At 38.6% G+C, this 143,559-nt stretch overlaps 7 protein-coding genes, 1 long non-coding RNA gene and 1 pseudogene across 16 annotated transcripts; 3 read left to right on the top strand and 6 right to left on the bottom strand.

The window, feature by feature from the left end:
• Positions 1 to 1,720: 1,720 nt before the first annotated feature.
• LOC143884135 (uncharacterized) lies at positions 1,721 to 10,454 on the bottom strand. Its single transcript, XM_077387541.1, has 9 exons — positions 9,994 to 10,454; positions 9,612 to 9,660; positions 9,446 to 9,527; positions 9,136 to 9,181; positions 8,941 to 9,039; positions 5,345 to 5,413; positions 4,872 to 5,199; positions 4,163 to 4,308; positions 1,721 to 3,975 (listed from the first exon to the last, which is right to left on the bottom strand). Exons 1-9 carry the CDS (start codon positions 10,348 to 10,350, stop codon positions 2,632 to 2,634), a joined length of 2,520 nt encoding a protein of 839 aa, XP_077243656.1. The 5' UTR covers positions 10,351 to 10,454; the 3' UTR covers positions 1,721 to 2,631.
• Positions 10,455 to 23,397: 12,943 nt separating this feature from the next.
• Positions 23,398 to 38,731, top strand: LOC143884137 (Polynucleotidyl transferase, ribonuclease H fold protein with HRDC domain-containing protein). 4 transcript variants are annotated; one of them, XR_013252746.1, is made up of 13 exons: positions 23,402 to 23,780; positions 23,889 to 24,130; positions 24,183 to 24,281; positions 28,689 to 28,772; positions 29,625 to 29,711; positions 30,145 to 30,265; positions 32,226 to 32,413; positions 32,569 to 32,607; positions 34,711 to 35,222; positions 35,310 to 35,808; positions 36,775 to 37,373; positions 37,931 to 38,223; positions 38,446 to 38,569. XR_013252746.1 is itself a non-coding variant. In XM_077387542.1 (12 exons), the coding sequence occupies exons 1-12, from the start codon at positions 23,552 to 23,554 to the stop codon at positions 38,516 to 38,518; spliced, it is 2,772 nt and encodes a 923-aa protein (XP_077243657.1). In that variant the 5' UTR covers positions 23,398 to 23,551; the 3' UTR covers positions 38,519 to 38,731. The 4 variants fall into 4 exon arrangements, 3 of the variants coding, with proteins under 3 accessions (XP_077243657.1, XP_077243658.1, XP_077243659.1); XM_077387542.1 differs by lacking the exon at positions 37,931 to 38,223 and having other exon boundaries at positions 23,398 to 23,780; positions 38,446 to 38,731; XM_077387543.1 differs by lacking the exon at positions 38,446 to 38,569 and having other exon boundaries at positions 37,931 to 38,401.
• Positions 38,732 to 42,486: 3,755 nt separating this feature from the next.
• Positions 42,487 to 51,950, bottom strand: LOC143884138 (NEDD8-activating enzyme E1 regulatory subunit AXR1-like). 2 transcript variants are annotated; one of them, XM_077387545.1, is made up of 15 exons: positions 51,824 to 51,950; positions 50,767 to 50,933; positions 50,520 to 50,683; positions 49,142 to 49,252; positions 48,957 to 49,036; positions 48,657 to 48,807; positions 48,481 to 48,574; positions 46,965 to 47,053; positions 45,537 to 45,610; positions 45,264 to 45,426; positions 45,076 to 45,161; positions 43,258 to 43,341; positions 42,987 to 43,167; positions 42,809 to 42,894; positions 42,487 to 42,679 (listed from the first exon to the last, which is right to left on the bottom strand). In XM_077387545.1, the coding sequence occupies exons 1-14, from the start codon at positions 51,859 to 51,861 to the stop codon at positions 42,811 to 42,813; spliced, it is 1,566 nt and encodes a 521-aa protein (XP_077243660.1). In that variant the 5' UTR covers positions 51,862 to 51,950; the 3' UTR covers positions 42,487 to 42,679; positions 42,809 to 42,810. The 2 variants fall into 2 exon arrangements, 1 of the variants encoding a protein (XP_077243660.1); XR_013252748.1 differs by lacking the exons at positions 42,487 to 42,679; positions 42,809 to 42,894 and having other exon boundaries at positions 43,029 to 43,167; positions 43,258 to 43,467.
• A 2,810-nt stretch (positions 51,951 to 54,760) lies between these two features.
• LOC143882623 (uncharacterized) lies at positions 54,761 to 56,179 on the bottom strand. Its single transcript, XR_013252284.1, has 2 exons — positions 55,511 to 56,179; positions 54,761 to 54,996 (listed from the first exon to the last, which is right to left on the bottom strand). It is a non-coding gene; the product is annotated as an uncharacterized LOC143882623 (long non-coding RNA).
• Positions 56,180 to 59,848: 3,669 nt separating this feature from the next.
• Positions 59,849 to 66,575, top strand: LOC143884139 (autophagy-related protein 8C-like). 3 transcript variants are annotated; one of them, XM_077387548.1, is made up of 6 exons: positions 59,849 to 60,084; positions 60,216 to 60,278; positions 63,391 to 63,446; positions 63,540 to 63,592; positions 66,022 to 66,140; positions 66,227 to 66,575. In XM_077387548.1, the coding sequence occupies exons 2-6, from the start codon at positions 60,242 to 60,244 to the stop codon at positions 66,319 to 66,321; spliced, it is 360 nt and encodes a 119-aa protein (XP_077243663.1). In that variant the 5' UTR covers positions 59,849 to 60,084; positions 60,216 to 60,241; the 3' UTR covers positions 66,322 to 66,575. The 3 variants fall into 3 exon arrangements, with proteins under 3 accessions (XP_077243663.1, XP_077243662.1, XP_077243661.1); XM_077387547.1 differs by having other exon boundaries at positions 59,855 to 60,058; XM_077387546.1 differs by lacking the exon at positions 59,849 to 60,084 and having other exon boundaries at positions 60,188 to 60,278.
• A 5,410-nt stretch (positions 66,576 to 71,985) lies between these two features.
• LOC143884141 (CASP-like protein 2D1) lies at positions 71,986 to 73,201 on the bottom strand. Of its 3 annotated transcripts, XM_077387552.1 has the most exons (4): positions 72,721 to 73,185; positions 72,523 to 72,631; positions 72,284 to 72,415; positions 71,986 to 72,203 (listed from the first exon to the last, which is right to left on the bottom strand). In XM_077387552.1, the coding sequence occupies exons 1-4, from the start codon at positions 72,900 to 72,902 to the stop codon at positions 72,198 to 72,200; spliced, it is 429 nt and encodes a 142-aa protein (XP_077243667.1). In that variant the 5' UTR covers positions 72,903 to 73,185; the 3' UTR covers positions 71,986 to 72,197. The 3 variants fall into 3 exon arrangements, with proteins under 3 accessions (XP_077243667.1, XP_077243666.1, XP_077243665.1); XM_077387551.1 differs by having other exon boundaries at positions 71,986 to 72,378; positions 72,523 to 72,584; positions 72,721 to 73,201; XM_077387550.1 differs by having other exon boundaries at positions 71,986 to 72,415; positions 72,721 to 73,186.
• A 403-nt stretch (positions 73,202 to 73,604) lies between these two features.
• LOC143884140 (putative beta-1,3-galactosyltransferase 2) lies at positions 73,605 to 86,274 on the bottom strand. Its single transcript, XM_077387549.1, has 11 exons — positions 85,874 to 86,274; positions 83,980 to 84,076; positions 83,649 to 83,713; positions 83,298 to 83,503; positions 83,117 to 83,180; positions 76,130 to 76,202; positions 75,758 to 75,878; positions 74,969 to 75,056; positions 74,757 to 74,882; positions 74,555 to 74,664; positions 73,605 to 74,031 (listed from the first exon to the last, which is right to left on the bottom strand). Exons 1-11 carry the CDS (start codon positions 86,005 to 86,007, stop codon positions 73,883 to 73,885), a joined length of 1,233 nt encoding a protein of 410 aa, XP_077243664.1. The 5' UTR covers positions 86,008 to 86,274; the 3' UTR covers positions 73,605 to 73,882.
• Positions 86,275 to 97,260: 10,986 nt separating this feature from the next.
• LOC143882624 (putative protein S-acyltransferase 1) lies at positions 97,261 to 101,996 on the top strand. The gene is made up of 5 exons (XM_077386088.1): positions 97,261 to 97,592; positions 99,641 to 99,808; positions 99,898 to 100,158; positions 101,189 to 101,422; positions 101,518 to 101,996. Exons 1-5 carry the CDS (start codon positions 97,266 to 97,268, stop codon positions 101,812 to 101,814), a joined length of 1,287 nt encoding a protein of 428 aa, XP_077242203.1. The 5' UTR covers positions 97,261 to 97,265; the 3' UTR covers positions 101,815 to 101,996.
• A 14,601-nt stretch (positions 101,997 to 116,597) lies between these two features.
• Positions 116,598 to 117,702, bottom strand: LOC143882625 (heterodimeric geranylgeranyl pyrophosphate synthase small subunit 2, chloroplastic pseudogene; annotated as a pseudogene).
• Between the last annotated feature and the right edge of the window lie 25,857 nt (positions 117,703 to 143,559).

Raw genomic sequence — 143,559 nt, forward strand, 5'->3', positions numbered from 1 at the left:
TCCTTTATTTCCAGCACGGGATCCTGTTTTAGAAGTGTTTTCCTAACTTAAAAATAATCATATCTGCAAGAGAATCACTAGGCAGAAAGTCACTTTTATTATCAAAGCTAAAACACAATTTCCGCGCGCCACAAGGAGATACGCGTGTGAAATCCAGCATAAAATCCAGACCGCTGATCTTGTTGATCATGAGGCAACTTACATGGTCTGAGTCTCTTCCTCAGCAAACATCCCTTGCGTAACATAAGTCTACTAAAAATCAATATTTAAGCTTTCCTTTGGTGAAACCCACGAGTGCATCCTCTTCTAAACCTTACAGCTCAACATGCACATGTGGGGACCCTCCAGATTTAATTCCCCATCACCATAGGCTAGGCCCTTTAAACCTTTCCCATACCAGCTGGCTGGGTCCCACCTAATCCCATACCTATGCAGGACCCACGCTAACAATCCATCATGCTTCTGCGTCTGCCTTCCTCGGCAGCCTGCTCTATGACAGCTTTCACTCTGGCCTTTTTTCCATATAGCCCTTTTCACAGGTTGCACTTCCACAGCGGCCTGCTCTATGATGACTTAACTCTGGTGGCTTTCGATATGATACCAAATGTTAGGTGCCTAATCAATACGCCAAGAGCTCCAAAGCTGATGGAACGCATCAGGCAATGCCCTTTAAACCTGTCTCATACTAGGCTGGGTCGCACCTAGTCCCATACCTAGGTAGGCCCCATCATAACAACTTCTCTGTCCGGCGAAGCTTCATACCATTTTCCTTACACCTGATGCAAAATTTTGAAAAAGAAAAGTCCTGGATTCACCAAAGCATGCTTTCTATGAAAATGGAGAGAAAACTTGGATTGATAGATTCAAAAAATGCTTCGGAGTCGAGGAACACCAATACTATTATATTAGAAGCATTGTTAATATATATTGCATCATGTAAGAAAAGAATGATAACAAGCACCGTTTCTCTTACAGGGAATTCTTCTAATTTTGAGAGCTTAAAATCTTCCTGGGTTTCTTCTCCACTATTTTCAGCTGCTTCCTTGATCAGAGAGGTATTGTATGTGACGGTGACACTTGCACACTGCCCGATCAAAGCAAACATTAATTAAATTCATGAACTAAAGTTGTGACAGGGTGTTCTAATTGAAATGGCACGAGGCTTGAGTCCATCTATTGTTTTGGTTTTGATTTAATATACTTGTTATACAGTTTTTTGTTTATTCATAAAGCATCATTCTTCCATTTGAAAGCTAAATTTCCTCCCAGTCATTTGTTCGTTCTAATAATATCCATAAGTCAATCCTCAAAAATCTTCCCTTTGGACAATCCTAACTCTTCAACTTGCGGCCTAAAAAATAGACTTTTGTCACCGGAAAATGCGGTGGACAACACAAATTATATAGAATTATAAATTATCAGCCTGCCATTAGAAGAAAGCACACTAGATATTATAGCTAACATGACATCATTTCCACAAAAAAAAAAAAAAAAAAAAACTTCCCATTTTGCTTCCTTAATTACCATTTGCCTTCCTTGTGACCTTTTACTTCCTTCAACTTCTGTCCTTAGTCCGTTGAGCCACTGAGTCAACCGCTTGAGTCAACAGAAGCTGGCAGAGTTCGTGTTCAACAAAGTGTTCATGCTTTTAGTTCTATTTATCAGATCAGATAAAAAACAATCAACCAAGCTCAAGGAGATTTGGCCAAAGTGCATGGAATCATCACACAGAACAACAGTTCAAGATTCTCTATAAATGTCATGATCAAACATATAATCTAAAACATCGTGTTTTTTTTTAATGGCTCTAAAACATTGTGATTTAGCAACTTTATATACAATTAACACAGTAGTAGCTCATTAAACATAGAGAACTAGCTAAATCAATGAAGAGAAGCATTAAATACTGATAGGAATACATAAAACATGCAATAATCAATGATGGTACAAGATGACATTCCACACATCATATATCTAACCTGTTATCTCTGTTCCGTGATGTACATAGGGGCTTTCCAATTGGATGACCTGACTAAGAAGAATTTCACTGAATAATGTTACATGGGTCTGCTTGACCTTCAGCACTCTTTAGTGCTGTTTGGAGAATTTCTGTGGAGGATGTATGATTGCAACAATATAGGCACACTGCAACAAGTAATTCCCCTCAGCTAAAATGAAGGCTCCATTAGTCTCTTATCTTCCCTCACATAGTCAATCTCCTTGAAGCCCACCTCGGCATAACCTAATAAAAGTTTATCACAGTGAGGTGACTGTTCTTTTTAGTGGGTAACCTTTTGGTAAGGACAAAAGAAAACTATCTAGGTCTCAAAGCAGGAATGGGCACGACAAATTTGACTATGCCAAAGAGTAGGTTAGCAATGGGAATGTGACAGATGATAAATTTAAAATACTTTATTGCTCTCAGGTGATGCAAACTGTCAAGGGAGATGGATCTAATCTACTTGCTGGGAGCAGAGACAAACAGTGCCAGCTAAGAACATTGAACCCACCAAATAGAACAAAGGATTCTTTCACATCTCTTCATGCACTGTTTCTCACAAGTCAGTCGGGTTCCCATTGGCTCCTGTTTTTCTCCAAAGCAGCCATAAGCAATGAGTCCAATGTCTCTATTCAGAGTTGCAATGCTAGATCGGGTTGTTGGGAATCAAGCAAAATGCCCGAAGGCTGCTGAACTGGAGATCCAGGGGGCTGAAACACAATGTTCAAGTCTGGGGGGCGCGTGTCTGTTTTCTGCCTTTGCTGGGTATGTGAGACAAGACCTTGCCACGGAGACTGCAACTGAAACCTTGACAAGTCCGTTGCTACAGGAAAAACCATAGGTCTAGTGTCTCGAAAAAGTGGTTCTCCACCAACAACATGGACAGGTTGTGGAAGTGGCTGAGGGGCCGACCTGTTCTTCTCAGATTGCAAAGTCCCTGTCCCAGGAGCATTCTCACGAAATAGAGAAACTTTAGGAGGGAGGTCCCGAGTTGGGTTGTAAAGAGATGCAGCTGAGATCTGCATTTCAGGTATACCTGAAATGTCTTTGGGGTTCACCGGATGGGCAGCTGCCCCAATGGACATCCATATACGGGCAGCAGTGGCAGCGGCATTGGGATCATCTCTTCTTGATGATGGGACAGATGGCATAACCTGGGTACTACCAAGTGTCGATGAGTTTGAATATTTTGGCTGGTTTGGAAAATTTCCAGCAAATATTCTCTTCAAGTTGACTGGATCATCTAAACCTTGCTCATTAACGCGGGGAAAGTAACTTGGACCTCCTGTCTGGTGGTTAGAAACAAAATCCAATGAAGTAATGCCCACTCTACTGCTATTAGAATGGCTCATAGAATTCCCATTAGGCAAACCTCCAGTAACAACTGCACCCTCCATGTCCACCCTGCCATTTCCAGACTGAGATGCATGATGTTTTGCATGTGGTGCCACTACTTCTGACTGTTTAAAGGGAACAGAGCACACGGGATTCTTGTTTCTTGAAACCATCTCCAGCAATGGCTTGACTTCCTTTAAGACCGTACTCCCTGGCTTGGCAAAATCAATGGTTAGTGAGTTTTTTTGTTGCTGATACATGCCATTAACGGCCTTCAGAGTATCAGCTTTCCGGCTAGAAGCTGTTTCCAGTGTTTGAGTTTTGACGTCCAGTTTCATATTATTAGGACGACCATCCTGTACAGCCTTCCACTTCTCCCCGTTCTCGTCATTCTTTTTCAACTCAGCATTAAATTGCAAGTGTGCATTACAATCTGGATGCATCTTGGCGTGGTTTTCAAATGGAAATAGTACAGGTGTTGGAAGTGGTTCATATTCCCCAATCCATCCACGACCGAACTTGTACCCAGCAGGCAATGCCTGTTCAATTCGCTTCGATGCCACTCTCCAAGCAACGGGCCCAAGAGTGGCTGCAAAGCGGGCCAGGCTCCTTCCATAGGAATGATCTGCATGAAGCCCAACCTGATTCAAAAATTGAGACCTGGTGAGTATAAGCCAAAACTGAAAGGCTCTGTTTCTTTCAGGCTCCGTTTCTTTCAACATAAAAATGGGCGTAAAATTTGTTTGATGTTGTAAAAATGAACAAAAAACAAATTTTATGTCAAAAGAAATGGAGCCTAATGAAAAAAGTCGGTTATCTGTTACATACAGAAACCAGCTGCTTCTTTTCAGTCTCAAAGGTAGCAAAGACCAATTCAGGTCTGGTTACTGGTTGATTGGATACATTGTAAGTTGCACGGCGATTTTCATCTGGCACAGATAGCTTCTTCCCAAATTTAGACGGGAACCCCTTGACTGAAAAATAAATGGAACAATTGTCAATAGCTCAGTATCCTGAAAACCAAGAGAGGACAGAATTGAGAAGTACAGTATAAGGATTTGTGTCACAAATATTATTCTCGGTAATTTTTCGGCCAGGGAAAATCTTGGGATAGATTAAGTTTTTTTGTTTTTTTGGCTTTATATCGGAAAAAAATGATAAAAATAAAATTATTTAAAAATTTAAGAAAAAATATAAAATAAAAATATCATAAAATATTAGGATAATATCGTGATATTATCGCAATATTTTATGATAAAAATGAAAATATCGCCATATTTTTAAAATCTCGGGATTTTGTTGTTTTATCAAAATGTCGCAATATTTTGAAAATATCGGAGATATTTCTGACAGAGATAAGGATAACCTTCCATTTGGCCATAGTAACCATGTGGCTAGTGTATGATATTGTTACAAGTTACAAGTTACAACCATCTCCTAAGAATCCGACATGGAATCTTTAGAAATACATGTGCCACGTAGGGATGCCCATGCCCATATCCAAATGTTTTCCGAGCTACATCATAATCATGGATACCTGAAAGTTCCTCTGCCTTCTCCAGTTTATTTTCGGTCAAGAAAGAATTGCCATCAACAGGGCCTTCATCATTGCTAGGCTTCTCACAAACACTGACTTGTGTAGGGTTTGACCTGGTGCAGGCATCTCCTTTGGTGGCAAGAGTGGCACCCGAGGAGAAATCAGAGCCAACAGGTTCCTGTATAGTCCCACACAAGGACTTCTTTATTGACTTTGAAACAGAGATGGATCTCATTTCTTGAAGACACTTGGGATCTACCTCAGTGCCTACACCATCAACCCTTAACTTCTCAAATTTCTTTTTTGCCAGATCTTGTATGGAACGTGCCTTTAAAAAAAATCATGAAATGATAAATAAAGACAATAAAATAATGGGTAGGCAGAAAAAATAACTGAATTTGAAAACTGATAAAAAGCATGGAATCAATAAAATATTGGGTTAGCAGAAATAATAACTGATTTTTGAAGCTTACCTGTTTAAAGTATATGGTTTCTGGTGCATTGTACCGCATCGCATTGGTGCAAACTAGAAAGACATCACTCTGCAAGGATAGTCGCTTTAAAATCCATTGCATAACAATATGAAAAGCCATCCTCCCATTGTGCACGCAAGAGAGGATATGTGATGCATCTAAACTAAATAAAGGTACCAGAAAAGTAGATAAACAAGTAAACTGTGGTGCACTAAAATTGTAGTTTTGGCTTTATAGTAAGGCCACAAGGTCTGTCTTCCCAGTATTTTTGGGCAGTCCCTTGTATTTTAAGCATTTATTTAAGTCACTCCATGTTTGTTTTTTAGATGACCAATTTGATCTGCACCTATAAAAAAAGTGAAACACAAGACCAACTTCATGAACAAATGGAAAGAATTACAAAGGAATCTGATTCCCAACGACCTAACCTTGTGGCCAATATGGACAGTATGGTTGGAAAGAAATGAGAGAATCTTTAGAATAAAAGGCTCTGATATCAAGATTCTCACAAAGAAAATATTTAATAGAGTAGAGGAGCTGTAATGAAAAACTGTTTCAGAGTGGGCAGCTGTCAGTGGTGAAAAGAAAATGGAAGTTTTATCTTAAAAGTTGTGTGCCTAAGTTATCGTCCCTAGATGGAAACCACCTCCGTTGGGATTCTAAAAATTAAACTTTGATGGAGCAGTTTTTTTTTTCAGTAACCATAGCTTAGTTCCTGATCATCTTGATTGAGAGTATAGTGTGATTAGAGATTTTTTTAGTAAAGTTTGTCGCAATTCCAAAAAAGAAAAACTCAATGCCTTGGCCAGTTGTCGTTATTTTTCAGTTGCAGAAGGGCTTGTAGTCATCAACACCAAAGGGTTATGGATATCATGACCTCTAACATCTGTCTGTGCATTAGTGGGGAAGATACATGAGCAGGACCCTTTGTTTTTTAGATATCACCGGAATTTTGCAAATCATGTGCAACAATCAACACAGTCCTCCTTTGAGTTTTCACCAAGACTGCCTACTCGAGTTACTTCAAGTTTGCTTCATTCAATGTCTCTCCAACTGGCCCAATGGCATCCAGTCCATGGAACATTACTCATGGCCAGTTCTTTCATGAGTCTCTTGATCAGATTGAATACCATTTCACTATATGAAGTGCCACTCGATGATTTGATTCTAGCGAGTAACATAAAGTAACAGGTGACTCCTATGTTTCTTCTCTTTCTCCACTTTCTTCTCCTACGCATGTACTTACTGCTGACAATGTATCTCATTGTAGACACCCGGATCTGGGATCCACACTCATATCTTGAAATTACCTTCTTCCACATTTCCTTTACATTTTCCTGAAATTTGGTATGTTCCCAAGTGAACACGACCTTATTATTTCAGGTTAACTTGTTGAGCATAACTGTCATGTCCCATTTCTTCATTTGGAGACATGCAAGACTATTTGTCAATTGTCAGGCAGACAGACGGTGGAGGGGTATCAAGTTGGAAGATTTTTCCATCTGAATTTTGTTCAATTTATATTATAACTGCTCAAACATTGTTTGCATCTAGCTTTTTGCTTCATTGGCATGTCAATATTGGACACGACAACACAATCACCCTAATCGTAAATCTCTGGACCTTCTAGTTCAGCCTGCTGTTATCCTTAGATTGCAAAATTCAAATGTCACAACTCACAACTCTATTCGTAAGATCTATCAGATAGGAAAACATTGCATTCTTCCTTCCACAGTTAGATAGTAGACAGCTACTAATTTTGAATTTTTGCATTTTGATGCTTGGGGCACTGCCATCAACCAAGTAGCATCCATTATTATGCTTTGCTTATTGACTATTTTACGAAATACAACTGGAATGAAAAATCTCGATATGACCAAGAAATACATACATACCTCAATGAAGAAGATCAATGGTATACTTTCACTAAGAAATGAAGATACATTTGTATAGGATCAACCTCAATTCCAAGAAAATATCTCAGTGGACTAAGATCATCAATATTGAAGTCCCTTCTCAAATGGCCTTTCAAGTATTATAACATATAACAGCAGAATTATCCCTTATGATAATGATATCGTCAACACACAATCATGATAGTAATCCCTTCTTCCTAGTTAAAAACTGAGCTCTAATAGAACTCCAATGAACTAGAAACTTAGACACGAAACAAAACGAACTAAATAGACTGGACTAGTTGGCTTGATCGAGTCAATTTTGATCAGATTTTACAAAACAAGTAACCAGTATTAAGGCTTCTTTACTGTCTTAAGAGTGGCAAAGTGTTAAATATAACCCATTGATTAATGTTCTTGTTGCAGACAGCCAGTGTTCAATGTTCTTGAAAATTGATCTTTGTGAAGAAGATAAGAAATCACAGGTAGATTGAAGAGTTGGGCCATCTAACGCCATTTAAGTGTGTATCAAACTATCAATAATGTTATAAATTGTGTACAAGCTGACAGATGTCCCAAATGGACAACTCCATATTTTTTTGGTCTACATTCATAGCCCATATTCTGCACTGAAGTTTCAAAGATCTATTAAAAGAATGGTCTTGGTAAATGGAGATCTATAACAAATGCAAGGATAATGTAAAATTTATACAAATCTTATGCATGCCTCAACAGCTTTTAGAAAAAGGTGTTATGGATTTGTGAGAAAGCCTATTAACTAGGATAGTGTTCGATTCTTGGGAAGTGTGGGTAACATAGGGGGTCAAAGAAAGAAGGTTGGGAATTAAATCACAGAATTATGGATCTCAGGAAGCAAGCGAACTTCATCCTACTCATGCTATTGACTTGATTCTCCATTTAGCTTGGTTTGGGTTTGAGCTCATGGTCAGCAATTTGAAACTTTCAGATGAACCTGACTTATTTGGTGTAAGGGTCTGTAATTTCTTTCTTTAGTTTGCTCACTCAACAGTCTAGTTTGCTCAAGTTCACTCCACTTTGGTTGAAATTGTTTTTGTAATGTCCTTGCCTTAGTACATTACAAAGAATATCATAAGCATATAAGCAATGGGGAATTTCGGCATCTATTTTAAACCTCGCATTTTACATCAATTCTGATTATAAACAGTATTATTACTCTAAGATTTCCTCCTAATGGGCATGGGCCTTATTTTCAATGTCTTGAATGTGATTCTTTATTTCTAAAAGGATTGAACAACCGTTTAGCAATGGTTTATCCTTGATAGATCAAGCTTCTTCCCAGAGTTACTAACTAGCACTCCAAAGGAATTATCATAATCTCATGTATAAGTGGTAGCAAACACTTTGCCATCACCACTTCTTTACACTACAATATTTTTTAGGTGTGACTGTTCCCATAACCTGTATTTCTTTCCTCGTAGGTTTATGACACACTTAGATGAAGTACATAGCCTAAGTAATACAAAGCACGCTGCAGAAATTGAAATACTGAAAATACACACAATATCTTCTTTTCTTTTGAAATGGTTAAGGATGAAGCTCAATTCAGTAGATACAATACCAAGAATCCATAAAACAATTAATAGTCATATCTACAAAGAAGACCCATTATTCCTAAGAACTCAACAGCCATATCCCATCAAAATCACATCAGATACTGACCTCAAACTGTTCCAAGGAAGAGTAAGCGCCAGTTGCCAGCTTCTTCCTTATGGTACTAAAATCCATTGGTTGCTCAATGATTTCATGATAGTCAGGAAGCTACAAAACCAACAAAATAACAATCTCTAAACGAAATTGCAAATAACGCATACAACCTATGTTTTCCCTAAAAAACTGGGTTAGTCCTTGAAATACCTCTTTTGGATCCACAGGCTCTGCATACACACCATAAGTGTCTTTCCTGCAGCACAAACCAAAAACAGAAAATGTCAAAGAAATTCAGCTAAAAAGGGAATAAAATGCCAAACCATTGAAAATCAAAACAACCAATGCCCTGTTTGGAGCTCAAGAGAAGAAAAAAAAATTCTGATAGAATTTTTTTATTTCCACAATTTAGAGGAAAATGATATAATTATGGTTAATTAAAATAAAAAAAATCATTTCCAAACTTTTTAAGAAAATTCTTATCATTCAAACAAGGCCTTAAATGGATGAATTCACCCACTTCTGAAGCTTATGGAGAATGAGCTCCAACAACTTCCTGTCCGGTAAAGGCGTGGCGATCGATAGAGATCCAGACCGCGTGCCTGACACAATTACAAACACAGAGACCTTGAGAAAATCTACAAGACTAAGAAGAAAACACTGTAAAAGGAGGAGAAAAACCAAACCTGGAACAAAATCTCTTTCTTTAGTAGGAATTCCATTTCTCTCTCTTCCCTGGAAAAATCAAACCATAAAATAAACAAATGGAAATGCAAAAGAGCTCTTGAAAGTTGAAACAATCAATGTAAGATGAAACCCTAAAGTTGAGAAGAGATCAGATCAGGACATAGAAAAGTAAATATAAAAAGAGAGAGAGAGGGTAAAGATAAAGGTGAGAGAGAGAGAGAGAGAGAGATCAGAAACATGTGACTGTTTATGCTTTGACAGTTGACTCCACATAAGAGTGAGGCCAAAAAAAAAAAGACAGCTTTTTTATCAAAATCTGTCACAGAATCTGCGCTGGACTGGTCTCCTCCTTACTCCCCCCAAATCATTTATAAATATTACCTTCACAGATCCATCATCATCAGATCCATCCACGTCATCATCACCGTCTATTTTCCTCTTCTTTAAGGGCTTACTCCCGTTCTCGAACTCCTCTTCAGAAGAAGAAGAAGATGTTTGGTTGTGTGAGTGTGAGAGAGGAGAGAGTTTCAACACCAGCTTTATCTTTTTCTCTCTCTTGTTTTCTCTCTCTTCGTCTTGAGATTCGGAATCTTTCCGGCGGTGGCTCCGGCGTGATTTGTCAGATTCCGGCCGGATGTGGTGATGACGTGGCGCGTGATCGGACCGAGAAGGTCGGCCTTTTTTCTTCTTCGTCTCCCCCACTTTCTTCGGAGACGCGATCGCGATCTTACCCATCATCTCTCTTTCCCGAACCTCCGTTTTTCGCTCTCTCTCTCTCTCTATATCTTTGTTTCTATTCTTGTTTACCGTGTGTTTATTTTTTCGTTTACTCTTTTTACTGCCGAAGCTAGGTCCGAGCCTGGGGTGCTGTGGTTTCGATTTAGGTTCGGAATGGAGGATGATTTTTCTTCCTCCAGAGCCGATGACGCCAACGCGTGTGGAGCTTAGACCTGTCAAAATGTGACCCGGACCTGCTGGTTCACCCGGCCCGCCCGTAATTTACGGGTCCGGGTGACTAATCATTGGCCCATTTGAAATTCCGGGTCACTAATCATTGACCGGATTGAAATTGACACATGGGTCCACCCGGCCCTTCAAAACCGGGCCAGGTCGGATGGATCTGTGGGTGCCCGTAGAGAAGTGCAAAAGGTTTTATTTTGACACTTTTGACTTTTTCCGTAATTGTCCTTAATTTTTCTACTTTGCTATCATTTTTTGGTAATTTCTAATTTAAAACTTAGTGCCCATGATTATTATTTATTGCTAGCCAACTCTTCACAAATCTTACTTATGCCAATCTTTGCATTATTGTATTATTTATTGCTAGCCAACTTTTCACAAATCGTACTTATGCCACTCTTTGCATTTGCACGACGTCGACAGTAAGACAAATCTCTCAAATAGTGAACATAAATGGTCGGCGAAGGTGGCTAGCAAATCCCTGTACAAACCAAAAAAATCTTTAAAAATATGTCAAAAATGCGGGTGACCCGCTAGTCGAGCAGGGTGCGGGTCCAAGCTACGGGCAGGTCAAACCCTGCCCGGCCCGTCCGTTTGCCAGGTCTACAGGGAGCGTTTGGATTGCCGGAATCATATGTTGGAATCGGTATCTGATTCGGATTCCTTCTTGTTTTTGGTTCAATAGAAGAACGGAATAATGGGGTGGAACTTCACACTGGGCCGGAAGTAAGGAAAAGTTTCTCATTCTATTTAAGGGAGACACAGAATGGGAATTAGAATATGATGATGATTCCAATTCTGGATTTGGGCAATGCTTGTGATTGAGAAAAAAAAAAACTAGTGGGGCCTGCATTACTGGGTGGATCTAAACCATTCAAAAACTGGTCCGGACTAGATAAGCTGCTCAAAAATCTTCTCTCTAAGATGGTCCTAACCGTCAGATCTGTGGAGGTTTATAAGGATAAGTCCATGCTGGTCGCTTGATTTATCAGGCCCTTTTTTAGAACCGTTGATTTTTGTAGATCTTTATCGTGCACATGGGACATCAATTTGGTATGGGACTAGAACCATGTGGGTTGCTTCGAATACGAGATCGATGGTCTCGATCTCATTTACATGTGCCATTGACTGGTAAAAGTGACTATCTACTGTTAGATGTTCGGCAATTAATTCTCTGGCCTTACAAATAGTGGGACCCATTTGTATTCATTTCAGTTGGTACTTACTGGTCAGTGAATGCTTGCGTGGGTCTGCTGTCCGTTAATGAGAGTTCGTCAGATAGACTAACAATTTACTAGTATTCATTCTTTTCTTTTCAAACTGAAAGGAAGGAGAACGATCACCAATTTAGGATCGGGAAATGTTATTAGCACTACTTTGTTTTGATGAGGGCGGTACGGCCCGCACTATAAGATGATGCAAACCGTCCATTAGATGGGCAAAAATCATTTCCATAGGTTGTACCTAACCCTTCCATCTGAATGTTAGATTCTAACCCTCTATAGAATGGAGGGTTAAGATCAACCCATGGAAATAATTTTTGGGGCACAACCTATTTACTTATTTAGGCTGTGGCCCATCTAATGGAAGGTTTGTTTCATACTATGGTGCGGGCCATACTGTACTTTTAATAAAATGAGGAGTGCCCTCATCAAAATACAGTAGTGCTGATAACATTTCCCTTTAGGATAAAGTAATAATGATCACCACTGGGTCCCACGTTAGACATGGTACTTAATCACGACTGTTAATTTTGTGGACTATCGCGAGGCGAAACACATGATCATAACAAATGGATAAAAGTCCTAACAGAAATTGTCTTTAAAGTTTCCCGGATCTATTGATCTCACTAGCCACCAAATTGTTGTTGAGAACGCCTTAATCCGATGATCCTAAACCATTAATCTAACAAGCCTCTGTGTAGGGATTCGCTAAGAAAAGATGAGCCATTGTTTTTGGTACACCTTGATATCGGTTGGGCACATGGGATCACAAACATAGCATATGGGCCCTTTCATGAAAACATAGCATGTGTACCGCAACCAAGACCCAAAATTTTATTGCTAACAGTGACTCCATTGACCACCATCCAATGATGTTTTGGTAAGATCTTGACCAGCTTTGTCATTATATGGCAACTGGAATAATAGATTTGGGGGTTGCTAGCAAAATGAGAATCCCTTTTGTTAAAAACAAGGGCACACAGCCTTCTATCGTGACACACATGCATATACCAAAATAGAGAGCATGTATGCCTGAAAATGCAAAAAAACAGTACGTGAAAAATGGCCAAATCTTCGGTCATTTTCACCACTGTCATTATTTTCAGCACTGGATCATTTTTATAAGTCTTTTCCAGGAAACAATATTGTGTTAGTACAAAGTCCTTAAATGGCTATGAAATTATTCTGTTGAGGAGATGCATGTTTATTTATTATGCATCTTTACTTATCATTGTTATTAATTGATGGAATGCATTTTGAATTTATTGAGTGTGGGGCTCTCATTTGTTTGGATCTCTCCCTTTGGAATACAAGCTTGTAAATGATCCCTTCATTGGAAAGAACATGTGTTCCTTGAAAATACGACAAAGAACTAAATGTCACGACTAGGGGTGTATCAGGAATGCTGCGTAAGATTAGTGAGGAGCATGGTTTGAAATTTCTGAAATTTCAACCGAAATTCGGTACGTTTCGTTAATTTCGGATTTCGGTGTTGACCAAAAGTACGGATTTCGGTTGAAATTTAAAACCACGGTGACGAGTGCCCACCAAAAGTACTCAAACTGAACATAAGTCAACATAGCTCAAGGCCGCTATAGGGGGGTGGGGGGCACCAAAGGGGCTAGCCAGGAGTACCCAACAAAAGAGTTGTGGCAACATACTTCCGAAGACACAACAAGACGAGGCCAGTTGTCTTATGCGAGATTGCAGTGATGCTTCTCGACCAGTGAAGGTTTTCCCAACCATGCATAAGTGCAAGCACTTGCAAACATTGATAGGGGCAAATTACGAAAACCCATGTTGGACTATTGATGAGTTAGGATTTGATCTCATTATATCGGGCGTTCAACATGAGAAATTTATGACCGTCGTAGTAACATATGTATGTACTCTGATTCATTAAAGTGTGATCATTTTCCAAAGAGAAAATATCATAGTAATTTGAACACGTGTGAGTTATGGCCATGAAATTGGCCCATGATCTCGCCACTTCCACAGTGTTATTTGCACTTGGTGAGGATTCTTGCTCACAACTTTGTCCTCTTGCACAAGTGACACATCAGGGGGATTTTGTCTTTTTTACAAGACATTATTCCGTTTTGGTAACAGCCCTCTATGTTTATTTTCATATAGGTGTGTTCCAATTGATATAATGTATTTGATCATAAAGAGGTAGGCCTATTGAAATTCTTTTGAAAAATAAATCTTTTATAAGAATAATAAATATTCATCTACATATTGGAAAAAATAAAAATAATGTAATGATCAAATTACATTAAACATGTGAGCTTCATGTGTAGGCCTGATAGTGAATGCTAGCAACTTAAGATGAAATCAAGGATACCTTGATGTTTAATATTTTTGGTTAATTGCATTAATGACTAGTGTTTTAGGGCTCGGGATCTTAAAAAAAAATCTTATCAGTTAGCTAAATCCAAGTAGACCCCGCCTCATAATCCTAATCTCTTGAATTTTGGGTTTTGCTAGGCAATTCGGCGGAAAGCCATATGGCGGCTGATTTTTACATGAGAGAACAACTATATAGGCTCGTTTTTTTGGCAGATTTTGTCTTATTCATTTAATTCGTATGAGGTGGTTGTTCTCTGATGCAAAAGTCAGCCGCGAAATTGCAAACCCCCTCTATAAATATACTAGATCAGGGAACTTACAGTTACAACTCTAGCAATCTACACCTGCTAACAAGAAATTTTTAAGTTAAAGGAAATATGAATGGATAGAAATTTTTAAGTTAAAGGAAATATGAATGGATAGGCTTAAGGCTTCACATCAAAACTTGGGAAGCTCCTAGGCCAGCTCACTCACACATGGAATGGGAATTAAAGCGAACCCAACCCCATTTTATGGTAAAAACTCAACCCGAATTCTCAAAAAATCGATCGAGTGTGCCCTTAATATTGGGTCCACACAAGAAAAAATTTATATAGGGGTTTTTGCAAAAGAATTCTTCTACTTTGCTTTATTTGCAAATAGAGTCTTCTACTATGAGAATTTGCACATTGCGTCATCAATTTTGAGTGAATTTTGCAAATCAGGTGATGCAATCCGTTTGTGACCAGAATACCCATGTTGGCATTTTTATAAGGTAATTCTCCTCTTTTCAGAGATAAGGGCATTTTGGTTCTGTACGAGTCACAACAAATTTATCATGGCCGTTTTGTTCACAAATTAGCTGCATTACCCGATTTGTAAAATATACTCAAACGTGGTGCCTCTATTTGTAAATTATTAAACTAGAAGACTGGTCTTGCAAATATATCAAAGCAGAGGTCTTCTTTTGCAAATTCCCCTTTTATATAGGGAAAAATTGCCAATGGGGTACACCAAAATACAAGAATTGTGAACAGAGGTCACACTTTTGAAAAATTATCAGAGAGGGACGAAATTGGGGTTATCAACTCTCTAAAAAGGGGTTATCAACCCTCTAAATGGGGTTATCAAACTCTCAAAAGGGAGTTATCAACCCTCTTTAACAATTTTAAAAAAATGTGTCCTCCGTTCACAATTCTTTTATTTTGGTGTACCCCATTGGCAATTTTTCCTTTATATAGAGGCCCATACCTGTCACTGCCATTAATTTGGATCATCCAAATGGAAGGCCCATAGTGATGTTGTATGGAAGTATGTTGTCCCATATGAACCCTATTGTCTCATATTTAGTTTCCTTCTGCGACAAAATCCTTCTTTCACTCCCCTCACTAGATTACTTTAGATTATCTCCGGCAATACTCTGCACACGAAATAGACATTGTTAAAAGGAAAAAGGCTGGATCAGTCAAAGAATTTGAATTGTTATTTTGAAGGCCACACGGAAATTTACTCAAGTGGGTCATCCTTTGAAAGTAAAGGAGGGGCCTCATGAATGGATGGTCTGAACCATTTTCTCTGTTGGCTTATGTTGTAAGGCCGCGCCCCAAAAATGAGCCTCATAGAATGAACCTGACCCTTCAATTTGTGGAACCTTAAAATGGATGGCAGAGGATAAAAACCTCCATGAATTGAAGGGTTAGATCATCTTATGGGATCAGCTTAAAATAGCTTCTTCACATGTTTTTTTTTTAAGAAGGCAACAGAATATGTATATATATATATATATATATATATATATATATATGAATAAGAAGAACCGAGATGGTCCTGTTGGAACAATGAGCAGAGAAAATAGCAAAACAATAACTCAAGGGGGGAGATAGTCAAAACACTCCAATTCGGCCCGAGAAACACCGCTCTTAGCTAGGGAGTCGGCTGCCACATTGGCCGATCTCCGGACATGCTGAAATACCATGGAGTAGCCCTTTGCTCTATCCTCTATCTCCTCAAAGAAAGGCACAAGTCGCCAAGGGGGAGAAGCGGCTCCCGAAAGCCAGCGAATAACATTTACGGAGTCGCCTTCGACTATCAGTCTGTCGCACTCCAAGTGAGGCATGGAGAGAATCCCACTGTGAACGGCTCTAACCTCCGCCTCAGTCGAGTCGGCAAATCCAAGAGGCCCCGAATAGGCCCAAATGACTTCCCCTTTGTGATTCCAACATTACCCCCCCACTCCAGCCGCTCCTGGGTTGCCGAGAGAGGAACCGTCAAAATTGAGCTTCAGAGACCCCGGCGGCGGGGGGGACCAGGAGGGCCGAGATTTCACTTTGGTAACCGATTCCATGCATATGGTGGACCACCCTTCCCAGAGGGCATACGCAGAAACAAACCGAAAAAGAGGAAGTGAACGGGCCCAGGAGATGACCGCTGCTACCACCTGTATATATATCCAATATGGGGCCCGGGCCTTCCCTTCAAAGACCCGCGCATTCCACTCTTTCCACAAGAACCACCAGGATGCTAAGAGACACATCTTCCACAAAATTCTACCTTTCCTCTTCCACGAGCCCAGTCCCAACTCCGAATAAATTCGGCCATAGAATTGGAAACCACCCAACTGACTCCAAATCTAGAAAAGAGATGACCCCAAATATATGAAGCAACCTGGCAATGTATAAAAAGGTGGTCGATGGATTCCCCGGCGGATAGACATAGGGGGCAGTGATCCACCAGCCACATTCCTCGCTTCCGCAAGAAATCCATCGTCTGAATTCGTCCCCAGCTAACCGATCACCCAAAGAAAGCAACTCTTGGAGGGCACGCGTGGCACCAAACCGCGGAGGACGCATGTTCCACTAGAGTGGGGGTCAGATGGATATAAAAAGATTTAACGGAGAAAATCCCCGACGGATTCCAAATCCAAATTCGACGATCTACGCCCGAAGACTTGATGTAGCAGGAGGCCAATAAGGATATGAGGGCGCTGTAATCGCTTAACTCCCGAACAAAGAAGGCTCTGCGGAACTTGGGAGTCCACTCCACTTGCCCTTGTACCCGAGCGAAACATTCCGATACCCAAGCATCTTTCTGAGAAGATACAATATATAAGGCAGGAAACAAAACTTGGAGAGAATGGGACGAACACCAAGGGTCCTGCCAAAACGGAATGCGGTCCCCCCTATAGACTCGGAAGCGCACTCCAGGGGCAAATACGGACTTCAAACGCAATATGTCCCTCCATACAGTGATTCCTTTGATTTTAAAATTATCAACGGAGTCCCAATTCCCATGAGATGAACCATACTTACTGTCAATGACCCGAACCCACAAAGAGGAGTGTTCGTCTCCATATCGCCACAACCACTTGCCCATAAGGGCCTGATTAAAGAGCTGGACTCTCCTGATACCCAAACCTCCATTTTTAATTGGTGAGCAGACTAGACGCCATTTAAGAAGGGAGACCCCCTTGGAAGTCCTTGAACCACCCCACAAAAATCGTCTCTAAATTTGCTCTATGCGCTTAGCAACAGAAGCGGGACAATGAAAAAGGGAAAGAAAATAAATCGGCATATTAGAGAGAACAGCCTTTATAAGCACCAATCTACCTCCTTTGGATACCAAACGGCGCTTCCATGTGGCCAACCGACGCTCAATCCGTTGTATAATAGGAGCCCATAGGTTGTGTCTCGGACGGCCCACCCCGAGGGGGAGACCCAAATATGTAGCGGGAAAGACATCTAGGTCGCACCCCATAATTCCGGCGAAGGATGAAGCCTCGCTCTCAGATACATTAATCGCATACAACCGAGATTTGCCAAAATTGGATCGTTGACCTGAGACCATCTCATAACACCGAAGCATGGCTTTAAGATTGAGAAGTTGGGAGAGGACCGGAGAACAGAACAGGAGGGTGTCATCTGCAAACTGAAGCAGCGAGACTTCCACCTTACTGTTCCCAATTAGGAATCCTCTATATAGCCCCATGTCACTACCTTTCTTCAGAATACTGCATAAGGATTCGGCCACTATCAAGAAAAGAAATGGAGAGAGAGGGTCGCCCTGCCGCAATCCTCTAGAGGATTTGAAGAATCCTTTTGCTGAGCCGTTGAGGAGAACAGAAAACCATGCAGAGGATAAGCAATTCCGGATCCACCCTCTCCACCTTTCCCCAAACCCCATACGACCCATAAGATAATCTAGAGCGGCCCAATCCACACGGTCATATGCTTTCTCCATATCAAGCTTGCATAGTATGCCGCCTTCCCCTGTCCTCCGGTAATAGTCAATGGCCTCATTTGCTGCTAAGGAACAATCAAGAATTTGACGCTTGCCTAAAAAAGCACTCTGATTTACCGAGATAATGGATGGAAGAACCACTTTGATACGGTCCGCCAGCACCTTCGCAAGCACCTTGTATAGGCTGCCCACCAAGCTAATCGGACGAAAATCTGATACTTTGGATGCTCCATCAATTTTGGGAATAAGGACTAGAAAAGTTGCCCCCGTCCCCTTGTCGAGAATAACACCCTCAAAAAATTCTTGGAAAAAACGAACAAGATCTGGTTTGACTGTGTCCCAACACGTCTGAAAGAATGCCAAGCAGAATCCGTCAGGACCAGGGGCTTTATCCTGAGCTAGAGAGAATAGAGCGATTCGGATTTCCTCCTCAGAGAAGGGGATTTCCAATCCAGCAGAAGCGTCCAGGCTCAAATTGGAGAAACAAATGTCTTGGGGTATTGGGCGAACAAGCCCGTCAGCGGAGTACAGAGATCGGTAGAATGCAATAGTTTCCGCAATAATCTGCTCCCGATCAGAGACAACAGCCCCTTCCACTTCTAAAGATTCAATTCGGTTCCTTCGTCTGCGAGCACTGGCTATGGCATGGAAGAAGGCTGTATTTTTATCCCCCTCCAACAACCACTTGACCCGGGATTTTTGCCGCCAAGAGATTTCTTCAAGCTTTAACAACTCTTTATGTTCTTGGATGAGCCTTCCTTGTTGCTCAAAATCCTCCGCCGATGCCAATCCGCGATCCGCCAATGAATGAATCTCCAACAAGCGGTCCTCAAGAACCCGCTTCCTGCCGAGGGCAATCTCTTTCTGCTCCTTAGCCCATGTTTTTAATTTCCCTTTGATGAACCTTAATTTTTTGCCAATGACGACATCACTGGGACCCGGGAAGGTACAATCCGCCCACCATCGGACTAATTGAGCCTCCAAGAGGGGATTTTCCAGCCAAGCTAATTCAAATCGGAAGGGAGGGGGGCCCAGGACTCCATTTTAGGGGACAAAAAAAGAGGGCAATGATCGGAGACAGAATGGGGTAATGCCTGCTGGTAAACTTCTGAGATAGTTGCCAACCAGTCGCCCGATAAAAGAAACCTGTCAAGCCGGCTCCGGTTCGAACCTCTTACCCATGTGAAAGATGCACCGCCCAACGGCAAATCGGCTAGCTCGTTGTTGGCGATAAAATCAGCAAAATTTCTCATACCCACAGTAATGCGCTGACCCCCAATTCGATCTCGATAATCTAGAACTTCGTTGAAATCCCCCCTATACACCAAGGAGCGGAACATAGACCACGCATCTGATTTAATTCTTCCCAAAAAGAACACTTTTCAGAAGGGGACAAAGGACCATAGACTCCTGTGAAGAACCATTCTGATTGATCATTACATTTGCGGAAGGCTACAGATAGTGAGAAGACCCCTCGCCAAACATCCGAGCGGGCCCACAAAACGGTATCCCATGCCACCAAGATACCCCCTGAAGCTCCTTTGGATGCTACGAAAGCAAAATTCCAATCAGAGTTGAACCCCATGCTTCTCATATCTATGGTACTGATTTGCTCCATCTTAGTTTCCTGAAGACAAACCACCTCGGGTCGCCGGTGTTTAACTATTGCTTTTATTTGAATTCGTTTCTCCCGAGAGCCCAAGCCATTGATATTCCAGGATAGAATCTTCATCAACAACTAGAGTGCGGTAAGCTCCTCCCCTCCCCAACGCCAATTTTTCTTCCTTTTTTCTTACGCTTGAGACCACTGCTATGCGGTCCAGAGTCATAATTGATATCTGAGTGAAGCCGTATCAATTCTCTCTCTGTACGTTTCAGATTTGCGTCGGATATATGAGCTGGAGATGACCCTCCATCGACCTCCCTCAATTCCACCGCCTTTATGTTGGATCGGTATTCTTCAGCCGGCCCCGGATAAACTAGACCCAAGTGGGAGCTGATAGACACGGTATGATCCACCATCAATTCAATCACCTGATGGATAGTAACTGGACCAGAGTCAACCCGGGAAGAAGAGAGTGATGGGGCACAAAGCAGGGACTGGAGGACTGCCTTGCTACACCATCTTGGAGAAGAAGGATGGGAGTATTTGCCGAGTGAAACCTGGACCAGTGAACAGAAGGGCCACCCCCTAGGGGTACCATAGAATAAAGAACTCATATCACCCCAGCAACGAGTGTCAAATAGCACCACCCTTTGCCCCACCCGGCACTGAATGGAAAAACCTTCTTCTCGAGGTAAAAAAAAACACCTGCTGGTGGGATTTATTGTATTAGGTCCTCTCAACTGGCTGACCCCAGTTGCCTCTGCTGACGCATAATAAGATCGAGTGTTGCCCGAGATACTGAAAGCGGAAATAAGACTCAGCTGGGTAGAGCTCAAAGCTGCCGAAGAGGAGGGGGCGGTTGAGCTGGAAATTGGAAAAAGTGGCTTCAGGAGAACACCAATCTCAGGGCAATATGAAGGGAGGGACGTGGATCCTAAGGCTGAGTCAACCCAACTAAGATATGCATATCCAGAATATAGGTGATGAGGCCCTGAATCCCTCTCCCCTTCCTGGGACCCAAGGTCTGCCAACGAAGAATCCCAGTTGACTTTTTCACCAACCCCTTGTGCATCAATTTCCGTGCGATCTGAAGCGAGCACGTGACTGTCACCCACGCGAGAGGAGTCTCTTTGATACGGAGAAGATAATACGGATATAATATCTGCATAACTGTTGACCTGAGAGTACGGAGAATCGGAGTAGGAAAATCCCTGAATAGACCGATCGACACTGTGCCATCTGGGTGCATGTGTGGGACCCTCTGTTTGAAAGTGAATATTGGCATCAGATGAAAGACTGATATCCGACAACTCTTGATGATCCCGATTAGAGGCAATTGGAGGGAGCGCGGAGTCCACCAGTCCTGGGTTGGCAACATTGAAGGTCGACACTGAGAGGAACTCTGGGACGTCAATGGATGCATTAAATGCATGCTGGACTTCATTGATGGATGGTGGGTCTTCATTGATGGCAGTCATGTTGTTAGTAATGAGAGAATTAACTTCTCCAACTACACCAACCACTCCCTTATCCTTATTTAAATGGTGGTTTACCACCTCCTCCTCAGCCAGCATCCCATCTGTAGCAAGTGCTGATAAATTGGCACAGAGCTTTTCTCCTTCGTCAATTTCCCGGGAGGCTAGAATCCAGCGAAGGGTGCCATCGATAGAGCTCTAGATAGATAGTTCATTTCCTGGGCGACCTGCAGTTACGATCTTCAGCCCACCCACCCCATACCCGAACCCAGCATAGCATGACACATCCACCTCCACCACCTGGCCTAATTTTTTACCGATGCGCCGAAAATTGTCTGCACACCACGCTTCTGGCGGAACGCCTTCGATTGTCCACCAGGACGACTTCCCCTCCTTAGGAAATTTTAGATCCCAATGTTGCAGGTCTGCCAAAGGAGAAGAGAATGAAGAGCTCCAGTCTCTGATCAAATTCGAACGATTAGCACCTGCAGGGATGGCAATGTGTAGTTCATGATGAGCAATTTTATACACCACTGCTTCAGTCCCTTGATTGCTATTCTGAACAAACCATATCTCCACGCATCCAGATCACCATCCCAACCCTCCTTCATCTTCCCCCATAACCCCAAGTCTGCATTACTGATAGATTTAAGGGGGACTACCTCAATGTTGAAAGCTACCCCTTCTGAAGTTGCAGGAATCAAAGACTCGGATTTAACTGCCTCGGCAGGATGCGCCTGTGGTTGAGGAGGAAGCGGACGACTCACCACCTGCTCCGCTCTCTGTAAGTGGCGACCGGGAAAATTGAAGTCCAAACTGGACCAAGCTTTGTGACATTTCCAGCAGCTGGCCCTTCTGCTAAAATTTCGGAAAGTACACCGGTGGCATCTCCAGTCTCCCAAGGCTCGACTTTGTCTTCGGTGGAAGGCATTCTCCAGGCGTCTGTTCTTCTTGTTTCGGACGGGAATCCAAGCCTCCTCTTCAGTTCGAAGAATCCGGTTACTCACCGCATCGGTCGGCCCCGACCGAAGCGGATGCCCACATTCCGTCCGGGCGCCCAAATTACTAAGTTCAGAGTGGGGTCGCCGGACTCCAAGCAGGGTTAGATTCGCCCCAGTTGCCCATCTAGAGCTCGCCCCCACTCCACGGCTGATCCCGCCGGAGTTCATAAAAATCACCAAAGTTTCCACCACCCAGCAAAATGTGTCGCCCTCCAAATATTGGGAATCCTCCGGATTCAGAGTCGGATCCCCAAGAGGAAACCGAGATGGAGGAAGGCACCGAGTCAGAGGGAACTGAAGACGAAGAGGAAGATGATACAGAAGAGGAATCCGATGATGCCGCCGTCTATAACGCAGAGACCTCCTCGTCGGAAACCTCGATTTCGGGATCGGAGAGGGAGGAGTTTGAGGCGTTAATGGACAGCTACAGGTGGGGGGATGGATCTACAGCGGCTACTTCATCTCCGGTGCCGTCAAACTCAGAATCGCTCCGGATCGCGTATCAGCCGCCCGAAGTTCGCCCAAGGGAGGAGCTACCCCCACCGAGTCCCGTATTTGTCCTTGAAGAGACCTCAGCTTCTTCACATGTTAACACCAATTTCCTTTCTTTCTTTCTTTTTTTATACATTTTTCCTCAGATTGATGAAAATACCCTTTGAAACAAACAAGGCCTTGGGATGTTCCATTCGATTTTGTGGCTACATCTTTCATCAGAATCTAAAATAATTTCGGACCTTAGGATATAGATCCAATGAACACTAATTTTGGACCTTATACATTAACGTGAGGATCTTTTCGGTTTATGGTCTCACCCCCAACTTGTAGTGGAAATTTTTTAGCAAGTCGACGAGTATGTAATAGAGATTTTACAGGAGGTGTGAGAATGAAGATTATGAAGTCCAGTATTTTTCATAAAGTTCAGCGGGGTCCCACTTCTTAGTATGATCTAAACCGTTCACTTGATGGGTCACAATGTAAATAGGCCATAATCCTGTAAGAAGCAACAAAAATTACAAAACCCTAGTGAAAAAGATAAAACCCAGAGCGAGAGCGAGTAGACATTTGGAAAAACACGAAACCGAGGAAGAAAAAGAAGAAGAGGAAGAAGAAATGGAGAACAAGGAGAAGAATATCAAAGTAATGATCGCTATTGCATTTTTTGCTGTAATATCGGTTCTCGCTGCAACTCATTATCAAAATAAACGAAAACAGAAGAAGGCTCGAAATCGGTACTGCTCTTCAGACCTAGAAAATAAGCCACAGAACAGCTTCAAAAGGGTCTTAGCCGATAATTCCTACAACCCATTTAAGCATTTCAAGCGAGAGGGAACAGATACAGGTATCTGCCTTTTGTTCTTCAGCTTTCTTGTCTTTTTTATGTTGAGACGCAATTTTTTTTTTTTAAATTTATTGCTAGGGTTTAAACTCATTACTGTTCTTTGATCAGAAAATTCTTTAAACTTACACCCATATCAAGATGAGATCACATCTTTGTTGGAGAGTTCTTCCACTCAATTGAACTACAGTATAAGGGACAATAATTCAGATATGGGTGATTCTTATATTTGGGTAAACACGCGTTCTCAGTTAGAGGACCTCGCAGAGATCTTGAGTAAAGAACTAGTATTTGCAGTCGATACGGAACAGCATAGTTTGCGTTCTTTTCTAGGGTTTACTTCTCTAGTGCAGGTAAATTTATGAAACCAGTCCTATCATCAATACACTTTTGGTGGATTAACAGATTTCGACTCCGAAGGAAGACTATCTGTTGGATACAATTGCTCTGCACGATGAAATGGGCATTCTTCGTCCCACTTTTGCCAATCCTTCTATTTGCAAGGTATATATTCTTATCTTTCTGCTTCTATTGAATTTGGGTGTGTCTATGAATTTCTGTACCTTGAGTTTGTAAGGCTGAATGGATCCAGAATTAGCTAGGTGGGCTATTTTGACAACAGGACTTTATCTTGAAGAAAATTAAACAATTGGCACAGAAGCCTCTGAGACTTACATAGAAGAAAACCAGCTGCCATAATTTAGATCATGAATAAGGTTCAATTTCCTTTTTAGAGTTCATGTGTTATATGATAGAAGTATTCGAGTTGTGACTTATCGGAGTTTCTAGTAGTCTATAAGCTAAGAATTTGAAGTATGACTTGACAGAGGTTCTAGTGTGGATCAATGTTAACAATCAATGACTTTGGTGAGTAGCTTCGTAGTGATATGTCGAGATTTTATGGTGAAATCCACAATGAGAAACAAAGAAGAAACACGGCATGCAAAAGCAGATAATATATAAGTGGTGCGGCAATGATGGCTATGTCCGCATGTGAGATCGGGATCTTCCACTATGAGAGATAACCCGGATTACAAGAGATACCTTCAATCCCACAGACTGTAACCCTCACCCTCTATCGCAATGAAAAATATTTCACAGCCTGTCATGGCTATACAAGAAACCTTGTATATGTTAGGTTTTCTCCAAAACCTAAAAGCCAATCCTAGGGCAAGTGTGCAACTAGGAAACCCATGAGAGACCCCTTCCTAATGATACTAGGAGATTACATGAGAACTCACCCAACCGTTGGCTAATTTACGGCTGGGAAGCAAGGCACAAAAAATACAAAATGATAGATGGTAGATAACCTTATATGGAAGGAGGAGAACATTCTTGAAACATAGAATAGTTGATATTGAGATGGTTTCTTGGCTTACATATTTGAGGTGATTCTTTGGGAAACAGTTGAACTTCTTGAGATAACTACAGTTTCATTTAGTTAATGGGAAATAATTGGCTGTGCCTCCCAATTATCATTGCGGAGAAGTTTTTTTTTTTTTTTTTGAATGGTAGGTAGAATATATATTAAGAAAAAGACCAAGGCGGTTTTGGAAAAATACAAGAGAGACTACAATGCAATATAAAGGATGCAGGAAATATCAAGGGGGCAAATAGTCAAACTGCTCCAATCTATCCCTGGATACCCCATCTTTGGCTAGCTTATCCGCTACACCATTTGTGGATCTAACAGTTTATTTTTTATATTTTTTATTTTAGAATGGTGAGGAAAGTTGAACTTCTTGAGACAACTACAGTTTCATTTAGTTAATTAGACAACTATAGTTGGCTGTGCCTCCCAATTATCTTTGCGGATAAGCTAAACAGTTTATCTTTTCTTTTTTTCTTTTTTTTGGAATGATGAAGCTAAATAGCTTATTTATTTGAGCTATTGGAAAAGAGAGGACTCAGATGTCCCTTCGGCTTCCATTGTTTGAGGTTCCCCTAAGCCTACAAGAAAAAGAGAAATAAATAAATAAATAAAATCAGGTCAATGAGGACAGATATGAAAAACCTGATATCACGGGACTAATCAAATAGGAGTTGATATGCAGGACTGATATCAGAAAGAAATTGAACAACTGATATGAAGGGCTGATATTGCAGGATTCATATCACATGAGTGCTTTGTTATTGCGCTGAGGAATCACTTGATCACCTCCTCCTTCTATGCCCCTATGCTTATGAGGTCTGGATGAACATTTTCTGATTTTTCAATATTACGACTGTTTTACACCATCGAATCACTAAGGTTCTCTGATCTTGGGGTGACGCTTTCTCGGGTTGTTTAGGCAATACCATGTGGTCGTCAGTCCCATACGCGATCATGTGGCATCTTTGTTGTGAGAGGAACAAACTTATCTTCTTGAACAAGGCTAGATCTTGGAATCATGTGGCCCTTGAGATTAGCTAAAAATTGTTGTTCGGTCCAAATCTAGGGCGGGGATCCCTTACTCTGTTGGCCACATTCTTTGTAATTGGCAATTGGTATCCTGCGAGCGTAAACACCACCCGACCACTCTACCGTCTTGGTCTCCTCCCGAGGCTGGATGGTTCAAACTTAACTTTGACGGATGCTCCCTCGGTAATCCGGGATTGGCTGGCATGGGTGGTGTTGTCAGGGCCAATGCAATTGTCTCTTATTCCGGCCTGCTGGGAATTTGTGACGCTAACGAGGCGGAGCGCGTGCACTTTTTTTCGGTCTTCGCTGGTACGAAAAACATAACTTAGGCCCCTTGGTGGTGGAAGGGGACTCTGCTAATGTCATCTCTTGGGCATTAAACCGCTGCCCGGGACCGTGGCGTCTATACCACATCCTTGATGAAAACCGGGACCTGGTGCGTCTTTTGGCACATGAGGCGTTCCGCCAACTCTATGGCAGGCAGGCTCGCTAAAGAGGATGCCCGGGGGTTCTGTTAGGGGTTCTGTTACCCGTATTATCTTTGAAGGACAAACGGAGGAATTTGGATAATTTTGGGTCGGTTGGACTTGTAAGCCTGTTTTGTAGGGGCTCCTTTTTTTGGTCTGTAAATCGAAAAGGGCGGGGACAACTTTTCCCCTCTCTTTCTTTGGAATAAATATTAACTTCTCAAAAAATAAAAATAAATAAATATCACACGAGTGTCATCAAACAAGCCGACCCCAACTAGTTTGGGACAAAGGCGTAATTGAGTTGAGTTGAGTATGAGTGTTATCAACCAACATCTGTTAAAGAAAAGAATGTCCACAAGTTGACAGAATGAGGAGAAAAGCAGGAAATAAATGCCAACCAAAAGAACCTTTAGAAAAGTTGTAACAGCATTAACCCACTACAAATGAAATTTCTTATACGAGAAGAAAGCAAGCCAGAACCTTCAACCAAAATCATGAAAGAATTGGGCAAAAATAGGGTTACAAACAAATGGTGAGACGCGAAAATAACAAGATAAATCGAGGAAACAAAAAAAGAAAGCCGTTTCAAAAGGGATTCATACTCTTTAGAAATTTCCACTACAGTGAAGACCTAGAAGCTCAAAGATCAGGTTGTAATCTGCTCTAGTGTCATCATATAGTTTAAACATGAATGGAAACCGTTGCTTCTTTTATTAAATTGATTTCTAGAGGCTCCTTTCGCTATAAGAAAGGGAAGGAAGACAATTACGCTTGGGTTGCGACAAAATGAAGAATGAAAAGAATTAAAGGACTATGATAATCATACAGCTACAGTAATATTTTAATCACTTATTTCACTCCCGTGTCCACTACTCGGCGAATAGCGAGGCGGATTGGCTTGCCAGAGATGGAGCTAATAGGGCGAGACTGGAGATTTTTTTTATCATCTTCCTCCTTGGTCTTGTTTGTATTTCATCTTTTTATTGCTCTTTTCTCTTTTGTATTCTCAACCATCTTGGTCTTGGTGGTTTTCCCCTCCGCTTTAATATAATTCCCACCATTTCAAAAAAAAAAAAAAAAACTTATTTCACACTAACAAGGATCTTGAGCTGAATATTGATACTAGTTCTCATGGCAATCCAGGTCCTCCCATGGAGTATCAGAGCAGCCTTTGCTGGTCCTATTGGAAAATTAAGACCAATGAAGTGGAAATTCATGCTCATTTGAGCGGTCGAATATATTTAAGTCCCTTTTTGGTACTCTTAGGGGAACGTGACAGCCCAATGCCATGGGCAGGTTGTAAGTTTTTGAAACCATAATAACTTATGGACTCCCTTGGTGAGTTTTTCTTTATGGCTGTGTTTGGGTGTCTCCTTCCATCACATTCTTTATTGTCTAGCGAGTTGAGTTATTATGTACAAAGAAATGTCGTAATCAGGGTGCCGGGTATAGTTCGGCAGCAGCAAATGAGGTTACAGCATCTTCTTGAATTTTCCAATGGAAGTAGCTGTGTTGTGGAAGTGGAAAAGAATCCTTCTGAAAGCCGTGGATCTGTCAATTTTTACTCAGATATTGAAATCTTCTCATATGCATTGGAATGATAAACCAATCCTGCCATGATAAGAAAACCACATGCACCGACCTGTCATGATCCTCATCATGTTCTGTCCTGACTACTCCTTGATAAAGGTGGTTTCTCTAAGTCTGCAATTACGGTTGGAACTCCATCCTGGACTTGTACGATTTTATGTTTTTTGTCTCTTTTGTCCCTCTGCACCTCTGTTTCTTGAAACAATAGAGTCCCATTATCAGTCCAGAAAAAAAAAAAAACATAATGGATAACTAACTCAATAATGGTTGGATTTATTTATCGAAAGAAGAATTTCACCATTTACAGGGGAAACACATAATGGATAACTGACTTAGCTGCCTGCTACATTTTTGTTTCTTTATTCTTTTTGTACTTTCATCTTGAGTCAGTGGAGGCTTTAAGTTCCACGATAGGTTTTAAAATCCTTGAAATAATTTCTTTTGATGTAGGTCTTTCATGGAGCTGATAACGATGTTCTCTGGCTTCAAAGAGACTTTCATATATACGTCGTAAATTTATTTGATACTGCAAAGGTGAGTATCAATGTTCTGATTCTATGGTATATCATGTTGGATTTCTTATTCAGTTATGCAGGCATATTGTCTCTCGAGTGAAGAAACATTAGCAATGACTCTTTTAAGAGATTGTGGATTTTCAAATAAAGGTTGATTGCACTATTGACAGTAAGTGTCGGCAATTTGTATGCAATTGTTCCAAGTACATGAAAATTGAAATTTTGTATCGAGCATGTGTAAGTTGATCAGTGCATTAGTTTAGATGTTAACACATTAGTTTGGAAAGCCTCCTTAAAATTGAGCAAATATCTTCAAAATATGGTGGAAACGGGTATTTCCTTCTTCGTTTTTCCCTTCTTTTTTTTATCTTATCAAGTGAAAATTTTCATGATCTGGTGGAAAGAAATTACAGATAAAACAGTTCAAAAAGAAAAAAAATATTACGGAGAAAAGATCGCCCCAACTAAGATCATAAAGGCACCGACCCTAACAAGCCAGACTAATACGCAGGATCAGTTAGCATCCAGAACGACCACAAAACAAGGACCGAGCCTAATTGCTCCAATTGGAAATCTTTCAGCAAATTCCTCATGACCAAAAGCACTGGCTGCTTCATTCAAGATTTTTCGAGTGTGGAAATATGGGCATCATTTGCATGAATTTCCAATTATGAAAAATCATGACCTAACAATCAACTGGTGTCCAATCCGTCATCACTCGCTGGTGAATTGATGCCAGGTGGAAACTGAAAGTTGATACTTTGGTTTCCTACAGTACTTTTAGTTATAGTTTATCACGGGCTTCATTTAAAGTTCTCACATACCCCACTGTACTTGGGTAACATGTTCTTTTGATATATGTCCCTTGCAGGCATGTGAGGTGCTGTCAAAACCACAGAAATCATTGGCATATTTGCTTGAAACATATTGTGGAGTAGCTACCAACAAAATGTTGCAGGTTTCACATCTTTCTTGTTATACTATTAAATGTTGCTCTTGTTTATATTCATGCCTTTGTTCTTGTTTATATTCATGCCTTTGTTATTTCTCTATATTAAAATCTAGGCTAGGAATCAATTACATTTATTTTTCTTGTTTCCATTTGTTTTTACATATTAGTTTGAGTGTTTAACAGTTTAACTACGTTCCTGTTCAAATTATTAGTTGGAGTGTTTAACATGTGCGTGCGTCAAAATCTTGTAAACATCAACAATCATCTCCTGGAAACTATTTAAGAGAAGCAATGCAATATTCATTGGGAGTCATAAATTAGATAATGTTTCAAAAAGTTTCCGATTTCCCATTTTAATTGATATTTAAGTTTTAGCTTATTCATATTTTTTTTTTGACTGGTAGTTTTAGCTTATTCATATTATCTTTCTGAATTATAGCGTGAAGACTGGCGACTGCGTCCACTGTCTGCAGAGATGGTCCAATATGCTCGTGCCAATGCTCACTATCTATTGTATATAGCAGATTGTTTAGCCGGAGAGCTTAAAATGAAAGATACTGGTATGTCGTTTTGACTTGAACTTTGATTGTTTTCTTATGATTAAAGTTGAAAACCATGCATAAAGGGATAAGCATCAACTATATGCAAAAAATTAGGTAAGTTAGGACATCAGATGTCCAACTATTAATGTTAAAATCGTAAATGTCCCTGTTGGCACTGAGATGCTTGCATTTGTTACGTTGATTATTTGTATGGACTTCTGAAGTAGTCACATAAAATCCAGAGCCTACACTAATGGCTGTTATGTATTAGATAACATCTGAAGTAACTGTATCTTTCATTTAATGTTGCTGTCTGAGAACCAAACTAATGGTAAAGTAATGGATTTATACAGCAAAAGATCTTTCCCTTTTTCTTCTCATTTTATCCTTTTTCATTCTTACTTTTGAAAAGGAAAAATACTATTAAAGTCTAAAAAAATCTTGACTGCCGCTTTTTGCAACTTTTCTAAGACTGTTAGTCCTTCTGTCTTCCACATTCTATAATCATTGAGTTCGGAGGAGTTAGTGTTGAATTATCTTGCACTAGATGGAATTCATTGTAGTGTTACGTGTCTCAAATAAGAGACAAGTGATCTCTCCTCCCTCAGTCCAATTACCAAAGTAATATTTGGAAATGCTAGTCTGGCAAAGAAACAACTTGTTAATTAGAAAGTCATGACCATGTAATCATAGGTTCTGGTCCCAGCCATCACCACCCAGAAAAAAAAAGACGAATTCAAATATTTTGAACTATTATCATTCTATAATACCCAAATGTCACCCACGGACCCTTCACTGGTAAAAAGTATACAGAAATGCATAATATTTTCAAAGAGAGTAGCGTAAGGCCCTGGATAAAAACTTGATCTGGAGAACGATATCAAAGCTTTGATTCCTAAGAAAATACCTTTTGAACTTAATCAGCTAAGGCCCTGAAATTTCCGTAAGCACATAGAACCTATAATGTATTATGGACTTTTTAATAGTTCATGATCTACAAACACACACACAATATATATATGATTAAATATTGTAAACAACATAAACGAACTATATGCTATATGACATGAATATACTATACAATGCAGCGTCATGTTTTTTCCTATATAATGTATACCATTATATAGATTATTCAATTTTCCCCATAAATTTTCTCAAATGTTTCTCATATTTTCACTGCATGTATATTAATATTGACTGTAATCCCTTATGTATCTAGATATGCAATAGAAAATCTGTACCTGGCTCTTGGGAGTTGGTAACTGTACATAACACTGGCATTTGCCCAGGGATAGATAATGTAGCTTGGAAAGGTAATGGTTGGAGGATTTCGCATTGGAAAACATCCTTTGAATTGAACCATTCCCTCCATTTACTTTAGTTGGTCTGGATTTGACATTGGTTCAAATTTTGTTTATACAATATGTAGAACGACCTGGAAGCTAGTATGTTTATTTACTAAGAAAATGGTCTTGAATGAAACAAATAAAGTATCTGTAGTTACCACCCTAGTGAATCCATTCTTGTCTGCTTTTTGCTTCTCTTTCAGATACTTCTATTTTCCCTTTGTATCCCTTAACATCGTTTGCCATTTTAGTGAACAAACCTAGTCATTATCATGGTTTTAAATTTCGACCGAAATCCGAAATTTCGGATTTCGGTGGAGACCGACACCGAAACCCATAAAAACCGAAACGGTCATTTATTTCTACCGAAATTTCGGTTTTCCCGAAATTTGACCAAAAAAATCTTTTTTTTTAAAATATTATTTTAATATTTCACCGAAATTTCGGCCGAAATTTAATATTGAATAAAATATTACTTTCGGGGTTTTGTACCAGATTTCGACCGAAATTTCGAAATCTCAAACTCCGAAACTGGTACTGAAACCGAAATTTTAAACCTTGGTCATTATTACCATGGTGATTCAAGCTAAACCCTTCAAACCATCCTATTTCTGAAGATTTCAATGTATCAGATGATTCAGTTGATCCTAATGACAAATTCAGTCCTCTTCTTGAGACTATTCGTCGTTCACACACGGTTTGCTTGCAACTTTACGTGAAAGACATGGAAGCTTCTCCTGGAGATTCTGCTGCCGCATCTATATTTTCACGTTTCTCGAATGGCCAAGGGGGCACTTCATGGAAAAGTTACGAAACTACGGTGGGCCACTGTTTCTATTGGTTGTTCCTAAATATCACCTATGTTGTAGAAGCTTGTATTTCTAAATGACTGTGAAGGCTTTCAATGCATTTTTTAATAAGCTTGTCTTTCTAAACGATTTGTATTGTCTTCCAACAACTGTCATCAAATTTCAGGAGCTTGTGAGGAAATTGTGCGCATGGAGAGATTTAATGGTTAGTTATTTTGAGCCTAGCAAGACACATTGTCATCTTTGTAAAACTGTGAATGCTGTTTCAATGGATACAACTTTACTGTTTCTCTACGTTCATGTTTAGGAAGTGCATTGCCCTTATTATGCTGACAGGTGTACAGCGAATTTTGAATGCTGAACAAGGACAAGGAAAATTTTCATTCTTTAGTTTCCTTTATCATTTTGACTTGTTGAAGAGAACACCTGTCTACGTTGGGTGATTCCATTGAATGTCGGTAGTGATATTCCAAAATTTCTCAGTTTTTGTTTTTATTATATATTGATGCGGGATGGTTTTAGTAAGGCTACATTTCTTTCGACGTAAAACATGCATAAAAAACAATTTTTACACTTAAAAATGAGCATAAAATTTGTTTTTTTATGCCCATTTTATGTCGACAGAGACGGAGCCTAAGGGATAATTAACAATTGTATCAGTAAAGAGAAGAAGAAAACAATTATGAAATGGGCAAAGCTCACCCAATACATAAAGCTAGTCTAAACTGTCGTAAATAATTGTTGATAGTGACCTGGAGACAATATAACCTGAAGACAATATCAGCACTAATAATATAAAAAATTACATGGTGAAAGTGGGACTGCAGCAATACACCTTCATTCAATGATGACTGAACTGATATACTGATCTAAGAAATATATTGAAAGACAGTATTCCCATTTCCCTTGTCATTTCTGGAGAAAACCTACCTTCATTTTGCCGAAAACCTGTTATAATTTAGCTGCTTTGCAGTGAAAAGTGGCAAACCTTTGTATTTTCTTTACATTCTGATAGTAAACTGCCTACTTGTTGACAGAAAGTAGTGGCTGTAATGGTTTAGTTTTGTTAATGGGTCAGTCACTCAGTTGGCTTTCGTCATTGGGGAGAATCTTGTCATTTCTTTACGTCATTTAATCTTTGTTAGGTTGGGGATGATGGAAAGCTTGAGCTGCACAGGCTTCAGTTTGTTAAGGACAATCAAAATTACCAACCATAGAATAGAAACATGGAAACAGGGAGGTTACATTGACAAGTGTGAATCTGCATTTATCTTTTATTTATAAAATCGTAATAGTTTTACCTGGTCAAAAAATGAATAGCAAAAAACTGTCAACATTAAGATGCAAAAGCTCTTAATGAACATTTTCTTATTTCTTGTTTTCCGATTTTACTTTGTGTGCAGTTGATGTTCTCATATTCTATTTGTACATCAATGTTAATATAATTTTAAATGTCAGGCAATCACAGCATAGATGTGCTGGCATTCTGCATCCCGGTTCTCCACGTCAGACACTCTGTTCTTTTGCTTGCACCAACCTGGGCACCTAAAATCTACATGATAGATCTTTGCACTTCTGAGAATGCCACTGTATAATGATGTGTACTTAGAACAAGAACTAAATGCATACCGTTCTTTCAACATCTCTGTTCAATACAGACTTGAATAGTAAAGAACCCTGATTTTGTTCAACTTCTACATGTTCTTCAAGTGTTAGCTGGATTGGAAGTGTATCCATATGCCTTGTTCATTTTGAAAGTTAAAAACAATAACAGTGGTCGTTTAGAGCCCATTGCCTTCAGTTAGTTCTTTTTGTGCAGGAAATTTCAAAGTAAATTTTTAGATCGTGGACCAGGGTGATTGTAGATAATTTGGAGCCCATCTCCTTCAGCTAGTTTTTGGAAAAAAAAAAAACTTCATTTTCAAGATTTCCCTTCCTAACTTTGCACCATAGACTAAAGGGTTTGAACCTTATTTTGATTTCTGTCATGTCTTATAATAGGAAGGGCACTGACTGCTTCTTTTGCTATTGTTTGCATCATAATGCTTCTATGAAACAATGTCATTTCTTGTCCTCACTTTTGTCTTTGTTTTACACCTTTTCTCTTCAAAAAGAAATTTGATTCTGTTTTTGATCCTTTCTTTTCTCCCTTTTTCTGTACAAAAGCCCAATAACTGGAAAACGACATATTCTAGCAAGGATAACATGCATAGTCCTCAAAATTTAACCAATTAGGCAGCATAATTCTTTGTGAGTAAGACAGTTATACAATCTGTAAAGCTTATTGTGTTCCATGACCTCCCTACAGGCTCGTGTGCATGATGAGAGCTTGAGATACGTATTGTCAGATCAAGCCATTGTTGCTCTTGCAACTGAAGTTCCTAACACTCCAACAGAAATCTATGATACCATATTGCGGGCTGATTCAAATGTGGATTCTTCGAACATAGGTCCTTCCCTTCCCTCTCTGCCCCCGGTTGTTTGCAGTCATTTGAAGGACATTTGCTATCTCCTTGAAGAAGACATGGGCGACACGAATGACGTTTTCAAACAATTTCTCCAAAACTTTCTTGGACCGAATGGGAGTTGTCCGTTATCCATCTATAATTATCCTCTGTTATCAAAAGTTAGTTCTAAACCAACAAAAAGGTTAGCTCTCAGACAAAATGGAGGAAATTCTAGAAAGCAGGTTAGTCGAAAGTCTTCTCGCGAGTTGTTTGTCCAAAAGTTCTCTTGCAAATCCCCAGTTTATCATAACTGTAGGATTTTTGCAAGTGATGGTCGATTGCTTTGTTATTGTGATCGCAGAAAGATTGAGTGGTTAGTGGCAACTTTAACCTTTCTTTTATATTTTATTTATTTTTTCACTGTTATCTGGCACTTATAATTCCTATTGAACCATTTTAGGTATCTTCACCGGGATCTGGCAAAAGTTGTTGATAATGATCCTCTGGCTATAATGCTACTTTTCGAACCCAAAGGCCGTCCAGAAGATGAAGATAATGACTTCTATATACAAAGTAAGAAAAATATGTGTGTTGGCTGTGGTGAAAGAAACCATTATCTACGCTACCGAATTATACCCTCATGCTATAGAGTGCACTTTCCCGAGCATTTAAAAAGCCACCGTTCCCATGATATTGTCCTACTTTGTGTGGATTGTCATGAAATTGCTCATTCTGCTGCGGAGAAGTATAAAAAACAGGTATCAGCGGAGTTTGAAATCCCACTTTTCATAAGAAAAGTGTTTGATTTAGGACAACATGAAGTTATAACTGAGACATCTGGGCTTGTGGAGGATCATGAACCAGCAGGTGTGTCTCCTTTACAGTTACGAACAGCAGCCATGGCTCTTTTACGCCATGGACCGAGAATGCCATCAAAACGTCGGGAGGAGCTGACACTGGTGAGTGATCACTTATATGGCTTACCTTTACCTTTTTCGCTTCAGCTTTACTTGGCCCTGTTTGGATTGCAAGAAAAACATTTATGATGGAAAAAAATTTCTTGGGATTTTTTTTTCTTTCCGCCATTTAGAGGGAAATGATATGAATGTGGTTTAATTGGACGGATATTATCATAATTTGTAAGTTCCTCTAAGGCTCTGTTCACTTCTTTTCCCCGGAAAGGAAAGGAAAGGATTTCATTTTCCTTTCCTTTCCAAGTGACATGGCAGAAGGGAAAGGAATGAAGTGGAAAAGGCTTCGTTTTCCATGGAAAGCCTCTTTCCGATATATTTAATCGGAAAGAAAATCTCAAGTAACAGGGAAAAAGTCAATTTCCACGTCATTTTTAGCCTTTAAATAAGAAATTCCACATCTGATAATAGTTTTCCCTGGAAAAGAAGTGAACACAGAAATTCTGTCTTGTCAGGAAAAAAAAGGGCTGTTTTCCTGGGAAAACAGGACTAGGGAAAAGAAGTGAACAGAGCCTAAGTGAAATTTGAATAGGGTTGGTTCCAATCATGGTTTTAAATTTCGGTCCACCAGAATTTCGGATTTCGGTCGAGACCGACACCGAAACGTACTGAGACCGAAATGGCCGAAACTTACCAAATTTTGGCAATTTCGGAAATTTCGGCGAAATTTTGAAAGAATATTAATTTTTTATTCCTGTACCAAATTTCAGCTGAAAATCCGGTCCCAAAAATCAAAATTTCGGTTTCGGCTAGGTCCGAAATTTATGCCGAAACAGAAATTTCAAACCATGGTTCCAATTATCTTTTTCGTGTGTTAAAAAAGTAGGAAATTTTAAAAATATTTTTCCTTTCCAAAGTTTTCCAGAAAATTATTGTCATCCAAACAGGGCCTCAAGGATGGTGGAATTAGACTTTGTTGACTTTTCTTGTTGTGCTTGATTCTTTCCATCACAGATCGTCAGGGCATATTTTGGTGGGAGGGAAGTATCAGACAAGGATCTAGAAACGGCTTTACTAGTTGGTATGAGTCCTCAAGAGAGAAGACGGCTCGAGAAGAAAAGAGGCTTATCTTTCAAATATAATGTGGAGAATGGAAACAAGTCCAATGAAAATGGTAATATAGTTGGTATGACTGATGGATTGTGCGTTTCTGAAGATAGAAATCTTCCCAAGGATATGTGTAATGGTGTAAGAAATAACTCTGCCAATTCTGATACAGTGGTTGATTCTTCAATCATGAGGAAAACTTTTGTTACTGGTTTTGAGGAGAACTTTGATAAAATAGTAAAATCTGAGCAGGAGAGTGATTGGGTATTGGATACTGATAATGATAACCTCAGAAGTCGAAAGCCGTTAAATGGAACTGCTGCTTCTAAATACATCCAGAAGGTATCATTGTTAGGTCATGGCCCACATGGAAAACAAGTCGTGGAGCATCTACTAAAGGAGTATGGGGAGGATGGAATTCGGCAATTTTGCCAAAGGTGGAGACAAGTCTTTGTGGAAGCCATTCATCCTTGTTTCTTACCTGCTGGTTGGGATATAATGCACAGGTAAAATGAATGCTCAATTATCCTTGTTTGGGCTTTCATTTTCTTCACAATGGGCTATTTGTTCTCAAGCATATGACATAAATTTTACTTAATTCTATGAGACATACTCGTTTTGTCTGCTTTCAGTTACAATACACTTCATAGGTTGAGATGTTGAGTCATATAACTACATTAGACATATCCACGAGGATTTGATTATTTAAGAACACTCCATTTCTCAAAGTCCATTTGTGAAGGTTCCTTCTCCATATTTTATTGCAGTTAATCATGATAGATATCTCTTTCCCATTAGATAAAAGGATTGTTTCTGCCCTAATCTACTATACATTTGGTCCGATGATCGAAATGAGATGAGAAGAAACAACTGAAAGCGACAATAAGCCCTGAAAAATGTTGTTCAAATGCTACATTATATTATGTGGAATGATTTTCTAAAGTCCATTTGTGATGGTTGCTTCTCCATGTTTTGGTGCAGTGAATGATGGTATATATTTCTTTGATTCTTTCCCATTATGTCAAGGATTATTTCTGTTCTAATTTGCTATACATTTGATCAGATGATTGCCATGGGACAAGAAAGAAACAACTGAAAGCAGCAATAAGCCCACTTAGAAGATGAAAAATGCTGTTCAAATGCTAGAGATATTGCCTGAAATGATATATTGGATAAATATCTTTCAGGCTTCATTTTAGAAGCCAAAACCTATGGTTATTGGCCTCTTTAACTTGTAAAGAGAAGTGGACTGCTTTTATGAGGGTTGAGCCTCATGCCTTCTCAAGCAAAGCTTTGATGGATGGGGTTCAGTCCCACCTGTCCAAACAATGTTGTATTCCTCGACTTTTTTGCTGTGTATGTAGCCTTTGTATTTTTTTATTTTATTTTTTTGCATTTTTAGCAAGTCTGGTTCACATAATATGTTTGGATGATCTTGTGCATACTAACATCTTTATATATCTGCATCCATAAAATGGTTCAGAGATCTCTGTAACTTTCTGGAACATGTTGTTTAGCCTCTGAATGTTGTTTCCTTGTTGTGCAAAGGGTTTGATATTGAGGCATTATTTTTTCCAGCGGACGTCGTGACTTTGGCGACTACAGTGTTTATAATCCAGCCAACAGATCTTTGAATGTAGCCAAACGTTAGATATTTTAGATCTGATCCATAGCATGTTTGTATGGTTTTTCTCGTGACGTTGGCAGGTTCTTGTTTTCCATGTGTACTAATAATTAACAGTTCTTAGTGTCATTATGAACTTTCAATCATATGCATTATTGGCCCAATGTATAATGTTTTCATTTTTCCATGCAAATCTTCCTGATTTTTCCTATATCCAAATGATACTTAGCATTGTTTTCACCTTTGTATCATGACACATTTAATTGCCATCTGATGACACAAAATCATGTGATAACATGTCAAAAATAAGAAGAAAAAATATAGAATTAGGAAACACATGTCAACAAGAATTGTTCTTTTCCTGTGAGGTGGTCATGTGTTCATCCCCCTCTGCGCCACACAAATGGCAGTTACATGGTTTAAATGTGGGTTAGAAAGCCTAAACTGATTAGGTAGCTTCTCTTGATCTAGTGGATTTTTTAAGAAATTTCTATCTGGAATCAAGGTTTAAAAAATATAGGGCTGGCAATTTCACCCGAAAGCGGGGATCCGCCCCGCCCCGCCCCGTTTGGGGCGGGGATTCCCCGATTTGAGAGGGGAAGGGTAAGGGGAAGGGGATTTTAAAAATTCCCCGGTGCGGGGAGGGGAAGGGGAAGGGGATGGAGTTGTCCCCACCCCGACCCGCCTCGCCCCGTTAATCAATGCCATTTTTTTGTATATTTTTAAGTGTTTTTTTTTTAGGAAAACTATTAGAAACTCTGTGGATTGGCTACAAGATTCCCCTAAACATAGATTTAGCTTGTCTTTTCCTTTTAATTAGCTTCTGAGAGCATTTTGGGAACTATAATAACCTTTTGACAGATGTTGAAATAATAAAGACAAGCTGAGTGAGTGAGTGTATGCAATTATCAAAAAATCGTAGTGCCAACATCGGTAGCCAAAATAAATTGCATTTTATTATTAAAAGTATGGTATGGCCCGCACCATACGATGATCCAAACCATCCATTAGATGGGGCACACCCTAAATAGGTTGTGCCCCAAAAATCATTTCCATAGGTTGATCCTAACCCTTCGATCTATAGAGGAATAGGATCATTCAGTACCTCTGCAGATCGGAGGGTTAGGATCAACCTAAGGAAATGATTTTTTGTGCGGGCCATACCTTACTTTTAATAAAGTCAGGAGTGCGATCATCAGAATACAGTAGTGCTCATAACATTTCCCAAAATTAATGATCCAAAATGGGGTTTGGACGTTGGGTACTCTGAGTGGCAGGCTATGATACCACTTGATCTAAAATTGAAGTTGGATCGAATCCAATTAGCAATGTGCGGAAATCCCATCATCCAACAACAGCTACTGTCGGTTCAATGGGTCCATCCATCCATCGTCCACACACAAATACCGAATATGGATCTGCCCTCTCTTATTAAATCTTCAAGTAAAAAAACACTGCAAACAAGTGAAATCTGGACGTTCGTTGTTGCCCAGCATTTCAATCAATATATAAAGAAGAGAAGACAAACTCCTTATACCAATCTCTTGCTAATTTAATTAACAGCTAGCCCATCGATTGTTAGTTTATAACATTTTTATATATTGAAATTGCATCAAGTTGATTAGGGACACCTAGCATTAGTGTATCAATGACTAAAGAGGGGGTGATGTTGGGGCGGGGCGGGGAGGGGAGGGGGATTCCCCACCATCCCCGCAGAGGGGAGGGGAAGGGGAGGGGGGAAATTCCCCGCAGAGGGAAGGGGTAGGGGACCCCAACATCCGGCCCGCCCCGCCCCGTTGCCGGCCCTAAAAAAATATAACTTAATCTGCTTTCCTTGCTTTCTTAATAGCAGCTTTTATACACATCCACGTTTTTACGAAAGAAAATCTTTTTCGAAAGAGCATTGTTTTGGTCGAGGAAAACTATCATATGGCATGGGCCCATCATTATATACATGGTTTGGTAATGGGTTAATGGCCACACTACGAGAAAAAGCTAGGGGTGCGTCTCAGTCGGGTTGAACCCGAATAAATCGCAGGAGTCGGGTTTTGGGTTGTGGAGAAGTTGGACCTGAGTCGGGTCGGGTTCAACATCAAAACCCGACATTTTTTAATTTTTTTTTTACCATTTTAGGGTTTTGTTTTTTTAGAACATACAAACCTAAAGGGGAAACATATCACCATAACCGGGTAAACCCGATCCAACCCAACCCGAATTGGGAAATTGGGTTGGGTCTGGGTTGAAATGGGTCGTATTAGCCTTCATCGGGTTGAGAGTCGGGTTGACGGTTTAGCGTTTCGGGTTGAGCATATCGCCATTCCTCCTAACAAACACATATCAGGCCCCATGATCGATGATGACAACCATATGTCCTGTCAAATGACACTGGGAACGTCTTGACTGGATGATCTTGACCCTTGATCCATTAAACCTTGTTTAGGGTTCCCTAGTAAAATCTAAATTGTCAATCTTTGCCGTCCTTTATCTTACAGGAGATGTCCTTTGGAGATGGGACCAAGGCTATATCAATCACCTCATGATGTCCAGCACGATCAACGGTGTTGATTTCACATGTCCCTTGTTAACATTTTTTTTTTTTTTTTTTTTACTATCAATCTTGATTCTTGACAATGGACAAGAAGAGATCACGCACATTGGACCTACATCCATGGTGGATCCCATTATATCTACCGCTCAGTTAGCTTTAAAAGCTATCGCTCAAGATTGTTGGGCCAATGAAGATTATAGCTTTAAGAAGACAAGAAAATGGGTATCAAGAGGAATATCCAAGGGTGTAATCTTCCACCTTCACTTTTAATTGCACAACGATAGGTATCTCTCCATTGATGAAACTCATGAAAGTGTTCACGTGACGTGATGACTGATGGCCTTTTATTTTTTTTGGGAATTTTGCTGATTAATCCTGCATGGGAAAATAATTGCTTAATAGTCCTAAGAAAAGCAGATTATCCAGGCAGTCCTACTTTTAGAAAATAATTGTAAAAGGCCCCTAAAACTAACATATGTCAATTTTCTCCGTTAAAAATTTTAAAATGGCAAATTTACCACCCCCCAAACCCCATTAATCGATTTTGCCTATTTTGATTTCCCTTCCAACATTTTCGGAAATATATTAAGAGTTAGGTGAAAATAGGATCTCTTTCAAAATTTCCAAGAAAAATCCTTCAACAAAAAACTAATTTAGATGAATTTCATAATATATTGAAAACCCCTCTAAAAAAAAGGGTTTGCTGGAGTTATCTTTCTTTTTTTCTTCATGTGTGAATAAAGTGAGAAATTTTAGGAATATTTTTTCCTTCGAAACTTTTCCAGATAATTCCTATCATGGTTGGATTGCAAGAAAAACATTTCTGATTAAAAATTATTTCTTAGAAAATTTTGTTCATTAATGATTTGAAAGGGGAATTATGTCTGATTAATTTAGAGGGATAACGTCATAAACCGAAGGTAAAGTCACAATTCGCTAAAACGTTAACAAACTTTGTAAGATTTTACAAGATTTTTGTCGAAAGTATTGGAATACATATTATTTTCACCTATTTCTTAATTTATTTCCAAAAATATTGGAAGGAAAATCAAAATAAGCTAAAAACGATTAAAGGAGTTGGGGTTAAAACTGTCATTTTAAAATTTTAAATAGAGAAAATTGACATATGTTACTTTTAGGGACCTTTTAGCAATTATTTTTCAAAAATAGGACTGCTTGGAAAATATGCTTTTCTTAGGGACTATTAAGCAATTATTTTGCCATGTAGGGACTAATAAGCAAAAATCCTTTTTTTTTGTTTTGTTTTAGATGTAGCTATTTTCAGAGAGAGGATTTAAAAACCTTTGGAGGGGTGAGAATTTTAAATCATGGATTTATTTTACCTAAAATCTAAATTAATGAATTATAAAATCTAGGATTTTAGCTATCCAATGCTACTTTTAATCTAAAAAACTGGATTTTATAATCCAGGATTGTAAAACCCATGTATCCAAAGTTCCAAACGGGCCCCTTGATGAGACGGCTAGATTTTTGCCTCACTGTGACGGATTTAATCTGTGATGTTTGGGCTGATCTTACAAAGCCAGTGAACCCAAACCAGCATGCTACATTGGGCAACAGACAATACAAATACATCAAGAAAAAGGATGATTACATGGCCTCAAGAACAAATGAGTGATCTGCAAAGGAAACACAAGAATGAATAATGAGCCCGATGGAACATATGAAGAGACTGAGAATCTTATTTCATTTCAGTACTGCAAGAAGTGAAACTAATTGAGTTTTGAGGCGATAATTGTTCGAGTTACCATTATAAAGCCAACAACTGAGACTTGTTATCGATGTCGTTGTAGATGAAAGTCCCAGAAATTGGAACAAATTGGTTGGTAATGAGCTACAGAGAATAGGCAAAAAGAAAAATTCAGTAACAAAAAAAAAAACACAATAGTACAAATGCATGTAGCAGTAGAAATGATAGGCATATACCTTGATTACTTCTTGTGATGCAATTCCTCCTATGAAGGCAGCCACTGCATGGAGCTCTGCACCTCCAAATCGGCACATCTCGTTGATTAGGTCCTCAGATAAGGCAGACCCATTGCAACCCAAGTCAGCTAATATACTAATGGCTATAGTCTTCAACCGAGATATGTCCTCATTCATCTCACTGTAGGTATTCCACCAAATGTGGTGTTAAAAACAGATACTCTCTTTTTACAAACAAGAAAAGAACAAGTGGTGACATCCAGAGGCATACCCATGGAACAGCCCAGGAAATCTGTTGTAAATGGTAGCAAACCGATCAACGGCTCGAAGCAGAATATAAAACCCAACAGCAGCACTGCAAGAGGGAAAAAATGCATCAGACTGTAATAGATTGCTCGGTTTATATCAAGGAAGCAGGATTCTTCCCTGGCAGCCTTCGATTCCTGTTTCGCTTCCCGCTTTCGATTCCCGCTCTGGCAACCTTGAGTAGGATTCTTCCCTGGGAGCCTTCGATTCCCGTTTTGATTCCCGTTCTGGCAACCTTGGTTTATATAACCAGATGGGATAAGGAATCAAGGTATAAAAGAAGAAACGCTTAGTGTATTTTACTCGTGCAACCATTCAAGAAAAAAAGTATATTTATCCCATGCAATTATAGAAGCTAGAGTTAAAAATAACTATTAACTATCAACTACCAGAGGGGCAAGAGCGGTTCGACCAGGTGGACCTTTTTGAGCCCCATGGGAATTGCTGATTCTAATAAAGCGGAGGCGAGGGCAATTTTACAGGGCATCAAGATCACTGAGAGCAGATAGAGCAGAGACCTGGGTAGATTGATTATTGAAGGAGATTCTCTCAATGTTTTAGGTGGCTGGATGAGAATCGCCCTCACCCTTGGAGATCCGAGCATATATTTGATGAGATTCATGATCGAGGGGCGGATTTCTCGATAATTTTCCACCAGAATAGGAGATCAGCTAACAGATAGATTAGCCTGAATGGGAGTCAGAGGGATAGTTACGCTATCTTTGACTTCCCATCTATTTCCCTAATAAAATGCCTATCAGTATAAAAACTATAACTACCCAAAATTTTTTTTTTTTTTTTTTTGCAAAGACTAAGCATTACTGATAAATCTAGTTATCATCATCTATTAAGAATAAATCAAATTATCTTCTAACTAATATTAGGGACAGAGAACACCAGAAAAGCATGCATAAGGAAGAATCTAATTGATCTTCCAGTTGATATGGATATTCTACGGAAGATACTAAGAAAAGAAAAGAAAAAGAAAAACATGCCGATAAAAGCCAAAAGAACTAGAAACTAAATTTTGCCCTTGTCGATGGAAGAATTAACCTATAGGAAGCCAAGAAAAGAGATAAACCAATTTGGTCTTTGTCAATTGAAGAATTCACTAATAGGAAGCCCAGAAAAGATACAAACTACACATTCAACACAGAGAAATCAGCACACCGCAGAACCCACTTCAGTAACTAACTCGCCTGCTACAAAATTAGCTTCCACAATTAGCTTCCATATGAGTGGAGAAGCTAATTGTTGAATGTGTAGTTTGGGACAAAGGCTTAGTTGAGTTGAGTTGAGTCGTATGAGTGGAAAAGCTTCGGTAACTAACTTGCCTGCTACAAAATTAGCTTCCATATGAGTTAAAAAACACAGGCTTACAAGACTTAAAACTAGATGCAATGTTCAAAATCTCAAACGAATGCCCCAATATAATCCTTGTTAAAATTAATTCAGGATTCAGCTTGAGAGGCGTGGTACAAGTTTGGAAAACGAATTCAGTAAGTGAATCATGAAACAAAAGCGAAAAGCGCAGGAAAAATAGAGAAGAAATGAGAAATGAAGCTATATAGAAACAAAATCAGGTTTCACTGATCATATGATGTTCCAATTTTATTGTCACGTTAGTAAGAGTATTTTCTTTTGTCTTTGATCGGGTACCTTCTGACATATTCCAACAAAAAGCTATTACTTACATCTTACAATAGGGTTATTCATATTATTTTCCTAGAAAACAAGTTCATGATACTTCATATCTAGAAATAGCCAAGATAACCAGGGTCACCTGTAATCCTCATCTGTCAAATACTTCTGAAACTCAGGTAAAATAGGAGAATTAAACTCGTCATCGATCAAGCGGTATCTGCATACCTGCACACATGGTTGTTAATGATACTCGATCCCATAGTTGTTAGTCTATCTATTTGTACACAGAACTACAAACTATAATTCCTAAGAGCTTAGAGGACTTACAGCGAGCTTTCTAGCATTTCTACAAAAGATTTTTATGTTTGCCTTTGAAATGGCGCCAGGATCTCTACCAATTTTCTTTAGTATGTTCCTCACTCGGTGTTCGATCGCAAGAAAGTCTGCCTCAGCCTTAGCCTGATAGACCTTTTGCAATGTTATATAGTATCTGGATGACAGTTGACATGACAATATTATCCACCACAATCACAATAAATGATAGCAGCAACCAAAACTGCAAAGATAATAGTCTCAGTAACAACAAATCCAGATACTAACTCAGTTAAAGATGTCATATCTGGGATTGATCCCTCAAGAGGTGGCAATCCTTCACCTTCATTCTCAATAAATTCCTGCAAAATACCCGAAGAAAGCTGGGCTTACTACATGTTTAAACATAAGTTTGCATAAATAGCATTGCTATCGAATGCCATCTTTGAACTTAATTGAGAATAACTGGACATCAAACCAAGAGAAAGAAGATATGGAGGCTATAAATTATCAATACATTTCCAAAGATTGAGATAATAGATCAATGATAGATGGCATTGCTTCATTGCTCACCTCTGAAATGTAGAGTTTGTGACACTAATTCCCGTGAATGATGACAAGTATTATGTTTCTCATTCAAGGTGTCAGAGTATAGAGTTTATTGTCAACCTTAGATGCTAATGCCTGTACGAGGAAATTCAATTTCTACGAGGTAAGAAGACAGGACAGAATACTTCCGTCATATGGAGGATAAAGCCGAGATTTATTTGTGATTTTGAGATCCTAAAATGTTTACCTGAGGCTTGGATCTGGAGTTAATTGGTACTGGACATGAAAACAGTTTGTCACAAGTCACAACAAAGAGGTATAGGATTTGTGGCATGTTCTTGTCAAGAACAAGCACCAGCCCCAGATTTACATATTATTTAAAGGGTTATTTCATATTTCGTTTACTTAACTGTAAAGGCAGCAAGTTGCAGATATCCCATGTCCTGCTAAAGGTTAAGTTTTTTAGATCTATGCAAGATTCAAGGTTTGGATTGATTTACAGAAGACCTTTCATAAAGGGTGAATGATTCTTCTTTTGAAGATTCATGTGTTGGTCTTATGGCTGATGTCAGCAACGGTAAGGCCAGCATCATTTTTAGAGATTGGAAGACAGTTACACAATTTTAGAATATTAGTAGGGAGATTTTTGGAGTTGTTTTATGCCATTTTAAATGCAGGGAAGACACAGATTTTATGCTGGGCTTCAGGATCAGCCCAATTTGCATGGGCTTATTTCCTTTATAAGAAAGGTAATCATAATAAAGTAATTTATGCGGAAATAGTTTAAACTTGAAATTCAGTTTGACAAAAAGAATAAAGGTCATATGACTGGATTTGGAAAGTATTTATGCATAAATTTTACCATTCAAAAAAAAATATTTATAAATTTTGATATTTTGGAGCATGCATGAATTATCAAGAAGAAATCATGGCTTAAGTGGACATTTCTAGAATCAGAAATTCTTGAAGACAGGAACGTGGGAACTCAAATACAACTTCAAGACCAAGGAGCTAATGGATACTAAGGTGCATAATTGAAATAAATTGAAGCTAAAGTATCAATACTTAGCAAAGGAGCTTTATATTATGCTCTCAAATCAATTGAATCGGTTATGATTAACACTAACATGGATGTTCCAAGAGTGACTAACACTGGCACGTGGATACCTTCAAAGCTGCCACCAGAACCCAAAAATCTGGTGAAGCAGAATCAACTTCAGAAAGGCTGTCGTCAATTATCTGATGAAGATGTGAACCTGGGAATCCAAACAATGTCCTCAGTTAATGGTTTGTGTAATGGTAGTTTATGGTAGCCTCATAATCCACCCAACAGTTCTTTTATCAAGAACTTTATCTTATCAAGAACTTATATAAATAACAATTATACCAAGTAAGAGTGTATTGCCATCAAAACAGTGTTTCAAAACGAGGATGCAGGTTAAAATGCAGCCAAAGCAACTCCTAATCGATCTGGTACGACACAGTCGAGTACTCGGTTGACTCAGCTTAATACTCGGTTTACACTGCCATAACTTGGGAGAGCCCAAGGAGTTAATATTATACGTGTAACATTTATAGGGCAAAACGCGGACTCATACAAGATTGCAGCCAAAGAAAAAGGAGTCAACTCGGGGAAGTCCATGATGATGCGGGGGAGTTTTGAAACTCTGCATCAAACAGACACATTCGCAAGGGGTTAGAGCTCTTCGAATGAACAATAGATAACAATCAAGTGTATGGATGTTCAAAAGAATTTTGTCACAGTACATCCTCCCTTCCAATTCAAGACAGACAAAGCTAATAAATACTGGACACATATCACTTATTGGCAAAGAAAGAAGAGAGAAGTGATTGCAATTTCCATAGGAAGCATGCTCTTTATCAGTAATAGCGATGGTGTCTTATATCATACAGAGGGGAAACAAGAACTGAAGAAAATACAATTTCCAGGACTAGACTCCAACCCTGGTGGTCACTGTATTTAGCTAGCCACCACTAGCCTCCACTTATTGTCTTTTCTATGTTAATTAAACTATCTAATCTTACCTGCACCTTTTTTCCTACCAACTATTCATATATGCCACACAAGAACTGGATTTAAATCTACTATGAATATCTAAGTATCATGTGTAAGCGCCAAGTGAATTAAAGATCTCTCTCCTATCATTTTGAAACCATATAAGTATCCATATGAAGCATAAGATTATGGAAATTATGATCAAAGGAAGACATAAAAGCAAAAGCAAAAGAAATTGCATTTTATAACTTAAACAGTACACTATCATTGCAACTTATGTTAAGAGACAGATAAGCATTGCACTGACATTTTAGTTATTTCCTGCACCTATATATTTGAATTGAGTATGCTTTCTATATGGACCTTTTTGGCCCATCATATCCGTAACATTTTTGCCATTAATATTATTTTCCAACAAAAAAATAAATCCGAAGGATCTACGTGATGCCCCCCCGCCCCCCCCCCCCCCCCCCCCCCCGCCCCCCCCTAAACGCCCTTATTAGCCCCTATTAGCCCTATTAGTAAGTGAACAAGTAGTAAGGAGCGCGCAAGCTAACGTTTTGAAGCATACTATACTAATAAGGGCTAAGAGGGCCCCTCTCACGTAAGGCCCCTAAACTCCCTTATCACGATCACACCTATTCTTGTAGACAGCAACAGACTTACTAATTCCTCGAGGAGTGGAGACTATGAAAGAGGCTTCAATTGCTTCTTTATAGTCATCTTCATCAAAAGCAAGCATCTTGGATTTCAAAAGATCCTACAAAGGAAAAATAAAGTGCTCACAGTCATATCATGAGGAGAAGAAAGGAGTCGATCAATCATAAAAATTGTCTTTAGACCTTGAACTGTTTTTTTTCTTCCCTAGTTGATGGCATGCAGCCACCATGTGTGCTAGCCCATTCCTCCGCCATCTTAACAAGAATGACAACATATGGTGTGTGCTTGTGGACAACAGGATCTGTCGTGTTCAAGTCAATAGTCTCTGCAAATCTAGTAGCACTCAAAATACAATCAGTAATGTTATATTATTTTACTTTATTTTTTAAATGGTTAGTAAATGACATGTTAAAATATGTTAATAATTGTCACAGGGAAAAGATAAAGCTAATGAAAGAGGATAACAGCCATTGTGATCATACCGCTTGAGCTCAGGCCAGGGATTGTGAAGTCGGAGATCATCCAGCAAATGGTCAGGCTTTGACTCAATCACATCATGTTCCTGCCAATTGCAAGAAGTGAAACTAAAAACACTTTGGGCATTTAATAACTTTATGAAAACCAAAATGGTCAAACGTGATGCAGCTATATACTTACATCACATTACCTTCAAACTAATTCGCACAAACCCAGTGAGACCATATGAACGCGCAATTATCAACATAAGATTCGCCTGCCTACAGATCCTATCCAGCTTTAACATTGAACTCTCCAACAGCTGCAAATGCCCACATGAGAAACTCCATTAAATATCAAAGCAGATTTGAAAATCTCAAATATAACAAACGGTCATCCGTAGGGAATATGTAAAAGCAGAAAATTGGAAGTTGAAACCAAGGTTTGAAATTTCGGTTTCAGCCTCAGCGGAAACCGAAATTTCGGTGGAAATTTTTAAAATTTCGGTATAAATTTCGGTTTCGGTCCAGGCTGAAATCGGTGGAAATTTCGGCAGAAATTTAAAACCACGGTTGAAACATTTTGTTGATTCAATTTTCTGAATAAACAGTCAGATATAGAAAGTCAATTATAAAACAGATAATATGGAGGTTAACGTACACAACCAATGATGCGAACTTGGGTTCAAAGAACCAGTCATATCAAGAGGCCAGTATGATGAAATGAGAAAAGTGATAAGATTTGGCTCAAACTTGGTATGAATTAGACAATAGACACTAGCTGATGACCAAGACATCGATCTCATTGTGCATCTAGAAATAGAAACTTCCCAGTTTAGCATGTAAGGAAATTTTCTTGCGCATTGCTGCAAAATAAATTTCTTTAAATTGATAATGTATGATACCCGGTAGAGATACTGTTAGCCTGTGCTCATACCTAAGTAGGGATTGCATGGGCGGATTGAGGTTGCACAAATTCATGATATTAAGAACTATTTTAGCTGTATAAATTCATTGAGATGAAATTTACATCAAGTCGATTTATCAAAAAGGGAAAAAAATTTAATTGCAATCATAGTATGATGCAAAATAGTGCATCATACTATGATTTTTTTTTTTATAATGATAAATGAATGACTGTTATGAATGTTTTATCGAATCATATTGTTGCTGTAATAACATGTGGCATGTATATCGCATATGCACTCTATAATCATACATCATTGCTTTATGCGATTATGCACCGTATCATCTCAATTAGAGTGAGAAGATAATTAGATCCAATGGATTTTAAACTCTAGCAATTTAGGATTTTCAAAAATATGAAACTTGTTTAGGTCTGTAAGAGCCACCAATTATTGTGTACGAAGAACTTGGTCAAAATAGAATAAAATGAAAAACTTAGAAGTCTCACTCAAGATAATACTAGAACACAGCTTTGCATGCAGAAATATATGGGGCACTATGAACCGTGTTCACTCATATAAGCATAAAATCTGCCAAGAATGATGCTTTGCAACCAATATTAAGCCATAATAATCAGAAGAGAATGTAGCCCGCTCAATTTCAACTACTAGTAAAGTCCCACACCTGAGTTGCTATTACTAAAGTAAACTGAGAGAAAAAAGAAGGATTCGTCTCAATCAATGTCTCCGGAGATTCCTCTACAAACTTGGCTTTAACTGCATCGTTCAGCTCTTGAAGAAAGAAACATACACATTTTGCCTTAGATTGTCCAATGCTTTGCGCATCCACTGCACGTATCACAAATATCAATTGTACAGAAAAAGAATTGTAACCATTACGAAACAACATGAGATCAAGGTTAATAACATGCCCATAAAATTGTTTCCAAGATCGCCTTCTTCAACTTTAGATCCCTCAACAACTGTGATACTTCCAACACCAACAAGAACTAGATTTTTCAATGTTTCTGACCCAGTTGGACCACAATTTAGTAAGCATATACTGGCAAGTGCTGCTTGTCCTTGTTCTCCCCATATCCTGCAAATGCAGTTATTGCCTTCTATGAATATCAAAAGTACATATATGACTGATAACAGTAAATATATATTGAATAGCATAATCTAAACCTTTAGCAACAAGTTATAGATGCGTGTGAAATCGATGATTAGATAGTCAATACAGGATATAACTAGTGAGCAGAAATCAAGTGGAAGTAACATATTGATAGCCAGGTGTATGGCCTTAACAGAATTGGAAATTCTTCATCATAGAAAAAAGCATCCACGGTTACCACAAATATCGGGTAACCTTTGACAGGGATGAACAAGGTCACAGACTAGAGCATGGGATTATCAATAAACCTAAAATTGAACATACTAATGCAAGGAATAAGTGAATAACTTATAATAGTGAAAGAAGAGGTCCATAGAAGATCAAAGAACAAGCCAAAGTGCAAGGGAAATGAAGACTAATGCCAGGCCCCTCGCACATTGTCTGCCTAAAGTTAAGGATCTGAAGAGCCAATGGCACAACCAGATCAACTTTCTAAGCCCCATAGACTAGCAAGGCACCCCAATCCCTCTCTCTCCCAAACTGCCCCCCAAAACACTAGTACTAGGACTAACCTAAATTACACACCAAGTGCTTAACATAGAGGCCAGATAGCTGCAGTTCCCCGCCTATAATTATGTTCTTTTTACAGTTTACACTCTTCTAACTAAATCACTCTTTCCCAACCATTAGCAGTTTCCTCTAGACTGCAGCCCCTCACCACATACTAAAACCAACCTGTGAAAGGTACATCTGTCATGGAAGAAGATCCATCATATGAAGATCTACATTTTAGGGCAAGAGAAAGACAAATAGCGAAACAACTAAAAAAAACTGAGTCTTTATATGTGATTTGATAATGAGAGATGGGTGAATACCTAAGCTGGCGATCGTATTTATTCTTGGGTTCTGCCATCAGAGCCTCTGGAGAAGTGTGGTGAGATTGAACAGCTTAGAAAAAGAGTTTTAATGGTGATGGAGAATTTATTTTTATTTTTATTTTTTAAGCCCGCTCGAAACACAGGAGTAAAAATGGATGAGAGATATGGTTATCAATAAAGTAGGCTTCTAAATTCACCCTATTCTAAGATAAAATCGCCCCTGTATTCTCTCTTCTTTTAATGCAAACCCTTGGTGGGCTCAACAATTAACCGGTTTAGATCTTTGGAGAAGGTGTACATCATTAAAAAGAATCACTTGGGCCTACCTCGTTTGAAGATCCAAACCGCTTATTAATTTCTTGGGCCCAACGTAAATAGGCTTTGCCCATAAAATCATCTCTATTGGATGATCCAAACCCTTCAATCAGCCTCTATGGATTGGAGTGTCATGATCATCATATGGAGACGATTTTTGGGGAAAGGCATATTTACATTAGGGCCCATCAAATGAACGCTTTGGATGTTCGAATTACGTGGGCTGCAGTGAATTTTTCAATAAATATGCGTTATATGCTGGCTGTACGTAGGTGCACGTATTTTTTTTTTAATTTTGAATAGACCTACTTTGTTCAAAGATGTAAAGTATTCATTTGTTAGACCCCAACATATATACGTCGCACCACGAAAATCATATCCCTCAGCTTATCTACATATTAGAGGGTTAGGATCATACAATGAAGATGATTTGGGGGCAAAGTCTAGTAACATTGTGGCAAAACAACTGAATGGTTTGGATCTTCGAACGAGGTGGGCTTCATTCTATCTCACCTATAAACATGCGCAATATGGAATGGGTCACACCTATTATATGGTACCCAGATGCATACATCATAGAGAAAATCATTTGGGCCACATTGTTTGAAGATCCAAAGCGTTCATTTGCTGGGCCTCAACGTAACATAGGTAGTGGCACAAAAATCATCTATAAAGTGGGCACACCTATTATATGGCACATACATGCACACATCACATAATGCGCTTCTTTTAGAAGATTCATTGGGCCACTTTGTTTGAAGATCTTCATTTGTTGAACCTCAACGTAAAATACGCAGTGCCCCAAAATTTATCTCCATCGAATGATTCTAACATCTAATACAAAAACACCACATATAAATCTCTACAAATTGAAGAGTTAGTATCATCATAGGGATGATTTTTTTGGTCATGAGTAGTGATGATGCCCGAATCTGACTGCACGTATTAGCCTTGTAGAACTTGTGATTCTGCGCTCACAGATAAAGCATCAGCGGGCTCGGAGTTGTGGCTCCGGACGGCCACTTCCACACTCAAGTCAGAAATAGGCAATCGCAGACAATGGACGATGAATGGTGGGGAGGGCCAAGACAAGTTACCAGACCAGGATAGGGTAGGAGGAGGAGAATTGGTTTCGAATTGCCTTTGCTTGAGTGCGTAGGCCCTTATTTATAGGGGAGGAGGCCCACGATCTTAAAGATATCAATTAAGCCTTTGATTTAGCCCACGTAAGGCGTGATGGATGGAGGATAATATCGTGGAGATATGATTTCATGTGATTCCGGGCGGAGATCTTGAAATGGTGGCCTTGGCGGGATGTTTTGAATTTAAATAGAGCGCCATACGTATAACAGTAGTCCGGATTGGTCGCATAATGGCGAGATTCCCGCAATCGTGTCTGGATCCCTAGGGGTTCGATACCGAGCAAAAGAGAAATGTTGAGGGGATCTTATTGCAACTCGTTAGTGAGTATTGCTTGAGGCGGTCGACTTGACCCGGTCGAGTGGTGGAGAGGAGAATGTTTTAAAGGATCGGTACCATGTATATTGATTTTACCCCTAACAGGTAGGTTGCAACAAATGAACTGTTTGAATCTTCAAACAAAGTGAGCCCAGGTGATATTTTTTTTCAAATACACTTTCTTCCTTCAAAGATTTAAACCATTTATAGTTGGGCCCACTATTCAAAGAGAGGAGAGGGGGGTAATGTTTTGAAGAAATAGAGGAGAGAGAGTGTGTGTAATGTTTGTGAGAATAAGTATAAGTGGGGCCTTGTTCAAAGATCTGAATAATTCAGTCACGAGGCCCATCAATATATGGTTCATGGAGAGAGAGTGTGTACGTTTGTTTGAGAGTAAGAGTGAGGATGATAGTGAAAGAGGGAGAGGAGGTTGTGAAGGTTGCGGCATCACAGTCGGTACAAGGGGGTGAATTTATCCTATGAGGGGGCCAAAATTATCTGCATCCTTACTGGATGCAAGAAATTTTAAAAAACAAAAACAAATGGAAAATGCAAACATGAAAAAAAGGGATTTGCTAGGGAACATCGCAGAAGGCATTTCACGGATGGGCTGTTGCATGTGAGAGCAGCCACACATGCTCAGATTTTGTCTTACTGATTTGATTCATCTGAGGTGTCTGCTCTCACATGCAACAACCCATCCGCCGATGGTCCCTAATAAATCCTTGTAAAAATAAAAAATGCATGAGGGATTTGATAGGGAACTTCGTGGCTGACTTTTGCATGAGAGAACAACCACCTAAAATGAATTTTATTAATAAGACAAAATCTGTTGAAAAGTGAGCTGTGTGGCTGTTTACTCGTGCAGAAATTAGCTGGATTGCCTTTCCGTGAAATTCCCTAGCAAATCCTAAGGAATTTCGTGGCTGACTTTTGCATGAGAGAACAGCAACCTAAGATGAATTTACTCAATAAGACAAAATCTGTTGAAAAGTGAGCTTGTGTAGCTGTTCTCCAGTGCATAACCGTTGCATGAAATTCCCTAGCAAATCCCAAAATATGATCACTTAGAAAACTAAAAAAAGTGATATTGGCACCACCATATTTTTATAATTGCACTACCTCACATTGTCTTTTACTATTTAACAAGTTGTCAAAGGATATCACAATTTCCAAAATATACATCCCTTCCCAAAATATATCATCCGCACAAATGACACTAGCATTGCTCAAAAAAGAAAGACTAGACAAGAGAAACATGCCCTCCTCAACTCATATTGGCAATTACCATTGCCCAAAAAAGGAAAGAGGATTATCTATGAACAAAAAGGGGATAGGATGAACGCAATGGGGCCCATCGGACATTTACTGCTACTGATAATGCATAAGATTGGCACCTGCACATGTTAATAGCATTCGTCAGAAAAAATATCATGTGTTCTTTTCTCTTTCGAGAAATGAATTGAGGACCCACACACCCAGTCCAAAATGATCAGGTATTTGATCATTGAATTTGTCTAAGGTCCTTTTATTTTTGGATTTTGAGAATTGATTTTGAGTCCAAAACTGATTATTGGACTCAAAATCGAATTCAACCAGTTTAATGAGATGGATTATTTGGAATCATTGATTTTTCACAAGCTTTGATATGAGCAGCCAAACCGAGTCCTGTTACTCTACCTAGTAGTGGATTAACAGATGACCTGTTAACATCCGGGTCTGGTGGCGTGACTTGATCACCACACACGAAAGCCATATGTATATCAAAGCTCTTATTGTATCTTTTGGTATTGGTCATATTGATTGCACTAATGAGGGTGGTAAATTGTAATTACTGATGGGTCTTAGCTCTTAAGATAAACAAGAAGAAAAAGAAAAAGAAAAATGGAGTAGAGCAACATGAGATATCACCTCAAAATCAAGGCTCAACGACGCATGCAGCCTACAATCATAAAAATAGTTATAAAACCCTCCTGTGTCACCGTGGACTCCCCCGAGTCAACTCTCCTATGCCTTGGTTGCGTTCTTGTCCGAGTCCATGTTTAGCCTGAGTCACAAAACTCCTTTGACTCTCCTGAGTTATGATCGCATCAACCAAGTACTCTTCCGCATCAATCGAGTACTTGCATCCGCATTTTGGCCCACATCTGCATTTTGAAACAATGATCTTAAAGACCATAGTTACGTGATATTGGCACGGCTCAATCAAATAACAGAGCTCAATACATCTGAGCACTGCCCTCTAATTGAACCGAACCAATATCCCGTTAACTCTTCAGACAATCATATGCTATTTTCCCTCACTTATCAGGCATGTCTGTTCAAAAAAACAGAATAGAATAGGAAAACTCCTTAGACCATGAAGATCATCATTCATGAACTGATCATATAAATAATTTGATTAAAAAAGGACACAAGTAGTTAGTTTTGATAGAAGGAAAAAATGTATGCTATTTTTTAGCTGAGAAATCTTAATCTATCTTCCCAAAACATACCCAAAATCAACAAAGAGGCATGCAAAGAAACACAAAAAAGCAAAGACTGATGAAGTGAGAAAATGGGAAAGTGTAAAGAAAAGGAAAGGGAGTGATGGAGGATTTAGGGAGAAGTCGTTCATATCTTATGAGAGGAGAAAAGGAGATGGGCATTTAATTTCTCAACGACCCCACAACAAACTGACGAAGAGGAGGTTAAAATATTTATTAAAAGCTGACACATTGGGTCCCACAAAGAGAATCAAAATCCAGGGTTTTTAATTGCATTTATAGCATGGGGGAAGGGGATGTTGGCACGCGTCAATCCGCATTCAAAATTTAGAGGGGTTGTTGGCGCTTTGGCGGTGAAATCCAACCTTGAGATTCAATTCTGATTTTTTTTTAAAAAGGGCTTCTCTTTTCGTTATTATTGAATTTTTAATTCCAATGTTCTTTACTATAGTATGGATTTAAGGCACTTAAATGATCGAGAATTTTTTAAATATTTTTTTCATGACTATGAAGTATGAATGATATGGGTAGGAATGTTGTATGATAATTCATCAATGACAAGCTCTTAAGGCACACAATTGTTTTAGAATTATTGAACTCTACACATTGCCTATGTAGTCATTAATTAAACTGTCTCTCTTTGTCTTTACCTTGGAAATAGCTCACCATCAAAAGCATGAACATAGTAAAAGGGGAGTTCTGGTAAAAAAACATGGGTGCACTTATGAGCTCCTTCTAGAAAATTCAAAATTTATTAGTTTTGTATAGACATGTGAAGGCCCCGTTTGTTTTGGATTTCGAGAAGGGTTTTTGCTAACGAGTGCCCTTAGGCTTAGGGCACCCGTTAAGGTGGTGCATTGGGAATGATATTTTCCAATCATTTTACACACTGTTTGATAAAAATACTCATTTTCTATGAATTCATTATCAGAAGATGTGTAAAATATCATTCCCACTACACCTTAACTAAGGGCACTCGTTAGCAAAACCCTTTTGAGAAAACGAATTTTAGTTGAAAACTTATTAGTCCATAATCAGTTTTCCACTCACAATCATTTCTAAAAATGGAGGAGTACTGCTTGGGGAACCGAGAGTCTAACCGAGTGGGGATCCCAAAAAATTCCCTCTCGTCATGTGGCAATAAGAAGCGCTATGGGTTCTTCTAGTTTCATTTTTTATAATTTTTACTAATACTAAAATGGGACTGATATCTACACGACTTTTTTTTGGACAATGGGACTAACTCTCCTTGTTTTACATTTTTTAACCAGCTACCAAAGTCTATTACAATTCTCAAGAACTCTTGCAGCCAATTAAAGAAGTGTAAAAACAAAGTGTGTCCTCTCTCTTTCAAAACATGGTCGTGCATGTATCAAGAGCCTATTTAAATTGAAAATGAAAAAAAGTGTGATCTGAATTTTCCGAGCTCTCACTCCTCTCTCCTGTCTCTCGACTTCCTAGTGCTATCTACCTCTCTAATGCAAGTCTTGTAATGGAGATGACGTCCAAGGGCCAACCAATCAGAGTGAAACCTGACTATTGAGGCTCTAGACAAGTGGAACTTGGGGGGTTAGTTGTGTTGGACTTTCGAGTGACGCTAGGATACTTGGCGAGTGACCTTAGTCCCACACGACTTTTGACCTCCACTCCAAAAATACGAGTTAGTCGAGAGGTTTGGGATTTAGTCCAAAGGTTCTTCCAAATCCTAGTCGTTTGTTAGAACCCTCACCCAAGAATCCTTCTCAAATGGGTGGAACTTCAGAGTTCTAATTAGGCACCTCCTTCCTCTCTCGTGGAAAATAACGAGAATATCCTTATATCATGGGAAAATGAAAAATTCCCTAAAAAGGAAAAATCATAGAAATTGAAAACGAGAAATTGAAAAAATTAGAAAGATAGAAAAATTCAAAATGGAAAAAAAAGAAAAAAAAAAGAAGACAATTCATAAAAAAGGAAAATCCTAAAATATCTTTATCCCTATGTCATGAAAATTGACAAAAATAACCTTATTTCATAAAATGTCCAATATGCCATTATCTCATAAAAGATTCATTAGCCGAACCCAACTAGTTTGGGACAAAGACTTCGTTAGGTTGAGTTGGGTTGAGTATGCCATTATCTCATTAGATGACGGAATACCTTTATTTCCTAGGAAATGACCAAAATACCCTCATCTCATAGAGTGATCAAGATACCTTTATTCTACTGATATTTACACTACCATGTTTTGATAATTGTACTAACTCACCTTTTCTTTAGTTATTTAGCCATGTCAACTGTTATTACAACTCCCAAAAGCTCTAAGAAGCCAATTACAAAAGAAAACACAATGTGAGTTAGTGTAATTATCAAAACATGCTAGTGCCAATGTCGTTAGCCTACCTCTATCTCATAAAAATAATTAAATTGCCTTTATCTCAAGAAAAATAACAAAATCAAGCATTACAGTGGGACCCACCTATATGCATGATAAAAAACATTCATTTATTGCTCATACCATAAGTAGGCCCGCAATTATTTATTTGTACCCACAAATGGTGAAAGTAATGGTGAAAAACAAAGAGAAGGTAAAACTTTTTAGGACTTTAAAGTCGCACATCTCTCCACAACTAACGCACGACTTCAAAGACTTAGATCACTCTGAAGCCCATGTTGAAGGGTCTCGGACATTCTCCAGAGTGACCCAGATTCCTCGAATTCCATCGGGTATTCAAAATCCCATGCAACCCCGTAACAATTTGAGTGCACACTTTGCCCTATTTTGACGGGAAGAGGCAAAGAATTCGGTTGAGGTCACGAAAGAGGGGATGCAATGTTGCATATCTACAACAAAATCCAACCTATTAAGGACTATGGTGTTTGGGAACTTTCCGTTTTGAGTTCCACCGGTTCGTTAATTATGTTTAGACTTAAGAGTTAAGACCTTTAAACTGTTTATACGTAATTATAAATGAATGAGTAGTCAGGAAAAATCTATCTATATGTGTGGGAGCCGCCACATGGTGAAAATGGATTGTTGTGTTTTCTCGTAAGTTATAATTTTGGTTTCCATATCATTTGCCGTCTATGGGGCTTACCGTAAGCTCATCTCAGCTCAATTCAACTAAGCCTTAGTCCCAAAACTAATTGGAATCGGCTAATGAATCCTTTAGAAAATTTTTATGAAGAAGGTGAAAGGATCTATTGGGCTCAAATTGACAAGTCTAATCATAACACTACTTGGGTTATTGAGAATTTTGGGGCATGACTTTTTTGTAGGAAGACATACCAGGCTTTGATCATTAATGAATACAAAGTCGTTTTGCGTGATTCTCATTCTTCTTTTGTCCATTTCACACACTGAAAAAAGGGGTAGAATGAGAAGCAATGCCCAATGAGCCCTAGTGTTGTAACAGAAAGATGATATGATGAGATTGGAGAAATTATACGATGAAAGTCCGTATGAACACGAGCTGGTATTGGATCAAATATCAAGGGGTGGGATGTGTTCATAAGGCCTTTCATCATGTAATTTCTCATGAGGTTAACCAAGCGACCTAAGGTGGGGCACATTATGATCGTTACAATAGGTGGGGTCCACGAAGGAAAAGCATTCCTCAGAATCCGATTCCCCTCTCAATCCTGTCCGTTGACACCCATGCCAATTTGGATGGTCGGGATTGTCTTTTAGGCTATAATAAATTGAACTATCATGTCCCCCACCTTAATTATAAACAGTCTGATTCCCGATGAAGAGTATGGATCACGTACACGCGTCCCAGATTAAAAAATAAAGAGCATCGATCTGTTTCCTTTTCCTCATTCTTTAGGTTTCGTGTTGTGTCAGGAACCCTAAATTTGTCGCACAGTATAATCCAATCCATTAAATATCACAATCTCTCCTCTCCTTTACCCTTCCTTCTCCTCTGATTTTGACAGGCGATTTTTTAGTTTGTTTTCTCTTGCGTTTCTTACCAATCAATAGACGCTAAAGGTCTAAATTTCGATCTTTTTCTCTTGGTTAGGGTTTCATTTTTTATCCTCTTCTTCTTCTCATCTCGTTCTATCTCTCTATCTTTTGATTTTTGTTTTCTTTGTTTTTTTATTGGCCGATCTGTTGGTTATGGTAATTCGATGTTTTAAAATCGCAGAGATCAGTCGCAGGAGAAGTCTTTCCATGGCCAAAGGCTCTTTCAAGTTGGAACATCCTCTCGGTTTGTTTTATCTTTCTTTTTTCTTTTTCTAATCATGAAACCCTAAGTTGGATAGTGAAGACCGAAAGGGTTTTTAACTTTTTTCTTTCTGATTCTTTACTTAAATATTTAATCTCGTCTCATAATTGTGATGTTTGTTGGTGATTTTTTTATTTATTTTGGTAGTTTATTGTTGCATCTGTATTATTATATACTTTGATTTGAATTTTATTTATCATGAAACCTTAAGTTGTAATTTTTCTGGTTGAATTAACTGGGTTACATCTGGATGAATTCTGTAGTGAGGACTGTATTTTAAATTTTGAAGGCTTGGTGGGAGAGAAAGGGTTTAGTAGTGAATTCTGTAGGCAAAAACACTTATAGCATCAGCAGTGAAATCTGTAGAGTTAATTAAACAGACTCGACATATTAATTTGGACTCTTGCATTGACACTGAATTAGCTTCTTTTCTTGTACCTATCATCCATGTGCTCTTTCGATATTGGTGTTGCTGAATGATTTATGGTGCCGGAGAGGTGACATTATAGGAGCAAGCATGCAATCATTGTGAATAGATGGATCCTGGATCCTCAGAGTTGGTTGCCTTACTTCCATTTATTTTCCAAGCCAAAAGCATACGCTATTTGTTTTTTCATTTAATAGTATATTTGTTGGCGCTCTTCCATTTATTTTCCTAAATTAAACCTCATAAAAACAGAACCTTAACAATACTCTTAACACAAAAAGAATAGGAGACAGGAGAAGAGAAGATTAAGGGAAATAAAGAGAGTTTAATTCTTGAACAACTCAACAGGTTACTTCATCATTCATGTTCAGACTTTTATTATATTGTCTTTATGTAATGAAAGTTCCTGATTTAAAAGCCAATTTGATTTTCTAATGATAAACTAGTCCTAAATAGAAACTCAAAAACAGAACCTTAGCAACAAAAAAAAAACTTGGTTTAATAATTTCTATTTTCTATCAAAGAGGATGATTTAAACAGAATAACACTTTTCTTTTCGTTCGTTAACATAATCTTAAAAAGGGAAATAAAAGGTCAGCCTAGTAAAGTTGATGCAGTTTTCTACCTGCCTGGTCAAAATTAACCCCAACATTCATTGGCAATATCATTAATCAATTCAGATGTAGAAGTATCTGCTGTAACAATTAAATCATATCCATCATCAAATTCCAGAATAGTAGCCTGGTCCGAAGAACCCCCATCGGTGCAAATGCATGGAGTTTTAGAAAATGCAAAATGAACACGGAGAAAAACCCATGGAAGCAAGATTCTTCCCTGGGAGCCTTCGATTCCCGTTTCGATTCCTGCTTTTGATTCCCGCTCTGGTAACCTTGAGTAGGATTTTTCCTTGGGAGCCTTCGATTCCCGTTTCGATTCCCGCTCTGGCAACCTTGGAAAAACCATCATTTGTGACGACAACCCAGGATTTGTAAGAACTTGTGAGTTGCCATTTTGTTGAATCAAGACTATCATTATAACAAATCAAAGCCTAATTTATCAAAAAAAGAGTGGCCATGTGGAGGTTAAACAAAAAAAAGGGTGAGTGGGTTTGAGTTCGAGGCAGGGACTCCTCTTATGCCTACCCAAAGGAGAGAGAAGTACAACAGGTGGGATAGCAAAGGTGGAGCCCAACATCAACGACAATGGTGTAGACTGCAGTTCGGGACGACTACAACAAACATTGAGACAGTAGAAGAGATTCTAGTGATGATGGGCACGGTGATGACACTTTGGATGAGACCAGTAATGGGGAGTGGTGAGCCTGGTGGCAGCCATCCAGCCATGCTATGACCAGGCTGGCGCTGTGGCTTGGGGGAAAATTGCATTTATGAAGGTGGTGCCGGTGGGTGGGATTGATGCCGAGGGGAGTGCGCCAACTAGGGTTCATCAATGATGAGGGATGATGAGCATCTAACAGGGAATGACAAATGGCGACGATGAATTTATGTTGATGTGTGTTTGGGGATTGCAAGGTTGGCCGGCAGGGGGGAGTCCAACTGGTGGAATGATGTCAATGGTTATGCTGGACATGAGCAGGTTGTCTTCATTTTACGTATCTGGCAACACCAACCATCCACAGATTATGATGTCAGTACAAGCATGACAATAAAGGAATATCTGGCGTAACTTGGTCAACAGTCTTATGTCTTCAGTTCTGATGAACAATTAAATGCTTAGACAAAATTTATCATTGAATGGAATTTAATCTAAGGGCTTAGAAATAATTTATCACTTCATGGAACTTAATCTGTGTAAAAAATGCATGTAATTGATGCATGACATATAACTAACTTTTTGTAAGAGATAATGCACAATCAACAGTCAACAACGATCTAATCAGTTAACTTGTACAAACCTATGTGCAGATCTGATTAATTTCTAAAATGGAAAATCAAACATCATTTTTACTAGTTCAAAAAAAAGGAAAAAAGAAAATAGAACACCTTTTTTATGTGACATATGGAGATCATTCAAGAAAAACAACCCGGAGCCTTGAAATAGCAAGCAGTTCTAATTTTGGCTCATACTGTGTAGAAAAAGCGACCCAAGCTAGAGGGCAACAACTTCCGTTTAGGTACCCATTGCATAACATACACCTAGGCCACTTGAGATTGGGTATAGGGCATGTGCCTGGGGGTACTTAGGCACACGGGCAATTGTGCTTGAATAGTTCGTAGGACCTCTTGGTTCTCAGTGGGTGGGCATCTTTAGCTTAGGAACTTCCTTTTTATCCAAGGGAATCCGATGCTTGGAGAACTTTTTTTTTTTCCTAAAACAGAATACTTGGAGAATTGTATCATTCCATTTTGGCATTTATTCTCTCTTAACATCTTGTTTTGGGCTATTTAAATTCCGTGATCAACTTTTACACCAAATTTTGCAATGAATAAATTGAAACCTATGGGTATTTAGTTTCTATTTTTCATTTTTTTCTATTATATCCTGAAACTAGTATAAACTTGATAAAGTTTTAACTGTTGTCTAGATGGCTTTCATTGCATCTGCTAATATGTGCTTTTACGCTGACGTACAAAATGATTTTTGCTGCTGGGTGAAGTTTCTAGTTTTTGGTGTTCTTTCTGAGGTTTGTATTCTTCTACATACCAGAGAGGAGGCAGGCGGAAGCAGCTCGTATTAGGGAGAAGTATCCCGACAGAATACCAGTGAGAACACCATTGCTTTCTATGCAATTTACTACTGTGTTAGGTATCATGGACTTGTTCAATTTGATACTTATATGGCTTGTGCAAGTGTAGGTGATCGTTGAGAAGGCCGAAAGGAGTGACATACCAGATATTGATAAGAAGAAGTCAGTTTCTTTCTGTTATTATTTTTTCTGCGAGTTTTCCTGTCTAACTTTTATCTTAAATATGGGTGTGCATGCTTCATACTTTGTTATTGTTGTTTCCGCATTATATTCTCTATTTAATGCCATTCAAAAAAATAATATTAATGTTTAATTATCTAACTTCTTAATATTGTTCCAGATTGCCATGCCACTATACTGACAGCAGCTTATGTTATGAAGTTTTTTGCTAATGCAGTAATACTTTATTTTTCGTTCTTATGTTACAGTCGGCTCTGAAAACGTACTATAGTTGATGTTCTTGCAATATGTGCCTATTTGGATGGGGAAAGATTGTGCATTTATCAATTATGCTTGTCAAGCACCCTTTCTTTTCTCAGTTTAGACTTTAGACTAGTTAGAACATGTTAGTTCTATGGAAATTGGGTTTGTCGAAGAATATTTTCATTATATGTATTTATTGCATTATGGCCACTAGTTACAACAAGTTGAATTAGGTTATGTGACAAGATTTCGGGACTCAATTCTTTATCCAAGATTTTAGATCAGAGGTGGGTGATACAATGGTATAACAGTCCTCCATTATAAATTTTGGGCTAGTCGTTTTTTTCCTGGATATTACTTATTGTTGATTGATGTTCTTTTTTTGTGTATACGCACACCTTGGCTTCAATTTTGTGTACATGTTGTAATGTGTACTGGAATGTGGTCCCTGACTTCGTAGCTTTTCTGCACTCTCACCTTTTTAAATCAACCCTACATACTGTATTGAAATGATTAAAAATTGGCATGTTCAATCTATGAGCGCTTTACTTGGTACAATGACATTCTTCTGTATTCAGCTGAATCGGCCATCCATTGTTTTAGATTATTTACTTCAAACTTCTTTCTAGTGCGTTTCTGCCTCTTGCCCCAATTTGCACTTCCAACTTTTAGCACTATGTTGGATGTAACATCACTCGCCGTAGGCATCCTAGCAAGAAAAGGGATCTACATTTAGTAGGAGTGAATTTGGAGAACTATGGAAGTGGTCAACTCCCTAGTCAGGAGCTAGATCTAGTAAACTCGCTTATGAGGATTCTATGATTATGCGGACACACAGCATGGGTGTATGAGGCTTTTACAGTTAAATAATTCTGTTTTAACGTTTATGTAATTGAGATGACACTTAGATTTGGGATGGGTTATTTTTACTTCAACTTGAAAGACTATTTACAAAAAGAGAAATGCTAGAGGTGGTGAAGTGGGCTTTTGCGGGTCCATTTGCCACCACTGACTCTAATGAGGTGGAAGTCCAAGTGGTTCATCAAGGAGTCAAATTGCTTTTAGGTGAAGACTTCAATCGAGTGGTGGTGGAAGGTGACTCTTTAAATGTGATTTGATGGTTGTCCGGCTCCCGTATCTTTCCGTGGTGGTTTGTGGATCTCTAAGGGACATTGTGGGCTCCAATTGTGTTTCCTTCCGTCACATTAGAAGATCGGCCAATGCTATGGCGGATAAGCTTGCTAGGAGAGGAGTTCATTTGGAGTCATTGGAAAAATATGACTTCCTTCCTCCTTGAGTTTACTTGCTGTATTCCCTTTCTTGTTTCTTTAGCATTGTCTCTTCTTTGTATATCTATCTTGTATTTTTTACCATCTCGGTCTTTTAATGATATCTTTCACCATTCACAAAAAAAAAAAAAAAAAAAAAAAAAAGAGAAAAGAAAAGAAAGAGGAATGCTAGATTCACAGGCACCCTCGCAAGAAAAGGGTAAAGCGCGCCCTATTGGTCAAATTCCATTAAAGGTGGCACATAAAATTATGATCTTAACTGTCTTTAATGGAATTTGACCAATAGGGGCGCCGCCCTTTGCCCCCCCATTTTTTGCAAGGGCTCCTGTGAATCTAGCATTCCTCTTACAAAAAAACACTGACTAATTGCAAGTTATGAAAATGAAATACATTTTGGATGAAGATGCAAATATGAAACAAAGTTAGCGTGGAATAAAAGTAATTTTTGATGCTATCCATGTCGGAGTGTGGAAAAAATGAACGTGAATCTGATTTATGGCAATCTAGGAGGTAAGCCTTCATTTCTTGATCATCAACTCAGATGAGAAATTTTCCTTTTCCTATATATGTATATACATGACTGCATTTCTCATCATTTGAACTTAGTTATGGTACACATGACAGAGACATATTATGGGTTCCTGCATCTGTTCATGCAATTTGACTCACTAATTATTCCGGTGTTCAGGAATCATCAATAGCTACTGTTTAACAGTAGTTTCTCATCATTTGAACTTAGTTACGGTACACATGACAGAGACTTATTATGGGTTCCTGCATCTGTTCATGCAATTTGACTCACTAATTATTCCGGTGTTCAGGAATCATCAATAGCTACTGTTTAACAGTAGTTTCTAACAATTTTGCCGATGGATGCAGATATCTGGTTCCTGCAGATTTGACAGTGGGGCAGTTTGTTTACGTTGTTCGGAAGAGGATTAAACTAAGTGCCGAGAAGGCCATTTTCATCTTTGTTAAGAATGTTCTACCCCCCACTGGTGAGAGAGAACCTGCTCCTAATTTATGTACTTTTTCATAACTTTGTTTCATCATCTCAATCGATGCTCTCATTTTGTGATTGCAGCTGCTATGATGTCTGCGATCTACGAGGAAAACAAGGATGAAGATGGTTTTCTTTACATGACATATAGTGGTGAGAACACGTTTGGGGCCCTCTAAGACAGTCTATCATACTCAATGTAAATAAAGATGTGGTAGGTGTAAATGCTCAGTAATATCCAAAGATCATGTTTATGCGAGTTGCCGATCCTCTCGTATTTTTATTTTGAATCAGAAACAACGGATATTTTGGTATTGATAGCAAGTAACAGAGCAGTTTGAAGTGTTTAACAGTGTTCATAAATGGATATTGATGGAAGTGTTATTTGTGCTTCTTTTTCCTTGGTATCATATAGTTATTGAAGTGTTTTCGCTTATATATGTTTGAAAATGAATAACTGCGTTATATTGGAGGAACAATTTGAAACAGATCTCTTCCATTTTCTATGCAACCATTGGATCGTTCAAATGATGAACAGTTATCTGTGCAGGAACAATTTGAAACAGATCTCTTCAATTTTATATTCACCCAGTGGATCGTTCAAATGATGAACAGTTATCTGTGCATTTGCAATAGATTGAGGAAGACTTTTATGTGGGGCTCCTAGAATGTGGTGCCCTTGTTTTGTGGAGCTTTTTAGTACCATTGGCATATATGAAAGCAAAGAAATTATATGGTGGCCGAGGTGTGGAAACAAGGGCGGAGAGAGAGAGAACCTCCCACCCTTGATTTTTGATGCAACAAAAAGTAAAAAAGGGGGGTTTTTTGTTGGATCAAAGATCAAGGGTGGTCTCTCCGACCTTTACATATAAAGGTTGGCCACCATATAAAATCTCATGAAAGCATTATTTTGTATATTCCTTCTCATCTAGACTCTTAGGGTTCTGTTTGGTTGTCTTTAGTGGTGATTTAGAACTGTATCAGTAAACAGGTGTAATAGGAGTGAATCAGTCTCCCTGTAGAGTTGTAAGCAGTGTTAGGTTGTCAAGTGAAGTAGCTTCCTACTGTGGAATGTCATTTACCAAAATAAGAGGGCAATAGTGTCTGTAAGAGGGCAGTAGTGTCTGGTTGTCAAACTGAAGTAGCTTCATACTGTGGAATGTCATTTATCAAAATAAGAGGGCTGTAGGGGTGTCGTACATATATATAGAGAGGGGCCTGGTAAATTTCAAAACTTTACTAGAAAATAACTTTTTTCAAGTAGTTTGGTTGGGGGCAAAAGTCATTTCACATGGCAAGACAAGGGAGAGACAAGGCGAGAAGTCTCGCTATAATTTGAATCAAAACATGCAATCGAAACAACACTAATAGATGATATAGCAACCCAATACCAACAAAAACACTTAGTAAACCCTATAAATTATGCAATCAAATTGATCTTAGGGACAGTTTATGTAGCTATCATTTTTGAGTAACTTCTGAGGTTGAAGTTACTGAATCATTAGCACCACAAAAACATTTCTCTGTTCAGATTCGGTCAAGAGGAAGAAACTTATAATATCATCGCTACTCATGGTTATTTTGCCGATTGATCTTCCACGAGAGTCCCCAAATTACTTGCATGACTGTCGAAAGCATAAGCATCGGTTAGAACTAAGTGGTAGTAGCCGGGCCCATAAAATCATGAAGTGTTAAAACTCTCTCTAACAACTGCAAATTCAGGTACATGATCATCTCTGAAACCATTGATTATGTTTAAGAAGCAGTCTGAGTTGAGTTCTTCAATGGCTGTTGCAAAGTCCGAGGGGGGTTGGTCCCATTTTTGTGACTCCAATGCAGAGATGGAACTAATTGATTTGAGATGCTAGTGTAACCTATTGATTTCCAATGCTAACGGTATGCACAGTAAAGTAAATGGAGTTTCTGAATTTATTCAGTATCTGGATCTGATGTTGAAAATGTAATGTTTTCAAAGTTCAAACAAAGAATACAAGGGTTCCTCCAATATTTCCAGTAAAACAGAAACTAAGAAAATCATTTGGAGCTGCGCTTCTGATACTGGGCCTTCACCCATTTTACGCCAATAGATGCCCCGCTCTTGACCTTGCTTGCACCAACTACTGCAGCTGCCTTGGCCTTGTCCATGCTCGCAGAGGCCACAGCTTTCACGTCTGTCTTCTTCTTGGTGCTGTCTTTGGCCTTGGGCTCGTCGTACACTTCTGCGCCGCTTGTACCCCATTGATCAGCCCAACTAGGCGCATTTTCATTCACCGAAGCCATAACCCTAATCAATATCAACAACCCATTTCAGTAGGGATCATAAAAGCTTGGAATATCATAGCCCCAAAAGTTCGTTTACAAGACAGTTTTCTTCATTATATACTACTATTTGTAAACAATTGGATTGTTTTGAAACTTGAAACTTTAATTCTCATGAAAGTAGAAGGTTTGGAGTTTCCATTTGAATTGAATTGAATTGAATGAAACATCCATGGGGATCTAGGCTGTTCAGAAATTGCACTCTTTTTTTATTATCTCAAGAAGTGGGTCGGCTTCAAACAATACAAAAAGGGGGAAAAGACATTTGAACAGGACGAATGTTTACAAACTTGGTGGTTCCTCTGTACACCTAAATAAACACGCCAGATGTCCAAATATGAAAACAATATATCCCTGATTGCATATGGCCGACTCTAGAATCTCAAGTTTGAATTGAAAAACTTCGAACTAAAAAAATTTAGTTAACTAATTAAAATCTTGATACAACCCTAAAAAATTCAAAATTTCTTGACCCACTATTGGTCAAACCATCTTAGTGCCAAGAAATTGACGTATAGAAGAAAACAATGAACTCAATCAAACAGTAAGAACTTAGAAGATAGAATTAAAATTCTCAAATAAGAGAATAATTTTCCCACAATCTCATCCCACATCTCTGTCTTTTATTTTTCTTTTTTCTATGTCAGTTTTTTTTCTTTGATTTTTCATATTTTTTCCTTGTTTGATCATTGTCCGTTTTGGCAGTACATGGCCAAGATTTTTTGTGGCAAGTCGTCAAACAAAGAAGATGTTATAGTTCTTCTTTGCAATCAAACAAAAGGTTTCTTTTGCTTTTTTCTGTCCCTCTCTGAATCTAGGAACAAAATCTCTATCAGGCTTTTAAAAAGAGAAGATATCTTTACAAATCACAAATTGAAAACGATAAGAATGAAAAGAAAGAAAAGATCCAAGTTTATGCAGCCATCTATTTTATTATAAAATCTTCATAGGATACAAAGACTTGAACAGATTTCAACATACAAGAGCTATCTAAAACCACCCATTAAAAGGGTATTGCAAAACATCATAAAGGAAAAAAAATCACATAAGGTAGATGTGAAAACCCCAATATTTTAATCATCAAATCACACAACAAAAGAAAGTCGTTCAAAGAAAGCCTAGTTGAAACCTTCAAGCAAAGAAAGAGAGTACCTTTGGATGGAAGAGATGAGAGAGGTTTGAGGTTGGGTCTAAGATCTGGAAAGATGGTATGATGTTGGTTTCTTGTGTTAGGCTTCTTTATAAATTATAATCTTTGAATATGAGAGAGGGGTATTCTAAATAAGGTAGGACTGACTCTTATGTCTTCGTTGAGAATTAGGAAAGTCTTTAAAAACTGGCCAGCTTGATTTTGGGTGGGAATTTTTTTTTGTCCATTTAAAGGCAGGTTATGATAAATACGTATCCCCACATTTTCATTATGGCCACCCCATTTTTCTATAAAACCACTAGAAGTAAGGGTGTCAATTTTGGCTCGGGCTCTGAAGCTCGCTCGAATCGTTAACGAGCCGAGCCGAGCCGAGCCGGCTCGCCAGGCTCGTTAAGCTTAACGAGCCGAGCCCGATTTAGGCTAGGCTCGGCTCGTTAAGGCTCGTTAAGAATTTAATATATTTAAATATATATATATATATTATATATTAATATATACACTAAAAGGGTTGTCCAGGGAGTGAAAGGGGGAGGCAAAATATGTCACTTCATTTTAGGAACCCCATTTGTTACTTGGACCACCCCCCATAGTGTAAAAAAAGTAGTCAAATTACATTATATAGGGCTGTCCAGGGAAGATGAGGGGTGTGAACTTAATATAACCCAAGCTCGGTAAGGCTTGCGAGCCTGGCCGAGCCGAGCTTTTGAGCTTAACGAGCCGAGCCGAGCCTGGCCAAGCTTGGCTCGTTTACACCCCTAACTAAAAGGGTTTTGGCCCTAAGTGTAGACGGATTCATCAATTGTTTTTTGTGGCTTGCCTCATTGGAGTCTTTCCTGCCTTGTACTGTTTTAATCTCTCTCGTCTATGCTCTACCTTTTTTTTCTAGTTCTTATAAAGCCGGGATTAATATCCCCAGTCCCTGTTTTTCATAACTGCACTCCTCACTTTATTGAACACTTGTGAATTGTGAATGTATTTTGGTGATCAAGACAGTTTATCTGATGGCCCATCCCAGGGTGTTCTAAGCCCAGGTTTGACGTTCATGGGAGATCTAATTCATTTGATGTATGAACAAAAATCAATGGCTTAAAGACATCTCTAGGAGATTTTTTTCTTCATGCTCCATCACCAATCTACAATCATCCATTGAAGGTGAGATCAAAGGTAATAGGTCAGGGATTGTGCCTCTAGCTCAGCAGTCTTTGTTTTTCAACCTAGAGGTCGGAGGTTCAATCCTAGCTTGCCTCGCAAAAAAGGGTAGTAGGCCAGACTTTGTGATGGCGTACAATAAACATGAACCTAACTGTCATACACTTTGCCAGTCGGGTTCATGAGTACTCTCTCCGAGTCATTTTTGTTAAAGGGTCAGTTTCTTCCAACATAAAATGGACGCAAAACAAATTTTATGCTCATTTTTAGTAGGAGTGCAACTCGGGTCCGGTTGAGGCTAACCCGAACCCAACCCGAAGAACCATTTACTCAACCTGAACCCGGGTTCCAACCCGATAAGGTTCAACCTAACCCAACCCGAGGAGCATTTTTCCAACGTGAACCCGTCCCGACCCGAGTTCCAACCTGAGTTTTTAAGCTCACTAAAAACTACGCAACCCAACCTTCCTTTTTTTTTTTGGGTTGAACCTGACCCTAGTTGCACCCCTAATTTTTAGTGCAAAAATGGTCGTAAAATCTGTTTTATGCCCACTTTATGTCGAAAGAAGGGGAACCATGAAAATTTTCAAGATGAAAAATTCTAAAAATACTAACATCCACCATATTGCGTCCACGTGTGCGATGCCGATATGATCTCATATCAATTTCGCTAATCCAGCCGGTGACCAGAATTTTTGCCCCTTTCTTTGACCCCATTCATATGATGATCCTAGCCCCTTGATCCATCAAGTCCCGTTTTGAGGTTCCACCAAGAAAAGCTAAAGCATTGGTCTTCTTTAAGCCTCTGTTGGACATTCCGTTTAGCAAGGGACCAGGGCCTTGTTGGTTGCCTCAAGATGGTCTACAAAATCAATCGGCTCGAATACACATGCATATCCCATGTGGGCACCAAAAATTGATAGGTGGGATTGAACCCATCTACCCCGGTCGGACTCTTTTAACTTTTAAGATAAAGGCAAAGATCAATTATGGATAAAATCTATTAAGGTCTTGTGCCTAATTAAAGATGAATGGCATGTAGCATCATTCAAAGGAAAGGTAAAGGTCCTAAGTCTAATTATCTAGTCTAAAGTATTGATAAGGGGTCATATGTGGGAATCTTAGGCGTTTACAAGAGAAGGGGTTTGGGCTTTAAGAAGTTGACTGATTTTGAGTTTTGCAAAAGAAATGATATTTCCACCCCTTTGCCACTATTTCAGGCCCATTTTTCTTACAATAAGAGGGTCATCTAGGCTCGCAAACCTTCCTCATTTGTTTACTGTTTTAATGACAGGCCATAGCATATGTTACAGTAAGAGAAGCCCATATAAATACATAGCACCCCCTGCCATTGCTTTAATAGTACACAGAAAGACCAAAGCCTACATTACTTATTGAACCTGCTCCTCCCCTTCTTTGGAAGAAACAGATGGGGCCTCAAACCTGCTGAAAACCCTATAAGCTGAAATCAAAGATAACACAATGAAACACACCAAAACAACCACATGGAGAACCAAAGATACCACCATCTTATTGCAGAACTTTCCATAAGAACTGCAGGCTTCACTCCATGACACATCTCTATCACCCTTGTAACCCAAGTAGAGTATCTCTGCCACTGCAGACCCGGATGTCACCATTAGATAAGCTAGAAGCTGCTCAAAGCCAATAAAAAAAAGGACAATAGACAAAATGGTATCTCAGTTTTGCAATTCATATTGAAAATGAAAAAAAAAAACCATTCATGGGTTTTAAAAGAAACCTGGTCTGAAACAAAGAAAACCCAGGCATTGAAAGAGCTCCTCAGCCATGAGAAAACAACAGCTATTAGAGCATAAGCAGCACAGATGGCATTTATGCAGACCAAATACCTAAAAATTAATATATGATTTCATTATGTAAATGAAACGACCATGAATTAGGAAAGTAAAAAAGAGAGAAACAGATTAACATTCCTTACTTGAGCCCAGTTAGGTTGCTAAACTTGAGGCTTCCATAGAGACTGTCCTGCTTGTTTGTCACCATGACCCATATGGATACAACACTGAGAGGAATAGCAGTGAGCCTGAGAGAAACATCTAGGTACCTAAGGGAGTGAAGGGGATTTGTAGAACTGGGTTTGTTCTCATCAATAGAACTCATCTTCAAGTTGAAAAAAATTAAAAAATACTACTCTTTGAAGAAGATGTTGGGTTCTTCACTCAAGAAGCAGACTGGATTTAGATAGATGAAATGGTAGGTGGGCAGACTGGAATTGAAAGCTCTTATCTCAATCTTGATAGGTTTAATTATGGCTTGGCTACCATTTATGCGACTTTTCTCAGCTAGACTATACATAATCAGTAAAAATAAAGACTAGGAATACAAAACTTGCTTTGGAAGCAAATTTTTGAGTGGGGTGGGAGAAAGTATCCTTAGTGCGTTTGCTTTTATCAGTACTATGATAACAATGTATTTACTTATTCGTCCACCAACAGAAGAGGGCATGATGACACCACACTCTCCCCACTAAAAGGACACTTCAATTCATTGCCCGCCCATTCTCCACCACGTGTAAGTCATCAACCACTCAACCTGTCAGATGAACGGTCTAGATCATTTTACTGTTGGGTCATGTTGGTGGTGTCAAAACTTCATGTAAATGCATTTTTTGCAGTTCCTAAGTGCTGTCAGATTGACATCATAACCCCTCTTAATTTTACAGTCCCGTAGCTTAAAGTATAGAGAGGGTGGCAATATCAAAAGATGGGTGGTGCCAATATCAGCTTCCAAATGAAATCCCATTGTCAAATGAAAAGGTCATTAAACGTAAGCGGCGAAAGTGTACAGTAAAGAGAGGCAGCAAAGACAAACAAACAAAGATTTAGAGGCACTTATTATGTAACTTGTAGCAATGAGAGATACCAAATTACAACAGAAATGGTCATCAAAGCATTTCAAAGAATGACATGTGGCGGCAGCGAAGAAGGCGACAACAGGTCACCTCTTTCTTTCTGCTTAAGGGGATCTTCCCCTAGTAATAAAATGGACAAGGCACCCCTATTAGCAGTTCTCTATAAATTCTACATATCAATTACATACTTTCTCTACATATATCACATAGCCAATCTCCTCTGCTTTTTTCAGAAAACTGCACTCCAAAGTGCACTTTCGCCTTCTCCGCACCTCCGGTGGACTTCTTTGATCCTTTCTGCAGACTTGCAAATGCCACTGCAACTCCAGTCGAACGATGCAACACAGATGTTGCCTGCTTGAGCCTTCCATTCGCAATCTGCGTTACAATTACACTTTTTGGATGTTACTTTCAGTTCTATGATGAACTTCGCAGTTTCCATGCAGATATATGACATGGGCAGTCATAAGAGATCAAAGGAAACATTTCAGGTACGTAGAAACACCCTTCATCAAATAACCAGACTATGATCATCTCAAGAAAATCTCAGTATTTCAAAAGTATGACAAAGCAACAAATGCTCCATGGCTCTGCATGTTTTTTTTAAAGATTTTCCATATAATTGGCAGATTTATTATGTATGTTCCATTAAGGGGTCTTCAAGGCTCTGTTTCTTTCAAGGTAAAATGAGTGTTAAAACAAATTTTGTGCTCATTTTTTTAGTGTAAAATGGAAAATGGATGTAAAACAAATTTTATATGGGCATAAAATTGAGCATAAAATTTGTTTTTACGCCCAATTTACGTCGAAAGAAACAGAGTCTAAATGAATCATGTGGAGAGATGCAAGAGCATCAACGGATCAGTTCTAATGAATAAAATTCAGAAGCATGATAAGCTACCAGGTGGAGTGCCGCAACATAGTCTGCGATCATCTATGTGATCAACATCCAAGCCGATAAACCACGCCCCCAATGACACATCCTCATTTGCATACTTGTGCAGCACATGCCTGAGATGATTGCAGGTACAAACATCACAACTTTCAGGTCCAAATAAAATCAAAGCATTTGGTAGAAAATCAAAATGCATAAGTAGGCTTACTTATTTATAGATATGTAAGTAGCTAAATCTTTGGAAATGGCATATAGTTGACCGGTAGCATGCCGGAAATATTTGTTTCCTTCCTCGCCAAATTTCCAGTACTCTGGTTCATGGTACCTCACTCCCCTGTCATATGCAAAAGAAAGATGAGAAACTAAAATTCAACAATTTCCCACCCAGCCAGCAGTTGAACCATTTTGAGAGGGGCTTACTTTTGAGCAAGGACAGGCCCGGACTTCATGCATCCAATGTACACTAGACGCTTTGAGCGGTGTCTTGCCAAAGTGGTTCCAAGTGTAGCTGCAGTAATTTGAAAGAGGATGAAATCAACTTAACCAATAAATTACATAGAGAACTGCACAACAATGCTCTTCTATCATGAACAACTAAAGTACTTATGCTTTTTATCCAACATTGTTTACCTGGAAAACCCTCCTTCCCAAATGATAAGATCTCCCTCAAACTAAGAACTTGATTAACACGCTTCTCAGATAAAGAAAAACAGACCAAATTTTAACAAAGTATAAGCAAATATGAAATCTCTAAAAATATTGTAGAGTAGATATTTCGTAAAAAAAATAAAAAATGAGGCATATTTATTACACTGAAAAATTGTATGCTTTGAAAAAACTCTTTCAACTTCAGTTCACAGAATTGGTCAAATATGCACATGTAAGCACAAGTTCTCAAAAAGTATTTTCTTTACTCAGGAGACCACAACTAGCCACCAATGTTCTAGCATCAGTTGAAAATCAGGGCTAAATAATCATGCATGGATCTTTAGGTCATTTTTGTTCTTTTTACCAGCACCTCTAGGTAATTACCGCAATATAGACACTAATTATAGCATAATTACTAAAACCCAAGAATCCCTGTGATATTTCTATTATGCTGGTTCTCAGCCTTCTGTGGGCACACATTTAGAGAGAAAAACAAACAAAAAAAATATAATACAACATTCTACAAAAGGTACAGGGGATAATAATGGCATAAATTCTCACCTATATTTACATGGACATCGTCATCGACCTTGATGTAAAAGTCTGCATCCCACAAAGAAACAGCAGTAGCAAAATATATTTTTGTCTTAGCTGATAATTCAAGGTACCCTTCAACATGGTCCTGCTCAAAGTAGAAAGATGAACAGGTTATAGCAGCTTAGATGTTTCTTTGAGAACAAGTAACAATTTAAAGTATTAGTAGAGAGTGTATGCAAGTTATTGTGCAAATTGGGTTTCTGATCTGTTAGACAGAGAGTGTTCTTACACCCAAAAAAGCATCTGGATATATGAATGTGATATAAAATAAATTAGACTAAGAATGAAAAATAAAAAAGAGACAAGATGAGGAAGAAATAGGAAAGAATACATTACCAGCCTCATGAAGTCTCCATGTTTCCTATCCTCTGCTTCAATAGCTTTATCCAGAATACCACCTGGTGTAGCACTGGTCATGCCATGTCCAATTAATTAGCTTCTAGTTTCAACAAAACCCACAGTATTTGTGATCCTCAAAATATTCAAGGGGCAGTTATAGAAGACACAAATGGAACGGGCATCATCAATAGAAGAAATTACTATTATACACCTAGTTAAATATATATATCACAAATATCCATAAAGGCTTGTCTTTAACTGCCTATGAGGCCAAGCTTTTCTAATTCAGATAAAGTTGCTACTGGGGAAAATGTTTAATGTCAACATCCCAAGACCATAGTTGCTTTCAAATATAACCAATATCCACAACTCATATTTAACAGAAAGTGGGTTTCTCCAGAATGCACCACCGATACAATGAAATCCTGCTTTCCCCTAGCATCAATTACAAAAATGGAAATAACGAAAGTAGTAGGAAAAATAGAAGTGTGATTATATGTCAATTAGGGTCTAACCTCATACTCTCTAAGGCAGTGTCATGAACATATCATGATTTTTTAAGTCTAGGGATTCTTTTGGGGTTTTCTCGCTTTATCAAAATGTCGCGATAAAATCGCTATATTTTGAAAAAGTCGAGATATTTGTGACTGATGATAAAGGTATCTGCAAGGTTTCTCCTTCAGATTGCATCTCCAGGCATGAATGCAAATGATATTAACGGGTAAATTTTCACTGGCCAACCAGATAATTACAAGATATGATGATACGAAATGTGAACCCGTATAGAAAAGAACAAACGCAATTTAAGAGAGAGAGAGAGAGAGAGAGAGAGAGAGAGAGAGAGAGAGAGAGAGAGAGAGAGAGAGAGAGAGAGAGAGAGAGAGAGAGACGGGGAGGTGGGTGGGGGGGGGTGGGGGGGTGTTGTTCAATTTAACAAATGCAATTTAATTGGGTTTCTTGTGATTGCCAGTATATCATTTTGGAGGTTTTCTCCTGATGCAATCTACTTCATCCAGTTCTTGTGCATGTGCCTCGAGCACGAATCAAATGGCAGAAGACTTGTTGACAGAGAGAGAGAGAGAGATGGGGGGAGGAAGAGAGAGGCGCGCGTGCCGCGGGGGGGTTCACAACCCTGTGCTTTTGTTTTTTGGATGCTGCAGTTTTTTATTGGAACAGCTCGTCCCTCCCTCTTCTCTTTTCAGTAAAGTTTCTGTTATTGCTGAAGAACAACTTAGATGCGAGTCCACTTCAACTCTGATTCCTGTGAAATCTTGGCACTCCCAAGTTATTTTTGAAAAGACAACCTCCAGAAGGATCCAATACAAGATCTTATTGACATAAATGTGGATTGACACAGGAGCAGATATAGCATTCACAAATAACTAGTTTTTTTTTTTTTCACGAGGGCTTGGGTTTTTATTTCCGTTCGTAGGATTTTGTGTAGTTGTGGGTTTAACTGACTTAAATGGCAGTGACCATCACTTAGAATTTAAGCCAGCTTGTTAGAATATGTGGGATCCAATGGTTGGATTGGGTTAAGATCTCACCGTTGGATCATCTTGGAGGTAGATTGGGTAAGTTGGCTAAATGAGGAGACTAGATAAATTAGGAGAGTAGATAAGAAGAGGCAAGCAAGAAAGATTAGGAAAGTAGATTTAATTAGTTAGATTTGATTAGGATTCCTTCCCTTCCATAATTATCTTGATTTCCCTTCTATGCTTATCGTGTAAGTGCTTTATATAAGCACCCTTTGATTACTGTAATTGCATCTAGTAATTAGGGAAATTTCTGAAGTTTATCATGGTATCAGAGCAGGACGATCAGACCCGTCCTTGACCACAGCTTTCGCAGTTCCGTTTTCCGGCGGACGGCTAACTCGGCCGTCCGCTGGGCCAACATAGCTCTCCAATTTATCCGCTGCAAAAACAGCCCTTGCAAATCTAAATCCAAACTCTTAGAATTCGCTTCCTATGTGTTTGCCTCATTTTCATCTCTACTTTCCCATGTTCCATCCATGGGTTTTCATCCATGCCTTCATTGCACTCGCAGCCATCTCCCCTTTAGGTTCATTTGATCGGCCTCATGGAAAGAGAATGAAGTCCTCAATGTTTTGTCCAAATATCAAGCCTTGAATTCCAACATCATGAAGAGAAGATGAGGGATGCCCACGGAACGCAGAAGCCTATGGTGTAGACATGACTAACTTTTTCTCTGTTTTCAATGCACCCCATCTCTTCAATCTATCTCCTAAATTTTGATATTTGCACCCTCCTATTCATGCACCATTTAAATCCGTAAAGTCATTGGCTTTTGTTTATGTGCTGTTAGCTTTTCCGCTATTATTCGTCGCCCATCTCTATACTTCCATTTTTTTCTCTCTTTAATTCCTTGATCCATTTCAGTTGAGGTACCTCTTTGAGGTGCGTGCTTGAAATAGGAGCTCTACTCAGTTGAGGGGCATCTCTCCTCGAGGTTCGTGCTTGAGAGAGCAATTTGAAATTCCCATGAAGATTGGTATTCTAAAACCAACCCATGTTGTCATGCCCATCGAGGCCCATTCTTGCCCATTCCGGCATCAGTCCATAGTGACCCAATCTTACTCGCCCATCGAGGCTTGAGTCTTGTCTAGCGCATTGAGGTTGTGATCTATTGATCCATTGGTTTTTTTTTTTAAACCCTCTTTGCGACACATCAACAAGCGGCGTCTTCTTCGGCAACCATCGTTGGTGATCATTGGCAGCAACATCAGTCTTCACCATCAACTTTCGGAAGTGTGCATCAAATTGGTGGATTTTGATTAAATTTGTAATTTGGGAATTCTATTTTCCATATTTGGCAATTTTATTGTAATCAAACGTATATCGATTTTCAATCCATATACGTTTGAGGGGGCATGTTAGAATATGTGGGATCCAATGATTGGATTGGGTTAAGATCTCACCGTTGGATCATCTTGGAGGTAGATTGGGTAAGTTGGCTAAATGAGGAGACTAGATAAATTAGGCGAGTGGATAAGAAGAGGCAAGCAAGAAAGATTAGGAAAGTAGATTAATTAGGTAGATTTGATTAGGATTCCTTCCCTTCCATAATTATCTTGATTTCCCTTCTATGCTTATCATGTAAGAGCTTTATATAAGCACCCTTTGATTACTGTAATTGCACCTAAGAATTAGTGAAATTTCTGAAGTTTAACAAAGTTAAGATGGTTTGAGGCCATTTCCGGCCCTAAAACTCAACTTGGGAAAAAGCTCCATCATAGGATGTGATGTGGCATTGGGGAGGAAAACCTGAAGAATGTGCGCCATGATTTTCGAGAGAATTGAAAAAAAGAAATTGGCATCGGGTTAAGTTTAGATCCTCTTTTCTCATTGACTCAAGTACAAAAGTCGTCAGTTTCTTAGAGTCTTGGGCCTCTGTGAACGCAAGTCAACAGAGTAAGGCCTCTCTTTTGGTGGCCTACCACTCTTATCAAAGCAGTACTTGCTAATCTCACCACTTAGGGCACGTTTGGTTGCTAGGAATTTGCTTTCATGATAAATCGACTTCTCCAAGTGGGGATGATGGTCAAATCCCTAAAAATCTGGAAACCAAATCTACGAAACTAGTGTTTCTGGTGAACAGAAATTGCAGAAGCCCATAAACATAAAACTCTACTCAAAACCGGATCAAAGTTTTCCAGATTTTCAGTAGGTGTTTCCCAGATTTGGTTTCCTGATTCTTAGGGAATTCATCCTAATCTCCACATAGAGATGCCGATTTATCATGAAAGCAAATTCTTAGCAGCCAAACGTGCCCTTAATGTGTCTTCAAAATTCCAAAGGACCCATTTAGTTGTATCACTTGCCAAGGAAAAGGGATGGAAATAGTATAATTTTTTGCAGCCACATAAGATTCCAGCCATTCAGCTGCCTTATTTCACTGGTTTTTTGATAAGGGGGAAATGACGTGATTTCCCTCTTGGCTCATGTGGCCACCTCATTTCCGCTAATCAATTTCTGTCTTCCAGTGGAAAACAAGGTTTTCTCTCACAATTTGATTCGAGCGCTCCTCTCTCTTTGTGCTCTGTCGATCTCTGCAACTTCTATTCTGGCGACGATCATACAATAGAGAACCTCCCTGGTGAGGAGGATGTTCGCATTCTCAATCGTGTTCATGTCAAGCATCTCCATCCTTGGCCGTCTTCAGCCTCTTCACCTCGGTTGCACCAAACGGCCCATTGTGCCCGTACGAGCTCATAACCACCTTTGCATCAATCACATTCAGGTCCAAACACTATATTGTACCCTACCACCCTTCACGATTAAATCCTCGGTGACGACGACGTTGAACAACTTCACGTTATCAAGCAAGCAGGTTGCTCATGATAATCAACATTAAGAGAGCCACACTCTTGACGACGAAGTAGTTGTTTTGTTCGCCGTAGTCAATGCTGATCTTGTCGAGGAAGAGGTGAGCCGGCTTGCAGATTGTTCGAAGAGATCGATGGGTCATCTTATGAGAGGTAATTGACTCCTTGATGGGTGCAAATTTGAAAGATTGGAAGTCATATTCGAGAGAGTTTACAGACATGGAGATGGAGAAATTGGAGCGCTCATGCTCAACCGGCTCTTTTGTTGACGGGGTCACTTGTTGAGACGGTGAAGCTGAAGCTGTGGTGCCCCATGAGCCCCCAGCGCCCCCCCCCCCCCCTCTCTTTTCTTTTTTTCTTTGTTCTTTTATTTTATTTTCTTTCTATTGTGTCAATTCATTGGGGTTTTTTTGACCTAGGAAATTCTAAACACATCTAAACATAGCCGGAAGTGGCTAGAAAAATAAAGCGCTTTCAAAGAAATTTCCATTCAGAAGGTCAAGAGGAAGGAGAATATCTCAAGCATCTAGTCAATTGGGAGGTGGTCTGCAAAGACAAATTGGATGGGGGGCTCAGCCTTGGCAAGGTGATTCTCAGGGACAAACGGCTCCTCACTAAATTTTTGTGGAGGTTTGGCAAGGACAAAAATATTTTTGCGAGGAAACTAATGGTTAGTAAATATGAGATTGAGAGAGGGTGGACATTAAGGCTGAGGTAGTGGTCAAGGCTCAAGGGCATGGAGATGGGGTGGGTGGTGGGGGGGGGGGGGTGGAGATTTCTTAGAAATCTTGAGGAAATTACAAGTATGAATACAATTTTATCTATTTTGGATCAGGTTTTAATTTCGCACTTAGAGGAAGATGAGCTTGTTTGGGAGCTAAACCCTCTTGAGTTGGTTCATTTTTTTCTTGAAAGCACAACATGATCGCTTCCTCCACACACGGTATGCGGAAGAGCTTATGTAGGGCACCGGCTCAACCCTGTATCATTGCTTTTGCGTGGAGTGCTTGTTCAGAGAAAATAAACACCTAAGACCACTCAAAGATAATGAGTCTAAGACTTGCTAACAGATGCCTAATATGTCGAGTAAAATTACCAAAAACACCCCTAGAATGTCGTAATCGCACTTCTAGAGAAGCGCACTTCGCAAGCGGGACTTCCCAAAAATTAGGGAAGCACATTTGCCCAATTTGAGAAGTACTTTTCCAAAACGTGCGGAAAACGTGCTTCCCCAATTTGGAAGCACACTTCCAATTTGCCATGTCTTTTGCTCTTGTTTGATTCATTGTGAATAGAGTTTTTCTTTTCCCTGTTTGGTTTATAGGTAGTTGGGATTGAACCTCCAATCTCAGAGTTAGTTTCCCCCTGTTTTTAGCCACTTCTCACCCCCCTCCTCATGTATGCTCTCTCAATTCTCTCCATCTCCCACCCTCTTTGCCCTTCTCCCTCCATTGGATAAACTAACATTAAATGGAAAAACTTTCACGACTGCCAAACATGGTTTAACTGTATTCTTGGATTTACATGTAATTTATGATGGTATGATTCAAATTGCTTCTGTTGGTTGAAATCTGTAATTTACTTGTTTTTAAATTTTTTTCATTTTTTCAACTATTTCACACTTCCCTTTACGCTTCTCCATTGATTCCCTTCACGCTTCCCAGTCGCTTCCCTTCACGCTTCTCCGTCTGTCATTCCCGCCTTCCCGAGAGCTTTTGCTTCCCGTATTAGCAACTATGGTCAAGAGGAGTAGACTCCTAATCACCTCCTAATGCACTGCAAAGTCAGTAAGATGGGTTTGGAACAGAATTTTTTGATGGCAGGTCAACTAGGCCCTACTGTATTCCATCATGGAGACTATTAACAGCTGGAAACCAAAAGGTTTGCCCCACTAGGCAGTATCCTTTGGATGCCTATGCGTTTTTCTATCATATTTGCTGATGTGGTACGAAAGAAACAACAAATTTTTTAACAACAAATCAGCCTATAACTACAGTTTACTGTTGAAGGTGATACTCATGATAGTTAGCTGGCCAAAATGTAGAAAAGAGAATCGGGGTTTATCTTCCACAGAAATCATCAGAGCGTAGAAGGAACACTTTCGGTCTCGGGGATGCAATAAATCAATTCAGTCTCTTTTGAAACCTCCCTTGGAAGGAACTCTGAAACTAAAATGCGATAGTTGTTCTGTTGGAAATCCACGTCCAGAGTGTGTGTGTTTGGGAGGGGGGGTGTTAGAAAGGCAAATGGGGAGATTTTGCGCTCCTCAGGCCCAATTGGACGGGCTGACTCCAATGAGGCTGGGATCAAAGCCCTTCTCACTGGTTTGAGATCTTTTCAGGAGAAAATGAATGGAAGGTTAGAAGTCGCAAAAGTAAGGAACCTTGGCGATTTGCAGTTACTATCGATGGAGTAAAGATCAGAAGCAACAACATTCAAATTACCGTTACGTGTATTCCTCTGAGTACAAATGAGCTACCTCATAGACTAGCTAATTCTGGTGTAAATAGATTGAATCTCGACATTGGAACTTTAACTTGTTTTAGCTCTCCTTTTAATAAAAGTTATCTATTTCAAAATGAAAATCTGAAATAAGTATGAATGAGCTTAGCTTGAAAACAAATTAAATCGCCTACCTGTGACCAATAACAAAGCGAATGATTATGCCCTTCTCCTCCTCCAGCCTCTTTCTCTTTTCACCTATTTTGATATTTTCAAAAGAACCAAGTTTCGAGAAAATAAGATTTGACCAAGGAAGCTTAAGTAGTATAAGCAGAACCCACAGGGGTAAAGAGAAAAGCATATTGAACCACAGACCTTGGGGCAACCAAGTAGCACGAATAGAATCTCTTCGCTTTCGGCTGCTAAATGCAGTATTAATTCCTACAACCATTAAATATTTCTGTTTCGACTCAGTAACCTTTAGGTTTTCTGACATAGGTGAACCATTGAGCATAAACTCGTGCGCAGCTCTTGCAGCAGCTAATTCCATCTCTAAATTGGAAATTGTCTTATCCAGTGTTCTGCATCCAAATAAACATTTTTTTCTTATTAAATTGCAACCATTGGTCCATGGAGGAAGAAGTCTCCATTCCAATCACCACAATAATTCAAATAAAGTGTCACACCTCAATGAAAATCGTTATAATAGACATCAGTTTAACTTACTGTATAGCAGAATGAGTCCTCGAAACTTCCCCTAGAATGTCCTTTTGTTCTAGCTTTTCACCCTTCTGATGTAAAACAGATTAAAATTTTAATACCCATGGCAGTCCATAGAGAACACCATTAGAAAACCCTCAACATAATGGACATAGGAAATGGGCAAACAAAAATAAAAGATTCAGATAGTCAAGGCAATAGTTTACCCACTTATTGCTGCCACTGAAGCTGTTCTAAATGTCGCGGTATACTAAAACTTGTAACATTTTTAAGCCAACCCAACTGTTCAAAGGGTTGCTAAATCTAAAGTAAATATAAATGAAATAAAGATACTCACGGTTCTTGGTTCACAGCCATCTGACACTATCTTCAGCTTTTCCTCTTCAGCAGCATTGTTTAGAGTTATTTCTTTAATTTCAGGTACAGTCCACATTCTGTTACCAAAATATTTGATTACTATGAAATGTCAGTGTCTGTGTATACGTGTGTGTGTGTGTGTGTGTGTGAGAGAGAGAGAGAGAGAGAGAGAGAGAGAGAGAGAGAGAGAGAGAGAGAGAGAGAGAGAGAGCAATGTACACACATGGAGAGATACAGAATAGCAGTGCATTTTCTCAACTCAACTCAACAAAGCCTTTGTCCCAAACTAGTTGGGGTCGGCTAAATGAATCCTTTAGAAAAAATTCATGAAGAAGGTAAAAGGAATCTACCCGGCTCTAATCTTGGTTCTAGTTGGGTTCTTCTACGTGGATCATTTTCTTCCATTCTATCCTATCCAAGGTCATGTTCTCTGTTATGTTCCTAGCTATCAAGTCTTTCCTCAATGTTTCTACCCAAGTTTTTTTCAGTCTGCCCCTGACAAAAAAAAATCTGGGAACATACTAAAATCTGCTAAAGTGACGTGTTCAGTATTTTGGAACAGAATCACTGTGTTTTTGTGGCAAAATTTTCACTTACAACCAATGGAAAAGGCATGCAACCAGAGATACTCCAGTGTTCCATAATGTAGTGCCTGGATAATCTCACAAGTTCCCCTCAACAATGGGAATGCACCTGAGCAAAACAATGCGAGACTCATCTTCGAACAGAATCACAGTGCCTTTCTGGCAACATTTCCACTCCCAACCAATGGAAAAGGCATGCACGCTGCAGCCAGAGATTCAGTGTTCCACAATGTACTACCTAAATTTTCGTACAAGCTCCCCTAAACAATGGGAAAGCAAGTCAGTTACACAACTCTAAACACGATTGTGCTACAATTTTGTTTGGTTTCGAAGTTCGAGTTATCTACAATTATCATAATTTTTAAGGCCTACATGTATTAGATACTTCTTATTTATGTTCATTAGAGAGTAGCCAAGTCCTAGTTCAAGATCTAAGTATCTTTCAGTACCGGATCTTCTCCGAAAAGAAACCCAGAAGATGAACCAACTTTTCGTACTGGAGTTAGGTCACTTTGAAGCTAAAAACACGGAATGGGAATCAGATTGACAACCCACCTCTTTAGAGACAAAAAAATATACAAAGAAAAGAAAGAACAAAAGTGGCGAGACTCTGGTCTGCTGATCAGCCAATAGATTCTTTTGAAGAAAACAGAGAGAAAACCTTATTGAAAAATTTCATTTAGGCCATGTAAGGCAGCCATGAAATTTTTTCCCAGAAATACTCTCACCTATGACTGAACAATTCAAAATATATATGACCTCGCCGACCCAAAATGGGAAAAGGTTAAAAGAACAAAATAAAAAAAAGGATCCCAATCGTTAGCACCTATACCACCCAAGGAATGTAGAGAATTATCATTAAAAAATTTCAAGGACAAACAGTCCAAAAAATGCAAAGGGACATAAGTTTATTGTTCCTGATCTACAACTTTTAACCACAGGTTTTTCCCCTCCAATCAGAACATATATTTATGTATCCAAATCATAAATTATAATTCAGATCCATTCAAATATTTACATTTAAATAAACAAAAGTACATAATTAAGGAAAACAAAAGGACAAACCAAAAAAAAAAAAAACCCTTGAGCATTCTTCCCTACAATCATCACATTAAAATTCCTACACAATCACTAACACCCACATCAGATAACTGCTCCAACCACTAAAACAATCAAAACCCACATGTAAAAACCCATCATAAACAAGAAACAAAACAACAACAATAATTAAAAATTAAAAAAGAAAGAAGTAAAATTGAAACAAAAACATCTCCAAAAGAAAATTTATACCTGTTAGTGAAGAGCAATCCAACACAAAAACTTGCAAAGCAAAGGAAAAAGGTCCATTTTCTAGACACCACGTTCCTTGAAGGCAATTCTCCTCCTCTACTCTTCAAAGACATTCTCTTCTTCTCTTCTCTCATTCAACCACAAGATGTGTCCTCCAAACCCTCCAATCAAAACCCATTTTAAATATCATGGAACCAATTCATAAAACCCACAAGGAAGAGAATTGCAGAAACCCAAGTGATTGAATTCAGCACCAAGATCAGCTGATCGGAAAAAAGAATTAAAATGCTCAAGGGGGATTGATGGAAAGAACAATAGTCTTCTGTTTTTTCCTCCTTGACTCTTTTTTGCAGGGAAGAAATGAGAAGCCCCACCAACTGCCCTTTTTGTTGGATCAAATAACCAAAGCTCTCCTCAACAGCCCTTGTAAGTTGTGCTAGGAGACTAAATTACATAAATACCCTTTTAAATTAAAACTCACTTTAAATTTTACTTTTATCTATTAAATAGTTTAATTAGAGTCTACTGATATTGACGCGACCATGTTTTCATAGTTGAACAGACTCATCTTGTCTTTTGATATTTAGTTACCTTCTCAGAGCTTTTTGGGAATTGTAATACCTTTGGACAGCTGTTTAAATAATAAAAGACAAGTTGGGTTTGTGCAATTATCAAAACATGGTAGTGCTAAAATCAGTTATATATGAAAAGAAAACATCTAAAATTAAGCTCATAATACTTTCCTGAAAATAAATGCTATTAAATACCTTATAAATATAAGGTATTTAATTCTAAAATGGGTCTTGCTAGCGCGTGCCCTGCATTAGAAAAGAGATTTTCCAATCATTTTACACGAATTTTCATACTTTACACCTCTTTTGAGATTTCATTTATTTGAAAAATCTCTTTCCCAATGCACCTTAAGCTCTTAAACTACCTTATAAATATAACTACCTTATAAATATAACTTCTTTATTGTTATTGAAAACTTTCCCTAACAAACATCTAAACTGAAAGAATCCATATATTACCATGTAATCTATGGTAAGTGTTCATCACAAAAGGGTTTTCGCGGCTGATCTGTTGCACAAAAGACCAGCCACCTCGTTAATGGAGACAATAGCTTTTGTCTCTATTCACGAGGTGGCTGGTCTGACGTGCAACAGACCAGCTGCAAAAAGCCTTTTGGGATGGACCTTAGCAAATCCCAATCTATTATAATGTCATTTAATTTATACGTAATTTTTATATACATGGTAATAAAATGTTTTAAAAAGAAGGAAAATTAGTTATATGGAAAGAAAAATAAGAAAAATTTATGGCATAGTCTAAAGCTAACAAATTTAAATCATAAGCGCACACACATGTAAAAACGGAAAAAAAAAAAAAGAAAAGAAAAACAAGGAAAGTAAAAATTTTCAAAAAAAGAAAAAACAAAGAACAATGACTCCAATCCCATGAACAATGGGGAGATTTTTTTGGACCCGACCATCCATAATGGGTTCCAACAAGATCAATGGTTTGGATCATTTAAAGGGTGGCCCCCCACTCATAAATAATCCTGCTATTTATTGGATCTTGTTTTTCTCTCTCTAGGATTCACAATTCCAAAACTGCCTCAGGTTACAAATTCAATTCTTCATTTTATGTTTAAATCCATTTCACTTGTTTATATTAATTATTCAATTATAATTTAGTTTAAGACTTCAAGTAAAAACAACTATTTGCTTGAAACTAAAGAGGAAAAAACAATGGAAATCATGAAAAGTTGGAAAAGTTTTTCCCTTTCAAACTTTTCCAAAAAAAATGCAGCTTTCCAAGGTTATGATGATTTTTTAGGCTGGTAAATTAGGAGTTGGAATTACATCAGTTATTTAGGAATATAAGGGTCTCTGAGTAATTTTACATTTTTTCCTATTGCATCCTCCTCAGATCTCTGACAAAAGATCAAAGTTTTCCTTGGTTGTGCTGTTCTGCTTTCAGTTACAAAGCAGTAACTTCTCTTTTTACTTCTTCATTGAATATGATCTTTTTGTTTACTATTCTGCTTTCAGTTACTGAACAATTACTCAGTTTATAATGGAATTTGGGGGAGGCCTCCTCTTGAGAAGAAGCAACACATTGGAGGTGGGTCACATTAAAAAATTTATTTTATTTATAAGGTACCCTGTCCACTTCTTAAGTACCTCTACATAAGGTACCCTGTCCACTCCTCACTTTATTACACATGAGAAACATGATGGCCTTTTAAAAATCAATATAAAATCTCTGAATAATTGCACAATTCTTTAAAAAATCCTTAATATTTTTTACCTTTTCTTTTCTTCTCTTACTACACATGAGATAGGGGTGCATTTGTGACCCTAAGGTTTATGATAAGGATACTGTATCAACGAGCTGCACGTTTTCTGAATTTTTTTTTTATTGAAAAATGATTTTCAAAGGCCTGATAAACCATCTTTTAGCTAAAAATATTACCTAGAAAAGTGTTAATTAACAAATCTAGGAAAAATCATTTGCTAAGGTCAAGATTTTTTAGATAAAAATTTTCATGGTTGCCAAACATGCACAAATGATTATTATTTTATATATAACTTAAGAAAAGCTTCTCACTTTTTTTTTCCCTTTAATTGCCTTAATTGCTATTTATCTCCATTGAAACTCTAGTGAAGTGGTCCAATTTGTTCAACTCTTTCAAACATCTGAATTTCCTCTCCTCACCCCATGCTTCTTTATTGCACTTAAAGAACCCCATAACGTGAGAACGTGAGTTTCTAGGTTGCTCTTTTCAAACATGAAACATGAGTTTTCAATGACTTCAAAGAGGTTCATGAGAGCTCTGTTTCTTACTAGCTTTACTTTCACAGTTAGGGCTGTTTGGTTGCCAGATTTTTTTTGGTTCCTGGGATTTATGTGGGAGAAAAAAGATCCCAGGAGATTGGTGGGAAAAAACAAGTCCTAGAAGTATCCCGGTAAAATAAAAATCCCATGTTTGGTTGACCGGACTATGGTGGGAAAAAAAAAAAACTTGGTTTGGTTGCTTGAACTGTTAGGAAGAAAAATTTCTTCTCAAGCTTATTTTTGATTTCTGGGTTTATTTTTGTTCCTGGGATTATTTTGGGAAGGGATGAAAAGGCAATCGTTACAAAAGTGGGATTAAAAAATTCACCACACAAGCAATCATTACAAGAGTGAGATTAAAAAAAACATAGTGCTAAAAGGCAACCAAACATGGGATGGGACCAAAATTTTACTAAAACTTCCTGGGACAAAAATTTAACTGGCAAAAGTAATTTATTTACTTCAAAGAAGTCTATGAAGTGAGTTTATTAGCTGGATTACATGATAATCTCTTCTTAGAATAATACTTAACTAGGGTGCAACCTCATCATCATAATAAAATATCGGCTCGCTAGTGGGTCTGACTTTTGATTGGTCCGAGCTGTTCATCTGAGAGACCTTGCTTATGATCTCCTATATAATGTCAAAAAAATCAAGTCTAATCATAGACTAGTAACATCAAATAATGAGTTCTGAACCATTGTGTCTTTGATTTTGTGTCTTTCTCATTCTAGAATTACATACTTTAGTAGAGAAAAGCTAATAAAATAGAAGCTCAAAGGAATTCCATAGTTTGACAAATCCATCAGTGAAGATTGGCACGCGCTCGGGTTAGAGGTGCAACTTGGGTCTGGTTAGGTTGAGTTTTTGACCCTACTTCCAGAAAATCGACCCGAGTTGCACCCCTAGGTCGAGTCAACTTGCTGGGGGACTAAAATAGTTGATTGGGTAAATTAGGCTAGAGTTTACCTAGTGGGTTTTTGTCTAGTCAACTGAGTCAACTCAGTGATTCACCGATAACCAAGTAAGAGTATTTTAAACCAAATTATTGTGTAGAATTTTCCATTTTTGAGCTTTTTTTCTCCTTTCTCTTGTTATTGAATTGTAATGTAATGCTTCATTAAGAATTAATTTCTTCGGAATATTTTACTTGACTCATGGTTTCAACTCTACCCTTTGACTCACCCGGGCTAGGTTTTCTAACTATGACTTTGCTTCAAAAATACAAAAAAGAAAAAAATAAAATTACATCAACAATACCGAACTCCCTATTGATAATGGCACTCACATGTTATGGTGGAAAAGTAGTATTATAGGTGGATTTCTCCAATTGGGTGTTTGCTACTAAAACCGGTTGGTAGTTTCTCTGGTTTTAGTAGGCCTGCTCCAACGTGATTTCTGAAACATGTCTGCCATATGAGAATGGCAGTAAATTAAAGGATGGTTTTTTGAATCCTTCTTCTTTAATCTTCCACAGATAGCTTTCAGCTTTCTCACGTTCTAACTGCTTTTTCCCAAAAGACCAAACAGGGTGTCCCATGACTTGGAAGGAGCGTACTTTACTCATTCCTAAACATACGTCTGGGGTACGTAAAATGGAAAGTATATGTTCCTATTTCTACTAGCAAAGAGGATTGGACTACTTTTCATGGGCCAACAGTAACCTACTGGGCCCTCTGTACGCATGTCATGTGCGATTGTACTGAATGAAGATGTAGGCTAACACGTCTAGATTGAGAAGTATATGGTTCTATGTCAAATGGCATGCACCAAGGAGACATATCCTTGAATAACTTGTTCTTGGGATATGATCAAATTTGCATTTTTGATGCCTTTTCATTTAGCCTGTCAGCACATAAAATATTCATGGTAATAGGCGCAAGTGATCATCAATTGTTTGGTTTACTGAAGATCAAAATGTTTTTTTTTATGGGTAAGATGGAAGAGATCATTAATTAATCCCTGAAACGTCGAGCATAGAGAGGCTGAATGGCAACATTAAAAATTCATAGTGACCTTGATCTGATGATGGTATGGCCTTAGATTATGCTTGAAGAAAAGAGAAGTGCATGCCAAAAAGTGTTGTTCTGGCAATTTTCTCAACTATTGGAATGGGATATTTGTCCTCGATTGTAACATGATTAAATGCACAATGATCCACATAAAATCACCAACTGCGTTCTTGCTTCTTAATTAACTAGTAGAACAGGTGGAAGAAAATGCACTTTGTGATGGCCAGATGATGCCAGTTTGGAGCATCTCTAGCTCGTACAATCTGTTTATAGTGCCCATATCTAGATGGACACATTGTGCTTGGTTGGGAACCAGATTGTTGGGAACCAGATTGAAGTCAAATGCGATGGTCATGGATGCATTGTGGGCGTAACTCAATCGCTTTATGGTTGTTGCAGATCGTGATTCTGATTCAAAGGTGGAGAATAGTAGCCATAGAGCACAACTATATGCTCATTACATGTTCTTCTCTAAGAATTAATTTTTGAATCTTCTCTTCTAAACATATATATGTCACATCATCAGAAAAGATTAATCTGATAGGATAAACTTCATCCAAAACTGTCATGCACCAAACCGAGATCCGGCCTAGGCACGTAATGAGGCCACATATTCACAATCAAACTATGAACATGTATGGCATTCCAACAAACAGTGACAGAGCCAGGATTTATGCATAAGGGGGGCAAGCTTATACAGGTTTATACATAAAGGGGGCAGCCCTTCAACTTTTAAAGGGGGCTGGGCCCAATTGAGTTGGGCCTATTAAGGATTTCGCCCAACTCAACAGGGGCTACATGTAGCTCCACCCCTGCCAACAAACCATGTAATACACAGAGCATAACTAATTTCATTAATTTAATTGGCTAATTGTCAGAGTATAAAGTAAACTGTGGAAGCAACTAAAATGTCCAATACATTACATGAATAATAAATGAACTACTGAATGTCAACTGCTGTCTGAATAACCAGCTAATCAACTGCGATAGTAAGAATAAATCCTATATCCTTGACTTTCTCACTCTTCAGTCCGTGAGACAAAACTAATTATTAAACTCAAAATTAAGGCTCTGTTTATTTTGGGTTTTGGGAATCGATTGTGAGTCCAATGTAGATTATTGGATTCAGGACCTAGACATAATTTTGAGACGAATTAGAATTGGCTCTCAAAATCCAAAACAAACAAGGTGTAAGTACATTCCATGAGGAAATAGGCTAACAACCACATTTTAGGGCGATGATATCCCCGCCCAACCCAACACAAGTACTTATTCACCCACCTTTTAACGTGATTTGACATAAAAAGCATTAAAGTTGCCCACTGTTCATGTTAAAAGGGAGGCGAATGCATATGAGCTCGAGTTAGGATTTCCCTGAGTTAGTGAGTTTGGTCTTGACTTGCTAGATTAGGTGTGTGTTCCGCAGGTAAGAAGTACCTTGTAAGCAAGAATTTCTTTGAAAGACTCGCTCTACTATATATATGTATATATATCTCTTCTGTCATTCCTTATTTTGGTCTTTTTGCTGCTGATGTTAAAATGCGTATGAAAGATTCGTATCCGAAGAAAGTAGACTAGAGGGGGTGAAAAATATCATCTCCCTATTTTTTATTGAGAAATGATAAATTTTCCCTTTTACTTAACAGGGCCACCCCCTCGTATTGGTTTTATAACTATGGAAAAAAAAATGTCACAGAGAATTAGAAAAGGGTTGCCATGGCTTAAAGAGGGGCAAATCTGTCTCCATCTTTTTAATAATTTTCAGGAAGTGATATATTCTCCCCCTTTTCTTCCTCGGGCGAACCCCTTGTAGTTTAAAAAGAGTTGTTATAGTCTTATATATACACTTGAGGGGGGTAGCCCGGGAAAGAAGAGGGGAGCAAATATATCAATTCCCTAATTTTCTTCTTGGAATACAAATCCTACCGTCTTTCTCTTTTTCCCACGGAGATGGTGAATTGGTAAAGGGTTGCAGTGGGTGTCGCTTTTACAACCTCATTTTGGTAGCCTCTTTAAGTAAGACAGTCTCCAAATGCACCAAACATTCTGCTAAAAAAGTCCTCTATTATAATTCTCTTCATTTTTTTTTTTCTACAAGAGGAAGATATGGTGGAGTTGGGTTCATTTCCTTTTGCATATCTATTAATAGATTATATATGGAGATTTGTTAATGATAAATGAGTCTTACCAACCTCTTATTATATAGTTCTAACTTAAATAAAAATGCTAAAAATTAGTGGTTGTTAGGTTATTTCTTAAGAGACACTTTTCTGGGCCCATATGTGCTGCATCGGTGTGATCGGATCCATTGATCTAACTATTGGCCACAATTCCAGCCCATTTCTGCTGACTCCATCTTGATCGGACGATCATATCCTCCTGATCTATCAAGCGATGTTTCATGATGATTTACAAGATCAAGGATCACTGGGTTTCTCCCCTGTCGTTTTCAATTAATTTATTAAGTCTTTGCCATTTAAAAAGGGAAATGATATTTGCGCCAAGGTGTTTCGATAAACATGCGCTCCACTTGTTTGTCGTGCAGGTATTTAAAGGGATTTCAGAGGATATTATGGTTCTCAAAAAGTTCTTTAAACCCTTTAAATACTACACGAGTACACGACAAACAAGTGGAGCGCATGTTTATTGAAACACTTGGCGCAGATATCATTTCCCTTTAAAAAAGGGAAATGTAATCAGCACTACTGTATTTTGATGAGGGCACTCCTCACTTAATTAAAAGTACGGTATGGCCTGCACCATAAGATGATCCAAACCGTCCATTAGATGAGCTACAACCTAAATAGGTTGTTCCCCAAAAATTATTTCCATAGGTTGATCCTAACCCTCCAATCTATAGAGGGTTAATATCAACCCTATAACATTCAGATCGTAGGGCTAGGATCAACCTATGGAAATGATTTTTGAGGCACAACCTACTTAGGTCGTGGCCCATCTAATGGACGGTTTGGATCATCCTATGGTACGGGCCATACCGTACTTTTAATAAAGTGAGGAGTGCCCTCATCAAAATACAGCAGTGCTGATAACATTTCCCTTAAAAAAAAAAAAAAAAAAAACTTATGAGGCCTAAAAATTGATCGTTTTAATCCTAACAATGATTGTCTACCAAGCTGGACTCCTGATTAAAATATGAGTTCTATTGTCTCGCCTTTTGGGATGGATTTGTTAAATCTGATCGTCTCCCTTTTGACTAATACCCTTATTAATTATTATTAGAAGAATGCTAAACTGAAGAGCACCCTTCCAAAAACCAGCTGCAAGGACGCATGAAAGTGCATTTATAATAGCACTGAAAAATATAAAAGTACAGGAATAATTAATGTATTTTAATGATGTACGTGGATCCAGTTGAGGCTCGCTTGAAGCTGTTTTTTTGTAAGGGTGCCCTTCACTTTAGTATTCCTCTTGTTTTTAAAAAACTTCTGATAGCACTTACGTCTGAGTCTCTGACTGGAAAGTGAGACTTGGTGAGAATTTTGCTTGCATGATAGAAGAACTCAATTAGTTGTGGCTTTGACTATGTATAAATCATGACGGTGTTTTGTACCAAGGAACAAGACAAGATCATCCTAAGGAGTTTTTTATATAGTGTGAGCGTGTACGTGTTCAATGGCACCCGTTCCATTAGCTGATCCAAACCATTAATCTTCTGGGCCCCAACATAAGTTGACCATGTGCTAAAATCATCACCATAGGATGATCTTAACCCTGCTATCTATAGAGGGACAACAGATCATAGAATCGTCTACAGAGAGTGTTAGGTTCAACCCATGTATGTGATTTTCTGGGCATCACCTATTTACGTTGTCATCCAAGAAATCAATGGCTTAGATCGTTGAATGGAGTGGACCCATTGTAGTATTTGTTAAAAAAAAAGTGCCTGCATGTGCCTGCGGACAAAATGTAAAACTCCATCTTAAGGACTACTTCCTGTCACATGTATACTGTGGATACATTTTCTATGAAATTATTTTAGCAGGAAGAAATACAGATGATCCAACCTATTCATCTTTGACACTTTCTTGTTGATGGATAATACACAAACCATTGGACCATCCGAACCCTCTAGGGGTGCTTCAGTAGAGTGCTACATCACTGTAATACAATGTGGTACACCTACTATGGGGTCCTATTTTTGGTTAATTGGAACCTTCTATTTGATAGGCCGAGCTTTAGATCATTTATGGCCTAAATATCAAGTCTTCATTCCATTACAATGTCAAATAATGTGTATTTTTTTGTTTTTGTTGAACATGGATGGTTAAAAAGTTTATCTACACCTTTAACATACACATTATTGGATGTTGGGATTGCATTATTGGCGTGGATTTTAGATTATAAGAGAACCAAAGCAAAGCCTATCAAGTGAACAGTTCAGATCAGTCAAAGGTGGGATTTACTGTTGTATTACAATAAGGTCAGGCCTTAGCAGAGCACTCCTCTCTAATCCTCTTATTTATGGGGATTTTCTTGATGAAAATGTAATGTCACGTCCTAAGGTTGCTCTTATTGGAAAAGCTGAACACAAAAATTACTTTTGTCTATTGTTTTATTGGTAGCCAAGCCGTGATTAAACCCAGGACCTCAAAGTTGTGGCACATTGCATTGTTCAATTGAACCAAAGGCTCAGCTACATTGGCAATCCAAGGTGCTTTGAGCAAGACACCTAATAGGTACAAGTTAATTAGTGCATTTGTGGGCCCAAGATTTAAACATTTCATGGTATATTATCTGGCTAAAGAGCACTCTCAAAAGATATGGTAGATCTATTAACTTAATAAATAAGGTTAGAACTATATGGTAGATGATACAGAGTCACATTTGTTCGCTAACACTTAAAAATGCACTTCTGTGACTAAATTTTTACGAGAAAAAAAAAACTAGAGATGGTCAAAATTGAGTTCTCAAGAGCGTGTTTGGCAACCATTCTCATTCTCTCCCTCTTAAGAACGGACCAAAGGGGAAGAAACGGGATAGTGAGAATCTCTTGAATCAAATCTTTGTGACTTCAAAAAACTTGGGAGAAAACTCATCGTCCCGCACCATTTAAGGCAAAAATGAGAGAAGAAATACGTTAAGATGTGATCTTAATGATCAGAGTCGGGTCTCAAGTGATATAGCACACATATTATGAGCTTGTTGTATCGTATATCCCTATGAGTGACTACATCATTTGGTCCCATGCCACATGGATGCCCCATTCTTAAGATCAATGCAAACAAAAATCAATGGCTTAAATTCTTTTCTCAGGCCCCTTATAAATGCTTTATTGATCAAGGTTCTAAGATCAGCACCGGTTCAACATATTCGATCATGTATGGTGACACCGTTCTTTGTTTTCTTTTCCCCCTTTATATGGCGTGGCCGAAGTTTTTAGTCCCAGATTGTAGGATAACTAGATTTTTTGTTCTTTTTTGGAGATCTTGCTGTAGAATATTAACATATATTTTCACTATATTAAATAGAGGAATGCTAGGGACTAGGGTCAAGCGGTTAAAGAGCGGCTTGAACCTACTCAGGTTGCTATTGGATAAAAATCCTCCATGTTGGCATTCGTTAATATCCAAAACCCTTCTATTAACTACGGTTAGAAAAGAATCCCTATTTAGCCGGTTGCGCTATTTTTCCCAAAAAGGAATACGACTCTGCCCCCATAAAAAAAACAGCCGGGCCCACATTTTTTAGGTGATCCAAACCGTTCATTTGTTGGACCCCTGATGTAGATAGGGTGGGCCAAGAAATCTTCTCGATAGGATAATCCTAGCCCTCCGATATGTGGAAGTTTTTAACAAATGAATTGTTTGGATCACCCAAAAAATGTAGGCCCCACTGTTTTTTGAGGGTGCACATGAGAGAGATAAGTTTTCTATAGTTGACTAAAATAGCCAGTAACCCACTGATATTTTAAAGATCTTGAATTGGTGATGGGTGTAATTTTGATGGTTGTTATAAGGGTAATTTTGGTAAATTAAGGAAAGAAAAGCATCAAAATATCACTGGTCCCACCAAGAAAAGCATTGGCAATTAGTAGGGTTAAGAAGATAACTCAGTTAATAGAAGGTTTTTGAATATTAATGAATGCCAACATGGAGGATTTTTATCCAATAACAACCCGAGTAGGTTGAAGCGGCTCTTTAACCGCTTGACCCTAGCATTCCTCACACATGTTGAAATGAAATGTTAGCAATTTTTTATACTTCACATTAAAATTCCCAAATAATTAAAAAAAAATCTTGTTCGAATTAATCATGAATTTCACAATTGAAAGAGACGTTGGTGTGAAATTTGAATTCATATCTCAATCTAGCAAAGACATGCACCTAATCCTTTTTATTGACTCCACCAATCACAATTTCTTAGTTTACAAAATGTAGAGAGAAAATTAAGTCACAGTTTTTCGGTTCCAAAAGTCAGTTAACATTCTATTCTCGTTTAGATCCCTAACGGTTGGATTTTCTTGTTTTTGAATAAACCCCTTCTTTCTTTCCTCTTATTCGGTTTTATCTGAATTTAATATGGCTTCCATCAACCAACCGCTAGAAGCAAGAACTGAAGATTTGGAATCCGAGGAAATAATTCCCATTTCCCATCATCCTGAAATTGATCCCACAACTGGAAAAGACAGATCTAAGGGTGGTCATCAAGTGGAAAAACACGAGATTGAAATCGACCGCGTGGATTTTCCAGTTGTTTTGTATGAGGATCTGATGAGGGTTAATCGAAAGCAAGAACCAGAGTGTGAAGTTGTTGTGGGAGACAAGGACAACGAATTATCACATATGCCTTCTTCTACTACCCACAGAAGAGCCACAAGACTTTATGAAGTTTGGCCAGGAAAAAATGTATGGTTGTTGATTACTCCTCATTTTCTTTCTAAAATTTGGGTGAAACAATGGAATATAAAAGTATAGGGGCCAATATCTGCACTACCATATTTTTATAATGACACTACTTTGTTTTGCATTTTATGTGGATCTTATATATTATTGTCAGAGTGAAAAGCTTATTAAAAAGGTGTATAACAATGTGAATATTGCTATTATCGAAGGTTGGTAGGCAGATATCAGTCTCCATATGCATAGGATATGAAATTTAAAAAATGGTTTTAAATATCGGGATATATCTGCATTTTTTGAATTAAATGGGAGTTAGGTACCAAACCAATACACCAAAAGCAACATAGTTAATGGAACATGTTAGCTTGGCCCTTTAGACTCGTCCCATACCAGGCTGCGTCCGCTACCTAGGTAGACCCCTACTTAGGATCATAACATTTCACTATATGCTTATGCATCACCGTCTTCGGTGGCTTACGATATGGCAGTTTGTACTCCGACTTTTTTTCCAAGTAGCCCTTTCCACAGGCCACCCCTTCCTTGGCGGCCCATTCTTTGGTAACTTCATTCTAGCAGTTTTCAAGTTGGCTTTTTTACGGGTAGTCCCTTTTCAGATAATCCTCTCTACAAGTTGATCCTTCCGTAACTCGAACACGTGACGCATTGATTGCTCTAACACACACCCTTAAAGTCCAAGAGCTGACTGAACGAGTTAGGCTAGGCCCTTTATAATTGTCTTATGCTAAGCTGGGTCCTACCTAGTTCTTTTACATAGGTAGGCCCTCACTTAGGACCGTAATATATTATTTGAAAGTATCTTGACAAAATACTAATTAGAAGCGGTTCTTTTTGGATGTTGAGAATGCATTTTGAGTCCAAAACTGATTATTGGGCTTAAAATTGTGCACTTAATCATCATCAAACATTTCCGTCATTCTTAGAATAGATTGCTGAATTACTTCTGAATCTGAACTTTTCAACTATCAATGTGCCCAAATTACCTCAGACCTATCCTGGATTTTCTACATGAAAACTAGAAAGAACATTGTTCTTCTTTACCATTCATCCTTTTGTTCTATACCTAATGATTTAATATATATATATATATATATATATATATATATATATATATATATGAGGAAAGTGTTTCTAGTCCGGCCGACTAGAGATCATTCTCTAGTCTGCCACCCAAAAACACATGGGTCCCACATATTTGGGTGATGCAAAGCATTCATTTGATGGGGCCTGGCATAGAGACGGTGTCCACAAGAGATTAGCTTCATAGGATCATCCCAACCCTATGATTTGTGGAGCTTAAAATGGACGGCTATAAACCGCAACAAATCTGTCCATTTTTTAACTCCACAAATCGAAGGGTTAAGAAGATCCTATGAAGCTGAATTTTTGTGGACATCCTATCTATGATGAGGCCTATCAAATGAATGCTTTAGATCACCACAAAATATGTGGGACCCATGTGTTTTTGGGTGGCGGACTAGAGAATAATCTCTAGTCGGCCGGACTAGAAACACTTTCCTCATTCGTATATATATATATATATATATATGGAGGAAAGTGTTTCTACTCGGCCGAGTAGATAAGCTTATCTACTCCTCCCTTTAAAAAGTACAGTGGGCCCACACATTGTGGATGATCCAAAGCATTCATTTGATAGGTCTTAACATAGATAGGGTGTGCCCAAAAAATCAGCACCAAAGGGTCATCCTAGCCCTTCGTTTTGTTGGGCCTTGTAGAAACAGAATGGACGCATATAAACGTACTGTGTAAGATGCGTCCATTCTGTTTCTACAAGGCCCAACAAAACGAAGGGCTAGGATGACCCTTTGGTGCTGATTTTTTGGGCACACCCTATCTATGTTAAGACCTATCAAATGAATGCTTTGGATCATTCACAATGTGTGGGCCCACTGTACTTTTTAAAGGGAGGAGTAGATAAGCTATCTACTCGGCCGAGTAGAAACACTTTTCTCATATATATATATATATATATACACACATTAATTTTCTCTTCATAATCTATTTTTGAAATGCAGGTATTTTTCTTCAGAGGGAGGCTTATTTGTGGCCCCGATCCAAAAGGGTTCCTCTTGACGACGATTTCGATATTTCTTTCCAACTGGATTTTCTGCATATACATTGGACATGATATAGCAAAGCATGCCGGTCTTATTATCACATTTTCTATGATTTTAACAGCGATTGTGAGTACAAATCTAAAATATTGTTGAAGAGTTACAAAAAAGAAAGAAAAAGTTTTTTTTTCACCGAAATTTTTTATTTAATTTTGCAGGTTCTTGTTAACTTAGTTATGGTTAGTACAAGAGATCCAGGAATTATTCCTAGAAATGATCACCCACCAACAGAGGAGATTGGTACTAGTGATAGAGTTAGAAGCAAAAGGGCGATTGTTAATGGAGTGGAGATGAAATTGAAATATTGCCGGATTTGTCTGTTATTCCGGCCACCGAGAAGCTGCCACTGCGCCGTCTGTGACAACTGTGTCGAGAAATTTGACCACCATTGTCCTTGGATTGGCCAATGCATTGGACTGGTAAGAACACATGTAACTAAAATCTTAATGCCCCTTTTGAAGTTTAAAAAATCCAAAGGCCATGTTTGGCAACAATGATTTTTTTTTCTTGGACTATTAGCCTATTGATATTGATAGAGTAGGGGGAGAGAAAGAGAGAGGGAGAGAGAATTGAGTGGTCATGAGTGACAAGATGATGCGAAGTGGCTCAAAAATGAAGAAAGAAAAAAACTGTATTTTAGTTATAGATTATCTTTCCGCTATTTTCAGCCACTTCTTACCCTCTCCTCAGTCTCACTCATGCCCTCCCAATTCTTTCCCTCTCCCACCCTCCTTGCACATCTCCCTCCCATCACTTGATAAACCAATATTCCATGAAAAAACTTTCATGGCTGCACAACAATGCCTAAATAATTCAAAAGTTCTCTCATTTTTCGATTTAAATGTGCGAAAGTGAGAGAATTAAAATTATTTAAAAATACATTGTAGGGAAAGCTAAACTCACATCTTAATCTAGGAAACAAGTGCACTTAACCATCCTTCTATGATTTTTGTCATTGTCTTATGTAAGAAAACTAAGTAAATATATAGTAGATACTAGCATTCATGACCCGTGCTATGCATGTATGTAAAATAATGGGCCCCACCCCATTAAAACATGCTGTGTAAAATGGTAGGCCCTACCGTATTCATGGACTTGAGTGGAGATCGTGGAACCCGCCCCATCAGAACTTGAGGTGTAAAATGGTGGGCCCTACCATGGTAGGCATTGTTATAAATTGTTGGCCCCAACCCATATCATAACATTAGATGTAAAATAGTGGGTCCCATCATATGCTGAGTTGTAGAAATTGGTGATAAGAATGAAAAAACGAGCGTATGTACGGGTTAAAAGAGGTTATCGAATTTCAAGAGAAAAAGCTTATCAAGAAAACAAATGAGAAGGAAATGAAACATGGTTATTTCGAATCTAGATTTTGTAACTATGGTTGCATGTATATATGGATTGTGCCATGGTAGACTTGATTGCAACATATATACTCGTGTGCAGCGCAACTATAGGTTTTACCTGACCTTCATATCTTCAGCATTAGTTTTCTTCATCTACATCTTCTCCTTTTCATGCTGGAGAATCAACCGAAGAATGTCAAGGAAAGGCAATGGAGTGTTTAGCATACTCACAAATGCCCCAGAAACGTTTGCCTTAGCAACATTTAGCTTTGTTGCAATTTGGTTCCTCGGCGGTCTCACCACCTTCCATGCACACCTCATTACGCTAAACCAGGTGTGCTTAATTAGTAATCAAATCTCATTTCTTAATACATACTATTTGAATTTCTATAATTTTCTTAATTATATTTTCATTTTTGTGGGGCACAGACCTCTTATGAGAGTTTCAGACAACGTTATAAGGGTTCTACTAATCCATATGATAAAGGGGTATTAGGTAATATCAAGGAAGTGTTACTTAAGAAATTACCACCTTCTAGAGTCAATTTCCGAGCAGAAGTCAAGTCTTGGTGGCATTTTGATGACATGATTGCGGCGAAGAAGACAGATCAGAGCGATTTTTCGAACGGAGAGGATGAGATGGAGAGTGTTGGAGAGCAGCGTGTGGGTAGCGAAACGAAGAGGTGTGGTAGTGACCGTTTTGAAGAAGTGGATTTTCAGGACTGATTGAATATTACAAAAAATTTCATTTTTTATATTTTCTTTTATGTTGGTATGGTAATAGAGTCTTTAGAGCACCTTTCCTATATACATGAAGAGATCTTAATTAGTAAGGATCTCCTTCTTTGGTAATTAGAGCTGGTATAATATGAAGAGATCAATAGTGCAATGACACACTCAAGGCCACTATGGATACCCACCAATATTGGTCCTTATTTGCAATAAGTTTATATGGGGAAATGACATTTACACCTATTTCTTAGTATTTCTACTCCCCCCTTTTCTTTTCTTTTTTCATTTTTCTGAAAGTGAAGTAAAAGATCAACTAGAGGGTAAGGGTTCAACTTAGGTCAGGTTGGGTTGAGCTTAATTGGCTAAAATAATGAATTGGAATCAATCTGAACCGGACCTGATTTTACTGTAAAAGCTCAATTCCAAAAAAAATCGCCCGATTTGCACCCCTACTAAAGGGGACAGAAATGCGGGCATTTTTAGTCTGTGGGAAAGGTTGTAGAAACACCTTCAAACTAATCTATTTTGCAAATGGAACATTAGGGAGGCCTCTTTGGAAGCCATTAACTATATTACTCGTAAGAGTTATAACTATCATTAATCATACACATGGCCAATGTGTAGGCAATCAGTTCTTCCAAAATGGATGAATCCTAGATGGGCCACATTAATCATGTAAGTTTTGTTTTTTCAATCACTAACTTGTAAATCAATGGATGGATGCAAAATGAGCGATGCGGACCCCATAAAATTCGAATGATTATGTGGTTATGAATTAGGATAATCAAATCAGTGTTTGGGCTAGTGCCAATCCTTGGTGGAACCCATAATTCGAAACATACCAATCAGCTTAAATATGTGCCTTGTACCGTAGGGGAAACCACAATTTGGCAGAAAGCCATTTCATGTCTCACTTTTGCAGAAGAGGACAGCCACCTCAGATGAATAAAATGAACAAGACAAAACCTGCCAAAAAGTGAGCCTATGTGTCTGTTCTCCCGTGCAACTGTGGCTTTTGGCGAAATTGAGTACCAAATCCTTTGTATCAAAGATACTAGAGCATTTTTTTGTTACTAAAAAGTATCATCTTCTAAAAGCTAGTGAGCCTCAAATGGCTTTTGGCAAAATTGAGTTGCAAGGGCACTCAGTTAAGGACTTAAGGTGCATTTTTTAACTGATCACGGACCCAAGACGGACCGTCGAGATATATTGATAGGAGAGAATAACCAACAAGGCAATCCAAGCCTCTCCAGATACTACATTACACAGAGACGGCTCCCTAGATACAAAATAAAATAAAATAGAGGATGCAATCCAAGCCTCGTTAAGCTGTATTGGAAACATAATTGTTTCCACTGAAAAAGTCTTAAATGATTTGTAAAAATCTCAAAACATTCTCAAATCCTATGTAAAATTATGTTTCCAATGAACCTCAACGCATTAGCAAATTAAACCCTTCATTTAGAAGGATTGATTTATTGGGGTTTGACATTCTCCATTTGTATATGCCACAAAAGTTGAAAGGAGGAAAGCAAGGGAGTCTTCAACAAATTAATCATTTTTTTTTTTTGGTAATATTTCCCTGCGGATGCGCGCAATCACCCAGAAACCACACGCATTGGGTAAGCAAGGGGGGATTCGAATGCGGGAGCAAACCCATGACTTTACGCCAAAGTTGAAAGGAGGAAAGCAAGGGAGTCTTCAACAAATTAATCATGAAAATAAATACTGCATGAGAAGAATATTTTTTGGCTTATGGTCTTAGAACTATTGATAATATGACGAACTCACCTTGTCTGTTATTTTCTAATTGACTGCTGTGAGCATTTTGTGTGTGTGTGTTTTTTTTTATATGTAAGCTGGGGTTTGGCTTTTTTTGGGAATTGTAACAGCCTTTTGACAGGTGGTTAGATTAAAAGAGACAAGGTGAGTTCGTCTTATTATGAATACAAGGCATTGCGAATATCAGCCTATTTTTGGGCTATAACGAATCCACATAGTGGGGTACCGTGTAAAGTCCCCGCTAAACTGTGGCCTTAGTGGGAAGGCATGTTTGGGAAGCATGAAAATTGTTTTACATGGAAATTATTTTCTTGCGTTAGGTAAAAACTACTCAAGCTAAAACTTTTCAAGCAAGAAATCTTGGAAAGATTCCGCTGAAGTTGAACAATAGGGATGTTAGAGTAATTAGGTCAAGCAAGAGGTTGCTTGAAGCATTACACCCAAGGTATCTAATTTGGAATACCAAGTTTGTTGCCTCCAGCCCCTATATATATTAGATACACTAGGGTTTTAATAGGTTAGTGGGTTCTAGCCCAAATAGGCCCACTACACCGGTCCATTATTTTATTGGGCTTATATTAGAACATACATGGGTTATATTATATACCCAACAATCTCCTCCTATGTTCTACATATAGCACAATCCAATAGATAGATAGTGTAATGTTCACAACAAAATATTGAATCATCCACATCACCATATGGTCTATATCATAAAAGATCTGAAAACACGAATCCTTTTATGACAAACCAAGAGTTTTAGATATACAACAAGCTAAACTCAATCACAAAGTAGTTTCACATATAAGTGAACCCCACTGATCTTAGATGAATTCATTCATGAGGTATGATTCTCATCAAGATCCAAAATAAAGTTCCACAAAAAAGTGAACTCTATGCATACTGAAATGTAAGCATAGTCTTTATGACTTTAGAAGATTTACTCATCAAGTAAGTCATCTTCATTAAAGTCCAAATCAAGACAAGCTCCTCCTTTTCGCCAATCCCTGTGAATTACCAAATATGGATTTCATGAAAATGAATCCAATCATTTATGTAAAACACTAAAGTATCTAGTTCTACCTGAAGAAGAACTTAGTACAATTCAAAATGGCTGAAAAAATTATCAGTATCACTCTCACCATAAGCATCATTGCCGAGTTTCAATAGAGAACAAGACCTAAACAACTTCTTTTGCAAATAACCATTCTGAATTGTCAAGTTTCATTAAAGAACAAGACCAAATAGTTTCTTTTTGCAAAGAATCATTTCATGTTTCTTTTTGAAATGTTACATCCATCTTATCCATATTTGAGTTAAGCTGTATCATCAAGTTTTGAATGTACAACCTTTCCCAAACAGGACATGTCATCAAATGTGGAATGACACACAACAACTGTAAACATCATCGAAACATATCAAGTGCCTATCTTGGCCAAAAGAGAGATTCGAAGATTTAAAATAACATGGATGTAGGTTAAGTCCTGTCTATACAGACTTTAACCCCATCTCCCCCACAATTTTGAATATTCGATCGTTGGTCAATCCCTTTTGTGAGAGCTTCGGCCTATTATCCTTCGATTTCGTATCAATCAAAGTGATAATCTCGTGTTCTTGAGATAATTCAGCATGGCATTTTTCAGCCTAAGATATCTCCTCTTACCATTAAAGAGTGAGTTCTTCACAACCATAGTTGTTGCTTGATTATCATAGAACACACTGAAGGAACTAATCGTCAACCGGGTCAGTGGAATATCCATAACCATAATTAGATTCTTTATCTCTTTTACTTCATTTGCAACTGAAGTTAGAGCATAAAGTTCAAATTCGACTTCCACACAACAACAGTAGATTTGTTGTCCCATAATTCTGATCCCCATGATTCATCAGAATATCCTTCCACAATAAGTGGATGGCCACCATAGTTTTGAGCATACTCTTGAGTATACGAAAGGTATCTCATCAGCCTCATAAGGGCATCTCTATGCTCATGGCCAGGATTGCTAGTAAAACGACTCAGCATGCCAATTATAAAGGCTATGTTTGGCCTAGTGCAACACAAATCATACATGAGACTACCAATCAGTTTAGAATAATCTAACTAACTCACACTGTCTCTTCCTTAGAGATCAGCTGCTTGGTATAATCAAAATGGTGTCTCAATCGGTTTGCACTCATTGCATCCTAAAAAAGAAAGTAGGTTTTCATATAATGAGTTAGGCCAAGGGTGATTCCTTGCCTTTCAAAAACTTCATTTCATACCAAGAATGATGTTAACAACACCAAGGTCTTTTCATGTCGAATTCTTTACCCAAGGTTAGTTTCACATTACTCATCACAGAGAGAGATTGGAAACAAGAATCAACATCTACATACAACCAAATAATTATGACTTTATTCGACACAAAACGATAGTAAAGGCATTTATCCGAGTAATTTGTCAGAAACCCAAAGCTCTTTACTACTTTGTCAAATTTCTGATGTCACAATTTAGGTGCTTGATTAAGACCATAATAAACTTTGTATAATCACATACAAATATCTACTTACAGCCCATAGTCTTAGCCCCTTTTGGCAAATCGACTAGCTGCCAAGTTAGATTTTCTAACAGAGAGCTCATTTTATCATGAGTGGCTTCTGCCCACAATATAGAGTCCCTAAATCTCATCACGTCCTGATAGGATGATGGATCATTCTCCAATTGGTAGGTCACAAAGTCCTCACCAAATTCTTAGGTACTCTATCACATGGAAGAGCATATAGAGATTTAGGATGCAATTTGCAGTCAAAGCTGCCTCTCCCCAAATGCAACTAGGCATGCCAGCTGACATTAACATAGAGTTTAACACTTGAGTTAACGTCCTGTTCTTACACTCAGCTATGCCATTTGATTGAGGCGAGAGAGATGAGCAGTAGTTTCAAGGATTACGCCCTGAGAGGCACAAAATTCCTTGAACCCTGTCAATGTGTATCTTCTCATTCTCTATCACTCCTAACACTCACACTTGTCAAATATAATTGACATATATAATAGTATCTTATGAGTATTAGTAAATTAGACCATTTTCTGATAGTGCACATGTCCCAATCGGTTGTGTAACAACTTAGGAGCAATTAGCGATGAACTATCCTTACTAACAGTCTCATTATCTAAACTCAAATCAAACATACGATCTATCAAATATGCACAATCAAAATAGTATGAGTTAACAATTAAAGTTACTCTACCACACATAAATGAAGTACATATGCCAGCATAGTCTAAAAGACTAATAAAAATTAAATTCTTTTGAAGAGCAAGAACTGCTTTAACAATTTTTAAAGTTAGTATTTGTCCTGAAGAAAGGACCAAGTTCGCAGTACCAGTGTGAGTAATCTCTGCCTCTGCTCCACTAGCCACTGTAACAGTCTCTTTCGTGGCAACAAGTGGCTCCTGTATCTAACCACCAATATGAGGAAGGACAGGCCTTACCGTTGCCCAACATAGCAACAAAACTCTTAGGCTCAGTCTTACCCACCATCATATGAGCTTCCTTCTGTGGTGTGTCAGATTTAGACTGGTTAGGTTGCCTACAATTTGCCGCAAAGTGATCACATTTTCCACAGTTGTGGCACTTGCCTTTCTATTATGGAAGATAGGCTTTTTGGCCTCCAACTTGGGATTGTCACTTTTAGGTGACTTGGATTTTCAAGGAAATTTCTTCGGATTTGTTACCGCGTTAGCAGCAGACTGTTGTTGTTTAACCATCTCCAAGTTATTCCTGGCTCGAGTCTCATTTTCGATTCGAATGAATCGTTTGAGATCATCTAGTCCCACTTGCACATTTTTCCTATACATTTCATTTTTAAAAGAATGCCATTGAGATTCATCAACTTCTTCATTCGTGTCAGCAAAGGTACTCAAAACGGTGTAAAAATAATTCATATATTTTAGACCGAATTGAGTCATTCACTTCCATGAATTAAACTCAGATTGGGGCGCAAAACCTACCGACAGTTACATCCACCAATCTACCACCGGCGAACACACGGAAATACCCAAGACCTTGCACAAACAAGGTGGAGAAAATATGAGAAAAGTGTTTCTAAGCACGTGCTTAGATACTAAAAAACACATGTGGCCCACATTTTTTGGGGGATCCAAAGCATTCATTTGAAAGGCCCTTCCATGGATAGGGTGTGTACCAAAAATCAACCCTATAGGCAATGAAGCACGGATACGGGTACGGGGTGTTGGTAGGGGTACGCTGAATATAATATATTTATAAAAATAAAAATAATAAATATTTTGTTAAAGAATTCAAACAATTTAATTGGAGAACAATAACAAAACAACACCACCACCACCAAAATCTAATATTAAATCACCAAAATCTAATATTACTTCGAAGTTGTTAGGTTTTTAATTATGGGATATATAAATATATATATATTATAGATATTTTGATATATATTCAAACCCCCCTCCCCTTTGTTAATTGGGACAGCCCCTCTAATGTAAATCTATAAATTTTTATTTAATTCGAACAGGGTGCACACCCAATACCTACACAAACCCCCAAATTGAATTTTCGTTTTGTTTGATGTTTGGGTACGCACCTAAAGAGTACCCAAGAGCACCCGCACCCGATACGCACCCGACACGGGTGCGTGGGCCTCCGGAGAGTACCCGTGCTTCTTAGCCTATAGGATCATCCTAACCCAATCAAAGTTGGAGTGGAAAATGGACAAGCACTGTGTGTCCATGTTTCTACCCATTTTCCCTCCACAAATGGTAGGGCTAGGATGATCCTATATGGCTGATTTTTGGTGCACATCTTATCCATGGCAGGGCCTTCCAAATGAATGCTTTGGATCCCCCCCACAAAATGTGGGCCACATGTGTTTTTGAGCATGTGCTTAGATACACTTTCCTCAAATATATGCCAACAAACCACAACCACCAAAGGGAGCAAATCACAAACAACCACAAGAAGACAACGATATACGTGGTTCACCACAAAGTGCTACTTAATGGTCAAGGCAATACAAAAATTTACTATTTAGAACCAATAGTACAATGTTACCCCAATCGGTAAAATCCACTGAAAAAAATCCTTCTCTCCAACGAAGGAGGCATCCAGCTATAGGTGCATATGAGAAATTCCTTGCAAACAAGGAAGGAGAAAATGATCAATGGAAGGAGCTCGGATCAAGCTCGAATCTTCCCTTGGCTATCAAAATTCGATCAAAGGTGATTTCCTCCAAAAGGAAAATCTCCCGCCCAAGAAAGTTCAGATCCCTAATTTTCAGAAAAAAAAATCAATCCAGCCTTTTTTTGAAATGGTGGAAAATGTGGCTTTATATAATAGCCATTACATGAGCTGAAGTTCCTAAAACACCCCTACGTTATTAGCAATTGTCTAATGACCCTATTAAATCACTAAACTCATTATTGTCAAATGCAATCCAAATGAAATTTTCTACTAGCCCTTGATTAGACCACCGACACATATTTGAAGAAATGATGCCCAAGCCCTTGCATCACTAAGTCTACACCGAGTACACCGAAAAACCATCATTCGAAAAGTGGTTGGAAAATCCTCCAACATAATGTTTGTGCTACAATAGACAAAATCCAATGGAGAAGAAGAAGAATACACCTTCATAAACAAGAGGAGGAAAACCCATTTTTGCTTCACCACAAAAAGGCCTTCCAAGAGCCCAAGAGAACACCCCACTTTTGCCCTAAACCTTCTCCTCAACCTTGAGTAGATGAACCTTGCTTTTGCTTCACCACAAAAGCTCTCCCAAAGCCTAAAATAAAACCTCTCTTCGTGCCCTAGATTTCTCTTCAACCTTGAGTAGAAGAACTTTACTTTTGCTTCACCACAAAAGCCCTCCTATAACCCCCAAGAGAAAACCGCTCTTGCCTTGCCTAGCTTTTTCCTCAAGAAGAACCTTGCTTTTGCTACACCATAAAAGCCCTCCTAGGGCCCCCAAGAAAAAACCCTCTTGCCTTGCCCTAGACTTTTCTCCTCTCCTCCCTTCATTTTCCCTTCTTCTTCTTCGTCAAACCCTCTTTTTCACATACAAACCCTCTATATAGAGAGAAACACATCCCACTAAAAAGGCCCAAGTGGAACCCACTCCAAGAATGAAATACAACCGCTGATTTTATATCACCAACTCAATGCTCTTTAGAATAATCTTGCAAGTTACTGTTCTTTCTAACAATATATTTGAAGTGGGAAAAATATTATTGCCATTCTATTAACCAATATGGGTAAGCTTTCTATATCTTCTGGAAGCAAAGTATGATTCTGATCTCATTCGGTGGTGTTTGTTTTCAAGATATATTCTTAGCATGATTTCATTTAGATCATATCATGGCTCCTTTTCTTGGTAAGCTCGGATGATGCAGAGACGATCATCAGGGAGTCTCAAATCTCATGATCCCCTACTATACCGGTTGATTGCAGTACAATGTTTTTATAATCAGACACAGTACCTTGTCTTTTCATTTTTAATTGACTTGTTGTCTGCATTCACGACAGGACAGACCAGCCGCTGAATGCTTTTAGCAATGGACCCTAGCAAATCCCTACGATATATTATGGGAAATCTCCGGGTCCAGGAGGCTATGGAGAACATTATAAATGTAAAGTTTGCATAGACTATTAAATATCTTATATGAATGTAAATTTTGGGAGATGATTTTTGCACCTCCCATGTAGTATTATGCGCCCCCCTTTTCATGTGAATTGTGGCGACTTTAACGCTTTTTGACGTCAAATCACGTGAAAAGCGGGGCGCATAATCATGTGAATTGTGGCGACTATTAAATATCAATATAATGTTTCCTTTTAACTATTATCAAATGACAATCATGGGTTATTTTATTTTTCTACTATCAGTGGAAGTGGAGTTCTGAAAATCGGCCTATGTGGTTTCCGATCTGTTTGGTCCATGGGACTTAGCCCATTGTTTACTAATCATGTTCGTTAATATATTATCCAAGAACAGAGGTCAACATGAACAGAGATTAGCAAGTCTATTCAAGGATTTAATAAACCTCATCTTGCTATCCCCATTGAGTTTTTCATTGGGATACCTTATTCAAGGAATGAGGGACCCTGGTCTGGTAAATTTATCTTGAATTAACACCCACAATTGTGTACCCTACCCAGGAGACTCTTCTGGATGTGGATGGAGGATATCAAGCTTATCCAAAGATAAAATAAACCCTAGCTTGCTATTCCCATGGACAAGGGCCCATTGGGCTTTTATTTTTATCCATGATGGTGTCTGTCCGATGATTGTCTGGAAAGTTGTATCAGCCACATGTATGCTGTGATTCTACTAATTTGCTCATCCAAGGTCCCACATTTTTTCTTTTTTTCTTTTTTTTCTTTTCCTATGGTGATCTTAACACCATCCATGACATAGCCAGCATACACATGGGACATGGGCACGATGATCATATTATCAACTTGTGGGCTTCATTATGGGCCTACCACAACCGAAAATCTGTTCCCACTCGGATGATTTTGACTAATTGATTTGTGATTTTCTACGATTTGAATGTGGGCCCTTCCCATTTACACTCTTTAAAATGGCCATTTAGCTATAGATGTTCTTCCCTTCGGTAAAATTTAGGTCAAGCTAGATTTCCCTTTTGCATTGTAGTAAGCCTACGGCATGTGAACCAGATGAGGAGCCTAATTATGGGCCAAATTTCCAATTACTATGTGGACCCATTATTAGTCATTATTCATGGTCCATGGATTCAACTATTTAGCCCACAATATCTAGAATCAAATTAACTGGCACAACTAATGGATAAAACTTGAGGATCATGATTGACGGGCCCGTAGCAGGGCCTGTAGTTTTGACTAGTGTAAGCCCAATGGGCTCTAAATAAGTATCCATTACACCGATCTTGTTTTAGTTTTGAAAGAGGCTATCGCAGAAGGCATTTCGTGGTTGGACTGTTGCATTTGAGAGCAACCAAAGGGGCTCACTTTTCAGCAGATTTTGTCTTTATTCATTTAATTCATCTGAGGTAGATTTTGTCTTCTTCGATGGTCGCTGCAAATCCCTAGATATTATTGTTTTCTTTGTTTATGAAAAAATGGAAATATGTTTCTTATATTTTAAGAGACATGCAAAACACGTTTAGATATGATCATTTTGAAAATAGAAGATGGATGCGATCACCCAAAACGTGTTTCTTGGTAACTATGCTTTAAACCAATGCTAGCATAGTTTAATCATTAATGTCTGAAATGTATTCACAGCCAACCTAATGTCAATGGAATGCATGCTAGGTGTTCCTTGGTGAAAGTTGAAACACAAGTCTCCTAACAGAATAAGGTACTTCACACCTTGTTAGAAGCAAGGTTTAAAATTTCGGTTTCGGTACCCGTTTCGGACCTTGAAATTTCGAAATTTCGGTGAAATATTAAATTAATATTAAAAAAAGATTTTTTGGGTCAAATTTCTGAAAAACCGAAATTTCGGTCGAAATAAATGACCGTTTCGGTTTTTACCCATTTCGGTGCCGGAATTTCGGATTTCGGGCGAAATTTAAAACCATGGTTAGAAGAGCCTCTTTTTTATTCACTATGGCTAATAAAGTCCAAAGTTTACAGTGCATAAAGGAATTATACGTTGTAAATGGAACTAGTCTCACTTAGTCTCACCTTGCTCAAGACTAAGTGTGTTGCCCAGAAATAAGCCTTATACTTTCTTGTGAAAGGCTGAGATTCATCTTAGTACTGAAATACATGCTTCCTAATCTCAGCCGTTCATAAAAAATCGGAGATGAGAAATGATAAAGTATAAAAGATTAAATAACGCCTTCTCCAACAACTTAAGCTTTTGGAGTACCTGGTTGTTTCACATGGTATCAGAACCAAAGGTCTTGAGTTTAGACCTCCTTGATAGCAAAAATCCACATGCAATGGCCAAACGTAAAAGAGGGGCCACAAGTGCCAAGTGTAGGCCAACCCCAAAAAGAGGGGCCACAAGTGAGGGGGAGTGTTAAAGTATAAAAGATTAAATAACGCCTTCTCAAATAGCTTAAGCTTGTGGAGTACCTCGTTGTTTCAATTAAAAAACCCTTTCCCATAGTTTTCCTTACCTTCACACGAATGAACTCCCTTACCCATTGTTGTAGAACTTCTTTTTGGTTTTTTCACATCTTCCAAAAAGTAGCATTCATGGTCCCAAAGTAAAGTTGTTGTCGGTATAAAGCACAAGAGCTAGCGTCTTTACCTTTTTCATATGCGAAGAGATTCCTAATCAAGGAAAGCAACTGAACGGGCTTAAATGTCTTCTTTAATACTCTATCATGTGTCGTGATGGGCAAAGCTGAGAAAAATAATAGACCCGTCTGGAATTGTTCCATTAGGCACGATTTTCACGTTTGAGTGTCGTAATACGTCTCTTTTATTTAGGGGTGGCAATGGTTCGGTTTCGGTTCGGTTCGACCCCCAAACCGAACCGAACCGAAATTTGGATCGGTTTGGTTTTACCAAACCAAAATCGAACCAAAACTGAATTTTCGGTTCGGTTTCGGTTCAGTTCCACCAATTTTGCCACCCCTTACTCATAATAATTGAAAATATTCGGTTTCGGTTCGGTTTGATCCCCAAACCGAACCAAACCGAAATTTGAATCGGTTTGGTTTAACCAAACCGAAACTGAATTTTCGGTTCGGTTTAGGCTCGGTTCCGGTTCAGTTCGGCCAATTTTGCCACCCCTACTTTTATTCCTTGTTGGTTAGTCTTAATACGTCTCTTTTATTCCTTGTTTAAGCAACATTCCAAACCTAATGTTTACTATTTACTTACAAGAGGATAGAATGAAAGAGCTTCTATTTGGTTTTTGTCACGTATCAGACTATAAAATAAGACATTTCACAGAACGGCTGGTGCATGAGAGTGTAGCCTCAAATGAATTGAACGCTACCTCAAATGAATTGAACGAATAAGACAAAATTTGAGCCTGTGTGGCTGCACTCTCGTGCAACAGCCGTTCCGCGAAATGCCTTCTGCGATGGTCCCTACCAAATCCCTTAAAATAAATATATTTGCATAAACCAGTCTACAAAGGACCCCATTGAAAGGATTGAAAGGGATGCTTCGGTATGGTGCGACGCCAGTGTACTATAATGTGGCATGTCCTAATTAATTAGACAGTGGGCCCTATCCTTGTTTGAATGCGGGACCCCATTGGACAATTCTTTAACTTAATAATATGTATTTTTGGTTGTTGAATGCGGGAACATAGTTTTTGACAGTTGATATTCATTTGGTCATATCTAATGCATACGCTAAAGAACTACAACAACTACTATGCTTTAACATTTTTCTGGATGGATTAAGGGCTTGGGATAATCCAGTCAAGATGTTCTAAATAGTATTTGGCTAGACTAGTGGTTGCCTTTGATTTAATGGATCTGGTGAGGCAGAAGTGGGACTCAATAATTGTCTTTTAAAAGGAGCAAAAAAGTGACTTCTTTTTATCATTTTTGACTTTTGAAATTGTCCAAAACCAACTAAAATCAGCCTGTAAATAACTTTATGAATTAAGAAAAAAAAAGAGAAAAATACTGATACACCCCCTCAACTATGGCCAAATTCCGTGGTTTCGAAGTTACCAAAGACACCCCCTAAACTATCTGTGGATTTTTTTAACGTGACGGAGTGGACGGAGAGGAGGAAATGACTATAATGCCCTCGTCTTAGCCAATAAAAGTTAGACTGAAAATTAGGGTTTGATTCAAACCCATGTTTATTTATCAGCACAAACCCTCGATGTAAGGGTTTTAATTGCCTCATTCACATCATTATCATGCTTTGCACAGAAACCCTAATATTTTAGAATTTTAGTTTTTGTTTTTATCAGTGTTTTTTTCTTGAAATGTGGGGTTTGATGTAGCCATGGAGTAGGGTTTCATTGTCAGTGGTGGAGGTCACGGCTGTGGCGACAGCGGCGGCGGGAAATGGCATAACCCTAACCCTTCTGTAAATGGCTTAAAACTAGTGACGAGGATATTTATGTCCTCAAAATATTAACCATGGTTAGTTTTAGTCATTCTGTCACTGTCAACGGAGGGGGTCTACTTAAAAATGTCAGAAAGTTGACGGGGTGTCTTTGGTACCTTCGATACCACGGGGCTAGAAGTGGAATTTGGCCATAGTTGAGGTGGTGTATCTGTATTCCTCCCCACCCCCGGAAAAAAAAAAAAAAAAAAAAAAAAAAAAAAAAGATTTTGGTAGTACCCAAAGAGGCCCTACTTCCCTATCAACTTAGAAAATTTTCAATTGAATGCAACATAATAACTTGATGTTGCACCACATGCATTTCTACTATGTGTTCCAACATGAATAATTTAAGAGGGTGTTTTCTAGCATCACTCCATAGGAAATGTAGGCTCCGCGGTTCAGTACATCTGCCCACGTTTCTGAGAAATCTGAACCGTCCATTAATGCGGCTATAGTATTAAACAACTATGGCAGAAAATCATTGAATCGAGGGATCTGCTAGGCAATTTCGTGGAAAGCCATTTCACGACGGGCTTTTGCAGGACAGATCAGTCAACTAAAAAAAAGGCAGCCCAGTGTACGAGGCTCAGACCATTGCGGGGTCTGGGGATGTCTAGATATAAGCAACCTTACCCTGCCTACTTTGCAGAGAGACTGTTTCCGTGACTTGAATCCGTGACCACCAGATCATAATCGAGCAACCTTACGTTGTAGGATAGTCAGATGAATTGAGTCTAATAGGCAAAGTCAGCTAAAAAGTGAGCCTGAGTCTCTTTGGGTATGGGCCGTATGGCTGAACTTGTTATGATCTGCACGGACCTGATCATAACAAGTACACCGAAATGTACTGTGGACGAGAGTAAATTTGCATTTATAAAAAAATGACAATAAAAAAATAGATATCTGATATTAGCAGTACCATGTTTTGATAATCAGGCAATCTCACCTGGTCTTTTAATTTTTAAATAGCTGTCAAAAGCTATTACAATTCTCAAAAAGCTCTCTGCACATGTAGTGTGGTGGGCCATCATCAAAACATGGTCTTGCCGTAGCCAAATTTTAGAAAAAGGCACCTCGAAAGAAAACCAAACCAAGCAAAAAAGCGGAATATCAGCACAACCACGTTTTGATAATTTCACTGAACCACTATTATCATTCATTTTTTACAGAGCTCTCAAGGATTATTACAGTTCCCAATTAATAATGATGACAAGATGGGTTCAGTGGGTTCAGTGTAATTATAAAAAATGGTTGTGCTGATATCATCCTCCCCCTAGGGGTGTAAACGGATCGAATTCCGAGCGGATATGGCTATATCCGAATTCGATAAAAGTATACACTATCTGAATTCAGATTTGGATTCGGATTCGACGGATATTTAATATCTATTACCGAATTCGTATCCGTCGGATATTGTTCGAATTCGGATATTATCCGTATCCGTTTATTCGGTAAATTGGAACATTTTATTACAGCACTTTATCTTTTTTCTCCTACTTACTCGAATGAATTTTTCAAACCCTAAAACTAGGCCTCTATGTTTTCTTCACAAAATTAACTCTCAAACCCTAAAATATATGAGATCCTCTTCTTCCTTTTAAAACAAAGGCAGAGAGAGAGAGAGGGAGGCGATGGGGATGGATGTTAGTGTTGGTAGTGGTCTTTGGGTTTTTCCTTTTTTTTAATATGATGGAATGGGTTTGGGTTATTTTGATGGAATGAGTTTGGGTTATTTTTGTTTTTATTTTATTTTTTCTAAAAAGAATATTTACTTTTCTTATAGAAACAAAAGATAGTGTGTCATTACTAAAAATAAACATTAATGATATTATTAATAATAAATAAAAAGGATTTACTTCTCGGATTCGGATGTTAAACGGATCGGATATACCATTTACCAGATTCGCATCCGTTGATATCTCATAAACGGATTCGGATAATATCCGCTTGAAACGGTGGTGAAGGATACATTAATTTTATCTCCAACCCCCCTTTCTCTCCATTCTTTCTAACAAGCACCTTAGTTTTTATATTCCACCAAAATTAATTACATATGTGTCCCATCCTGATGATCCTGTACCCGTTCATGACTTCACAAGACGAGCAATCTCCTCTTCCTTCTCCTCAAATCCACAGCACACATCAAGGAGGCTAGATATGGGACCCACTTCCCCCACCTTGACCCCATCCAATTCCACCATAGCCAAAGACCTATACCCTTTTGCAGCCTCCAATTTACACAAGCCACCCCTCCCCACATCTCTCCCAACACCATACAGCATGCCATATATCATCCCTATATAAAACCCATACCTTCTCAATCTCTCTACCTCATCTTCACTAGCCCCACCTAGGATGGCCCCACATGCGGCCCCACACGAGTAAAGCCCGCCTTCCTTCTTCTCACATACTTGTCGGACCCACCCATCTATTGGGCCTTCGTGGGTGGGTCCCTTGTACCATGTCACTTGCCTATACTGCCCCTCCACCATCCCTGTTGCACCCATCGCACGTGATATCTCGATGATCACCCTTAAAGCCCGATCCGGATGATCATTGTCCACGGATCCAGCCACCAATTCATATCCCAACGGGGAAATCGCGTCACCGGTAAGAAGCTCAATGTTGGCGGCATAGCGGGCCGGGCCGGACTTTCCGAGAACGTTTGGCATGTGCTCGTGGGTGAAGGAAGCTGCGTGCATGAGGTGCAACGCACAAGCTGCCGGTACCGAATGGGTCCGTTTGCCTCCAACTAGGTCCGATGCGGCCACACATAGGGCCGGGGCCATGGTACGTGGGGCCGACACGACCAAGTTGTGTAGTGGCTCGTGCACGGTGAGCGGGTCGCGGATAGGGAGGGCACGCTCGAGGTGAACCTCGATGTCTTCGTTTATGGAGGCCCAATAAGATTGGTTATCGAACATTGAGGCCTTAATGGGCCTATAAGAGGAGGATAGAGGCTTGATTGAGCGTCTAGGGAGGGGACTAAGCTTTGGGATGCAAGAGAAATGAATGGGAGTTGTGGCCATTGTGTTTAGAGAAAGGAGGAGCGATTTGAAGAGAGCAAAAGAAAGAAGAGGAGGTTTTTATAGTGGGGATAGTTGTTATAGTTGGAAAACGGATGGCGCCAAGAAACTAAGTCGTGGAACCTGTGATTCGCGTTTTAGGCGTGATGAACGGGTAGGTGGGAAGTCACTTTCAGGAACAGTGTCTAGACTATCAAAATCTTGGGTCCCACATGCGGATCTATATGTGATTTCGAGATTTTTCTGGTCAGATCAACGGATATGATTATATAGACATGGAACACGTTGTCGCTTTAATTGTTTTGTACTAATGTTGATGGAGTGGAGTAAGTGGTTGGGCAACTGGAGGGACCCGCTTGAAATCTGTGGAGAGGGTCCACCAGCCGTCCAGGGAAGGGTCAGCTTGTCTTCTTCTTCTCTATTCTTTGTTTTTTCGTTTCTTTTCTTTTTAGGGTTTTGCTTAGGGCACTCATTAAGCCTCATTTAGCCCTAGGTATTATGAATTTACACATACTGACGAAAAAATCTCAAAAAGGAAGTAAAAGTATAAAGTTAAGCATGTTCCCGATAGCCATTAAATGATGCTTAACGAGTGCTTAGTGAAACCCTTCTTTTTAAAAGTTGCCGGGAAAATTGGAACCCGTATTTACATAGTGTTAGGTCGGGGTCGATTTAAGATATTTGGGGGCAGTGATAAATCAACCGGGTCGGGTCGATTTAAGATTTTTGGGTCGGGGTCGATTTAAGATATATGGGGGCAGTGATAAATCAACCGGGTCGGGTCGATTTAAGATTTTTGGGGGAGTGATAAATCGACCTCCAAATATCTTAAATCGACCCATCGACCCCCAAATATCTTAAATCGGCCCGGGTCGATTTAGCACGCTCTTAAAAATGGGCGTAAAATGAATTTTGGACCCGTTTTTCTACTTAAAATGGGTCCGTTAGCTGAAACTTCGAAAAATAACCAAAATGCCTTCACTTGAGAGCAAATCTTTAACACTATAGCCAACTATCTCTGCAATCAAGACTGCTGATCTTGTAGATCTCATGCACGTTGCCTAATTAACTATCTCTGCAATGAATGGTTTAGCTTTTCTTTGCCGAGCCATCAAAAGACAAGATGGATCAAGTACCTAAAATCACATGTTCTCAATGTTATTTTGCCTAAAGGTGGGATCAAAAGACCCAATCAAATAGACCTTGCACATGCGGACCCAAAAAACAAGTTTATAGGCCCGGAAGTAGACTAACAGCGACACTATTTAGATGTTTTTAACCCATTATCTATTGTCAATTTCATAAAGAATTTTATTTTACTTATATTTATAATAAGAGTAAAGGGTTTCTACGCTCGAGCGCAGATAAGTTTATATGCGCTCGAGTGCAAAAACAGGGGTTGGCCAGTTGGCCTACATTGTTGTGGGGATCCAAAGAATTTGTTTGGAAGGTCCTTTCATGGATATGGTGTTCACCAAAAAACAGCTCCATTGGATCATCTTAGGGTGTCCATTTGTGGGGTGAAAAAATTGGCACATTAGTGGACAAACAATATCTGCCCATTTTCAACCTCACAAATGGACACCATATAATGATCCAATGAAGCTGATTTTTTGTACACACCCCATTCCCATAATGGGACCTTTCAAATGAATGCCTAGGATCACCCAAAAAATATGGCCCCACCCTTGTTTCCTGCACTCGAGCGCAGATAAGCTATTTGCGCTTGAGTGCAGGAACCCTACCCTTTTCTCTCATAATAATTTATGTCGACTTATTTTGCTACTAGATTTCAAATGCACACATGTGAAATCTCATAATACACTGCTGTGTTTTTGTCAAACTTTAGCCGGGATGGGGGTACCAATGAGGAAAATGTTAAATTTGCCCATTTTTTCACTTGGGATATTGCCCTATAGTATAAAAGAATGGTCATAAATACAGTGGAGAGGGCTGTCCCAAGTAAAAATAAAGAGCAATGTATCACTTCTATTTGCTGAGTGTGACATACGCAGAGAGAGAGAGAGAGGGAGGCATTAATTTTAGGGAAATGTTATCAGCACTACTGTATTTTGATGAGGGCACTTCTCACTTTATTCAAAGTACGGTATGGCCCGCACCATAGGATGATCCAAACCGTCCATTAGATGGACCACAGCATAAATAGGTTGTGCCCCAAAAATCATTTCCATAGGTTGATCCTAGCCCTCACTCTAACATTCAGATCGGAGGGTTAGGATCAACCTATGGAAATAATTTTTGGGGCACAACCTATTTAGGTTGTGGCCCATCTAATGGACGGTTTGGATCATTTTATGGTGAGGGCCATACCGTACTTTTAATAAGGTGAGGAGTGCCCTCATCAAAATACAGTAGTGCTGATAACATTTTCCTAATTTTATTGAGAGACTTAGGGGGAAAAACACGTGAGAGAGAGGAAATTAATTTTGCTGAGTGACTCACGGAATTTCAGTAAAGAAAAAAAATTAAAGGGTAGCTATTTCTGTAAAACTGTAAAATAAAATCTGATTAGGGACTATCCTATTGTGAAATAACCAGTTACTCTAAAAGCTTATGCCATTGGAGATGCCGTTATTTAATCTTTTATACTTTAACACTCTCCCCTCTCGTGCGGCCCCTTTTTTAGGGTTAGCCTAAGCTTGGCACATTTGACCCCTCTTTTTGGGTTGTCCATTACATGTGGTGTGAACGTGTTTATCTCCACCGACTCCTTTTTGTTTTGTTTTTAGTGTTAGATAGATACTAGATGTTGGGTAGAGTTTGTCTTTATCTAGGATTTTTAATAGACTATTAAAAATGGACGTGTGATGCACGTGCTATCCATTTAAAATTGTACATACCACATCATAGGTTGATCTAAACTGTCCATGTGATAGAACACAACATCAATAGGTTGTGCCCGTAAAATCATTTTCATAGGCTGATCCTAGCCCTCCAATCTATCACTGCCCTAAATTGTATGATGGAGGGCTAATTAACTATCTCTGCAATGAATGGTTTAGCTTTTCTTTGCCGAGCCATAAAAAGACAAGATGGATCAAGGACCTAAAATCAAATGTTCTCAATGTTATTTTGCCTAAAGGTGGGATCAAAGGACCCAATCAAATAGACCTTGCACATGCGGACCCAAAAAACAAGTTTATAGGCCCGGAAGTAGACTAACAGCGACACTATTTAGATGTTTTTAACCCATTATCTATTGTCAATTTCATAAAGAATTTTATTTTACTTATATTGATATTTATAATGAGAGTAAAGGGTTTCTACGCTCGAGCGCAGATAAGCTTATATGCGCTCGAGTGCAAAAACAGGGGTTGGCCACTTGGCCGACATTGTTGTGGGGATCCAAAGAATTTGTTTGGAAGGTCCTTTCATGGATATGGTGTTCACCAAAAAACAGCTCCATTGGATCATCTTAGGGTGTCCATTTGTGGGGTGAAAAAATTGGCAGATTAGTGGACAAACAGTATCTGTCCATTTTCAACCTCACAAATGGACACCATATAATGATCCAATGAAGCTGATTTTTTGTACACACCCCATCCCCATAATGAAACCTTTCAAATGAATGCCTAGGATCACCCCAAAAATATGGCCCCACCCTTGTTTCCTGCACTCGAGCGCAGATAAGCTATTTGCGCTCGAGTGCAGGAACCCTACCCTTTTCTCTCATAATAATTTATGTCCACTTATTTTGCTACTAGATTTCAAGTGCACACATGTGAAATCTCATAATACACTGCTGTGTTTTTGTCAAACTTTAGCCGGGATGGGGTACCAATGAGGAAAATGTTAAATTTGCCCATTTTTTCACTTGGGATATTGCCCCATAGTATAAAAGAATAGTCATAGAGAGGGCTGTCCCAAGTAAAAATAAAGAGCAATGTATCACTTCTATTTGCTGAGTGTGACAATACGCAGAGAGAGAGAGAGAGAGAGTTATCAATTTTAGGGAAATGTTATCAGCACTACTGTATTTTGATGAGGGCACTTCACTTTATTCAAAGTACGGTATGGCCCGCACCATAGGATGATCCAAACCGTCCATTAGATGGACCACAGCATAAATAGGTTGTGCCCCAAAAATCATTTCCATAGGTTGATCCTAACCCTCACTCTAACATTCAGATCGGAGGGTTAGGATCAACCTATGGAAATAATTTTTGGGGCACAACCTATTTAGGTTGTGGCCCATCTAATGGACGGTTTGGATCATTTTATGGTGAGGGCCATACCGTACTTTTAATAAAGTAAGGAGTGCCCTCATCAAAATACAGTAGTGCTGATAACATTTCCCTAATTTTATTGAGAGACTTAGGGGGGAAAACACGTGAGAGAATTTTGCTGAGTGACTCACGGAATTTCAGTAAAGAAAAAAAATTAAAGGGTAGCTATTTCTGTAAAACTGTAAAATAAAATCTGATTAGGGACTATCCTATTGTGAAATATGCCATTGGAGATGCCGTTATTTAATCTTTTATACTTTAACACTCTCCCCTCTTGTGCGGCCCCTTTTTTAGGGTTAGCCTAAGCTTGGCACATTTGACCCCTCTTTTTGGGTTGTCCATTACATGTGGTGTGAACGTGTTTATCTCCACCGACTCCTTTTTGGTTTTGTTTTTAGTGTTAGATAGATACTAGATGTTGGGTAGAGTTTGTCTTTATCTAGGATTTTTAATAGACTATTAAAAATGGACGTGTGATGCACGTGCTATCCATTTAAAATTGTGCATACCACATCATAGGTTGATCTAAACCGTTCATGTGATGGAACACAACATCAATAGGTTGTGCCCGTAAAATTATTTTCATAGGCTGATCCTAGCCCTCCAATCTATAGAGGCTTCCATGATTGTTGTCCCTCTTAAGGTGCCCAGAATTCATCAACAGGTGTCCTGCATTCGTAATATCAACATTTCTGTAATTTGACCCGCACATAGTGAATAAGAAAAATTGGTTTTTTCATCATCATTAGGGGTGCAACAACCCTACCCAATTCAGGTTGGGTTGGGTCGGGCTGACCTGACTTGATATGGTACCAATTGTTGACCACCTCAACTCAAGCCGGGGGTTGTTTTGGATTTTGAGAACCAATAGTGAATCACCAATAATCAGTTTTTAACTCATAATCGGTTCTCAAAATCCAAACCAAACAGGGACTAACAATTAACAAAGTGAAATATTATCCTCACTACTATATTTTGATGATCACACTCTTCACTTTATTCAAGTACGATATGGGTTGCACCATAGGATTATCCAAACCGTCCATTGTGGACTGTGGAGACTATTTGAATGTTGAAAAAGAAAAACACTCATATACATAACTTCTTCAAATGGAACCCAAATTCGGGTTTCGGGTCGGGTCGGGTTGCCCGACAGCCCAACCCGACTTCCAATTGGGGTTGATTTTTCCCAACCCAACCCGATTTGCGAAAAAGCTTAACCCGACCCAACCCAAATTCGGATTGAACCCGACCTGCGTGGGAACATCCAAGTAAGAATGACGGTTTGAAATTATATATAGTGCTAATGTCCTCACTACCATATTTTATAATGGCACTACTCACCGTATTTTGATGATCACACTCCTCACTCTATTAAAATGTACGGTATGGCCCGTACCCTATGTCGGTATTTTTCGTATGTAGATTACGATTTTACCCTGAAATAATTTATCATAGAAATAGATGTTACATATCAGCAAAGGGGTTAGTGGTAAAACAGTAATGATGACGTGTAAATCCTAGAAAAAAAGAAAAGAAATTTCTTTTGGATGGGCTACTTCCTACATAGGTTGTGCCGCAAAAATAATTTTCATAGGTTGATCCGAACCCTCTGATCTATAGAGGGTTATAGGTTGATCTAAACCGTCTATGTGATGGAACACAACAGCAATCGGTTGTGCCCCCAAAACCATTTCCATAGGTTGATCCTAGCCCTCCAATCGATAGGGGTTTCCATAATTGTTGTTCTTCTTCAGGTGCCCGAAATCCATCAATATTTTGCAAGTGTCCTGCATGAGTAATATAAAGTAGTTATTTTTTCATTGTCATATGTCTTTACCTCTTCGTGGTAGTTTTTTGCCGTAATTGTCATACCCTATGTCGGTACTTTTCGTATGTAGATTACGATTTTACCCTCAAATAATTTCTCATAGAGACAAGATGCTAGATATCAGCAATGGGGTTAATGGTAAAAGAGTAATGCTGACGTGTGGATAAAAAAGGTAGGACAAAAGAGGAAATAACGGCAAATGACACAAAAAGGTAGGACAAAAGAGGAAATAAAGGCAAATGACACAAATGCCCTTATATGTGGGATACAATTGGAATTATGGCAGTGGGACACAAGCAGAAATAACGGCTAGGGTGGAAGAACTCAACCCATCATTTTGCCTTTATATATAGTAGTTAGATTAGATTATCTATCAATCTATCACCGATAAAATCCCTTGTAAGTTTTAATTAAGGAAGTCTAACCTGAATGGCGCTCTTCCAAAAATCAGATGGAAGGGCGCCCCTTCAATCTAGACTTCCTCATTTTAATTTGGTACCACAGGTAATTTGCAAGCTCCCATTGGGTGAAGCATTGGGAGCCACCTGCTTTAGTTGGGACTAAAGCAACACTTGTCATGGGTCCCACTGGTTCAGCTAATGGGATCCATCTCTTTGTTTATCGTGTTGCTTAACTATATGGTGTGGCCAGTCACTCTAATTTATCAAAACATTTGTAAAATGATTGGAAAATATCATTTCCAATGCACCTTAGGGCTTTCTCCCACCTTGATGTTTTTTTTATTTCTTTTGTTTTACACCTAGATTTTTTTTTTGGCGCACTTTTATAACTTCTTTTGACTACCTCGATCTTCTAATATAAATGCCATTTGGGTGTCGGTAACATGTGACAAAATCAACCATATTCTTACATTCCATACCAAAATTTCATCAAGATATTATTGGACTAAAAATTATTGATGACAAAAGTACAAGTGGTGTTTGTAATCCAACCATTCATCCACACAATAATGAAAGGATCATAGAACAAAAATCACGTGCATCAGACACATTTCGGTTCTAGAGTTTTTATATAATGTATGCGTAGTTGCATTTTTTTCATAAAAATACAGTGGGACCTACCTTGTTTGATATAGTTATGGTTTATTAGAGGCTTATCATCAGAATTGAAGGTGCCTCAAGTAATAATTGAACGGGGTTAGTTGAAGGTATCTAAAGTAAGAAGTTTTTGAAAAAAATTCCATTCCAAACTTTCCTAGAAATTTCCAAAAATCCAAGCACGGCCTTTCTGTTACTGTTGCTCAATCCTGCAAGCCTCCTGGAGGTTTTACCAGAAGCCAAAGTGTAATGTACATTGATGAAGCCACAAAGGAAAAACAAGAAAAGACAGACATGCCTGAATGAGTATCCATAGAGTTTATTTGAAGTGAAGCCTTAAATACCTGAGTACTGAGAGCTATTGCCTCACCACAGGTCGTGGGTTCTAAACCCAACAACTCTTTGATATCAAAACTGCCACTGCTAACCCAAAAAAGGACCACATGTACCACGTGTACAAACTGGATTGCATTTGGAAAATTTACAGCCAACGTGAAGTGCCAAGTGAATAATAAATGGCACTCAAACAATGCTTAAGAAAGGGTAAATGCTCCTTTTATGTTGGTTTTCCTAATTTTTGGTGCATCCAAATGGACCCTAGACATCACTAAAAACCTTGTCAAAGGCATTTTAGATAGGAAATAGTTGGGCGTTTGTTGTGGGAGGTAAACACCAGACCGTTTCCCATTCTCAAGTCATCTAGAAGAGTCTTTCTTTACTCAAAACCGATTCAGCTGAGCTACCCAAACCAAACACCTATTATTTCCGGTTGATGACCAGTTCAGTCTTTCCAAAAGATCCCTATACTCTAGCTTTTGGCAATTGCTCAGAAACCCAATAAAGGAATAAAATTCCCACAAGTAAATGAAGCAAAAAGGAGGAAGAAAAGGCCATCCACCACCCCACACAAAATCAATAAATGAAATAAATAAATGAGCTTTCTCACAAAGTTAGCAAGATTATATATAAGTGTGTAGCTTCCCCTCATGCCCAAGAGATGCAATGTCGTAACAAATATTACCAAAGTGAAGAAAATACTTGAATATTTCTGCCCTCCTCCATCCCACCATCTACATCTCCATCTAATTGCCACGGCATTGCTGGTGTCTGTCGAGTTGATCACCTGCTGGGTGTTGTTGCTTGTCACCTTCCTGCAACAAAAAAAAAAAAAAAAACAGAGAGAAGATCTCTAGTATAAAGGCTATGTGATTGATTCTCCAAAATTTCCTTATCACATTGCTAAGGCCCTGTTGGTCTAAGATTAGGAGGACCCAAAATTAAACGAAATTTGAGCCAAATAACTTTTTTGGACTCACAATCGATTGTCCTAATCTTAGACGAACATGGCCTAAGAAAAATAAATTGGCGAGGTTGATATAAATTCTCAATCTTCCGGCCTTTTTGCCTTCTTTTACTCAGCACAACCATGTTTTAATAATTGCAAAAAGCTATGATCTTTCTAAGCCTTTTTTTTTGCCTTCTTTTACTCAAGGTTTAAAATTTCGGTTTCGGCCCTGGAATTTCGAAATTTCAACCTAAATTTTGAAATTTCGGTCGAAATATCTGGTACATAACCCGAAACCAATATTTTATGTAATATTAAATTTCGGCCGAAATTACCGAATTTCGGTAAAATATTAAATTAATATTAAAAAAAAACAGTTTTTTTTGGTCAAATTTAAAAAAAACCGAAGTTTCAACCGTTCGGCCGAAATAAATGACCGTTTCTGTTTTGGTCGATTTCGGTGTCAGTCGATTTAGGTCGAAAATTTCGGTCGAAATTTGAAACCATGGTTTTTCTCAGCACAACCATGTTTTAATAATTGCACAAATAGCTTGTCTTTCCTTCTTTCTTTTTTTTTAATCGGCTTGGGAGAGTTTTTTGGGAACTGTAATAACCTTTGACAGCACTTTAAAAGATGGGTTAGTGAAAATATCAAAACATAGTTTTGCTTACATCATCTCCCGAAGACAATCGCAAAAAGTGTAACAAATGAAAACAAGGGAGTGCAGATATCATTTCCCAATCAAGAAGATGAAGGGCCCCTCTTGTACGTATGCAACACAACGACCCTGCTCTTTTGTCAGCCTTTGGGTGGGTCCAGTCTTATGATGCCAACAAGAACCTGCTTCATCTGACGCCAGGCCCACTCATTTTCAAACAAAACAGAAACCCTTGTGCAGGGGGGTCCCACAGTACGAGACCAGAGTGAGATGATCCGAACCCTCCATCAGGCTGAGCCAGATTTCAGAGATGCAACAGACCGAAAATTGAACAAATCCAAATAGTCCGACAAGGTGGGGCCCACATCACAAAGCAGTCGTGGCTACATTGCAGTTTTACCCTGTTTTGTAAAAAGTAAGAGGCATGGGCCCAAACTATGATTTGGGCCCCTTTATATTGCCCAAATTGTACGTCCGAAATGCACCTTCCAACAATTTCTCACTTTGGAAAGTACTTAAATACGACATTTTCCCAAAAAATCAAGAAAATTACCAACTACGCTCACCATTTTGAAAAATTAACAGCCCTAGTCTTTTGTTGTCTTTTCAAATAAAAACACAAGAAATCACTAGCTAAAGTCATCGCCAGAAAGAACAACACACACCTCACTGGCACTTGGTTGGGAGGAATAAAAGGCAAATGATATATGGCCCCTTTTTTACTTGGGTCACCCCCTTGTTGAATAAAAAATGGTAGTCATATAGATACAAAAGATGAAGAAGGGTTGACCCAGAGGAGAGAAGGGGAAGAAAAAACAAAGAAAATAATAACAGTAGTTGAACTAACAGTGGTTGTAGAACAGTAGGAAGAAGCACCAATTTTCTTACCTTCCGGGAAAAATACAGCTCCCATGACCTGCAAATATCAAATAAACAAATGCAAAAACATAAATCAATCTACCCAAAGAATCTACAAAAGCTTCAAAACAGCGAGAAACCCCTTTTTGAATTTTCATTTTTTTCCCTCTTTTAACTCCATTTATTATACATGTAGACCGTGTACATGAGATCCTGACCGCTCATCTAGCACCAATAGAACAATCCCACCGATGTTCTCAATTAGTTAAATAGAGCAAAGCTAGCCACGTGCATTTGCCAAAAGAAGCTTTTGATAGCACGATCATGACTAGTGAGGAATGTTTCCGTAGAGTGGGTCCACAACAATGTAGTAAATTTAATAGAATAGGAGCTAGTGATTGGTTAAAAAAAGCTTGAGAAGGGGGGAATGGGTCTAGAACAATGGATGAAGAATGTGGGGTTGAGATTTTGAATAGGGTATGGAGATTAGATGCAACGAGAGCAGAGTAGACAAATTTAATGGCTGGGATGAGAATTGGGGCTGAAGAAGGAACAGATGTGAGGACTTCTCACCTACAGCTATGTGGGTAATTAGGGTTTCTGCGTAATAAGCAACGATATTACGAGAAACCCATTTGGCTGCACTGGTATTTGAGGAACCTAGGGCTAGGATTTGGTTGTTGGGGATTCCTACTGTGACTCGGATTTTGGTGCGAGAGGGGGCTTGGAGGAGGGTTTGATCAGCGTCGTAGATTCGGATGTGGGTGATTTTTCGGAATTAGAGGAAGGAGATTAATTCTCTAACATAAACTTCGAGTCTATAAAAAGGGGCTACAAAGTTGTGGCTAAATAGGGCTAGGGTGTTTTCAATTGAACAAAATGGGTTCTCAAGTCTAATAATAGAGTTATGGACTTCAGTACCTAAATGGGAGTTTTCTAAGGGATTATCAAGGCCAACAAATAAGAGATTATTTTTTGGATTATCCCTTAGATAACCATTATCACGTACAAATAAGGGATTAGTACGTTCATAAACCACTGTTCATCTACATGCTTGTTATGAAGTGCCTAGCAAGGGTTCAAGTAAATGGTAGCAACTCTATCAGCAGGGTCATCAAACACTAATAACCAGTATACACTCTTATACACCATATAAAAGACAGGGTTATCAAATACATTAATGAGAATAAACAAATATTAAAGCACAAACTCTAACAAGACAAAAAAAGTAACCTTTTTCTCCATTTTTTTTCGTTTCAATGGGGATCGGTGAAGAGAGAGGGGCAGTAAATGTGGTGGGTGTTTTTTGTCCCCATATGGCAATTTTTCCAAAGCTACAAAATAAACACGAGGCCTTTAAAAATGTTCGTAGGGCCCGGTTTAGGGTAGGCTTCTTCAAAACTGACTCGAGTTGCAACCAAGGTTTTAAATTTCTACCGAAATCCAAAATTTCGGACAAAAATTTCGGATTTCGGTGGGGACCGAAATCGAAATTTCATTTTTCGCCATTTACCAAATTTTGGTAATTTCGGTCCGAAATTTCGATTAAATGCCATTATTTATTTTAAAAAAAGTGTTACAAAATTTCGGTTTTCGGTGGGGTCCGAAACGGTTACCGAAACAGAAATTTTAAACCATATTGGGAGAGTGTTGGAAAGTTGAAATATGGACTTGCCTTTCTCACCTCAATTCCATTTACATTCTTTACCGTTGCACCATAGTTGCCGATGTTGAAAGATTGTCCAGATCTCATGGGATATGATTGAGAGAATCTTGCATGTGACCGTTTTACTTTTATTCTATATATCTCTTGTATAGCTTGTATTGCCTCTTATGAATGAAAGAAAAAACCAGAGATCTCTCCGTGGAGTAGGCTTCTTGCCGAACCACGTAAATATTGTCTTCTTGTGTTATTTTCCATGGTATCAAAAGCAAAATGTCTCGAGTTCAAACCTCCTGGATAGCAAAAATTCACATGCGATGGTTGGCCCAAAGTGGGACCACATGTGCCACATGTTTGCCAAGTGGGCCACACGTGCGCGGCGGGGGGTGTTTAAGTATAAAAGATAAATAATGCCTTTCTCAACAGCTTAAGCTTTTGGAGAAGGTGGTAAGTTAACAGTTAAGCTGTTGGAGAAGGTGGTAAGTTAACAATTGCAACCTTATCTGAGATCGAAACAAGCTATTCTGCCCTAAAACCAGGTCTGTGAAAAACAAAGTCGTCTTCTCGCAATTTCGCCCTCAACCAGAGCTTCGACGAAGAAGAAAAGACGTAAGCCTTCTCTCTCGATCTGGACATTCCTATCTCTCTCTTGATCTCTCGTTTTCGGTTGAGAGCTAAAGCTTTTCTCTCTCTGCAAAAGGGTTGAGAGCCAAAGCTTCTTAAATCTCTGTAAAAAGTTTGAGAGCCAAAGGTTTTTTTGTGTGATATGCTTTGATTCAATGAGTTTTTTTTTTTATTATTTATGATTACCCTCTCTGCTTTGAAACCCATCTGTGGCTTCAAAATCTCTCTCTCTCTCTCTCTCTCTCTCTCTCTCTCTCTCTCTCTCTCTCTCTCTCTCTCTCTCTCTCTCTCTCTCGTAAAACCTAATACCCTTATATGGGTTTTTTACCCTTTTTTCTCCATTTTTTCCTCTCTGATTTGAAGGAGAGGGTTTTTTTATCTGATTAAGTACTTTGTTTGCTTGATCTTTGGGGTTTCCAATAGTCGTGTGGGTTTGGGGAGATAATGGTACAAGTAATTTCACCTTTATTTCATTTCCAATTTATATTTTTTAATCTAATCTCCAATTTATATTTTTTAAATCTAATCTCTTCTGTTGCACAGATCCGTTGAAGGTTGTCAAATAAGAGGAAAGCAAGGTAATGCCTATCAGTCTGGTTGTTTAGATTTTTCTTTTCTTCCTGCCCTTTTGAATGCCTCCCAACAAGGTTTTTTCCGTTTCTGACAACAATACTCACACCTCTTCTGTTTTCTTATCCTTTTCTTTTCCATTTGCCGGATCTCTACAGACACCTACATGGGACTCACAAACTCAAAATGTTCACGGGCTAAAGAATTTTAAAGAGTGAAGGGCTATGGCGAGGAGCAAAGAGATGAAGTAGAGAGAAGATGGACAGATCTTCCGACTGACATCACAGCGTTGATCGCTGCTCGATTGCGTCTGATCAAATTTCATGCTCTTCGAAGCGTATGTAAGCAATGGCGATTAGGTTTTTCTTTCACTTCTTCATCACTTCCCCAGTCTGAATTACTATGGATGATGTTTTATGACTACGATGAATGTTCAAACTGCTTTCTATATGACATAATCTCACACAAATCTTACTTCATGCAAATCCCGGAGCTAAAAGGTTCCCATTGCATTGCCTCGGAACAAGGATGGCTACTAGTGCACCTAGATGGGCACCTCTTCTTCTTCAATATTTTCTCTCGTGCGAAAATTGACATACCGTAGATCCAAGGTTTCAAACTTTCAGAACATGTGGTCACGACCTTCTACTCTCCTCCTACTTCTGAATATTGCATTGTTTTTGTGGTCATTAATCATATTACTCCTATTCCTATTACTAATAGTAGAGTGATCAACATCTCTCGTCGAGAGATCAACATATGTCGTCATGGAAGTAGAGAATGGGAGATGCACGCTTATCGCTCTCCTTATCAGCATTGCGAAGCCATTACATCTGTTAAATATATAGCTAAAGAGGAGCTTTTATATTTTTTTGATTTCAAACATCAGAAGTTCGATACTTACAATCCTTGGAACAAGACTAGCAACCATTACGATTTGGTGATTACAACTACCCCTGAAAACCCAAGTGTATATATTTCACTGCCGTGGTATAATTATTTAGAGCGTTTAATTCGTCGAAGGGTTATAAAGGAATGATTGTATCGATTTGGAGAGGAGACTAAGATCTGGATATCGCTGTGGGATGAACGTATGGTGGAAAAACTGTTACCTTTGTATTCCTAAAGGGGAGAGAGTTTATGTTCATGGGCGAGATGAGGATACTAATGATGAAAAGAAGCAAAAGTATCGCTTGAAAGCTGTGTTAGTGGAGCCACGGTTCATTAATCTCACAAAGAATCATAGCTGGTTTGTTTAAGGCGGGAGAGGCATTGCCTGCCTTAGTAGTTTCTTTATTATTATTTTTATGGTAGTTTCTTGGGAAAATTCTAAAAAAAATGTGATTTTTATCTTAAAATCTCAAAAAAGGGTGAAGTTGGCTAATTTCTCAAAAAGGGGTGAAACGCATCCCAAGGATTGTTTTAGGACGAAAATGCCCTTATGTTGCATTTCCCTCTAATAAAATAAGCAACAGATCCCAACGCATTTCACCTAACATTTTGACCTTTTCCCACCTCTCTCTCTCTCTCTCTCTCTCTCTCTCTCTCTCTCTCTCTCCACAACAGGAACAATTGAGGCCCCCCCCCCCAAAATTCTCCTCCTTGGTGAGTTGGTGCCCAAATCCAACCCACTATAACAGTGTACCGTCCGGACCATAGGATGATCCAAGCAGTCCATTTGATACGCCACATCGTAAATAGGTTGTGTCCCAAAAAACCATTTCCATATGATGATCCTAGCCCTCGGATATAAAGAGAAATTGCTTATTATGGAAACCTCTATACATTGGAGGGTTGTGATCATCCTATGCAAATGATTTTTGGGGCACAAGCCATTAATGTTATGACCCATCAAATGGACAGCTTGGATCATCCTATGGTCTGGACGGTACACTTCATTTTAAAAATATGGGTGGGGCCTAAATTGAGTTAATGTTACTGTACAAACCACACCATAGGATGATCCAAACCGTGGACAGCTTGGATCATCCTATGTTGTGGACGCTACGCTTCAATTTGAAAAATATAGGTGGGGCCTACGATTGGGCCTTAATGTTACTGTACGACCAACTCTATAGGATTATCCAAACCATGGACGGCTTGGATCATCCTATATTGTGGACGGGCCTTAATGTTACTATACAGACAACTCCATAGGATGATCCAAACCATTCATTTGATGGGCCACAATGTAAATAGGTTGTGCCCCAAAATCATTTTCATAGGATGATCACAACCCTACAATCTATAGAGGTTGCATAAGATGTAGTTTCTATTTAGATCGAAGGGCTAGGATCAGCCTATCGAAATGATATTTTGGGACGCAACATATTTACGTTTATGGCCCATCTAATGGACGGTTTGGATCATCCTATGGTGTGGTATGTGTGGGGCCTACGTTGTTCAAAGATGGGCCCACCATTCCACCAACGGTTTCTTTTGGCCCCACCATCTTTGAACAACGTAGGCCCCACCCATATCACACCATAGGATGATCCAAACCGTCCATTAGATAAGCCACAATGCAAATAGGTTGTGCCTAAAAAATCATTGCCACAGGGTGATCTAATGAAATACAATGTAAATAGTATTGTACGGGTCACACCTGAAGGTCGACCTTTTTACATTCTTCGCAAACAGGTGCGAATTTGCCATAAGATCGACCTTTATAGCATATGTACAAACATGTGGGAATTTGTCTTGATAGGTCGACCTACAGGTCGACCTTTTCACCATTTGACCAAACAAGTAGGAAGACCAATTATAAGTCGACATTTCCACCATTTCGTCAGACAGGTGTAAAACATGTGAAAATGTATAGTTAGTGGTTCCTAGGTAAAATTAGTGGTTCATAGGTATAATTAATGGTTCCTCGGTCTAATTAGTGGTTCCGAGTGTTTAAAATCCAATAATACAGTCATTCTCACCTTTTATAGTGGTTTTGACTGCATAACTATTTCAATCTCACAATTTAAAGTCTCGAAATGGAACAAGTATTAGGCCATCTAAACTATGAACCACTATGAGATCTAACTATTTAGACAACTATTTAACCCATTGTTCATACATTCATTGCAACTTTGACATCCATTGAAGTAATATTAGATTGTTTGAAGCAATATTTCTACCTTGGAACTACTATTTATACCTTGGAACCACTATTTATACCTTGGAACCACTAAATACTGGTAAATAGTGGTTCCTGGGTAAAATTAGTGGTTCCTAAGTATAATTAGTGGTTCTTAGGTCTAATTAGTGGTTCCGAGTGTTTAAAATCCAATAAATACAGTCATTCTCACTATTTATAGTAGTTTTGATTGCATAGCTATTTCAATCTCACAATTTAAACTCTTGGAACGGAACAAGTATTAGGCCATCTAAACTATGAACCACGATAAGATCTGACTGTTTAGACAACTATTTAACCCATTGTTCATACATTCATTACAACTTTGACATCCACTGAAGTAATATTAGATTGTGTGAAGCAATATTTCTACCTTGGAACCACTATTTATACCTCAGAACCACTAAATATTGTTAAATAGTGGTTCCTAGGTAAAATTAGTAGTTCCTAGGTATAATTAGTGGTTCCTAGGTCTAATTAGTGGTTCCGAGTGTTTAAAATCCAATAAATACAGTCATTCTCACTATTTATAGTGGTTGTAATTGTATAGACATGAGTTTCATCCTGGTTTACTCTAAATAGAAACATAGAGGGCAATAGAGAGATAGAGATATTATAACAATACACCACAGCATTGGAAAGAGGATGATGACAATAACAAATGCCTAACACAACCATAACAAATCCCTAACAAGTAAACAAGATGACAATACACCATAGCAGTGTAAGGAACATGTTAAATGTATGCACAATGGACCTACTTGAGAAGCTTAGGTTTGATAGCCAAAGAAAAGATCCAATAAAATCTACATTTTAGGAGAGGGGAGTTTCACCTCTCTGCAATGAATTTTCATTTGAGATTTTTACAACAACCAATGGACCTACTTGAGAAGCTTAGGTTTGATAGCCAAAGAAAAGATCCAATAAAATCTACATTTTAGGAGAGGGGAGTTTCACCTCTCTGCAATGAATTTTCGTTTGAGATTTTTACAACAACCAATGGAGTTTGATTTTGGCGTGGGAAGAAGAAGGTAAAAAAGTCAAATTGGTAGGTGAAATGCATTGGGATTTGTTGCTCATTTTCTTAGAGGGAAAGGCAATATAAGGGCATTTTAGTCCTAAAACACTCATTGGGATGCGTTTCACCCCTTTTTGAGAAATTAGCCAACTTCACCCTTTTTTGAGATTTTAAGATTAAAAATCACAATTTTTTGAGAATTTTTCCATTCTTTTAAACCTGATAAGAATAAACCAATAATAAGGCTCGCAATTTGATGCAAGAGCACCCTGTATTCTTTACATCAGCCCTACTTGGCTCTTTTGGGTAGTAATTTCCTTTTTTTAATTTTGTGGTAGTAGTGATCCTTTCGTTTAATTGTGCTAAGTAGGGATAGTATGGTCATTTTCTTGTAGTCAGGCAGCTTATGTAAGCCCTCTTACTCCCTCTTTTCGGTAGTCATCGAGATAAATTATATCTTAGTCGAGGAACTGAGTTGAACTTTCTGATATTGTCCTTTCTGTTATCCTTTCAACCTTATGTTGCATAGAAGCAGTATCAAACCTGCTTGGGCTGTTGATTCCTCGATTACTCTGTTTTTTTTTTTTATGAGTAAGCTGGGGTTAGGCAAGACCCCCACCAGATATATTAAGAACCAAAAGAGGGATACAACGAGAAAACCCAGGGAGATCACACAAAGAGCAAGACCCGAGGGAGGGGCTCAAAGAGCATACAAGAAAAACAAAAGAAGCTTCAAGAGCAGCAAAACAAGATTACATTCTACAGTACATCTTTCCCTTTTTATCATCTTGAAGAATCTCCATGAGGGTCGACGGAATGGCATGAATAGGAATGTCTAGTCCCTTGCAGAGGCAGCTTCTTTTAGACAGAAAATCTGCAGCAGAATTGGCTTCTCTCCTGGTATGAGAGATCCTCCAAACAATAGAGTCCAAGGAAATTCCATGCTCTCAGCATCTCAGGCAGGTCTTTCCAGGGTGGTTGACTAGTTTTAGCAAAAGAGTTGACAGTGAAAGAAGAGTCAGCTTCAATCCAGATGCGACGGAGGCCTCGAGCTTTAGCAGCAGCAATTCCATAGCAGAATGCCCGAATTTCAAGGGAAAAATCTCAGATTTTGGGACAGAAATGGAAAAGCAATGAACTATTTCACCATTAAGATCTCCAATAATTCCTCCCAGCCCTCCCCCTTCACCTGTTAAAGAAGCATCATTGTTCAATTTAAATTCATTAAGGGAAGGAGGGAGCCACCTGCAGAATTTAGCAGCCTTTATTTTTGGATTAAAAGAATATCCGAAGTTGGAAGCCATCAGTAGTTTCCAATCAGATTGGGAGTCAGTGGTGTTGATAGATCTCATTTTCAGCTTGATATCTTCCAGAATGAGACCTAATGTGGTTCTCTTATGATTGGTTTTACCTTCCAAAACTCTGAGATTTCGCTCCTTCCATATTCTGAAGATAGTAGCAGCAAACGCGATCCTGATAGCAACAGCAGATTGGCCTTTTCCCTTCCAATTGTTCCTAATCCAAACTTCTTCAGGCAAAAGAGTGTGCTTTATCGATCTACGGGATCCGCAACGCCAGAGGATAGATTTCCAAATCCAGGCAGAATAGCCACAACGGAAGAATAAATGATTGATGGATTCCTTATCAGAATGGCAGAGTGGGTACCTGTCATCAATGGAAATTCTGTTGAAAATCACATGATCTTTGGTGAGTAGCTTAAGATGGAGAGCTTTCCAAGCAGTAATGGCATGTCGAGGAACGTGGCCACTGAACCAAACAGTTGAGGTCCAAGCTTCCGGAGGATGCTTAGATCTGACTTCATTCCAAGCGCTCTTGGTGCTAAAATTACCATCAACAGTAGACTTCCAAACAACTCTATTACAAGGAGCCTCTTGAAAAAGAGCATCCAGAAGGAGAGTTTTCTCTTCCCGAAGAGAAGGATTGTCGAGGAGAGGATGCCAGCAGTTGTGGGAATGGATTTCGCTAAGATTCTTAATAGCAGAGAGGGAGTAATCAACAGTTGGTTTAGAAATCAGATTGGCGAGAGTGCCAGCAGGATGCCATGGTTGATTCCACAAATCAATTGAAGACTCATCTCCCACAATGGAACAAATCTTGTCCCTTATCTTCTCCCTAGTGTTAAGAATACTCCTCGATTACTCTGTTCACAAGGTTTATCCAGTACCATTGCAGAACTATATGATGGATCTAATTTATTGAGTTTCTCAACTTGTGAACCTGTATCAAATGCAACTCCTTCTTTGTCGTTATAAACAACTTGAATATCCATCTCAGAAGCATCTATTTCCCATTCACAATCACTAGTTCTAAGAGGAGCAGGTACCTGAAACTATATATGGTGGAGACTATTTCAATATAATCCAGGAAAAAAAAACCCATTAAAAATTTCTTTGAATGGAATACAAAAAACAAAAGACTGATTCTTTTTAATATAAAATTCTTTATTATTTAGGCAGTGTACTGATAGTACATTAGCCCTATATGCCCTGATAAATGTTTGTTGAATCAAATGTTATAAAGTTCAGGTGACTCGGCATGATGGACTTAGATGGACTGATTTTAGGGCTTTACATTCTGTTTCTCTTTACTCAACCGATGAGATCTTATTTTTTTATGTTTTTTTTTTCAGGTCGCTTCAAGATCTTCCAGTTAGATCTCTGATGTAATCTAAGAGATCCAAGAAACAAGAGAGTAGATGATTTATTGCTTTTATTTTTTTTGAAGGCTAGCTTTTTGCAGAGAATCTAGTTCGTCACTATTAGTTTTTTGAACATTGCGATGGAACGTTGATTTTTTATTGCCTTCATCAGAACCTTCCGTTTACAAATAATATATTTTTATTCAGCAGTACATCATAAAGCAGAGCACATGCAACATTTTAAAGTCCTGCATTCAACATTTTCTTCTCCAGTGTAACTCGATCAAGAGGGATATTTAGCTTGCATATGGTTTCATTGTGGCCAAAGTTCTTGCACCGATTCAGTAGAAAAGGATTTTTTTCATACACCACCTTTTTGGTTACTTTGTTGATTGATTTCTCAAAGGAAGAAAGACCATTAGTTGTAGGAGGTGAAATGCTGTGGGGTTGGTCCAGATTCAAAATGACATGGGGCGGCAAATTTTTTGAAGAGACTACCTTCTTTGATGTTCATTGAGTTTAGTTTTGGTCAGATACTCTAAGAAGATAGGGGAAAATAATATGAATGTGATTATGAGACAATATGACTGTTCTTACCTTCTTTTTTTATGATCGGAAGCATTATATATAACTATTATTACCTTATGTTTATGGTTGGAAGGATTATATATTGCCTTACAAGAAGCAAACCAAAATTTCAGATTCTAGCCACAAATGACTTCATGTTTGGACCACTCATGACTTTACATTCTGTAACAATGTTTTGGAATTTTAATGGATGCTTTTGGTGGTCCTCTGGTGGGATCTTACTACAACTTCAATTAGAGACATTCAATTTATAAGAAATCATGACACCAGGAGTCCTTCCAATCTCTTGGTGTGAAGCCCTTATAGTGTTGTTTACCTTTCTTTTGCTATTTGTCTGCTCCGTGTTTCTGTTTTTATGCTTTTCAGACGTGAAGAGAGATTCTGCTCTGTATTTTTCTTTTTCTTTGTTGGCCCGTGCATATCACGAGGTCTCTTACTAGTATTATATACCAGGGACATACAACTTTAACCTCACTAGATGCCTCCAAAGAGACGGGCAATACGACTACAAGCATCACATTATTTTTTCCAGTTGAACTGTAGTGGGAGTAATAACAGCTCTTCTTTAAAACATAGGTGGAAAGTCAGATCCTGATGGTCTCCGCTACAAGATTATTACCTTTTGGTGGTGTTTTCATGCGAATGCAACCATCTTTAAATTACATCGATAATGATGATGTGTGCATATTTGTTTTGCCAGCATTGATATCTTTCCGGAATGAATATGTGCACATTTCTTAAAGACCTGTTTGTATTTCTACGAACTTTACTTTATAAGAAAAAATATCGGTTTTTGCAATTTTGGCTGGTTAGGTCTCTTTGGAGTTCTAATATCAGTGTTTACAATTTTCGCTCCATTTGTAATGATACTATTTTGTACTTGGTAACAGATGAGTGAAGTAATAAAGGAATAGATGCTGCTCTTGAAGCAAGTATATAGCTCGACCAGAATTTCAAGAGGATGCCAAAGGACTACTTGTTGAACTTTGCTTGACGGAGTTGACAGAGCTACTTTGTCCCTAAGTTAAAAAGCTTTCCCTTATGGTGGAGATTCACTGCATGCAATTTGGACTTCGGCATTTTTATTTTTTTTTATAGGTTTATGTATGAACTTTGTTTTTTTTGTGTTGGTATTGGACAACTTGTTTTGTTTAATGAATATTTATGTTATGTGAAGACATATTTTAATGTCAATTAATAGCGTGCTTTGAATTGTTTGTGATTACAATCAAAGATTTGTATATATTTTAGTTGCGTGACAACTATTTCACAGGTTTTACAAAAAATATTTAATAAATATAGATAAATTATTATTATTGTTATTATTATTAAAGGCTTTAGTGGCATAGAAATAGTCAGTCACTAAAGTGTTGTAATATTAGTGGCAAACTTTAAGTTGTCACTAATATTGAATAATTTGTGACGACATTTATCGTCACTAAATACATGTTTTAGATTCTTAAACCATTATTTTAGTGGCGACTGTATGACTTTTAATGACAACTGCTTTACAATTTTGTTGTCACTAATAGTAAATAATTAGTGACGACAATTGTCGTCACTAAAAGGGAGTTTTAGATATTCTTCAACCATTTTTTGTGGCGATTAGAGGTTTTTAGTGACTTCTTCACAATTTTGTGGCGACAAGGTTTGGCACAATTATATATACTTTTAGTGACGACAATAATGTCATCACTAAAAGATATCTATTTAGTGGCGATATTTTGAAGTCATCACTATTACCTTCAGTGACACATCTACAGTGGCGACTCAGTGGCAACGGTTTTGTCGCCGCTAAAACCTTTTAGTGACGACATTGAGATATTTAGGGATGACTATTTTCGCCACTAAAGAGCCTTTTTCTTGTAAGTCAAAGAATATTAAATGTACTTTGGTGATGTGCATCAAATGGGGGGCGCCCTTTCATATGATTTTTGGAAGGGCACCCTTGAGTTTAGCATTCCTCTTAAAGACGAATGCTAAACTGAAGGGAACAAAGTGCATTCATTGTTCCTTTGACTTTATATTTGTCCGCATCTTTTTCGTATTTTTTTGTGCTCTTATAAATGAACTTTGTTGAGATGGACCAATGCCGGCACCTTTGAATCTGATTTTTATAAGGGCGTCCTTCAATTCATCATTCCTCATCATGACCCCTTTCCATCTTGCTCCAAGTAGGCCGTTACATGTCGTCACTATTGTGACTCGAACATAAGACATGGTGTGACAACTTTCTTAAGATGCTCTTTTGGGTATATAATATAAACCCTATTATGTTCTAATATAAGCCCAATAAGATAATGGACCAGTGTAGCAGGCCTATTTGGGCTAGAGCCCATTAACCTAATAAAACCCTAGTGTATCTCTATATATATGGGCTGGAGGCAACAAACTTGGTATTCCAAACTAGATACCTTGGGTGTAATGCTTCAAACAACCTCTTGCTTGGCCTAATTACTCTAACATGCTCCACATCGCTGCTTACACTAAATCGTCCTTTGACTCAAACATGAGACATGGTGTTGATTCCGAAATATATCAGATGTTAGGTACATATCCAGTACACCAAAAGCTACGGCCAGAATCATGGGAAACTCTTTGGGCTTTTTCAGACCCGATTGGGATTACAGACTTGAATGAGACCGAGACACTCAATAGTACGTCATTAATATTTTAAATTTTTAGTTATAGCATGGTTACTGAAAGTAATATGATGAGATATACATGAAGGGAAGTGATACATCCGCCCCTTTTTTTTACTTGGGACAGCCACCTGCTGTGTATCTATTATGACTGCAGGTCTTGATGTAGTTCTTCATGAGGGAAGAATTCAAAAGACTTGATTGCCACGTACATTGCGAAGTTATCATTTCCCTAGATGAATCATGAGTTACTATTTTAGATTTTAGAATTTGATAGCATGTATGATCAAGACTGTTAGAATTAAGTAAGTATAAATTACGTAGGTCTTTTTTAAAGCCTTATAAATATAAATCCCTCCCAATATAGTAAACAAAACAAAAAGTGGTTACTATAGATACTAAATATAAATATAAGGGCAGTGATAAATTCACCCCCTTCTAGGATGAATTGACCCCGTATTTTTCAAATTGGACTGTACAGCCCACACCATGGGATGATCCAAACCGCCCATTTGATGGGCCACAACAAAAATAGGTTGTGCCCCAAAAATAATTTCCACAGGTTGATTCTAACCCTCCTACTACGGACTCACATTTCACATTATGGAAATCATCCTATGGAAATGATTTTTGGGGCACAACCTATTTTCTATCTAACTTTTCACAGTCAACCAAAAAACCAAGACTGTTTTGGATTGCAGGAATTTTCTGAAAAAGTTCGGAAAGGAAAAAATATTTCCAAAATTACCTACTCTATTTACATGTGAAAAATTATAACTCGAACCAATCGTACTCAATTTTTACTTACAAGGAGCTTCAATTTACATCCCTCTAGATTAATCACAATCATATTATTTCCCTCTAAATCGTGAAAAGAAATAAATTTTCTAAGAAAACAAATTTCCATAAGAAATGTTTTTCTTCAAATCCTTTAATTTTCTACTTCTTTTTCCTATCTTCTCTTTGTTTTTCATTCTTATCTTTCTTCTTATTTCCCCTCTTATCTTCTTGTTTCCCCTCTCTCTTCTTAGTGTTTCCCCTCGCATCTTTCTTCTTCCTGTTTGCCTTCCTCTCTTTCTTCTTCCTCTCCTCCTCCTCTAAGTCTAGCCAAGGCTTCTCCTCTTCCATCTTTCGCGACTCTAGCAGTTGCATCTCCATCACTAGCTTTGTCATGCCCTTGTCATGCCGTGACCTTCCTCTTGCAAAAGTCCTTACAAATGTGTTTCCTAAAATTCCAGAAAAGAACTTGGAGGCTATGAAACAATAAAAGTTTTGCACTACCATGTTTGTGACCATGAAAGTTTTACACAACCGTGATGCCCATTTTGGACTCTTTGTACACATTAAATAAACAAAAGAACTTGGAAGTCAAGAAACAATACAAGTATGGGATTTTTGCCAATTAGTTCCTACTTCACAAAATAAATATTCCTAAGAATCCGATAATATCCAAAGAGTTCTGGTTTTTAGAAATAGTTCCTAAAAAGTCCCTAAAACAAATTGACTAAGGATTTTTATAATGCCAATTTTCGACTTAACTTATAATTCGAACCATCCATTTATTGGGCCGCAAAGCAAATAGGGGCTGCCCCCAAAATCATTTCCATAGGATGATCCTAACCCTCCAATTTATAGAAGTTTCCATAATGTGCAGTGCCTCTATAGATCGGATGGTTAGGATCATCCTATGGAAATGATTTTTAGGGCACCCCCTATTTACAATGAAAAATACCAGTATATACTTCCACACATCATATAATTTCTCATGTTTTGATTGCAAGAAAAATAACTAACAGAAATTTTTTCCACTTCAGATAGAAACAATTCCAATAGAAATAACATAACTCCAAAATAACTCTCACAGAAATTATTTTCTCGGATTTTTTTTCTTTCCCAATTTAGAGAGGTTTTTTTAAGATAGGCAAGCTGGGTTAGGTGAGGACCCCAACCAGATACAGAAACGAGAGAAAAAAAAGAACATTACAATCTTACATACAGGGCTCCACTCGAGTCCTTGAAAACAATATCATAAAGAAGGGGAGCGAGGAGGTGGATATCGATGTCTTGGCCTTTGAAAGGGCACTCGGCTTTGGAAAGAAAATCCGCAGCCTCATTAGCTTCCCTCCATGTGTGGGACAATATCCAACCCTCAAAAGTTTTCAGTGTAGCTTTAATCATACTCCAAATCACTTTTGCATGCTACGGGCAATCATAATCTCCTTTTATAATCTTCACAGTCATGTGTGGGATCCATATTTTCTGAACCCCTTTTTTCTTTGCGAGGGTCAGACCCTGAAGAATGGCTTCCATCTCGAGATAGTGTGACGATCATAGAGTATGTGCCAAGGATTTCACCACCCAAGGACCGCAATACCCATCCAACACCAGCAATGATAGCTGAAAGAGAGGCATCTGAGTTCAATTTGACTTCCTCCTTATCCGGTTTTATCCAACAGCAAGTTTGGTGAGGGTGGTTGTGACTGAATATGGGGCTACCGAAGTTAGCTGCAAAGGTGGAATTGCGAGGAGCCTGATCGTCATGGAGCCCCGGTAAATAGTATTCGATTGTAAATTGTGACAAGGATATGCTCCAGAACAGCTTGTTTATGATTCGGTTTAAGGCCGTGAATTCTTCGGTTGCGCTCAGCCCAAACCAGATAGATGGTACTTCCAAATGCCAGCCGTACGGCAGTAGCACATTACTCTTGACCTTTGAAATTCTGCCTCATCCATTCCTCCTCCACCCGCAAGGTTCTGCATGCTTTCTTCTTATGCCGAATCTCCAAATGATGGACCGCCTGATCCATGAGGAGTATCGGCACGAGAAGAACAAGTGGTCTATATAATTTAGAGAGTTTCACTTTTATTCATGGTTTTAAATTTCGACCGAAACCCATAAAATTTCGGTCAAGTCCGAAACCGAAACGTACTGAAGCCAAAATTCCCAAAATTTACCAAATTTCAGCCGAAATTTCAAATTTTGGTCGAAATTTAGAAAAAAAGCCCCTTCTTATTTCTTTACCATGGTTTTAAATTTCGGTTTCAGTACTAGTTTCGGACCTCGCCGAA

This window comes from Tasmannia lanceolata, unplaced genomic scaffold, assembly GCF_043159265.1.
Source record: "Tasmannia lanceolata isolate RefF3 unplaced genomic scaffold, GAP_Taslan_0.1 ptg000008l, whole genome shotgun sequence".
Lineage (NCBI taxonomy): Eukaryota > Viridiplantae > Streptophyta > Magnoliopsida > Canellales > Winteraceae > Tasmannia > Tasmannia lanceolata.

What these genes read in the sequence shown, in the direction of transcription:
- LOC143884135 (XM_077387541.1), bottom strand. Translation starts at nt 10,350, where the DNA reads ATGATGGGTAAGATCGCGATCGCGTCTCCGAAGAAAGTGGGGGAGACG. An exon ending in AAACCATATACTTTAAACAG is followed by an intron (nt 5,200 to 5,344) that starts GTAAGCTTCAAA and finishes TTTTTTTTAAAG; the next exon opens with GCACGTTCCATACAAGATCT. An exon ending in GAAGGCAGAGGAACTTTCAG is followed by an intron (nt 4,309 to 4,871) that starts GTATCCATGATT and finishes TTTATTTTTCAG; the next exon opens with TCAAGGGGTTCCCGTCTAAA.
- LOC143884137 (XM_077387542.1), top strand. Translation starts at nt 23,552, where the DNA reads ATGGAGAACAAGGAGAAGAATATCAAAGTAATGATCGCTATTGCATTT. An exon ending in GCGAGAGGGAACAGATACAG is followed by an intron (nt 23,781 to 23,888) that starts GTATCTGCCTTT and finishes TTCTTTGATCAG; the next exon opens with AAAATTCTTTAAACTTACAC. An exon ending in GGTTGGGATATAATGCACAG is followed by an intron (nt 37,374 to 38,445) that starts GTAAAATGAATG and finishes TATTTTTTCCAG; the next exon opens with CGGACGTCGTGACTTTGGCG.
- LOC143884138 (XM_077387545.1), bottom strand. Translation starts at nt 51,861, where the DNA reads ATGGCAGAACCCAAGAATAAATACGATCGCCAGCTTAG. An exon ending in AAATACGATCGCCAGCTTAG is followed by an intron (nt 50,934 to 51,823) that starts GTATTCACCCAT and finishes CTGCATTTGCAG; the next exon opens with GATATGGGGAGAACAAGGAC. An exon ending in AAGAAAAAAAACAGTTCAAG is followed by an intron (nt 48,575 to 48,656) that starts GTCTAAAGACAA and finishes TTTCCTTTGTAG; the next exon opens with GATCTTTTGAAATCCAAGAT.
- LOC143884139 (XM_077387546.1), top strand. Translation starts at nt 60,188, where the DNA reads ATGGTAATTCGATGTTTTAAAATCGCAGAGATCAGTCGCAGGAGAAGT. An exon ending in CAAGTTGGAACATCCTCTCG is followed by an intron (nt 60,279 to 63,390) that starts GTTTGTTTTATC and finishes TCTACATACCAG; the next exon opens with AGAGGAGGCAGGCGGAAGCA. An exon ending in AGTATCCCGACAGAATACCA is followed by an intron (nt 63,447 to 63,539) that starts GTGAGAACACCA and finishes GTGCAAGTGTAG; the next exon opens with GTGATCGTTGAGAAGGCCGA.
- LOC143884141 (XM_077387550.1), bottom strand. Translation starts at nt 72,902, where the DNA reads ATGAGTTCTATTGATGAGAACAAACCCAGTTCTACAAATCCCCTTCAC. An exon ending in AGCAACCTAACTGGGCTCAA is followed by an intron (nt 72,632 to 72,720) that starts GTAAGGAATGTT and finishes ATTAATTTTTAG; the next exon opens with GTATTTGGTCTGCATAAATG. An exon ending in TTTTCTTTGTTTCAGACCAG is followed by an intron (nt 72,416 to 72,522) that starts GTTTCTTTTAAA and finishes GGCTTTGAGCAG; the next exon opens with CTTCTAGCTTATCTAATGGT.
- LOC143884140 (XM_077387549.1), bottom strand. Translation starts at nt 86,007, where the DNA reads ATGAGAGAAGAGAAGAAGAGAATGTCTTTGAAGAGTAGAGGAGGAGAA. An exon ending in AGGACTCATTCTGCTATACA is followed by an intron (nt 83,504 to 83,648) that starts GTAAGTTAAACT and finishes ATTTGGATGCAG; the next exon opens with AACACTGGATAAGACAATTT. An exon ending in TGCTACTTGGTTGCCCCAAG is followed by an intron (nt 83,181 to 83,297) that starts GTCTGTGGTTCA and finishes ATATCAAAATAG; the next exon opens with GTGAAAAGAGAAAGAGGCTG.
- LOC143882624 (XM_077386088.1), top strand. Translation starts at nt 97,266, where the DNA reads ATGGCTTCCATCAACCAACCGCTAGAAGCAAGAACTGAAGATTTGGAA. An exon ending in CTATGATTTTAACAGCGATT is followed by an intron (nt 99,809 to 99,897) that starts GTGAGTACAAAT and finishes TTAATTTTGCAG; the next exon opens with GTTCTTGTTAACTTAGTTAT. An exon ending in TTGGCCAATGCATTGGACTG is followed by an intron (nt 100,159 to 101,188) that starts GTAAGAACACAT and finishes ACTCGTGTGCAG; the next exon opens with CGCAACTATAGGTTTTACCT.